Here is a 144179-nt window from a genome sequence, read left to right on the forward strand (position 1 = left end):
GATGTGCCGTTTTATCTTTGCTGCTAGAGAAATACAGTAAAGAAGGCAAATCATAATCTTTGAACCACTGTCTGCCTTAGCTACCAAACCTCTTGTTACCTTAGTAGGGGAGATTTCACATTACTGGTATTAGTCTACACTGAAAGCATAGGTTAGTTACAGTTCCTGTGTTTGTGAATTATTAGCTTCTTAAACTTATATATAAATATATATATATATGTGTGTGTGTGTATTCGAAGATGCTAGCGCAGTGCTATCTCAAAGTTGTTACAGTGCACATCCAAATTGTTTAGAAGCACTTTAATACTTTTATTAGCAATTATTTTTCAATACTTTATTAAGCTATTCTTTTATCAGTAAACGTTCATATTTGTGTACATGTGAAAAAGATATATACAGTTAACTTTCACATTCGTGTCCAGTGCATTTAATAAGTTTTTGGGCGATATCAGAAAATTCATAAACAGCAAATGAACAAGTAAATCAGAATCTGCCTGGCTAAGACAGTTCTGTGGAGAAGATGAGTTTATTTTGAACTAATAACGGTTAGGTTTAAAAGAACTGAGACACTGTTGTTACCAAACCTTTATAGCATATACATATTACACAGCAGATTGTGCCAGGGCCTGTGGGAGGGGTTACTGCACTGTAGGAAAAGCCCAGCTGTGTTTCCAGACTGTGGGCCACCCAGAGGAGTGGACTCATTAACAACAGTGTACCTGGTGCTTAAATGACCTACAAGAGGTCTCCCACCTTCAATTAATAATGTATGTGACAAATGACGTGAGACATCATCAACCCCAAGTTAGGAATTACCATGACGTGACCTCAGGGACATCTCCTTCCGCTGCTCTTGACGTGCGTAGAGTCCTGAGAGGCTCAACAACACCACCATGGAGAAGAATACCGCTATTGGATTGGAGGCCACAAGTGTCAAAGATGAGTGACCACTGTATAGGCCTGCCATTCTGTACTATGTCCAGCGTCACGACCAGAGAGGCGGGACCACTGCCAGCTATCACATGCCCACTGGCTAAGGTTCTGACTGTGCAAGCACCAAGGGACTGTGCTACACCGCATGCATGTAAATTGGTAGCATGAGGGAAGAATCTAGAAACTGAGAGATTGTGTCTTGGACTCAGAAAGATCATTCTACGCATTAGAGACATTACCGATTACCATCAATAACTTGTTCTGATTAAGTTCTGATACAAAAAGACCTTGGGGTTACTGAACAGAACTGTTGCTTGCACAGTCAACAACAAGATCGCACCTGTAAGTGATTTTTTAGTGGTGATGTCACTCAAAATTATATCACAGTCCCTCTGGGCTGACAAGTGTCTGGTATTTCTATTCCTTAAAGGTCAGGAAACATTATTTCCAATCAAAAACAAGTTTACATATTTATTTCGACCACCAGACAAATAGGCCCAACCTTTTGGCTGCCAGTTCACATTACCACAATACAGATCTTTAAAAGAGGACTGGCATCCACTAAGTCAAGATTTGATTCCATTTGTTTAAGTCGGTCATCCCTGCATCATTGATTGTTTAATGCAACTCTTTACTAGTAGGGTTTGCGCTGTAAGGAAATGCAGTGATCCATGAGCTCAGCCTGCATTATTGGCTGTTGTTCCAGAAAATAATGTGTACATGTTTGCAAAATTTAACAATTTGAGACTATTTATAATACACTCTAAATGATCCTCGATTTTATGTAAATATATGCAGAAGCGCGAAAGCAAGATTGGTGGTGGTTTGCTTTTGTAATAAAATGTGCACAAAAAAAACAATGTGAAAAGAATGGTTTGCTAAACTATTACTCTGAGGAAACATTTAATAAAAATGTGTTTTGCATATGCCAATACTAAAAAGGATTAACACAACATGGATTACATATATCTTTTTGGCAGTTCTATCCTTGCCTCTCAAAAGTTGAAGCCGAAACTTTTCCAAGAGCAGTTTGTATTTCTCAAGAATCCTGTCCCAAGGACAAGTAGTTATTTTATAAGATTCCACACCCCTCACAGATAATCACTAGACCTCACATTTCAGAACACAACACAGATTATTCAGAATAATTGGCAATTGTCTTCTTGCCTCTTAACAGGTTCCATCCACTTTTCTCAACAGCAGACAGGACTGCCATAATTATCAAAAGCAAATATCTGGCTATTTGTTTATGATTTGAAATTCTGAAACGGCCGGGAGCTGCAAGTTAAACGCATGTGTGCACAGTCTGTCGTCATATTGCAAATCTATTTGACTTTAATATTTAGAAAGTATTTAACTTGTACTAAAATACTTTTAAACGGATTTATTTTAAAATTTTCATTTTTTAATTCTACCTTTAACAGGGAAAAGCGTTTCTCCCACTGGTATCAAAAATACTGGACGTGTGGGTAAAATACCGGTGGAACCCGCCCTAAAGCAGTGCGAGAATTCTGAAAAATCTGCCGGTTCCAGTTTTACAGAAATAGCTGCTTCCTCCATTCCAGCGCTTAAAATGGAAATTCGAACTCTTTACCTGCGAGGACAGGTTGGGTACTGGGGCGTGCCAGTGCTCGCCCATTCAAGGTACGGAGAAGTGCGGATACTGTGCCTTTCAAATAAAAAATATAAGTAGTCGGTACTCGTGGGTACCTGAAAGCACTATTGTTTTTTTTTGTTTTATTTTTTTATTGACAGTATTGGCAAGTAAGGGGTGCAGGGAGTGACTGTGCCTCAGTTTGGACCGCGTGTGCTCGGGTAGCCCGGAGCAATTTTCCGCCGGGGAGCCGCGTATATTAGTTTGGGAGAAAGGCTGCCGGGGAGCGGCAGCGGTGATGGGTCCTTTGAGGCGGAGCCGGGCTAGGTTTGTCTCGGCCTCTGAGAGCTGCGGCCGGGCTGTGGGTGGGTCGGAGGCAGAGTTTCGGCCGCGCTGGGGGTGGGTCGGAGGCCGGGCTTCGGCTCTGGGGGCGAGTCTGGCTCTGCCCCGCTCTCCCTCTGATGTAACTTCCTGGAGCTGTCTGGGAACTTTCGAAAGCGGCAAGAAACGAAACTGCTCCAGGGATGAGGTGTTGTGAGCCGCAGGTATAAATGAAGAGTGCGGGGTCCCTGGGCACAGTGGCGGCGAGAGACTGGAGGGCAGAGGTAGCGGTGAACCGGGGAGGAGCGGGAGGACCTGAGCCCGGGAGAGAGGAGCAGGGACAGCCCTCACACGCGGGAGCGGAGGTACAGAGAGCGCGGGTGAGAGACCTGGTACATAGAAAGCCGTGCGGAGGAAGAGACCCATCCTCCGGCGCAGCGCCTTCCTACTGAAAAAAAAGTCCCACCTTTCATTCTTCGCACATGGCGCTGAAGTTGGGATTTTTAACCGGCCACTGGCTCGCATGTTCCCCTCCACCCTTCCTAGAGCAGCCCCTACCTTTTCCTCCTCCTGATCATACACCCTCATTACCCCAGCGACCCCTTTGCCCATCTCACACTCCTAATAATAATTGAAGATTTATTATTTAAGTGATAGAGACCCTCCTCTTGATGGCCACCTTTATCACCAACCCTGCTGCCACACTCTTCTAATAATAACCATTGCTACTCAAGCTTTATTTTAGTGTTATTTTGGCCCTCATAGGGAGCCTCTATTGTTTATTTCAGTTTATCTCCTCACTCTCCGCTATGACTAAGCATCATTGATAAAACTCGTCACCATATATGCCAATAGACCCGATAGAGGCGGGACCCTCCTGATATTTGGAGCCCAAAATGCCTTTATTTTGCCAGTGTTCTGCCTGAACTTTTCTCTGCTACAATAGAGGTTGATGGGGAAAATACTTTCCCCTATTAATTTTCCAAAATCTCCCTCTTAACTGTTCTAAAATGTTGGCACGTATGTGTTACCCACGTTTGTGATGCCATAAAGGCCTTTTGCGCCAGACCAGCATGCCCCCCTAAAACCATGTCCTATATATTTTGATATTGAAGCCAGGAGGAGAGGTCATCTTATGCATGGCTCTCCCGTGCCACTGCATGACAGTTGAAAGCTAGGATAGATGATTTGGGGGCCAAATGTAAAATACAAGTAAGTGATTAAAACTGATTTAATGGGATATTTTTCACCAAGGGGTTGTGAGTGATATGAAATAGACGAGAGCAAAGCTGTTACCTATTGATAATTCTCTGTTATGTATGCCTCCCATAGAGAGCCTCTATCATTTATTTCAGTTTGGCCTCGTTCCTCTATATTATTATAGAACCCTTATAAAACTTGAAATATCCTTATAATGTATAGAGGGGGTTCTTTAATCCTGCTATTATACAGCACCTACATTTTATTGATACCTTACATGTATAGAAATCATTAAAGGTTTATCACTAACCGCGCTGCCACCTCCATATAATATTAATGAAAGCATTATTCTTACACTAGATGCCACTCTCATTGCTGCTGCCACATGCTTTTAATAATAATGCTTTATTAACATTGCTTCCTGAAAATTCTGGTAATCATTCAGGCTTAGTTACTCTGGATCAGTGTTTCCCAAATTGGTTGGTCACAAGCTGATTTTTGGTGTGTCGTGTCACAAGCGGATTTTTGGTGAATCGTGAAAGTCAAAGCAATAAATAAAGATGCATCTAAATTCTGTGTTTAACTTGTCACATTTGCCGGTGAGTCAGAGACAGAGGTAAAATGTCAGGCTGCTTTATTCATTTAAAATGAGGATTGGTGTTTGCAGTTCTTTTCTGACAGTAAAGTGAGACGAGTTTTTAAAGTGAGTTATGTTACAATGTAGGATTTTGTTTCTGCATTACATAACCAAATGTAAATACCTGTAAATGAACGGTATGCATTCAACAGTTAGGGAAGAAAAAATAAACCACTTTGTAGTAATTCAAAGTGTGCTGGAAACAGATTTTAATAGGATCAAAGCAAATTAAGACACTTATTTTGTGATGCACGAATGATGATAAATATTCACAGAAACCTATTATCTACACATTTTCACTTGTATGTATATATAGTTTTATCAGTATAACTGTATGTCTGTGCAAATTTAGTGACCATTTCAATGGAAAACGCTCTGCCTGCAAATGACAATACACTACAACACAATGGTGTTAGTTACATTCAAAAATCTCCTTCCTCATGTCCATTAAAGGTAGGTGGGTTGCAAAAGTTGTTCTAAAAAGTGAGTCGTGGTTCCATAACGTTTGGGAGCCACTGCTCTAGATGGTTATCTGTTTGCCCCTGTGACACACTTCTAAAGATGATGGTAATGAAAGTTACTTATTGACTACACTGCCGCACTCATCTGATGATTCAGGCATTATTATTAAGAACTCCCACTTTCCCAATGCCACACAGTCCTATCTTTGGCTCATTGCCTGTTCACACTCACACCTTTAGCTGACTGCTTTCCTGTTTGATTTTGTTGTGGTGTCACTCTTGGGGTTTTAAGGTTCTCCACAGGCCTCTGTCTAGTTCTCCAGTGTTTTTTTTGTTTTTTTTATATATATAAAATATAACATTGTCTGCCCTGTTCCCTGTATTATTATATTAAAGGGATGGGCCCTACAAATTGTAAGGGATTACTTGTTTGTTTGTAGTAAGCTTTCCATTTTATCCGCTTTCTAAACCACAGAACTCTCCCAAATGTTTCTCTGCGCTGCTGTGAATGTCACTACATCCCTAAGGCACAGGGAAGTCAAGACCCATGTGTGGGCATAAATTTCCTTTTAGAGTAACTCATTTAGCGCTACACGTGACAGGCAGTTAGTACTGCACCTAGCAAAAGGCTCCAACCATATGGATGTGTGATTGTGACGAGTGCATTGCATGTCTTTAAATTGTTTTCCCACAGGGCAAGAAAGTCTGACTTCTTGCCCCTGGAAAAAGAAGCTTGCATTCATCTTAACACTTTTTGTCCACTATGCCACACCAGATGTAAACCCACCATCCGTAAATCAAGCTTGGTTCTGCTCCAATAGGAACAGTCAAGCCTGAACTGGCGTTAAGGTCCCCTTTAGACAGCAACACAAACAACCCTGAAATAATTTCAGCTTATTTAGGTGTCATCGGGTAGGACTAGCATGAGTTCTGGGACAGTTCAGAATGTGAGGAGCAGGGTCACTACCTTTTTGCATAAGGCAGGCCTCTGTCTACTGTGGCATGGTGGTTAGAAAAACGAAGGACTGAAATGCGGCCAAAGCAATCGCCAGTGGCTGAGATGCATTCAAGCTTTTAATCCGTTGTCTTGTTTGTTGCACTCGTGGTCAGCAGGCACCACCCTTCCTCACACTAACTTGTAAACCGTTTTTGGACAGTAAATAGTTTTGTATGGCTACTCTCTGTTAAAACCAAAAACTGACTCATCCTTGCAGATATGACGCATGGTGACCTTTACCACACGCATGCAACTCACCTCTGATTACCCCATAGTCGGCTTTTATCATCTGTTCACCTGTGCTTTGTACATGACACAAACGCCACACCTTTGTGCCAATGCAATCTGCAAGTGGTCATTGTGGGAACTGGTTTGTGGGCTATCCGCCCCACAGATGTTACTGGCCTCCAACTGTCATTTACAACCCAAGAACCACTGGTGGCCTGAGGCTATCCCTACTAACAGACCGAAAACTGGAATGAAATGAACTGACAACTGAGCACCAGGTAAACCCCGAAGGTGCTTGATTCTGAGGTAGTGAAGCAGAAGGATGCAAGGCTAACTCGGGGAGGTGGAGTAGGGTTAGGGACCGAGAACTCATTAGAGCATACAATAACAAATGTCAGGGTCCCAATGGTGTGTTGTACTAAGATAAGAAAAGCGCTTTATTCTTGTACACACTACTGCACACTTAATAACTCAGATAATGGTGTCCAACGTTTAAGTGGGGTAACTAGAAGAAGTCTGTGGTTATTAGTGGACTATTCAGGGTCTTCTACCACGGCCTCTTCCTGGTTGATATCTTGAGCTACCCTGAAGCATCCTGGCTGTCACGGTGTAAATGTTCTCTCATTGTGGGAGGCCTGTTCACACTCCTAACCTTTTATAGTTTTCACCTGCACAGCGCTTGCACTGTGCTTGCGAAGTCTTATGTTACAAAAAAAAAAAAATTCTATTCAGGGACTTAGAACCCACCTCTACTAAGCCCCTTACTTACCTGAACTTCCCATTTGTTCATTCAAACGTTGCTCTAGCGACGCTTGAATTAGCTTGCTTTTTATTGGCTTGCAGGTCACTTCCTGCTCTTCTGCTTTCTATTCTGCTTTTGCCCTCGCATGGAGCGTGGCCGAAGTACACCTTCCGGTTTTTGGTGATTGCTTTCTCGTTAGTGTTTGTACGTGAAAAGATGAACTGAACGCAAGTCAGTTCATGATGAAATGTGTGTAAACCTGTCGGACATCTTACAATGGAGTATCGAGTGCAGCTGTAAAGCAAGAGGCGAGTGGGGTCATTATGTTGTGTTTTTCATTATTTAATAATTACATTTCTGATGAATAACAGTTGTACATATTACATTTATTTGTGTTTTTTTCTTAAATTCCCACTCGCTCATTTTTAAAGAAAAGTCACTTGTATAATTGGGTGATGTTTTATTTAGAATTGTTATTCTCTCAGTGACTTAACAGGCTGTCACAAGTGCAGTTATCTTGCAGGCACTAGGGTCATGATTTGAATGGTGCACCGGTACCAGGGCCAAAAGTTGTCAGAACTTCTCTAAACACTAGAAATTGCTATATTTTACAACTAAACAGGCAGTCACAAGTGGTTACTTTACAGGATTAGGGTCATGATTTGAATGGTGCAGTGGTAGGGTGTCAGAACCCCTCTAAACGGAGATTATCTTGCTATATTTTACAACTAAACCGGCAGTCACAAGTGCAGTTATCTTGCAGGCAGTAGGGTCATGATTTACATAGTGCAGCAGGTTCAGTGGCACCAGGCACAAAAGTTTTTAGAATGCCTCTATACACCAAATATTGCTATATTTTACTACTAAACGTGCTCACTAGTGCAGTTACCTTGCAGAGACTAGGGTCATGATTTTAGTGGTGCAGTGTCACTGGGATCAAAAGCTCTAAGAACCTCTGTAAATACCAAATATTGATATATTTTACTACCAAACTGGCAGTCATGCGTGCAGTTACCTTGCAGGCATTAGGGACATGATTAGAATGGTGCAGCAGGTGCAGTGGCACAGTGCCCAAAAGCTCCAGGAACCCCACTAAACACAAATTACAAAATTGGACCTATAAGCAGGCAGTCACAAGTGCAGATATCTTGCAGACACTAGGGTCATGGTTTTAATAGTGCAGCAGGTGCAGTGGCACCAGGGCCAAAAGTTGCCCTAGCTCCTCTAAACCGCAAATATTGCTAGATTTTACTACTAAACCGGCAGTCACAATTGTGGTTACCTTGCAATTAAAAGGAGCATGATTTGAATGGTGGAACAGGTGCGGAAGCACTTTACTAACTACACATCACTATAATATAATGCCATATTAAATAAGGTACACATTACGAGTTTGTAACTCGGGGATATTAATTCAATACATCACAACATAAACAACTATTAACAGTTTATGAAATTTAAAACAAACATTATTTTATCCTTTTTTTCCCAATATTTAGAATCCAGTTAGCAAGATTGAATGCAAATGAAAAGTTAAGGTGAAACCTATTGGCTTTGCCAATGCTTGTTTATATTTGTTACTTCTCCCTTCTGGGTAGTGTACATCGAACCGACCCTGTGCCTCAGTTATAAATGGTCTCAATAATTAACTGTATTTGATTTCTGACACTTCAGGATGCATTTGGAGTTTTGCTGTGCTCTTGACACAAGCATGCTGGCCGTCCCGCTCGTGAGCTTATGTGAACACACTACATGAACATGGATGAACCAAGGAAATGGCCCTCAGGCCTGCTCTTCGTTTGCTTCATTTCAATTTTAGGTATTTTTATTTACTTAAGGGTCTGAAAGTTTCAGCACTGTTTATATTTTACAAACTCCAACTCCATTCTCAACTACAACAAGAGCTCAGTTTAACAAAATAGTGAACACGTGAGCTCGAAGGGTATATCTGATTCACACACAAATCCATTTAATGTCGGTCCTGGCAATGTTTGCTGCGTCACTCGCAGCCGGAATACATCTTTTTTGGTCCCTGGTACGCTTGTGCATTCTAACTCCTTCTTACTTGACCTTAATGTGCGTTTTTAAGTAGTCGTAATGAAAATGAAAAGGAGTTTTAAAGAGAAAAGTAGTCTCCCTCAGAATGGAATGGCTCGTATGGTGATGTTCTCTTACAAACTGGAGCAGCACACGTGATTCTCTTGTACACAGAAGTACAAAACAAGACTCACAGAAACTTGTTACATTTGTTTCATTGAAACATGCAGGGCTGGATGCTTCATTGAAACATTCAGGAGTCCAAAAGTTCATATCACAAGTCGTCCTGAACAAACTTCTGTCATGTGACTGCAAGGCACCAAAGCCTTATACTTCTAACAACCTACGAGTGCACTCTTGAAACGCTGTTGTAAAATGTGCAATCAAGATGGTAAAATGATTTTTGACATAACTTCTAATTAGGTCTTTAAAACAATCCTTTAGTAGAAAGTGGAATTACTTTGCCGTATTGAATTCGGGCAAACGCAGGGAGGTCTCAATTTTTGGAGCGGTTACTCCCTTGATTGCAACCACGAGCCAGGGCAGTAAAGACATCCCGCACAAGCGTTGACGCCTTAGCCAAGGTTCATGTTATTGATGGGACAACCCGCACAAGCGTTGACATCTTAGCCAAGGTTCATGTTGTTGATGGGACATCCCGCACAAGCGTTGACGCCTTAGCCAACGTTCATGTTATTGATGGGACATCCCGCACAAGCGTTGACGCCTTAGCCAACGTTCATGTTATTGATGGGACATCCCGCATAAGCGTGGACGCCTTAGCCAAGGTTCATGTTATTGATGGGACATCCCGCACAAGTGTTGACGCCATAGCCAAGGTTCATGTTGCTGATGGGTAAGAAGGGAAGAACAGGCGTCCCCACCCACTAGGGCTGACTGACCCAATGAGTAAGGGGTGACTTGAGTTGTGGGAGGTGGCATAGGAGGGATTTGAGAAGTTTCTTGTTTTTTTTGGGGGGAGAGTCCAAGTGCTGATGTCCTCGCATAGATTATCAGTGAGTGAGATGAGCGTGCCTCATTTGGGTGGTTCTGCCTGTCTGTGGGACAAGAGTGTGGTGTGGTTGGGGTGGGGCACTAGCAATGGGATGGGTGGAGCGAATCTTGGACGCAATGCCATATGCTGCTGCCTTATGGCAAGTAAATGGGGGTGAGCACGAAATAAAACAAAAATACTCGTCTATTTATTAACCTAAGCTGCAAAGCAGTGGTTAGCACAAATAACAGCTATATGTGCTCACTGCACTCTTTCCCATCCCACGGAGCACCCCCAAACCAACAATATATTTATATACAGGTAGGCTTTTTTAGGTGAAAACCAGCTAAAAACGTGTCATTCAGACTCCCTTACAAAGATGGAAAAAGACAATTCTGGGATGATAAACGGTAGCATTTGGAGTAGAAAACCTCAGTAGCCGCAGGATATATTTTCTATTTAAAAACTGAAGTATGTGAGCATCGTAGGTAAAATTAAGAAGTCCGGTTTGACGGAAGCAAAAAAATGAATGACAAACGGCAGATGGCATCAGCATCCATTATGCCACAAGACGTGCATGCACCAGCAGAACAGTTTTTTTAGGCACGGCCAAAGTGGACCCTGGCTCAGGGCCCCAACCTTTCAGGGGGGGCCCTGGTAGAGCCAGCTCTGTGTCTGTTCTGCAGAGAGCCTTGCCCTGATAACCTTCAATAATTCTTAAATAGATTGTTCTAAATACCATTTTCCTTTAACTTATTGTTAATGTGGGTGATGTGTGAGAGTCTATTACAGACATTTTGTAGAGAAGAGTTGTTTGTTTCATGCACCTTCCATTACAACGTTTTAATAGATCAAACCAGGACCTCGGGTATGAGAAATGGGAGGGTGTCTCAGAAATTCGCAGTAATGTTAGTGTGCGGCTCCTGTGTTACAGTATTGAAAGCACACATCACTAGCCCTAAATGTTAGCTGTAAACACACTTAGATTTTGGGCCAGTCTGACTGTTCATTGCCAGTGACCTGGCCGAAGAGGGAATAAAAGATTTGAAATTGGATCACGAATTCAAAGTTGTTCTGAACAGAGACCCCCAAAATAGTTTAGTCCAGGGACCCTAAAATCATTAAGATCTGCCTTTGGGTTGGCGTTCATTTTAGGAAGGGTTTACTTGGAGGAAATAGTATTTCAATATTTGAATAGCGTTTTCCCAAGAAAACGCATTCCAAGAATTCTCTTGGTGTGCCGAAATTCTCAAAGCACTGGTTGCAATTTTGCTATGAATTGTACATTTAATCTGCTATTGTTAGATGGCTGCAAACTTCTCTGTAACTGTATGCAGCTGCTAGGCCTTCAGCAAAAAGGTGTATTTAAAATAAATAATTTTTAAAAAAATGGTCTGTGAGGTGCAATGGCTGGGGAGTAACGAGGAATGCAGAAAGGAAAGACAGACATTTCCCCTAGTCTGCTAAAAGTCAAAAGAGAAACATAGTTCCATATTGTTGCCAGTTGAAGGATACACGCCATTCAGTTCTGAATATTGTAAAGAAAAAATGCTTCAGGGGCTGGAACAAAGAGAAAAGGCCGTCAAAGAAGAAGCAGTGAAATGAGCTAGACAAGAAACGCCCCCAACCAACATCCAGGAGCTTACCAAAGCACACCATACATACAATGCTTAATTTGAGCCGGTGGTTTCCGGTGCTCAGCACTGGCACTTAATCATCAGCACCGGGTCTTAAGACAGCCAGCTTGTCTAATTTTGTAATAAATACAATAACAGTTGTTTAATAATGCCACATACGTTGAAAATGACTAATACTAGCCTCCCAAAACCATAAGAATTGCTTGGTAGGCTGGTATGTCATTTTTAATGTATACAAGTTCTGACTTGTCATCAGTAGCTCTGACCGAGGCAATGGGTGGTGCCAGCTCTCCTGACGAGGGGCCGTTGTTTTTTTTTTTTTGTTACAAATTAAGTACTGCATACTTTTATTTATATTTTCATAAATTGGCGACTAAAGGTCTTTATCAACAGCCTGTCAGAATGTGAGACCAAAAAAATAAGCGTTGGCAGGTTCAAGAAAGGCAAAATTAGCATTCAAACAATGGAGAGGGGGCGGATCGTGAGAAATGAATATGGGTAGTTTAGGAACGAGTAGTTTTACACAAACCCAACACCACTAGTAGGATAAACTGGTTTAAAAACTGAAGAGTGTCAGTCTGGGCACCATATGTAATGCCCATGTTGGGCATGATTTCTGCTATTTTGTCCACAGCATTCAAACATTAATAGCAAACTGGCCTACAGGAAAGTTGTGGAGATTTAACAAATCTGTACCTCTTCGTGTCCAACCTACTGACTCAATTGTAGTCTTGCAAACATTCTGGCGACTTCCATCTGGTGATTCATTGTATATTATTCCTTCAGGGCAGTTCATCAGCCATGCTTTTCTAATCAACCTTTAGCCATGGACCGGATCTTGTCACTGGAGGGCATGTGTAATCTGCAATTTCAGTATATTACGCATAACTATTATTTTTTGTGTTCCAGGTTCCCAGGCTGGATTTTATTCGTCAACTCTGAGACGGCAGATTTCAAACTTGTATGAGTCTTTGCTGATGTGGCTTCTCCGTTTGTTCACTTTCTTCAAGACTAGTCTAAAAGTCTGTGCTACTGGATCAGTCTGACTGTTGTCTTCAGAATTACACTGCTGTAGATTTTTAGCAAGGTTTTTATCAACGCTATATATTTTATTAGGTGTGCCATGGCCCGGAGCAATGGCCTGGGCTCGTTGGAAACACTTCAGAGTCAGCTGGAGCTGCGACTTGCCTGCTCCATGTGCAGTGTGAGACAGGATGAGAGCACCTTTGTCCTGCGGCCCTGGAAACACAACTGCGCTGCTCTGACCCTCCTAGGCCAGAAGAAGGGCTCAAGAACTGCCCAATGGCGGGAGATCCGCCGGAGGCCGGATTACCCCATCCCAGCCAAGTATATAATTTGCTGGTACTACCGGGCTGGATCAGGCTGCAAAAAACACAGAAACAGATGTACATTTGCCTGGAGCCAAGAGGAGGTTTTGGTGTGGACCATCGAGAAAGACCTAAACCTGCGCCGTAACGACCTGCGTTCAAGACTTCTGCAGCCGCAACAAAAGACTGTGCAAGCATCTTTACCCGCAAAGAGTATCCTTACAACCGGTTTGGACATCCTACAGGAGTATGGAGGCCAATTTCAGGAGATTTGTGGAACTTGCTTTAACTGCAAGCCCCCCAAAATCTCTCCCTGGCCACTTGTTTTGCTTTGCCAAAGCCACCCTGTTTCTGAGTGTCTGTTGGTACATGTCCTTACTGAGGAGGGTCGAAAGAAACAATACCGTGAGATTCGCCCCGTGCCTCCCCTACGGCACCTGCAGCCCTGTCAGTTCATCCTGCGTGGACTGCCCTGCAGGCATGGTGGCAAGCGTTGCAACTATGCGCACAGCGAGGTGGAAATGATGGTCTGGGAGGCAGAGCGGCGCGGGCAGCTGGCACGTTCGGACCTGCTGGCGCCTCCTTTGAGAAACCCACTGACTGGTGAGTTGGAAGGACAGGAGGAGTCTGTGTTCTACTGTCGCGTGTGTTTGGTGACTGCTGACTCCCAGGAGAATTTCGAGCGCCACTGTGCATCGCTGGAGCACACACAGATGATGTCCGATGACACACTGACTGTGTGGGAGTACCGCAGTCCCCCATGTGGGAAGATCAGCTTTGCACTCTGTGAAAGGTGAGGGAGTATAGATTAAAACTTCCATACTAATGTATGTTAATAACTTGTAATGGCTAATTGAAATTTTGTTGCACACTAACAGATTTTCCTAGAAGTATACTGAATACTTTGAAAATGGGTTTTCAGATGTTTCTATATTTTACAGAAATGGTGACAACCTAATGGCTCATTCGGCACTTTGTGCATGCCCCCAGAAGTGCATCTAATGTTACCATTGCTTGCTTTATACTGTGTTCTCGTCATTGGTCATGAAGAACTTGGAACTGGAAAAAGTATGATGATTTGGATCTCACTTTTATACACATCTTCCAGACAGGGTTTGTGAATCCACTGTATAAAGTCCCAAAACTAGTTTGGATTGGATCTCTTTCAAAGGCAATTGCAGCCTGCTGTCGACGTGCAGAATTTGTCCTGAGTAAAGTAGGTAGCAATGGAGCTGACTCCAAACAGAGTTGTCCCAAAATGGGAGCAAAATGAAATGTGGTATCTGCTCATGGCTGTTATCAGTCTTCTTGAAGCAGCACTGGGACATGGAAAAAAGGACAGGCCCTGCCTAGAAACGTCCTCACCTTGAGCATCAAACTGCAGTGCCATGCTAGTGCCATGCCTCACCCATACCATCTAACATATGGCAGTGTTCAGAACGAATGAATTGGCAGGAATTCCTAAAGGGAGCCGTGCCTTCATGTTCTTCACTGTTGGATTCTCCACCCCTCAACCACAGCAATGCAGGCAATGCACTTCCACTCCCTGAGGGGAAAATGACCTCATTCTCCACCTTGTGCCATGCTAAAGCAAGGGTATCCAAAATAGATGTCATTGGCCCCAGTATCAAACTCACAGTACAGAGACCTACTGCCAGAAACGTGCTGCACATGCAGTGTGCACACTCATTTGACATGTTTATGGGATGCCAGATTCTCTGTGGAACCTTACATAGATGTGTCTGTAGAGATTGGAGGGGAGTGCTCAATAAAGCCACATGATCTAACATCTGTGATGAGTAAACAGGAACGAGAAAGATGGATAGTCAAGCCATTCTTTATCCTGGGAATGCTTGGGCTTAGAAGTGATAAGAAACAGCTCAGTTTTTACTGCCGCTGAGTTGAAGTTAATGAGTAGTCATCCAGGTTTGAAAGTTGTGTTGATGCGGCAAAGGTGATGTCATCAGGACTCATGACCTTTAAGAAGAGCTGAGGTCACCCATGTATTGATGGTATGAGATTCTATACTGTCTTGAATTCCCCAGGGAGTTCCGCCTAGAGATTCAGGAGTGCGGGATCTAACACAGACTCTTGTGGGACACTTTAGCAACTCTTTCTAGTCCCTTGCCTCTATCAATCTGGTCACTTGGCAGGAATGATTAAATACGACTTAAACCAGTAGAGAATTTTTTTATTAAATACCTTTTTATTTATTCCTTTAGTGAGGCGGTTTTGATTGACTATGTCAGATGCCACAGAGAGGTCCCGTAAGAAGGAGCAGGATTCCCCTTTGTCGTGAATGTGCAGTGCGTCTTTAGTAATTTGGAAGAGGGTTGGTTTAGTACTACATCGAGCCCTCTAACCAGATTGGAAATCCTTGTGGAACTTAGTCTTTTGAATAAGCTGATTAATTTGATTATTCAGGCAACTTTCCAGGATTTCAGCAAAAAATAGTAGGCTGGAAACAGAGTGCAAGGTATAGAGTTCCCCTTCTGCCCCCATCCACCCCTACGTTTAGCTTGTGGAATTGTGTGTGGGTGTTATTTTTATTTTTATTTTTTCCCAGAGGAGTGATTTAGCCCAGCTTTAACCAGTTGAGCAGCAAGCTATAGGACAGATTGATCTGTTTCACTCAGTATGGTTTCAGTCCACAAGGAATGTCCTTAATGAAGTGGGCTGGTATTAAAGCAATCACACAATTAAAGGATTTTGGATACACAAAGATTCATAAGCTGCGTTCAGTGCGTATCTTTAAGTTTAAACTAGTGGTTTAGAGATTCTCTGTAAATTACCTGAATGGTGGATTCAGAGAGATTGGGTGAGAGAGACTTCTAAAGCTTTTAAAATGGTGTGAAATAATTGATTGACTGATATGTTAACACTTTATTTCCGGTTCTAAAATGGCAAGAGGGGCAAAAGATGAATGAATGAACAATCTCTAATATCCTTTTGAGTGTATTTTTAATGTCGTTCTAGCAGCATGTAGGGGTCCCAGGTTAACGTTTGATGGATTATGACGCCAGGATTGTTCAGTTAGAATAGGTTTTTCTCATCATTCATATTGTTGGTGTACCAAGAGGCAGACCTCTTGAATTAGATTTTTTTTTTTTTTTTTCCCTCATCTTTCAAAATCTCGTCGAGAACGACTTTGAAGGTGTGTGGTCTCATCCACATCATACTCCCGCTGTAACAAAGGGAGATACCTAAAAAATGTAGAGGCTAGGTCACGTGACAATGTCTTACATTTCTGAGCAGTTTTCTGGCACTTCGATTGCCCCACAATAGTAGACGTGGAAAAGAGAGATCTTAACCAAGTATAAAAGATTTCTTAAAAGTGTCTTTCGCAACAATTCAGTCCAGGGAGGCACCTTTCCAGAGATGCACTGGTGCAGATCCCAAAGTGCTGAGTAAGAACATTTCTCGAGGAAAAAGATAAAGTAAGCACTGTCATTAGGCCTCGCCCATTGGAGATTGAACTCACCAACGTAAAGTCAATCATTCTTGGAACGCGGGAGCTAGGAGGTCATGTGTTCCAGGAAGTGTTCTATGAATGTGGCAGGTACTATTTTCAGAACCCACAATACAGTCCTCCTAGTATTTAATTTGTAAGGTAAGAAAAACACTTTGATGCTTTGCACTGCAAAGCTGCCCTATTGAAACTTTCCTCCTTGTGTAATCTTGCTTTGCAGCCCTGAGACCTGCGTGTATGGGAAAGCGTGCACCAGTGCCCATTCCCCTGAAGAACTACAGGAGTGGATACAGAGGGCCAAGTTGACCAGAATGAACAAGAGGTTTGCCGAGAAGGATGGGCTTCTCTCATACCCAGATCGATTGATTCAAGAATACCGGGCATGCAGCAATGAGCTCCTTATTGTGAGTTCAATCTCGAGCCTGCAGTTGTAGGAACTGACATGGAGTGTCCTCTGGAGTATTTGAATTAGTTGCATAGGTTGTAAGAAGGTGGCTGTGTGACTTTGTGGTGTGCTTAGCTTAGAGGAGGATTGAGAAAACATGTTTGACTTGTTTAATGTGTGGGATAATTCTACCTAGTTTATCATACTTAAGACCAGAGCTTACAAAATGCTTTCCATTTGATTCAAAACAGAAAGGGCATTGATGTCCCATCACATCACCAGATAGTTTAGCTTGTTTGTTTTGTTGAGCCGGGTGCAATGACAAGACATGGAAACAAGAATTTGTTTTCATTCTACATGGGCTCACAAATGGCTATTTTCCGGTCATAGCCAGTCCACTTCTCTGACATTGAACAGGTTTCATGCCACAACAGCCAAAGATCATTACTCCATCCAACATGAATCTGTCTGTAGTCTTTTCAAACAACACTTCCACGAAAGCTTTAGAAAACCTAGGCCCACAGAATCCCAAGTCCCTAACCAAGCCCTACAGTAAATTGTCACTTGCGTGCCTTCTTTTGAAAGAAAAACAAAATGTCAGTCACCTGCTATAACAAGACGTTAAACTCTCAAAAATGGCTGCTGTACAAACTGAATGAGACTTGTGTACATTAGTGAGGCTACTCCAATGCACACGCACTCATCCCCAAACCACGGATAGTCAGCATCAATGCGGCCTAAAAAAAAAAGTGCCTCAAATTGACCAGAGTAACAAAATTGCAAGGAAATTGTTCAATATCGTCCACCAAACCGACTCTTATTTCATATAAAGTGTGCCTGAAGATTAAGAATTGCACACCCCCCTCAATATCTCTAACTTTGAGACCAGTGTTCCCAGCCCAAACTCTGGTATTTATCGCGTACCTCCTTCTCTCCCCTCTGTTTCCCTAATAATTGTCTACTCCAAAAACCCAAGTATTTTAACAACTTGCTAAGATAGAATCAGTCAAGGACAAGCTCAACACCAGCACCTTCCACGAAGCAAATGCTTTTCAAGTACCTGATAATCCTGTTGTATTTCTCCTGTGTTCTCACTCTTGAGATGCTCCTGTCTACTTGAGTCTTTGGTAGGCAGGATTGTTCATTGAAATAGATCCTCAGGTGCCCTATCGATCTTTTGTATTTCCCCACGATTCAGTTGTTTTAAAGAACTCCTCATCGCTACTTTGAGATAGACTGATAAAATAGGATCAGAATATCTGTACAGTCCTGTTTGTTTGCAAGCTGCCATCTGAATTTCTTAATCAAGTTGAAAGTGGTTTGTTGGTAGTATACAATTTGCCCTTAGCCGCAAGTTTTACATTGGCCTGCTGACATCTGGCTTTGGTATATGTATTTAAGATGTCAAAGTATTATTTAGTAACCGCTGAAAGCCTTTAACTAAGAGATAGGATTGGGGTGCAGCAAAGTGTGATAGGAACCCTTCGATTGGGGCTCAGTTTCAACCTGTCAATAATAATAATTATTATTATTATTAATATTATTATTTTTTATCCTCAGATGATAGAGAAGCTGGATTATGCCAAGGTCACGTGCAACCAACCACTGACCATCACCTCCAGGGAGAAGAAACTGAAGCATAGTTGGACCTTCAAAGTTCGTTCCTCAGTAGGTGCTGATCTACTCCTGTAGGCCTTGCTTTCTTGGGCTCCAAATTCATTATGTAGAAGCAAAGATTCAGTACATATGGCCTTACCTGAAGTCTTGTGCATGTTTCAGATAGATGTGATTGCATTGGTTTGAATTGGTTAGTACAAGCTTCAGTGGATTCAGTGAAGAAGAGGTGCACTTTATGATTAGCTGCTGCTGTGATGAACACAGTTACAATGTGCATTCTGTAGCAAATTCTATGGTAATAATAGTATCATTACAACTTCCTCTTATTTGCTGCTGAGACAGTGTTTTGTCTCATGCAAAAGGGTTGCATGTTGCCTTACTCTACAGTGGCTCAGGCTTGCATGTTCTGATTTTGTTTTTGTTTGCCTTATCAGATCTCATTTCATCAAGCCCGCCTCACCATGTTCTGTTGGTTTTTACTTCTGATTATAGATCAGTCTGGGAGAGTACTATGCTCACCATTGCTACACCCGAGGCTCCATCACCCATATGGTTCATGTCTCTCTGGGTGCAGTTTTGCTTGTGATCTCAGTATGGCATTCTTGGCCCAATTTGTTATTTCATGAATTAGGGCTAAATTATTATTTGATTGGCAGTGCGGTACAGGTAGTCCAAAAAGTAATAATTTTCTTTGTCAACACTGTTATATCTTCTTTATTATACTCTGTCCTTTCTCCCTTGTATTTACAGCAACGGTTGAAGCATGTGGCCTTGTTGAAAAGAGACCCTGGGGTTGTCTTCACACTGGCAGGCAGAAAGCTCAGCCAGCGCTGTACCTACGCTAGCGGTGACTGCTTCTATGATTCTGCATCTTTTGAAAGTTGCTGCGTGACTGTGCAAGTGGAATGTTCCCTGTTTGGCACCCATGAACAATGGTTAGCACTGGACTTTGGCACTCGTCCTGTCTTACTTCAGAAGATTTTCTTGAAGGTTGGGATTCAAGACTTGGGCGCCAGCGAATGCACCCCCATAGCAAAAACTCCCACTGGGACTGGAGAGAGGTGGCATAGTGGCAACCGCATAATAATTCCGTGTGTTGATAGGACATTGGATGAAGTTGATCTTCTTGCCAGGTACAAGCCACCGGTGCTGTCCCTGGATTATCATCGTGGTGTCAGAGTAACTGAGGTGCCAGTCACCCTGAAGAACTACCGAAAGAGGATGCATGAGCTGCTCTTTGCTGAAGAGGTTTCAGAAGAAGGTCTGGTCTCCAGGTAAATGGAATAGACTATCCATCCGCCTAGGTTCATATGACATTTTAGAGCCTCTCAATTTTAGTAAAATATTTGTTGGTGTGTTCCCTCTAAGGAGTAGATGTCTGTTAATCTTAGACCTGAGTACCCTATTTGTCTGTGTTCCCTGGCATTGTGCATAACTCTGCTATTCTCCACAGTTACAGACCTGTTCCCGCTCGGTCGTAGTCCTACTTCACTATACTGTTGCATACATTCATACCAGTGCACCTAACTCTTGACCTGTATCACTCCCTGCGACTCTCCTTCACGCAAACCTCACATTCAGTTACATCTGTGTACCTCCTGGACCCCATTAACAGCATCAAGCCTCTTTGCTCTTTGAAATCTAGCACTGCTTACCTGCTGAAGTCCAATAACCTAGTTGCAGACAAAGTGCTGGAGTGCTTCCTAGTTTTGTGCTCCTCAGTCAGTGTACCCTTGTCTTGACCTGCAGAACTATGGCACTTCTAGTATTCTAGTTTTGTTTAGTACTGGTCTCTAACCCTCCTGTTGCTGTAGTATTGTGGCTAGATTTCAGCACTTGTAGTGCATCGAAGGAGCACGGAGATCTATGGTAAGTTTTAAGCATTGTTGTTTACTGATCTGTCTGAACCCTGTGACCCATGTTCTGCATTGTTCACTCGTGCGCCGCGATCTCCTTGCCTGCGTTTTAGGCTGAGTCTGGTGTCCTGCTTGAATAACATGTGCGGTCTCCCTTGGGTTGATTCATTATCCTGAATCGTTGACCTAAGTGTTATAATCCTCTCTCCTTTTAGCCTGAGCCTGGTGACCTGCATCATTCCAACCAAGATGATGGCAACCCAATTTGAAACCAAGTACTCTGCTAATGAGGAGCGCTTTGCTGAAGTGCCGGTACCGTACAGCCTGATGCCTGACACTGCTGAGGGATACCTGCTGAAGAGGTCTGTGCACACAGCTCTGTTGGCCCTATCCCCATCCATGAACCAGCGGGTCTATGAAGTCCTTTTGCGACATGAAGCCACCGCCGATCGCAGCCTGTGGTTGCAGATACCACCACGGTGCTGCCAGGAGCTGGGGCTGAAGGACAGCACGCCTTGCACTGTGGAGCTGCAGTTCCAGATAGACCGGCAGCAGTTCTGCTCATGGCATCAGGCTGTGGATCTTTTGCTGGATGAGAAGTTAATCCTTCCTGATGTGGTTTCCTGCTCTCTACCTGTCTGCATGGAGACCTCAAGGTCTGGGAACATGAAGCAGAAGCATGCCATCGCCTTGATAGCTGGAGATGCTGCAGGGACACGACCTGTACCCCCACTCGTCATTTACGGGCCCTTTGGTACTGGAAAAACGTTCACGCTGGCTAATGCAGCCATGGAGGTCCTAAGAGAACGTGGAAAACGAGTGCTGATCTGTACCCACACAAATAGGTAACCTGCCGGTTAATTTGCATGAAGTTTTTGTTTGCATAGCTCAGCATGGACACTCGCATTGGTTGAAACTACACATTCACATTGTCAGCGATCTGCATGAATGCTGCAGGGTCAGAACAACGCAGCCCTTTTATGTCGATGCATGGTTAGTGAACGGTCAGTTATTACTCTTCTAAAGAGATTTTGACACCTAAACCAACCATATGCTGAAAACGCTCCAGCATACTTCAATTTGGCAGATGTGTAGTGCGATAACTGGTATACGGCTCACGGTTGTATGCTGGTAATGTGACGTGTGTGAGATGATAATGAGATAGTTTCAAAGAGAAACCACCTAGCCTATCACTGCGTTCAAGGCAGGATAACAAAGTACATGTTCACAAGAGAAGAATGTGGGTCAGTAATGAGCTACAACAAACCGATGTAATACTCTGTCCGAGTGAACGTGGACAGCATCTTCCATGCCTAGATACCAGCTGAGCTAAACCAATCTGTGCGTGCTGTGCACAGAATGAAAGGGAGACGAATTCCTTGATTTGCTTCCTGAAAGAGAGTGGAATTGATTGTGGTTTGTAGAGGGGCAGAGCAGAGTGCTTGCTGTCAATGCTCATCTATAAACGACCTCTACCAACCCAAATTGCTCCATTCTGTAGAAATTAAAGCTGCAAGTGTGTTGATTAGATAGTCTAGAGGTAATGTTTGCCCAAAAACGAATGAATTTCCTTCTCTTGGAATTAAAGGGACTAGCTGTTGCAAAATGCCAGATGGTGGGGTACAGAGAGGAGGAACAGAATCCGTGTGATGTCAAGAGAATGTAATTTCTTTAAAGCTTTTAGCTAGCTATGCTTTGAAGGAAAGTCAGTTTTTAATTCATAGGAACAAGGTTTCTAGTGAGCTAATGAGAGACTTTGAGTAGTATAGAGGTCAGGGGATAGTTTAAAAAGCAAGTGACCTGCTGGGGCTGACTCAAACATTAAAACAGTTCATGAGAATTGCTTACACAGAGGGTTGGTGGCATGAAAGAATTCTTCAACACTAGATACTTCTGTGTTGTGCAAACTGGCAGCACAAGGAGGCATTTATCTCCCTACATTGTTATGGGGGGCGCTGCACAATTTATTTAGAGAGGGCATAACTTTTCTGGGACTGAAGCCGGATTTTAGTAGACTGGAGAGAAAGTTGGCCTTAAAAGGACTGTATAGTGATCTGTCTATAGTTGGTAATGTGTTAGTTTTGTTTTACTACTGGACCAATGGTTGGCGAGTAAAGATCCATAGTGTGTAGGTACTATTTCGGGGGCATCACAGCTGCCTTCATCGAGGAGTTTGCCTGGGTGCTGTGTCCGGTTTGAGGTAATGTCCTGCAAACATTTAGGGCTTGTTTTGATGGTCATGATGACACTTGTCCAAGAAAGAATAGTGGAGGGGGTTGAGGGATGGAGTTCATATTTTGGCCTCGTGTTCAAGGTCAAAGGTGCTGTAGTTTTATGGAATCCTATAAAACGCTATTGTCTTGTTTAAATTACACAGCGTTGTTTGCAGAGGGCTTGTGATTGGGGTGAGCTGGAAGCCATTAAGGTGTTACGTCTTGGAAAACTGATTTATTTCCTTTTTTACTGCATGATCGTTCTGTGAGTGTATTTGAGTTTTTCCTTTCTTTAATGATGTTTCTGCTTTTTTTGTCTGATTACACTAGAGAAATGCTGTTTTTTCAAGTCTGTGTATGCTTTACAGAGCTGGCTGTTCATGTCTTTCAGTTGTAGGATGGTGCTGTGTCATGAATGAAAAGAAACACTCTGGTATCCTGTACTGCATGTCTTGGTACTGAATTGTATCAGCCAGAGCTAAGGATGCTAAAGCAGGATGGGGGAAGTAACTAGGCCTTCTTTACAACAGACAGCATGTTTTGTGAGTGACCTAAGGATTGCTGGAAGAAAGTTTGGTGTTTAGCAGCTATTTTCACCACAGACCTTCTCTTTATTTATTTATTTATTTTTCTTGATCATGCAAAAAATTGCAAGATAGTTGCAGAGCCCTTGTCTAATAACAACAGTAGGTGCACAGTTGAAGATAAAAAGGGACATTGCTATGATGGGTGTGGTGGCCAATTCGTAGGGCCTTAACTATGGATTGTTTAGCCACTGGAAGCTATTGAACACCAAAAAGATTAGGCCAAGAATTTGACATGCTTCTGCTTTTTGAATAGTTTGAAGACTAGAAAGTCGAAGATGACAAGTAAAGACTGCTATAAACGCAGGTTTATGACACCCAGGAGGAGTGAAGACATTTGTTTGCAGTATATTTTAAGAAAAAAGAAACTAAAGTGGATACCTCATTGATTTGATCTGAGAAAGACTGAATGATCCAATATGAGCATAGTCCTTATTTCGAAAGCCATCTTTTTGGAGGACTACAAGGAGGAAAGGCCCCCAAAAATTATAACCTGTTTATTCACTGACTTTGAGTGAGTTGGAATTCATTCAAAGGGTGACTGTATAGAACTGAGCTGGAGTCCCCTATCTTTAAAGGACATAATGACTTTGATGTCATTAGCATAAAGCATTGGCAAGAAACTAGGAGTACTGAAGCTACTGAAATTATACAAAGGCTTAAGATGGTGGGACTGTGTAAGATGTTTGCGAAGAGAATGAAAAGGTTGTAGGTGGACTACTTTGGTCTTTCAGTAAAAGCAAAGAGACTGTGTTGAAAGGTGGACTTGGACGGAAGAGGAACAGTATGACTCTTCTCCCTTGGACCATGATCTAAGACTCTCCGCAACTGCTAATAGAACAGTTTCTACCACATGTAGTGGGTGAAAGCCAGATGGTGCGTGGTCAAGTAGATTATTTAAAAAAATCAATGGTGATCTTTGGATATTGATTTCTTTCGCTAGAATTTTAGAAAGGATTGGTAGTAAGGATTAGGAGATGGTAGTTGCTAAGTGTCGTTGGGTCAACAGTCTGCATTCCATTCTAGAGAAACTAGTAATAAAGAGTGGTTACAGTGATGTAAAAGGCAACTTTTAATGTCTACCACCATGCAGACTGGAGAAGGATCCAGTTGTGAGCATGAGTTGGTGGAGAGAGCCAGGGAAGTGACAGTTACATGAGGCAGGTGTGAAATTTGAGAGAAAAGGCATAGGAGAGGGGAGGAAAAGAAGCAGTTGATGTATCCTCCGATAAAGGTATAAAATATAGAGATGTGACATTGGAGAGCTAAGTGGGATAACCTGGCAAGAGGCAGTACAGCTGATGTTTGGAATTCTTGACTTAGAACAAGGTAGCAAGAATTAGGGTTGAATCGCCCAAGCACTAGAGAGCAATCAGCCAGTTCTTTAACATCTTTTAGAATTCTTCGAAGAGGAGTTAACTAATTTAAGCTGTACAATTTTCCTCAGTAATAATTTTGTCATATTTTGCTGCGTCTGTGTAGGAGACTGTAGGACTAGAGCTGTGATCCAATCACTGTGCCATTTCAAACCTTTTGCAGTGACATTTAGCTGTAGATAAATTCTCTGTATTACAAGGAGAGGACAGAATGGCACATGTGGGAGCTATTGAGTCAAGCAAAGAGTGATTAAGCCTGGAACGATTTGTAAGTAGGCTTGTTATTCATGTCCTGGTAGAAGATCCATGCATTCAGGATAGCACTGAGTGACATTCTTCCAAGCTCTAGTGAGAGCAGGAGTTAAAAGTGAAGAGCAGAACCCTTCTGAGTAGGTCAGTAAAATGTCAGTCTGTGTGTGTGTGTGTGTATGTATATGTGTATATATATATATATATATCTATATCTCAAAAACGAAGTTGTCCTCATGTGAAAGCGCACTCCCAACGGTAATATGAAACGGGAAGAAAAAGCAAAGCCAGCAACTCACAGTGAATTCTTTAAGCAGTTTCATTATTCCAGGCCTTAAGTTATAAAATCATCTCTGGACACGTGTTTCAAGGTCAATCCTTTCTTCAGCAGAGAAAAATATAAAAGTGTTTCACCCTCGTAGGTGCAGCCAGTGCTGGAAGTGTTCTAGGCATTTCTTTCTTACTGAAAAGACCGGCATGGCTTCAGCTTGTCTAATTACAGGCACCTGATTAGTCTCTTTGAATACCAGTCCGCCCCAGTGGGCCTCTCAAGTGAGTAACAGTGCATGCTGGGTGTGGTGGTCCTGCAATTTTTTCATTTTGCCCCAAGTGGGTTGCTGGAGCCAGACGAAATAATGAACCAAAGTGCAAAACCTTTGTAGGCGAATCCAAAGTAAAATTGTCAGATTTGCTGTGAATATCCCAACCTGACTGCTCTTATGTGACAATCCATTTTTAGTCACACAGACCTGAGAGGTGGCCATGAAGACTTGTTGGTGGTGGGCTTTTGACAAACAACTGGGTGGAGGTAGCTGCTCATAGACTACATAGATTAAAACAAAAGAAAGAATGTTGGGGCCAATTAGAGACAAGCTGTCATTCCACTCCTCTGAGCGATATCAGCTTGGGACGATGAGGGTGAGTACTGGAAAAGTAAAATTATTTGAATTCTAAATATTCCAATAAGTAAAAAGAAACTACAATAACAAAGCACCAGAAGCAATATCCTAGGTTGAAGCAAAAACTAAAATAGTAAAAGGTGGCTTTGGCCCCATGTTTCCAAATTATAAGGAAAGGGAAATAATGGGAGTGGGCAAACCAAAATGTCAAAACTTTAAAGGTGGAAGGTAAATGACTGAATTCAGTGAAGGCTCATACCTCAATTATTCATGTTGGAAGTAGCTGTTCATTCATGAGGCAACAGATTTTTCATTGGAGTGGAAGAGTGGCAAGATCCTCATAGTTCTTACCTCATTGTTTTTAGCTTGTGACCATATGATGTTGGTTTCTTCTGATTTGTTGGTTGCTTTGTTGGTTGCTTTTGATTGTTGAGTATTTCTTTACTACCTAATGGAATGGATTATGTTGTTAGATGGTGCAGTCGTAGAGATTGTAGTTTCTTGAAGCAGGTTGATGTTATGAGTCACGGGTCTGATTAAGCAATTAGCTGAAATTCTAAAGTCTGTTTTAAAAAAAAATATATTTATATGGGCTAAATCAATACATGGAGTAACTGGGATATGTAGTATGTAAAGGAGCTCAGCTGGAGCAGGAAGTAAAGAATCTTATCCTCTGTTCCTCTTTCTGTGCCCACCTCACCTCTCTTCCTTTCACCTTGCTGTTTTTCTCCTTCTGGCACTCCTCTGTCACCAACCTCTGCTGTATTACTGTGATGGTCCCGCCACTGTCTTGTCTTCTATTGCACACCTTTTCCAAACAAGACCTGGTTTCTAACAATAATCTCTTCTGGACCTTGCAATTCTAGTGTTCATTCTTAACCTGCTGTCTTGCCTTGTCCAGTGCTGCAGATCTCTATGTTCGGGAGCACTTCCATCCCTACGTAATGGATGGACACCCCGAAGCGGTGCCTCTGAGGGTGAAATACAGCAAACGTTCGATCAGCTCGACTGATGAGGTCACCCTGATGTACTGCTGCCTAACAGAAGATCAGAAAAGCTTTATGAACCCACCAATGAGTTTGCTGAACCGGTACCGCGTTGTTATCACCACAACAGCCACATCACGAAACCTGAAGGTACCACAGGGCTACTTCACTCACATCCTGATTGATGAGGCAGCACAGATGCTGGAGTGCGAAGCCCTCATCCCACTGGCGCATGCCGACCGCCAGACCCGAATTGTTTTGGCTGGAGATCACATGCAGGTGACTCCCAAGCTCTTCTGCTTGGGTGATGGACAGCTGGTGGAGTACACCTTACTGAACCGACTCTTCCACTACTACCAGCAGGAGCGCCATGAGGTGGCTCGCAAGAGCCGTATCATCTTCAATCAGAACTACCGCTGCACGGAGGCCATTATTCAGTTTGTATCCAAACACTTCTATGTTGGCACCGGCAATGCAATCGAGGCTTGTGGGGCAATTCCACCTCACCCTGCCGGTTACCCGCTTATGTTTTGTCACACGCATGGCACATGTGAGCGGGACAGCAGCTGCACATCCTGGATGAATCCTGCAGAGGTACTGCAAGTGCGGGAGAAGGTGCTGGAGGTGGTACAGACCTGGCCAGTTGAATGGGGTCCAATAAGCCGCACCAGGATTTGTGTTCTGTCTCATGGACTGCAGGTAAGGGAAAGGGCAGCCTTGTGGTGTGGAGGTGGGGAATGCTATGCCTTAGGTTGCCAGAATATGGGATACCGTCTGGTGCCATCTATTATTTGAGAACATACATGTTTTTACTGTCGCCTTTAAGTATCCACTTGATACCTTTGCTCTGCTTCTCTAACATCATTAATCAGTAGCCTTGTTTGAATTCAAAGTGCTTTCTTTTCTCTGACCATTTATTTGTCTAATTTCTCTCAGGTCAAAGCCATTCGGCAGGAGCTGCGGAAAGTGCGCTTAGGGGAAGTGACTGTAGAAAGCTATGAAAACATACAAGGTCAGCGTTGAACAATCTGCTGTCTCCAAATCTGTTAGCTTTCTCTTCATAAATCACTCCGTTTTCTTGCCTGTCGTTTCTTCTGCCTTGTTCATCTCTATTTGGACTGTCTTACATTCTCTTTTATGCTTGCCATTCGTCCATATGCAACAAGTGCATGTCCCTAGCAGTGAACCCAGGCCTCTAGAAATCAACTCGACCACTTGCTGTGGTGAGTCACATTTTATCAGGGCAAACTGTTTTTTTTTAGCCTACTGGCCTGGTCTGGAGAGAGCCCGAGCTGGCAAAGAACAGGTGTTCTGCTCATTCAGAAAGTGAATGAGAAAGTGAATAAACATGAATGTATATCTCTATATATGCCTTTTAATCTTGTCGCATTTGCAATGAGTTCAGTGACGGAGGTCAGATTATGTCTTCTTACAGATTGCTGCTTATTTTAACCTCGCAGTCGTGCTGGGCACACACAAATAGACTATAAGTAAATTGTACAAACATTTCAAAAATATATTTCGGTAGCTAGGAAAGGGTGTGTGTTTTTTTTTTTTTTTTTTTCTATATTCTGAAAAGAGATGGAAACAAAGATTTAATAGGATCAAAACAAATCGGAATGTTAAACTTTGTGATGTACAAATGTTAAGTATTTGCAGAAACCCGATTTCCACACATTATCTTTTGTTCTCTATATAGTTTCATCAGTAAAACTGCATGTCAGAGGGAAAGTTTGTTGCCATTTCAATGGAAGTCTGCTGTCTGTAAATGACGGTGTGCTCCCACATCATGCTTCAATAATATATTTATTAAAAGTGGAAGTTCTTAAATATGAACTGAAACATTTCTGCCCTGCCCTGAAGACGATGGTATTGTTGAACGAAAAGGCAAGCAAGCCAGAGGCTTTTCTCCAATCGTCTCTCTTCAGCTGCAAGCTGTCTCTTGTTGTTCTGTTGCTCAAGGCTCCTTGTCTCTTCAGTTTGGTGTTCAGGGTACTGGATATGGTGACTAATTCTTTAAATGGCTCTTTTTGATTACTGCCTCGTTGATATCGACCTCCTTGCAGGTAGGCCATTCTGATCTGCACTCCATCCTCCAGAGGTATGCCCAGTCTAAATCTCTTCATTTGAAGCAATGTAATGTCCTCGCACAGCCTAACCTGAGCATTGGACCCAACTTTACTGTATGTGGATAGCCATAGGGAGTAAATAAAGTAGAGAAGCCTAGGACAAAAAGATTATGAAGATTATCCCTGAATATTTGTCATGTTCTGGAGGCCATTTGCAGAGGAGTGTCTCGTGGCCCCAGAACCATGTATCTCCCCTGTGTTCTCCAGTGTTAGGCGCTTCTTTCAATCCCTAAACAAGACACAATCTGACCTCTTTTCAGGAAACTATGAAAATACATTTATTTTGATTTCATTTGATTATTTTATTTTTTCCCTCTGTTTTACCGTTTGCCCATGTTTAATAATCATGCCTGTTTTGACCTTGCCCAATAAATATCTCCACATATTGAATTGCATGTATGTAAGGTGCACTAACCACTTATAGTCACAGCAGCGCTATAAAAAAACAAAATACATGAATAAAACTGACAACATAGAAATCAGAGCGCAATAACTAAATATTGATTGAGCCATGTAGAGCAAATCTGAATGCACAGTTTCAAAATGCTGGGGAAAATGGGTGCTCTAGAAGATATGTGGATTGTTTTATGTGTAACACCGAAGTCATTGATTTCGATCAGGGGACGAGCAAGTATTGCTCTGTGCAGTGGAAGAATGGTAGTTGTATTGCTGATTGTTTAATGCAACAAATGTTTCTACTTAGGCTAATAAATTGACTGTCCGGAGCAAGTGGCCGAGTAGGGTTTGAGTTCTTTGTGTGTTATGAAGGGGATTATGCTCGGGTGGATCCTTCTTTACAGTGCTTCGTTACTGATTCCCATAGTATCGGCTACAGGTGAAGGTTTGTGCACTAAGCTTCGTTTTCAAAGTGTCTGAAGAGCAGTAGGTTTAGCAAGCCATTGCGGATAGCTTGTGGTTCTTCCTGACCCCTTCCTGATGTGTTTCTTTAAAAAAAACGATGACCAATTGGGAACCACCTCCCAAGGCGAGCCTGGAAAAAAAATCTTGCAACTCTACAAAGAGGGTCAAAAAGCTGAGAAAGCTATTGAAGCCCCTGATACATATTTACAATATACAGAAGGCAATTAAAGATGAAAATGCCCTAGATAGGCCTTGTAGATCTAAGGTTTTTTTTCTTTACAATTGTGTATACCTCCTACACACTTCAGGGTAATTTATGTGTTGTTTTTTTTGTTTTTGTTTTTGTTTTTTTTCCCCCAGGAAGGGAGTTCAGAGTCATCCTCATAAGCACTGTTCACACAAGGGACAGCATCATAAACTTCACTTCATCATCCCCCAGTCTTGACTTCTTCAATGAAGCCAGGGTCCTGAACACAGCTATGACCAGAGCTCAGTCCCAAGTTATTGTTGTTGGAGATGCTGTGGCCCTGTGCTCGTTTGGCAAGTGCAGCAAGATCTGGAAGCACTACATTCAAGAGTGCGTAGATAAGAACAGTGCATACCCTGAGAACTTCACTGTTGAGCAGATCAAGCAGGCTATTGCAGATCTAGAGTTATGGAGGAAAAGGCCCGAGGAAGTGGAGGATGAAGACTGGAGCAGCGACACAGATTCCTGGTCTTCTGACTTTGATGTCAATTCTGATGACCCTATCTTGCAGGAACTTCTGGACAGCAGCAAGGATGCTCTGGTAACTGTGACCCAGGAAGGCTTTCTCAATGTGGAGTCTGGTAAACAGCAGTCCAAGGCTGGTAACGCACATTACACAAATTTCCCATCTTCTACTTTAAGTAACTATTTGACAATGCAGCCCAAATTATATAAAAGGTGTGAGCTTGTCAAGGAAGGATTTGAAAAAGCCTATGCACTCAGCTTGGATGACTCTCCTCCTCTGCATATTGTGATCCAAGGACGGGTAAATTGTGGTATGGCCTTCAGTGGGGATGAGGTTGTGGTGCAGATCCTGTCTTCCCGCTGTGCAGAGAACACCTCCCATGGCCTCCGTGGGAAAGTAATTGGTGTGCTCAAGAAAGGAGAGAGTCAGCAGACCTATGTGTGTACCATGGATCCACATGACACTCGTGTGATGGTTCCCATAAACCAATCTGTAACTAAAATCTTTGCCCCAGGATTTAAGGAAAACCCAAATGCCATCCCTATCCGCTCCTTCAAAAACCAGCAGATCAAGACCCTGCGTTCAGAGAAGCTCACGGAGGAGATCAAAAGGACCAGACTGTTTGTTGTCCAGGTTATCTGCTGGCGAGAAGGCTTTTACTATCCATTGGGAATTATAACAAATATTTTACCTTTGGCGGTAACCACAGAGCAGGGTTTGAAAATACTTGCTGTAGAATATGAACTGGATAGAAGCTCCAAATATCCAGTGGATATAAAGAAGGAAGTTGCCCATATTAAATCTGGGCGGTCTAGCCCTTCATTGGGAGTTCTGAAGGACTGCCGCAACTATATGACTTTCACCATAGACCCAGAGGGTGCCAAAGACTTGGATGACGCAATCACTGTACGAGACCTTGATAGCCATTATGAGATTGGTGTACACATTGCAGACGTAGCTGCTGTTGTCCTGAAGGATAGTGCATTGGATAAAGAGGCCAAGCGACGTGGGGCAACCTATTATGCCCCAGGCAGGGACCCGCTACATATGTTTCCTCCTGAGCTGAGCCAGGACTTGTTCAGCCTTCTGCCTGACCATGATCGCAGAGTTATCTCCTTGTTTGTTGTGATGGAGAAGGACACTGACATAGTAGTAAAGGGAACTTTCTCCTTATCTGTGATCAATTCTGATCGGCAGATGTCCTACGACGAGGCGGAATATATCCTAAAAGGTCATCCTTCAGGGCGACTCTGGTTCAACACAGTTGAAGACAGTCTTCATGTTCTGTATCGCTTTACTACAGTGCATCGAAAATGCCGTCTACAGGATGACTGTTACTATGATCAGTTGGATGAAGACTGTTCTCCTGGGAACAGAAGGGCACATCAAATGATTGCAGAGCTGATGATCATGTTCAACAACTTTGTGGCAGAGTTCCTAAGCAGCAAGAATCAGACACAAAATATAATGCCCCTGCGATGTCAAAGTGCCCCAGAACTGCAGCGTGCACTACAATTAAAGAATAAACACAGTCATCTGATACCACTGTCAATCCACCTGTCGCACCATCTGAATGGTCACCCCACTGAACAACTTTCAGCTGCTAGTAGTGACTTTGTTATGCTTACTCCTTTGTGGGAGCTCCTCCAGGATGCTGCCAGAAGACAGGATTTCTACCAAATAATTGACCTCCTGGCGACTGATGACCTGCATCCCAGATTGGCTCATGTTTGCCTTGAGTTCAGGAAGCTCATGGGTAGGTCATACTTTAGCCGCTCCAACTCTACAAAGCAGTCCAAAGCAGGCCACTATTCACTGCAGATTGATAGCTACACTTGGGCCTCGTCTCCTATCAGACGATACATCGATATTGTTGTGCAGAGGCACCTTCATAGTGCTCTCTACAAGACGAAACCTGAGTATTTGCCAGGGGAAATAGAGTTTTTATGCCACGACTTTAGCAGAAAGAATGGCAAGGCGCAAGCCTACGAGAAGCGGGCATACTCGTTGCAATTTGCCACACATCTTCAGGTTCAAGTTCAACAAAAGCTGGCCTTTGTGATGACTGTTGAGTCAAAATGTTTTGGAATTTTGTTTCCCCTGAACAGTGACACCTTGCCAGACTGTATCAAGTTGAACTACAGCTGCCTCCAACTCACAGAACAACCGGTGTTTGTTCCAACGGAGGGCTACACCAGGCTGTCATGGAAAAGAAGGGTCTATTCTGTGTATTCTGAGAAAAAAAATGTGCGTTCAAATTTGGTTCACAATAACAACCTCATATCCTTCAGTGCACCTATTTGGGGCGAAATATTGAAAGCAGTCCGAAATGAGCAGTTTGAGGAGATTATCCCTCTCCTCAACCATGGGCGCCTGAAGTCAACCTCAGTAGGAAAAGTAGAAAGGAGTCGTTGCTCGCACTATTTGGAGGTGTCTCTGGAGCTGCGTGCTGGGAGCACAGCAACTGTGCAACTGACCTCCGGCATCTTCCGGGGCTTCTTGTCTCCCTCTGTTCAGCTGTGGAATGTAGCACCTGGTTATGATGTCTGCGTAGAACACTCTGAAAAAACAATTGAGTGCTTTACGGAATATGCCACACTTGCACCAAAATCTGAATATAGAGATCCTTTGGAGTACCAGAAAGTTTGGCAGCCTCTGTGCTCTATGGAGTCTGCAACCAGTGCAGTGGAGGAGAATTGCAGTATTGTCCTACATGACCTCCCATTGAAATGGACTCAGAAATGCCAGCCCCTGCTTGGGTCCTTCCGTCTGTCCAGAGACTTCTTGCGAGAACGTTGCATCAAGATGGACTTTGCGCACTGCTACCTCTGCATTCGACTTGAAAACTTGGAGAGGATCTCTCCTCCTGATGTTGCCAACGAGGAAAACCTTTGCCACAAGCTCCAAATGCTCAGTGTGTCTGGAAAGGATGGGAAGCTGGAGTTGGACCCAACCACCTATACATGGGTAGCTCACGGCTTCACTGTTTTCATGGATGACGAACCAGAGTTTGATCGGAAGATGTTCGAAAAGGTGGATTTTCAGCTCCACCAAGTCTCTATGACTACTATTCCTGTGCAGGTGTTCCAAGACTCCGCCAGATTCACAGTGGAGCTCATCCCATGCCTGTTGCCTGACGTGTAAGTTGCTTTGTCCTGATTTTAATTTTTTGTGTGTGCCTTGTGCTCATATTCTGATGAGTGGGTAATATGTTTTTTTTTTTTTTTTTTATGCTGTTGGTACATTGTTACTTGAAATTAAGTGGTGTGGCTAATAACTGATGAATACTATCAATGTATTTGAATAATGGTTTGATTGATAAATAATTCATTTGAGGTTCTTCCCTTTGGTTCATTGCTGTCGATCTGCATGAGGTTGCTGTACTGTGGTTGGTATAGGCTTCATCAAAGCTAGCTCTACCAATTTAACTTTCTCAGTAGCCTCATTCTAGTGTAGGATCATGGTGGAAACTATTTAAGGGTTGAACTCACTTTAGTCCAAACAAGCAAGCTTGAGTTACTTACTAAGCTGATCATTATTTTTTGTTTCTTTTATTGAAGATGAAAGGTTTTCTTCCCATCTTGGAAATGTTCTCTCTGAACCTAATCAGTTGTTGACATTCTGGACTCTGCAGAATAAAGATGGACTTGCTGGGTTTAGGAGACACATTGGCAGAGTTCAGGCCCAAGGCTTGCTTCAATATTGTTTTTGTCCCGACCACCTTCAAACCTAATGATGATGCTTGAACTCCTCACTTTCTCGCTCCTTCTGTTGAATGGTGGGAAAGGGGTCAATTGAGACAACACATGTGTTGGTTTGTTTTTTCTAAATCTGCAGTTTAAAATAATCTTAATAAACCTGGTAGGTGTTTCACTTGGGGATGTCGTTGTATCATTGATACATGAACAATGCTGCATCTAAAGGTATGAATGGAACTGTGTAAAAGGAAGTCCCTTCTTTTCCAAGTGACAGACGTGCATGCTGGATTAGTCTCCGCATGCTTACTATGGAGCCTTTCAAATATTGGGAACTTCAGGGGTGGAGTGCAAATTGTGTGTCGGGGTGTGATTGAAGGTGTGATGAGCTGATTTCCAAGCAAAGAAAAATAATTACGATTTAGTGCACCTGAGCTGAATAAGCTTAGGTGCACAGTGCGTGTGCTCCTAAATGCCTGTTTTCTTCCATGCAGCCGCAAAGAGCTCGCAGTGGAACGCCTGAGGTGGGCCTCAGACCTCGCCAAGTGTATAGCTGTGGGCAAAAAGCTTCCGGTAACAGGTAAGGTAAAGTTTGTAATTGAGGGTGGTTGTGCTTACTTTTCTTTTTTTTCAGAAATAAAACTTTTTGAAAAATTGATAAATCTGAAGCCAGAGGGGCAGGCACAAAGGCTGCCAGTGCAGGTTGTATGACAGAATCAGGCATGCCGGAACAACGCAAGCCTTAACGCTGTTGGAAGCCCTGACTGCGCCTTCCACGCATGGCTTTACCACACATGCCTTTAAAACAAATTTTGTTGTGAAAGCATGCCTAGTAAAGGCATATGTGGAAACAGCATGCGTGGTTCTGTCAAACAACCCCCCCTCGCCTGCCCTGAGGCCCGAAACTACCCCAATCCCTAAAAACTAAGCTACCCTGAGCCCTAAAACCTTCCCCAACCCTGATAACTAAATTACCCCGCCCCCCTCACCCACTCTAAGCCCTAAAAAAAAAAAAGCCCAGCACCCCCCACCCAGAACCCTCAAACCTCCCCTCACCCATAATAAATAAACTATCCCTACTCTCCCACACACTCTAAGCCCTAAATAAATAAAATTCCCCTGACCACACCACTCCTAAAAAAAATAAACTACCCCAACCCACCCTAAGCACTAAATCTAACCCCACTTACCTCACTGAGTCCTCTCCCGATCATTCCTCCTCTCCTCCTGCCCTTTCTTAAACCTTCCCCCACCCCCAAAAAAGTACCCGGCCTCCACCCTAAGCCCTAAAAAAAGAAAACTAAACTTCCCCAAACCTCCGCACCCCCTAAAAAAAAAAAAAAAATAGCCTGCCCCCACACCCACCCCAAGCCCTTAATTCACCTCACCCCTAAAAACTGCCCCCAACCCTGCCTCAGCCCCATTGAACTCACTGCGTCATCTCCCGATCCGCTGTGCCTTTTTCGGGTCCTTAACCACGCATATGCATGGTTTGGCACGTGTGGTTAAGGCACCAAAAAACGCATTTGTCGTTCCAGGAAGCGTGGTTACGCTTGCGTGGTAAAAGTCTGCGTTGTCTACAACGCGTGGTAAAGAATGTTTCCCACAAGGCATACTAGATATGCTAGATGCAATGTCCAGTGAATACTTACTTTGACTACTGTGTACGTGACGGATAACTTTTAGGACAGAAAGTTCTCCATGTTTTAAATGCTTGGTAATGTTCAGATCAAACATAGTTTGGAAGTGTGAGCAATGGAAAATGAGATCCCAGAAGAGCTCATCATAGATGTATTCGTGTATTTCTAGGGCTGTAGTCCGCAATGAAGAAGGCTATATTTTTATTTTATTTTTTTAAATTGAAGTCAGTCACCGTAGGAATAGACTAGGGTGGGCTAGGCCACATGGTAGAGGATGTTTGCTTACCTTGACCCTCGACTCTTTGCTACCTCTAAGGTACCTGCATTAGGGTCTGCCACGTTTTAAAATGTTCTTAAGTTAGTAAGGTACACAGGTAACATGAGTCCCAAAAGTACTGCAGACTAACAGTTACTCTGCATTGTGTATATGGCAATTCCCAAAGCAGATGAGGTGATCTTCTGGAAGGCAGGGGCTGCTACTAACAAAACACTTACCCTTGTTCTATTAAGTTATTTACTACCATCATTGGTTCTCTGCGTTAGAACGCAATTTAGCCTCTGAATTCTAAAGCCAGATGAAATTTTCTAATTGATACTCAAACTTCAAACACATACACCCATCGACTGAAGACCCATTTTTAATGTTTGGTTGGCCCCTGAGTAGTGGATGTCTATGATTTTGCTACTCTTTTTCTCCTTCCTCACACACTTCCACATCCACCCCATAAAAAGATAATCATCCCATCTCCTCCCTTTCAAGTTCCTGACTGCACATCATTCAAGGATGCCTGCACCCAAAGTGCTTCCAGTATGCTGGGGTATAATAAACAATGGCCCTCATTTCAACCTTGGTGGGCGACAACCACCGCCCGGCAAGTTGAAACCGCCTGGCGGCCGCCAAACCGGCCACACTCCCGCGGGGTCTATTTTGAGATCCCAGCGGGGATCTCTGCCGCAACACGGGAGCTGGCTCCAAATGGAGCTGGCGGTGTTGCGGCTGTGTGACGGGTGCTCTGCTATGCAGACAGTGAAAAGCCCCATGGGGCCAGTGGCATGGGCAGTGCACGGGCCCCCAGGTGCCCCGCGACTCCCCTTCCCCGGGGGATTACAACCGTCTGGACAAAAGTGGCAGGAAACCGCCGGTGCTACCGCGGTGCTTCCGCTGCGGTCGTAATGCCCAAGTTTGTACCGCCAGACTGTTGGCAGTACAAACTCCAAAACAGCCCTGGCGATCTTTGACCACCAGGGTTGTAATGAGGGCCCATGTCTGTTGACAATCGATCCTGGCTCATAAGTGCTAAATTTGCAGTGTGTGTGCATCAGAGAGCTCAAGGCATGAAGCGCTTTACAGAACAAAGAGCCCCTAATAGCTCTAAACGTACACTCTAATAATCCTTTTGGCTATGTTCTTATTAAACAAATACTACATCCATACAAGTAGGAAAGAGCTGAAAACCACTATTTAAAAACACGAGGAAATATAAAGATGATGGGCGATTGTTTGAATTAATCTCAGGCACCGGTAATAATTTGGGCGCGTTTCACTGAATCCTTTTCTGCTCACAATGCCACTCTAGACTGAGGGACCAGCCATAGTCACATCAGCAACGGTCATGCTTGGATAGGAAGAGTCCAGCCCGAACTGTCAGGCTAAGCCCACTCCGGATGGCAATAAGACAACCCAAGTCTGGTTTTGGCCTATTTAGGTCTCATTAATGAGGTATAGATTGATTCCGGTAGCACAGTGAGCACGGGACCCACTTCTGGACATACTTGTAGCACTTGATGCTTCACACTGAGAAAACAAAAAGGTTCTGGGTGTAAAGCTTGAATTAATCTCTGCCTCTGGTAATGACTTTAAACCTCATCCGTGATGTGTAGCCTGGTTCCTGTGGAAGAGTTAGCACAGGAATCGCATCTGGGCATGTCATTCTCTTTTGGGTCTAGGTAGGTCTATTAAAATCCTACATGCATACATACCTACATACCTACATACATACATGCATACTTATCAAGTCGGAGGCTGTCACTAAGTTATCTTGGTTTTTATGACTCACTGACAAACATACAACTTTGTCCAAATAACCGGTTTTGTTCATGATCTGTTTAACCTAGAATCACTGAGCTGCTCTTGGAAAAACATGGGTCGAAGTGTAATAATCTTGCAGTCTTGGTGATTATGGGTTTCTGTGGGTGTGCTTTTATATGGTTTTCACGCAAAACTCTTGGACATGGATCTTGAGGGTCCAGTCCTTTCGATTTGATGCAGGAATTCCTTTTTGGCATGAGTTTGAGTTTGAAAGGAGATGAGGAAATTAATGAAAACCTAATTTAGAAGCTTCCACATCAAAGGCTACCCTGCATTGAGTTGCCTGTTGGCAGTGTGTTATGCACGAGATCTAATGCTCACATTTTGTTAATGTTATTGCCCAGCTTTGGCTACCTCTAACAATTTAGTATTAACGGAAACTATCCCTTAATGTGTAATGCTGGTACCATAAATACATATTTACCAACTTTGTATAGTGTTCAACAAATTTCTGGTTTTATTTTGATTGCACTGTGTTCTGATAAATGTGATACACAAAGTTTGGTGCATCTTTACAGACATTACATGAAATACAAACATATAATTTATCTGGCTGCTACAGACTTCTGAGTTGATTTGATGCCTTTGCGTGTCAATTTATTAACATTTGGCCCTACAGAACCAATATTGGCCATTGCTTGTGTTTTCTGAAGTACCAGCTTTCTTAATAAATAAAAAATACCCATGGTGAAAAACAAGGTTTCCTTCACCAAAAGGTTGGGTTTTACTTGAGAACATGTTCTTTTACTTTTATTTTCTCTGAGTATGGGTTGAGACTCAAGGTTATGTACTGCTCATCACTATTTTGTCGACGATGTGTACCCTCCTAATGTTTCAAATGTTGATTTGTGATGTGGATGATTTTTAGCTACACAACTAGACGTGTTCCTTGGCAGCGGAGTTTTAACAAAATGTAATCTGTTGCCAATTTAACACTTGTTTGACTATTCACAGGCATAATACGCAACTCCAACATCCTGCAGAGGGAGACCTTTAATGCATTTGGTAACTGTCAGCATCTTAATGCGAGTCAGAACATGGCAATTGCAAGAGCTCTGAGAAATCCTTTCACACTAATTCAGGGGCCTCCAGGTAAGGATGATATAAAGGTACATTAAAATAATGCGAAAAGGGTATGGGAAGTACACCTGATTTGTATTTTGTACATATTGCATTCTTCAGCATTTTTGTCAGGAATGCTTTACATGGAGAACGTATTTAAGAAAAAAGTTATTTACCATTAAATTAGTTTTTTCAGCGTTGGATTCTTTCATAGTAGATTAGATGAAATCAAAACTTGGAATGCTTGATTCATTCCCTGTTATGGAGGTTGGGGGTCCCATGATAAGTTTAAAAACTCAGTATGAGAATATAAAATGCCTAATATGCCTTAAACCTGTGTCGCTTTAGTAGAACAATCATCCCACTGATGAAGATCCCTTCTCCAGCCACAGAGGTGAGAGTTCCCTGAACTGCACCTTTCTCAGAAGTCATATCACTTCAGATTTCACTGGTGTGGAAAGAGTATACAACCTGAAGTGAGACTCTGTTAGGGGAGTTAGCGAGGTGCTTTCTTCAACTTTGTCGTTTTCACAGATTCATACTTGAATCAGACTAACAAGCAGTACCAAACTGTTAGCCTTCCACACCAATAACCTAAGAAGAATCTTGTGCACTTTCTGGTTACAAACCATCTCCAGGAACTGCTCTCCAAATGCAGTCAGGACTGCATCCTTATGAGAAAGGAGCTGGATAGGACACACCATCAAATAAGGACAAGACTCCATCACATGAAGCAATCTACTGTACCTCAGAAGGCAAACTGAAGAGAGGCCTGTCAAAGAACACCTGGAGGTTATGTATGGAAATAGAAATGACATCCTTGAGCCACAGCCAGGGAGCACATGCAGAAGCTTGATAATGACCGAGAGAAGTGGAGGTACTTTGTTGCTGCCATACATGTCAGTCGGCATGACGGGCAGTAAGTAAGTAACCATTCACAAACCACATCAACATTGAGATTGGCGTGCAATAGTAGAAGCATACCTTATGGGAAAGGTAGTCCGAGAACTGTTGTCGGACCACTGTGCCTCCAGTTGCTACTGCTTCCAAGTGGTGAAATTTGCTAACCAGCCTCGATGTCTGTGCAAAAAGTAACACTGTTTTCCAGCGTTACTTTTTGCACAGACATAGAGACTGGTTAGCAAAATTCAGTCAGTTAAGGTGAAAAGGCTGTTTTCCAGGTCACCAAAGACAAAGTGACATTACACAGGAAGCCACATTTCATCCCAAAGGTGGCAACTAGCCTCCTGAGGTGTCCAGAAGCATGACATTCTATTCAGCCAGAAAAGACAGAAAAAAATGTCAGGCAGCCCGATAGCTATTTGTGGCATCAGTCACTCAAAAGAGGTTCAATTTAGCCAAATAAAGAATCTCCAGGTGGGTTGCAAACCCCATTGCATTCTGCCATAAGAAAGCATGGCGTATGCTTAGGAGAACAGCTACAGAGCATTCCAAAAGGAGCATGGCAGGTTCAGCAGCCCTCTAAGCGGGGATACCCTTGTCAAACATTTGTTGGGCGGTAACATGCAAGAACCACCATTCATTTAGAACACACCGCTTGGAAGCAGTAGCAGCTGGAGGCACAGTGGTCCGACAACAGTTCTCAGTGTGTTCAAAATGAACGTATTCTATTTTATTAGATCGGGCACTATTGAGTTACCCTTGCAGACCCAATTGCCTCTGATTGCGTTTTCTTGTGTTCTTTGTTAGCCTTTTCTAGTTCTGCTTAAAATTGTTCCTTGACTGATTCCCTAATTTTCTTTGTCCCCACCCCTTCATCGCTGCTTTCCCTGCATCCCAGGTTATTCCGAAATAGGTTTCTTCAGTGTTGCTAAAATGGTCATCAACTGTTGCATTTGCTACAGGTGCATCTGAATGGTGTTATTCTCTCGCCGTTATTGCCCCCATGTTTTTGTTTGTTTGACACAGTTTCAAACTGCATAACTCAGGGCATGTCTGATGGAAATAATCCCACATTCCAAATCAATTATGATATGTGTGAGCTTGTGGTCCATGAAGATCCTATCTAGCTTATCCAATCCAGTGCAGGTCAGTCCTACTACTCATTCTTTTAGAAATCATAAGCTGTGCTAATTATTGTGCCTCCACTGGAGACTGAACCCTCTGACCCTGTTTGGTCCTTAAGTCCATCCTTCACCTATCTCCAGTCACCACCTACAACCAGTGACCCTGTTTCTAGGAAGAGTTGTCTCTATAGGTTGGAGCTGAAAAACTCTTCTTGGCCAATGTTCGGTGCATACGCCAATACAGTAGATGTCGCTTTCCCCTAGTTGCCATTCGATAAGGAGCCATCTTTTTCTTTATAGGCCATTGACTCTCGTAGGAGAATTCTATTGTAGTCCCATTAGTATGCCCTCCCCAGCAGTTTTCAAATTTACTGAAGCAAAGCACTGTGAGGGATAGGACTTGGTGAATCAAGTGGCATAGTGAGCCCGGGACCCACGTCTGGGCATACCTGGCACACTTAGGGCTACAAAAGCAAGCAAACAAACACAAGATGGACGGAATGCGGAACCAATCAAACATGCACCCCCAGTCACAGATCTGGGTTTTAATCCATCAATTCTTTTGCTCACCATGCCACCCCAGTTTTGGACCATGCCATATGCATCATACCCAGCAGGTGCTTCTTGTGGAATAGGCAATTGTCAATTCTAAACCTCTTGAACACCTGCAAAACCATTGCACACTTTGCCAGGAAGGTAAACTGCCCCCAGTATATAAGAAGAGTCCAACCTCCCTACGTTTTGCGTGTGCTGCATGGAATCTGTGAAAACCTGTCTGTGGTCAAGATACTCTATCCCAACCTGGCCCAACAATAGATATGAACTGCCCCCCCACCCTCCATCCACAGTGTCCCACCTCCAAGGTCCAAGATTTATAAACTGCCTGTCGGACACATACCTGACAATTTAAGTCCAAGCTGCCTGTCTTTCTCCAATCTTACCTACCGTAAGCTGCAGGTTTTGCTCATTCGTTGTTTGAGTCCGTGTGTTGTGGCTTCCTTCTGATGTCTCTGGGACTTCGGCTCCCCCGGGAACCTAGATCAATATTTCTTCCTTTTCCCTGTTTGTCATCTGTAGACTGCTTCGTGCTGCATTCGATCTGGAAGGGATGAATCCGCCCAAAATATCTGGTGGGAAATTATTAATTTCTGAGAAGTTCGAAGTTCTGTGTGTTCTGTGCAAATCAGTGGGTTGGGGGTCCTTGGATTCTTGTATTGCTTTGAACAGTTTTTAACATAGTTCAAATAACAAAGATGTAGAGGTCTATGGCGGACTTCCTGATCCCTTATTTCACCTAGAGCATTTCTCAAGGTCCTAAAATGTCTGTTAGGGGAACCTATTTGGCTCAAGTATAGCAATAATTTTCCGTGGTAGGATCTTCAGCTGTGTTGTCACTGGCTCTTCCCGAGAGAATACACTCTCCTCTAATGACCTGATCTTTCTTTTGACTTGCTGAGTTCTTGTCTCCGTTCAGATTTTAGGGCGTATGAGTTTTCTCTTAAGACTTTGAATATCTACTGCGTAACAAGTTTTGTTATAGGTGAGTCCACCTCTTTCCTACCAAGGGTGCGCAAGGTCTCTGGTGGTAAGTTGGTGTACACACCTTTCTGATTTGCTGTTTGTTTCTCTGGGGGTGACTTCACCAACATATCTTGATTGCGTGGTCTCTTTTCCCATTTGCCGCTGCCATGTTTCCCCTCAGACAGGGGCTCCCTTCCCTCACAAAGGTCAGGAAGGTCTGTGGGTGTAGACTTAACTCTGCTTGTTTGCCCTCTAGATCTGCTCCCTCCTCAGCTACATATGTTCCTTGTCACCACTGGGGCCCTCATGGTCCCTTCCTGCGGCCTCTTCTCTGTGCACCCACACTGATTTCTTGTTGCACGCCTCCTCCGGTGTAAGGTGCATATTATTTTGGGCAGAGGCCCCTGTCTGGTACTCCTGAGGTCAGTGAACTTGCTTTCAGTTGCTGTATTCAAGGAGTTTCTCCTTGGTAATCTGTTCCCTATTAGCATTTGTGTAGTCACACATGTTCACCTTATATCTACGACCCACAATCTGGCTTCCTGTTGGCCGGTGTTGGGCTCTTAGGTCTTCCCACAAATCATGTGACTAAGATTGATTTCTCATTGTTATGCAGCCCTTCTTTAGAGATAGTGCCTTAGGACAATGCCATCTAAGCCCCTTGAGGTGGGCATATTTTGTAGATGTGATCCAACAAAAGCAGTTCTCTTCCTAAACTTGGGAGCTGCCAAAAGTTTTTAGCCTTTTTTGCATAACTTATGTGGCCTCTAAGCTTGTGAGTGTTTGGTTTTGACCTACACTGGGTGACTTTGTCTGTTGAGACAAGGCTATACTTCTGATGAGCTCTAATGAGAGCGAAACGTCTGTCAGGAGTTGCTTTTATTCATTCCTGGCTGGCTTGGATAGCATTCGATCAATTCAAAGCTGTACTACTGTTCCTGCAATCGTAAAAGACACTAATAATTTTGTAGCTCGCGCATGTATAGTGCTGGCTGATCCTATGCTTAAAGACTTTGCTGCAAAAATGGCCAAAGGTTGTTTGGCATTTGTAGCGGGCGTGGATAGCACTGCTCGAATTATGTGCTTAAACTTTGCTAGAAATTCAGACATTTGAGGTGAGCATATGTAACATATGCTTTGTAGATGTGCGTGGTCTTCAGCTTGGTAGAGTGCTATTTGTACAGAGTGGTATATGTGGGAAGTATTTTGTTGTTGTACATGAGGTGTACCACTACAGGTTGCAGCAATTTTCGGCTACAATTAAGCATGGAGTAAATTTTTTGTTTGTTTGAATATACTTAACATAAAAAAACACGCTGGTGAGTATGGCAAGTTGTCTGTAAAACTATCCCTCACAGTACTAATTAGTCCGATGTTAGTGACTATATCACTGAAAGGAGTTGCTTAGATTGTTAGTGGAGAGATGGTGGTTAAGCCAATTAAAATTTAATCTTAAGGACTTTGAGGAAATGGAAGAGTTTGAGGTTTTTGAGGGTGGGATGATGGTTCCATTGAAGCATGGATCACATGTGTGCCACGGAGCAGCAAGTGTTGAAGAGCTGAGGTATGAATTGTGAGTGTGACGAGGTCTATTTACAGTAGAAGGTCTTAGGACTACGAGTGGGTGCTATAGGGGTTTGCTGAATGGAGGATTGTATGAGGTTGCTGGGATAAGTGTGAAGGTGTTGCCTCTACATCAATCAACCCTTGCTGAGGCAAAAGGCAGTGGTGTTTAATGAGTTTGGGATTTTGAAGAGCAGAAAGAGAGTTTGGGCGGGGAGGAAAGAATTGAATGAAAGGTCCTGTGTATTTGATGGTTCCGAGGGCAGGAGGCACATACTGGTGTGCATGTGTGTTAACTTCTGTCTGCCTGAGGTACTGGCATGTATACCAGAAGGACCAGGACTTTTTAATACTTTACCGGTAGAGTTGTTCATATGTGGACTGCTATGCAGCTCAGCCAGTATTGGACAAGTATCCACTTAGTTGACTTAAAACAAACCTTCTGCAGCTCATGCTTAGCCTCTTCTTCTAGGAACAGGGAAGACATTTGTCGGTGTGCACATTGTGTACTGGTTTCATCAACTAAACCAGGAGAGGGAACAGCAGCAAGTACCAGTTCCTCTGGCTAATGGAGATGGCCGTGTGAACAGAAGCATCCTGTACTGTGGCCCATCCAATAAATCGGTGGACGTTGTTGCTGGTAATTGTTTCTTTCCTATATTGGACTAACGCTGACTCGGATGAATGCCTGGAGTAATGGAGTTGCTGTGTAGAGTAGTAGCTTGGCTGGGAGGGATTACTTTTATTTTTGGGGATGGAGATAGACTTGTTTCATTACATTAAGACTATGGTTGCTAACGCCCTCTAATGTTGAAAGTGTAGGCTAATATATTTTGGGAAACAAGAGCAAAGTAGTTTGCTTTTGCACTGGTTTTCAAAGCAAAGTAGTGTACAGTTGCATTGATTTTTCTAATATCTGTCCTCTCTTGTCAGAAATGCTATTGCACAGGAAAGGTGTGCTGCGCCCTCTGCGTGTTTATAGTGAACAGATGGAAGTGGTTGACTACCCCTACCCTGGGAGCAGTATGCACTTGACATCCAAGTCCCAGCATGATGGAAAGCCCCGGCAAGAGCTCAGGTAGGAGTGATGTACAGACAGCCACACCCAGCAGGTTTCTGCCACTAGCATAAGGAGTGAAAGGTACAGGTTACCATGCTTGGTGTAGTATCCCCCAATTAGCTCCAAGAATGCCTTTAGATTCTCGTGATGCGTATTGTCCCTGTTGGGCATCAAAATACTAACTTTTTTATTTATTCCTGGTGAAGGTCCATCACATTGCATCATCGAATCAGGATGCCAACCAATGAGTACCATAGTGCCATTCTGGAGTTTGATGCCAGGATTCGAGCTCAAGAGGAGATGTCAGAATATGATATTGAAGAGTAAGTCTTGATAACTGATTGTGAGATGGCACAAGCATTCATGATGCCTTCCATGTGTTGGCTCTTAGCAATAATGCAAGTGATTTGGGGGGGGCATTGAGATGGAGATACGAACCACAGTGTGGGTGTGTTTTTCATTAAAATGTGTTGTTGCAATCTGTCCCTTTTAATCTATAGCTACAAATCACTACTACGCAAAGCACGTGAACTGGAGCTGCAGCGCCATGATGTCATCCTATGCACATGCTGCACCGCTTCCAACAATTCCCTTTCCAGACTCAGCATCAAACAGATCCTGATTGACGAGTGTGGGATGTGCACAGAACCAGAGACCTTGATTCCACTGGTCAGCCACAAGAATGCTGAGCAGGTCTGTGAGGATCTTTTCCCTTACCAAGCCTAAAGCTAGGTTTCAGTTGTTTGGAAGATTAACATTCTGTTTTAGTTTACAGTTTCTGATGCTGGGTAGAGGCTTAGTGATTGTCTTTCATCCCTGGTTTCAAGTACTTGCAATCGTGAGGTCTGGTAGAGGTTTATTACTTGCCCTCCAATTGCAGTTTATGTAAGTCGTGAATTTGTTGGTGTCCGTGTTGTTTGAAATCTGTGGAGGAATGGCAAAAAATCTGTTAACTATGTTCCAGGTGTATATTTTGAGGTGTGGGAGCAGAGCTTGTGGTCAAGTGGGAGGACATGACTTGATTTGCTGTGTTAGCAGTCGTAGATTGGAGGAAGATTGGGTGCAACTGTCAGCGTTTGAAGAGGTGTCTCTTGTGGGTGGTTGGAGTCTCTGTGGGTGGCTGTGTGAACTCCCCCCCAACCCCTTTTGCTCTCCCTTCCACCAGCACTTATATAACCTTAATATATGTGCATCCCCAAAACACGCTTCCTGAGTCCGTTTTGCCACACATTTATCCATAGGATAAGAATAGCAAGCAAAAACGTCATTATCATCATCACAAAAAAAAACAGTATGCAGTTTGTCTTGCTTCTCCAACCTTAATCATGCCATGTTTCTTTTAATATATGCTGGTGACCCGCAACCCTATTTAATGTAATCTTCCACTGCTCACTGTAATCATAAAAAATGACTGTGTATTAACCTTTAAAAATTAGAGCCACGTATAACGTAACATATGTCGTAGGTGATAGGCCCAGCCACACATGGTGGAACATTGGGTGCCAGGAACTTTGTGGTACCTGAAGGCTATGGAACATTCCCTTAGAAATGTGGGGAAAATGTGTGATTTTTAGCCAAAGTTTAAGGTTTGCAGGGTATCCTGGGTAAGAAAACATAGTGGGATCCAAGAAAATATACCACTCTGGTTTGCCTGGGTCTTAAGTTTTCAGAAATGCCCAGGCTTCGTAGGGTTCCTTGGTTGTTGTCTGACCAAGTTTAAATTATACAGCTATTCAACATTGCAATTGAGTGGAAATTGGGATTACAGGCCATCTCCCACCAGATTATTGGTATATGCCAACTGCAAAAGAGCAAAAGCCCAGGGCTCTGGGGATGACTAAACTGGTTGTGGCAGGGAAAAGGGTTGCGGCACACACAGCAACCCATTGGCACATTGCCAATTCTGTGGGACTATTGGCAAGATATTATTGTGCCCAGCAGAATGGGGGAGCTTACACAACCCCTATCAGATCAGGACAAGCAAGCGGGCACAGGAGATTGTGTCGGAAGGGCAGCGCATCTCCAATACTTCTGTTAGATGTGCCCTTGACGTAGCAGACACTGCCTCCTGGGGAGTAAACTCCAGTATCCTCCTTTGTTGATAAGCTTGAGTTTGAATCTCTCATTTTAAACCAGAAGTTCAGCAGCGTTTGATCAAGATATTGTGTGATGGAGAAACACCTATACGGCCCACGAGTTGATCAGATGCTGGAGAGTATATAAAAAAGGATACAGATCCCGGGGAGGAGAGCTGCTTCGCAATTGTGAAGGTGCGTCGCTCCCCAGGCTAAGAGCCAGGAGCTGTAAAATAAAATAATATTTTATTATTGTTTTATTTTACAGCTGCTGGCTCAGCCAGCAGCATGTGCAGGGAGGGGTGGTGGTGGGCTATGGGAAGGGGGAGAGTGCACCTAAGTGCGCATGTGTGTTTGGCCGGCTGTCTTAGGCTGGCCATACACACATGTGCACTCAGGTTTTTTCAACCCGGCTGTGTTGAACAGCTGGGTTGGAGAAACTGCACAGACCCCAGGGTTGTGTCTGAGTGTCCGTCCAAGCCACTCAGACCAATCCTGATGCTGCTTTCATGCTAGGCTTAGCATGAAAGCAGCACCAGGATTGCTGGGGAGCCTGTACTGGTGTCCCAGTGAATTCTGGGGCACCAGAAGAGCAGATGAGCACAAGGGGCCGGCGGCATCTGTGGAGGTAAAATTATTATTATTATTATTATTATTATTATTATTATTATTATTATTATTATTTTTTAAATATTTTTATTTTTATTTCCCCCCTGTCCCTCCCCTTGAGATTTGCGGCGGCTGCCACTGATACAGATACAGCCGAAGCAATGGGAGCCCAACAGACACCATCCCCTTGCTCTGCTGTTTGCCGCACACAGTTTTGTGGCGGTACAAAACCACCTGCCAGCAGGTTTCCTCCTCCTATCAGAGAATGAAACAGCAACCCCAAACTGCCCGGTGATACTCCAGGGGTTCTTTCAGGAGAAACCACTGTAAAGGCAGGGGTAGAGACGGAGCCATGGAGCCAATGCCGACTCACCAACACGGCACAGGAGTGCACTCCCTGTATTTTCTAATTCCTGTAAAAGACGGGTCTCTCAGGCCCTTTCCAGACCCTCTGCCCCTCAACAGGTACATCTTGTTGAAGCATTTCCACATCATCACGCTACAGGATGTCATATCACTTATGTGACAAGGCAACTTCATGACTGCCCTTGACTTTAATGGTGCTTATTTTCACATCTCAATCCACCCAGCGCATCAGTGCTACCTCAGATTAGTGGTAAGCGGCCAACACTACCAATTTGAGGTTTTACCCTTTGGGGTTAACTCTACTCCCAGGGTTTCTACCAAATGTCTGGCTGTTGTTGCGGCTCATCTCTGGAGGCGTCGTATCCATGCCCTCCCTTACCTCTGACTGGCTGATAAAGAGCTCAACCAAACATCACTGCCTCACCAATATGCAGATCACGTTAGATTTACTTTACTATCTGGGCTTCACCATCTATGTGGGAAAATCCCATATACAGCCACTACGAAGCCAACTCTTCCTAGGGGCAGTCTTAAACTCTGTTGCCGGAAAGCCTTAACCTAGTCTTGCCGATTTCAAGCTTTTCAGTCCCTGCTGCCTCTTTTGCATCCAAACCATCAGGTATTGGTACGTACATTCATGTGCCTCCTTGGTATGATAGCTTCCTGCATCGTCATAGTTCCACATGCCCGGCTACACATGCGTTCAATCAGGAATGCCTAGCATCACGGTGGTCACAAGTGGAGGGTCAATGGGAAGATTTAGTGTTGATAAATGCCAGCACTCATTGCGCTCTGCAGTGGTGGAACACCAGCAATTTGTTGCGGGCAGTCCTTTCCTGGACAACATTCCACAAGTGACTATTACCACGGACACCTCTTTCAAGGCTTGGCGGTCCCATCTACAGGACATCACTGTTCAAAGCTTGTGGACTCTCCTCCAGCAGACATGTCACATAAGCTATCTGGAGTTGAAAGCATTCTTCTGCCACATTCACCACAAAACAGTAGTGATAGTGCCTCCAAAAGCCTTGCCGCTGAAAGTAAAGGGCATCAAGTAAACTAAGATGGTAATAAAACAGATTTATTACCATTTTTATTTTTAATTCTGGCAAGCAGCCGCATTTGAGAGGGGGCCAGCAGCAGGGAAGAACAGTGGGCTCAGCGCACTTTTAACATACGCATATCACTTTGGTTGGCTGTTTTAGACCGCTGAGTGGAGAGAATGCACAGGCCTCCAGGCCCTGAAGGAGCACTGGTTCAGGGCACTCCAGCTAATTCTGGCACTGCTCTAATACTACCCGAGCAGCGTGAGAGTAGCACCAGGATTGGTAGAGGGGACTTGGACGAGGCTTTTGTAGCTTGCTACCGTGGCTGAAGGAGCCACTGAATGTCTAGACGGGAAAGTAAATCTTTATTTCAGTTTTTTTTATTTAAATTAACTCATTGACAGGAACTGTGAGAACTTGCAGTGCCTTCAGTTTCAACTCCAGAGCTCTCGATCGTGGCCCATTATAAACACTGTTTAAAACGGATCGCGACTGAGAGCTTTGGTGCTGTGCTGAGTCTAAGGGCACTGCTGTGCTTGCGTTTTTTTTTTTTCCTTTTCTTTTTTTCTTCCCTCATGCCGCTGGCCGCCACTGTAAATCAGTCCTGAAAAATAGAGCACGTGACTGCCACGTACTATGTTTAGAAACAGGGGGGCACTCACTCCTCCCACCTGTCGAGGTTAGCTCAGGGCATTTAGTGATGGGCAATTCACCCCCTAGGTCCACCTCCTAGCAGCGGATTATCTGCCGGGCGTGGACAATGACTTTGCAGAACTGCGCAGCAGGAACTTTTCCCTGAATTCTGCTCTACTGAGGAATTCCCAACATAGATTGGTTTGTTGCCGCTGAAAATGCTAAATGCCCAAGCTTCGCCTCCAGGTTTTCACACCCACAGTCCATGGGAAATGCACTATGGATGAATTGGGCAGGGTTATTTGCCTACACGTTTCTGCTTCTCCCACTCTTTTCAAATAAGAATTTACCTTTCTAAAATAATTTTTTAAAAACAGAAGGAAAGAGGCATTTGGCAAAACAGAAACGGTTCATTTAATTAAACATTGTGGCAGAGAGAGTAGTTACAGGAACTGGGTCTGAGGACTGTCTCTCTATGTGCAATCAATGTGAGTGGCGTTTTATACATTTCTTTGGGTAAAATAAAGCAATTACAACATTCCTTTCTGAACAAAAAAATTTGACCAGTTGTCATGGAGTCATAAATAAGATCCTGATAGCATAAGCAGGTGGTTCTCAACCTTGCGTGGGAACAATGTGGGCCAGCCAGTAATGTGTTCAGATGTCTGGCCTGGCCAGATGTCTGGCCTGAGGGATGTGTGGTCACTGCGTGTTGCTGTGTTCTGATTGGGTAAGTGTTCCTAACTACATGTGACATCTAAGTTTCTGCTGTTTTGGGAAATGCACGCACACCTCTGGCTGTGTGTGATTTATTGGGGCCAATCTCCTGGGACCATTGTGGTGTCGCTGCACCTATCTGTGGTATTTGATCTAAGTTTTGTCTGCTGGCTACAAGCCACCTCACCTGCGACCTGTCAGTAACCTCAGGCGTAGGTCTTAAAACCTGCCTGACCGCGTACCTTGGTTCCAGGGTCAATGGAGAGTTCACGACAGGGGAAATCTAATCATGGTGATGCAATTTTGTTCTTGTATGTGAATGTTTCTTTGTATGCATCGACATTGACTATTCCCGTATTAACATATACACGGTTTGGAAGCTCTGACAGACCTCGCTATCCTTAATTGTGGTGGCTCACACGTGTGCCAAACAACCTTGGTTCACAACACTACTGGAACTCTGTAGTTCCTCACAACAAGCTCCTCTGCTGGCTGGACCTTCTAAGGCAACACGAGGGGACCTTGCAACATTCTAAACTCGAATAACTCAACCTACCAATCTGGCTCCTGAGGTCCTAGAGTGTGATAACCTACATTTCCCCCCTGAGAGTGATTATCCTCAGGAAAGTTTGTCATCCCCCTACTAGGGCCTGCTATGCCGCAGAGCAGAAGAACTTTGTCCTCACGGTCTACCCAAACACACTGATCCTCTGAAACGTAAAGTACAAGTCATTGTCTGCTACCTGTTGCACCTGCAATATTCAGGTCTGGCTTACACATCTATTTGCCTACATTCACCTGCAGTGGCAGCATGCTTACAGAACTGGGAACACTCCTCTTTTTTCAGAGCCCCGTCATTAAAGCCTTCATGGAAGGATTCAAAAGGGTTATTCCTCCTAGGATACCCCCAGTCCCACGCTGTAATTTTAATATAGTCTTACAGGAGTTATGGGCTTCCCGTTTGAGCCCCTTCATTCTTGCCCTCCACAGTTTCTTTCCTGGAAGGTGGTCTTCTTGGTCGCCATTACTTCCCTTAGACCTGTGGATTCCAACCTTTTCACTTCTGTGGACCCTTACTTTATCATTAGTGGAACCTGGGGACCCCCCGAAACATTGGAATCTGGGGACCCCCCACTGAGTCTTTACTGGAAGCCGGGGACCCAGGCCCATACATTGTAAATGATTTGAACCGCAAAACAATACACACAAAAAACAGAAACAAGCATTCCATCAAACACATACACAAATAATAGCACATTTTATTTAATTTGCAAACAAAATAAAAATTAAAACATTACATTTGATAGGAAGGTTGGATCTTTTCTAAATTCAGTTGAAGCCACATATCGTCCACACTATATTCTGTTTGATGCACCTGCACTGCTCCTACAAATCAATTTGAGTATATTAATTACATTTTTATCCTCTAATTTCAAATTTACAATCATGTTTAAAATTTTCAGTTGTACGTTTAGCCACTTTATTTAAAACACTTTGTTAATCTGTTACTATTAGTTAATTTTCTGAGCTATCCTGGACCCTCTGGAGGCTTTGCGGACCTTCGGTCTCCGGACCACAGGTTGGGCACCACTGCCTTAGACAGGTAAGCAAGAGTCCAAGGATCACATTAGTAGATTTAAGATTTACCCTGACAAGATGGACTTTGGGACTAATCCAACATTCCTGCCCAGGTTTACTTCTTTCCATCTTAACCAGTCCATAGAACTGCCAATGTTCTTTCCACATCCAAACTCAGTAGCAGAGCAGCAGGCATATTGCACACTAGATGTAAAAAGAGCCCTAATGTACTATATTGATAGGACAAAAATATTTTGCAAAACACAGCAGCTATGTGTGTCCTTCACAAAACCACACAAAGGGACTGCCTTTTTGAGAGCAGGAATTGCTTGGTGCTAGTCAAGTGTATTCAAACCTTCTATGCCAAAGCCACAAGATAGCTGTCTCCTCCTCCAAGGCCCCACTCTACACATGAAAGGACAGCCTCAATGGCATTTTTTTAGGCAACATTCCAGTAGCGAACCTCTGTAAAGCAGCTACCTGGTCCACACCACACATGTTGACCAAACACTGTTGTGTGGATGTCCTAGCGAGACAGCAGGCTCAAGTGGGCCAAACTGTCCTGAGTACAGTTTTCCAGTGCTCTGCAACATCCTCCATCTAGCCACTGCCTTAGAGAGGAAACTGCTTTACAGTCTATGCACAGCATGTATATCTACAGCTGCACATGCCATGAGCTGAAAATGTTGCTTACCCTGTAAGTATCTGTTCATGGCATGTAGTAATGTAAATTCACATGTGCCACCCTCCACCCCGGAAGCTGTTGGCTGTTGTAGATCGCTTTCCTCTTTGTCTACTGTTCCTTTTTGTTATATGAACATCTTTATGCTTTCTTATGCTCTAGCTCCATCCTCACCCCGTGCAGGAAACAGTGTAACTGTGCAGTTGATGCCCATGTGCAATGCCAACTAAGGAGCAAGTCACTATATGTTGTGACGCAAAAGACTTCTTTGAATAAAAGCAAGTTGTACACGTCCGAGGTTCAACACTAGGTGGGAGGAGTATTCACAGCATGTAAATCTACATCACTGTATGCCATGAATAGATGTTTACCAAGAAACATTCTTGAAGCACGTGTGGCTGTAGATACACTTGTTTAGTATAATCCTGATATCTAGTGTTGGGCACGGATGTGTGCAAGTTGTTTATCTTTCAAGAAAGACGTCTGACTAATGAGGTAGACTGACTCTTCCTCTTGCTGGCAATGCACCTTGTCATCCATTCCATTGTTAGGTTGTTTTTTTCTGCCGTCTGGTTCGCACATGTGCTCCTCTGCTCCAGATCAACACCGTTGTCGCTTATTCTTTTCCAAAATCTACTGTCGGCATTGTTTTGGATTACGGCATTTCTTAGTCTCCCTCTTCCGTTCATCAATGTCGACTTCATCGGAGTGACTCTGGTTGGCTGTGGCCCTCATGGGCTTTGGCTTTTTGGGGCAGACTTCATATCTTTGATGTTCCCTCCACTCATTGTCCACCAGGTGATGGAATGGATACCTTTCCGCTTCTGTCCTCACTGCCACGCCCCCTTTGCACCAATCACCACCAGCTGTGTAACTTGTGACTCTCCCCTGAACACAAGGAGGCTACCTGTGAGGCCTGCAAGTCCTTTAAGTCGAAGAAGACCCTGCATGAGCTCAATGCCTCAAGATGTTCTGCTGCAGTGTTGAAGAGGCACCACAGCATTTTGGACCTGCAGAACCTCAAGAGGAGGCAGAGGCCCAGGTGTTCAGTCAATCAAGGATTTATAGAGCGCACTAATCACCCATTAGGGTCTCAAGGCGTTGTGGGGGGTGGGGGGGGGGGGGGGAGCTACTGGTCGTAGAGCCATGTCTTGAGGCGTTTCCTGAATGTCAAGAGGTCTTGGGTCTGGCGAAGATGGAGCGGTAGGGAGTTCCAGGCGGCTAGGTGAGAGAAGGATCTTCCTCCGGCGGTGGTGCGGCGGATGCGGGGATGGAGGTGAGAACAAGGTTGGCGGAGCGAAGGGTGGGGGTGTGGAAGGTGAGTCTTTTGTTGAGGTAGGCTGGGCCTGTGTCGTGGAGGGCCTTGTGTGCGTGGATGAGGAGTTTGAAGGTGATCCTCTTTGATACTGGTAGCCAGTGAAGGCCTCTGAGGTGGGGGGGAAATGTGGTCGTGGCGTGGGATGTCCAGAATGAGGCGGGCGGATGCGTTCTGGATTCTTTTCAGCTTTGTTAGGAGTTTGGTTGTTGTTCCTGCATATAGGGCGTTTCCGTAGTCCAATCAGCTGCTGACCAGGGCGTGGGTGACAGTTTTCCTGGTTTCGACGGGAATCCACTTGAAGATTTTGCAGAGCATGCGGAGAGTGTTGTAGCATGAAGAGGAGATGGCATTGACCTGCTGAGTGTGGAGTCCAAGATGAAGCCTAGGTTGTGTGCGTGGGTGGTGGGTGAGGGTGCGGTTCCTATGGAGGTGGGCCACCAGGAGTCATTCCAAGTTGAGGGGTTGGTGCCGAAGAGGAGGATTTTTGTCTTGTCTGTGTTTAACTTGAGGTGGCTTGATTCCATCCAGCTGGCGATGGCGTGAAGTCAGTTGTGGAGGTTGTTCTTTGCAGTTGTAGGGTCTTTCATGAGGGAGAGGATGCGCTGAGTGTCGTCTGCGTAGGAAACTATGTTGATGTGGTGGGTTCGTGCGATGTTGGCGAGGGGGGGGCCATGTAAACGTTGAAGAGCGTGGGGCTGAGCGAAGATCCTGTGGGGAACGCCACAGATGATTCTGGAGGCTTCTGACCGGAACGGTGGGAGGCAGACTCTCTGGGTTCTGCCTGAGAGAAATGACAAGATCCAGTCGAGTGCCTTGTCGCGGATTCCAGCACGGAGGCGTGTGCGGAGAGTGTGATGACTTACCGTGTCGAAAGCTGCGGAGAGGTCCAGGAGGATGAGTGCTGCTGTTTCTCCTTCGTCGAGCATGGTCCTAATGTCATCTGTGGCAGCAATGAGTGCAGTCTCGGTACTGTGGTTTCTGCGGAATCCGAATTGGGAGGTGTCGAGTACCTTGCTGTCTTTCAGGAACCGGGATAGTTGCCTGTTTATGATTTTTTTCGATGACCTTGGCTAGGAAGGGGATGAGGGAGATCGGCCGGTAGTTCTTGGGGTCGTCTGGGTCTGCCTTTGGTTTCTTCAGCAGGACGTTGATTTCTGCGTGCTTCCATCTTTCTGGGAAGGTGGCTGACTCAAAGGAGCTGTTGATGGTTTTGCAGAGGTGGGGGGCGATGATGATGTTTGCCTTATTGAAGGTATGGTGAGGGCAGGGGTCTAATGGTGATCCGGAGTGGATGGAGGCCATGGTGGTGGCAGTGTCCTCTGTTGACGAGGGGCCAGGTGTGGAGGAGGTGGGTGTTGCTTGGTGTGATGGCTTCTTGGGTGTTTGTAGTCAGCTGGTGGGTCTGGGGTTTGAAGCTATTGTGGATTTCTTCTATCTTTCGACAGAAGTTGGTTGCCAGTGAGTTGCAGAACTCCTGTGATGGCGGGGGTTCGTTGGAGCAGGTCCTGGGGGTGGAGAGCTCATTGATGATGCTGAAGAGCTCTTTACTGTTGTGAGCATTGGCATCGATGCGTTTTTTGAAGTGGGTCCTTTTGGTGGTGCGGATCAGTTGGTGATGTTTGCGTAGGGCATCCTTGAAAGCGATGTGGTTGGAGTTGGTAGGGTCAAGGTGCCAGGTTTTTTCCATTCTGCGACATAGCCGTTTGGATTCCTGTAGTTCTGGGGTGAACCAGCTGGCCTTGATTCTGTGGGAGGTGTTTTTTTTTTTTTTGAGCGGTACGAGGGTGTTGGCGCAATCTTCTATCCAGCGATGCAGGTTGGTGGTGGCTGTGTTGGGGTCTGGGTCCCAGGGGGTGGGGGCCGGGCGAGGGTGGAGATCAGTTGATCCGTTGATATTTTGCTCCAGTTGCGTCGGGGGGGTTGTGTGCGGGGTGGTGAGTGACTGACTGGTTTCTGGTAGAAGTGGATGCAGCAGTGGTCTGTCCAGCTGAGTTTGGTGGTGTGGCTGAAAGAGACGTGGTTACTGGCTGAGAAGATGAGGTCGAGTGTGTGGCCTGCGGAGTGGGTGGGTGAAGTGACGAGTTGCTTGAGGCTGAAGGTGGTGAGGTTGTCGATTAGGTTGGTGGTGCTGATGTTGTTTTCTAGGTGGAAGTTTAGGTCACGAGGAGGATGTAGTCTGTTGAGGCGAGGGCTTGGGAGCTGATGGCATCGGCGATGTCGTCGCAGAACTGCGGTCTGGGTCCAAGGGGGTCTGTAGACCAGTGTTCCTCTGAGTGTGTTGTTGCAGTTGATGTGGATTTTGAAGTGGAGGTGCTCGGTGGAGTTGATGGTGTTGTGGGGGTTAGTGGAGACTCTTATGATGTTTTTGTGGACTATGGCGATTCCTCCTCCTGCTCTGTTGATTCGGTCTCTTCTGGTGATCTTGTAGTTTTCTGGTATGGCTATGGCTACGTCTGGTTCCGAGGCCAAATTCATCCAGGTTTCGGTGAGGAATGCAACGTCGAGCGAGTATGTGGTCAGGAGGTCCCAGAGTTCAATTGCAAGTTTGTGGACAGAGCAGGTGTTAAGTAGGATGCATCTTAGGCTGTTGTCCTTTTTGAATTGTAGTTTGATTTGGAGGTGTTGGCTTCCCCAAAGACAGCTCTGGCTTGAAACTGGATATGCAGGGTCTCACACCACATCAAGCCATGAGTACTGTGCCTCCTCCACCTCCACCTGACCCCTGCTGACCAGCACAAAGGGTTGTTTACCCCAGACTGACTAATGACTATCATTGAGCCACCACAATCTTTGAGCTATGGTTGGCACTGACTGGCTGCATCGGACAAGCCCAGCCTCAGCTTGGCGCAGAAAAAACAGCACAGACCGCACACTCCAGAACTGACTCCTTCATCGGAGTCGAGCCGACTTTCGGGGTCAAGAACCTCGGTGTTAAAACAGCTCTCCACCTCACTGCCAAAAATTCCAGCTTTGAATCCGAAACCCTCTGCAATAAAAATACCAGCAGCAAAAACTTCGACGTCTGAGCCGAAATCCTACACCTTCGGCAAACATGCACATGGTTTTGAGTCTGGAACAACCGGTGCTTCAGCGGCTGTGTTAGACTTTTCATCCTTGGCGTGGTCTCCCTTAACTTTTTGCCTCTGTTCCCCAGGTTGTTGATGGGTGCTGGACTCTGATTTTATTGTTTTTGTTACTCTGGGCACTTTACCAGTGCTAAAGTGCAAGTGCTCCTGTTTAAAATGTGTACGTAATTGGTTCTCCATGATTGGCATATTTGTTTTACTGTTAAGTCCCTAGTAAAGTGCACTAGAGGTGCCCAGGGCCTGTAAATCAAATGTTACTAGTGGGCCTGCAGCACTGTTTGTGCCACCCACACAAGTAACCCTGTAATCATGTCTCACACCTGCCACTGCAGTGTCTGTGTGTGTGTATTTTTACTCTGTAAATTCGACTTGGCAAGTGTACCCACTTGCCAGGCCTAAACCTTCCCTTTTCTTACATGTAAGGCACCCCTAAGGTAGGCCGAGGTAGCCCCAAGGGCAGGGAGCAGTGTATGGTTAAGGTAGGACATATAGTAATGTGGTTTCTATGTCCTGACAGTGAAATATTGTTAAATTCGTTTTTCACTGTTGCAAGGACTGTCTCTCTCATAAGATAATATGGGGGCTACCTTTAAATATGATTAAAGCGTAGATTCCCCTAGAGAGTAGATGGACATGTGGAGTTTGGGGTCCCTGAACTCACAATTTAAAAATACATCTTTTAGTAAAGTTGATTTTGAGATTGTGCGTTTGAAAATGCCACTTTTAGAAATTGAGCATTTTCTTGCTTAAACCATTTTGTGACTCTGCCTTGTTTGTGGATTCCCTGTCTGGGTCAGTTTGACAGTTGGGTTGTTTTTCACCTCGCACTAGACAGTGACACAAAGGGGGCTGGGGTGTAACCTGCATTTCCTGATTAGCCATCTCTGCTAGGAGGGAGGGGTGGAGTGGTCACTCTCATCTGAAAGGACTGTGCCTGCCTCTGACAATGCCGGCTCCAACCCCCTGCTGTGTGTCTGATGCCTTGCCTGGGCAAGGCAGGATTTCACAAGTAGGTGTGAGTCCCCTTTGAAGAAAGGTGACTTCAAAGACTAAAATGGGTATAAGAAGGGCACCCAAATCTACAGACTTTAGAAACAGTTCTGGAACCAAGAGGAACCTCTGCCTGGAGAAGAGCTGATAGCTGAGGAAGAAGTGCTGCCCTGCCCTGCCCTGCCTGTGACTGTGCTTTGTGGAGCTTTCCTGCAGTGCTGCTTCTGCCAGAGTAAGAGGGCAAAGACTGGACTTTGTGTGCCTTCCATCTTGTGAAGAAATCTCCAAGGGCTTGAGTTAGAGCTTGCCTCCTGTTGTTTGAAGTCTCAGGGACAGCAAAGACTTCTCTCTGCCAGCACCTGGAGTCTCTGGAGAGACTCCTGCCCCGACAAGTGGTGCCTCATCCAGTCCCTGGGCCCTTGAAAGGAAAGCTGGTGGAATCCAAGGAAAACGACTTCGGACGACTTCGGACCAACGCCGCTGCTGAATCCGGTAACGCTGCCTGCACCTGACGCCGTGACCTTCGCTGGAACGCGACGCTCTTCGCAGGCCCGACACAGCAGTAGCCCCGCTGAAGTCCGCGACTCCGTGGAAGTCGCCGCACCACATCGTGACCGACGCCGCTCGAAGTGCGTGGATTCAACGTTTCGCACAGACACCGCGATCCCCGACTTCACGCATCGGCTTGTTTTCACTCTTCACCAAAGGTACTGTACTTGGGGGTCTACACGACTCCATGTCCGGCGCCGCTGGTGTCGGCTTGTTGGGAACAACTCCGTCACGACGCCGCGTTAACATCTCATCGAAGCATTTTTGTTTCTAAGCGCTATTTTTGAGTTTAATCTTAAAAAATTCATAACTTGACTTGTGTATGTCGGATTTTTGTAGTTCTGGTCTTGTTTTGTTTAGATAAATATTTCCTATTGTTCTAAACCGTGTTGTGTCATTTTTTAGTGTTTTCATGAAGTTACTGTGTGTGTTGCTACAAATACTTTACACCTAGCGCTCTGAAATTAAGCCTACTGCTCTGCCAAGCTACCAAGGGGGTAAGCAGGGGTTAGCTGAGGGTGATTCTCTTTTACCCTGACTAGAGTGAGGGTCCTTGCTTGAACAGGGGGTAACCTGACTGTCAACCAAAGACCGCATTTCTAACATTGGTGATCAGCGGTTGGGATTTGGACTTGTATTTGTGCTTGACATACAGTAATTAAGTGTACACTACTGTTTGAGTTCAGACCACTACGTGACCACATACTACTAGTCTTGTGATTTTTGTTTTTTTCTATTTGGACTGTTTTTGCTCTGCATTCATTTTCTTTTTTCGCTGATCCGGTGATTGACTTTTCTGGAACTTAATTTGAGAACTTGCTTTTCTGCATTTGGAACTTTGCACTCTTTTAACCTTTTTATCATGTCTCTACTTGGAGATGCATCAGTTGAAGCTGTTTTTGACCTGAAGCAATTGGATAGTTATAACAAGGCTCAGCTAAAGCAGTTTTGTAAAAATTTTGGTTGTCCCTTTAAGAGCTCTTCCAAGAAGGATGAGCTGAAAAAGGCGCTGAGGGCCTGGGTGACAACCAGAAGCACTGGAGGGCACACTGAGGAGGATGAGGAGGAGGAGGGAGAGCAATCAGTACATAATGGTATAGTGGGGGGGACCTGTTATTCCCAGGGAAAGAGTCTCTAGGGCAAGTAGCAGTGTATCCTCCAAAGGTCTGACACCTGGAGAGTTACAGGACAGACAGGCAGAGAGGGAGTACCAATTGGAGCTGAAAAAGCTCAGTCTAGAGATGGAACAGAGAAGGCTGGCCATTGAGGAAAGGAAGTTAACAATGGCTCATGAGCTCAGTTTAAAAGAGATAGATCAGAGGAGTCAGCCCAGTAGGGATGGTGGCAGCAATCCTACAGTGCAGCCCGAGAGAAGGGTACACATCCCAAAAGACCTTGTGAGGGATTATAAGAGGGAGGATGATATCTACTTGTGGTTCAAGGGTTATGAGTCAGCTCTCCACATGAACCTGGTCCCTGAAGCTCATTGGGGGGCAGCCCTGTGGAAGCATTTTGAGGCAGAGGGAAGGGACACACTGACAGCCTTAGGGGATGCTCAGGATCTCACCTACCCTGTCATGAAGGAGGCCTTACTCACAGGTATGGTCTCACCCCTGAGCAGTACAAGGAGAAGTTTAGATCCTACAAGAGAAAGGAATCCCAAACATGGTTGGAATGTGTTGATTCTTTTTGCAGGTCACTGGATGGTTGGGTGAAGGGCAGTAAGGTAAACACGTATGAGGGGCTTTACAATTTAATTGCTTGGGAGCAGTTGTACAGTTTATGTTTTCCAGAGCTGCGCCAGCACCTCATTGACCGCAAGCTGACTGACCCCAGGAAGCTTGCACAGGAAGCGGACCGCTGGGAGAGCACTAGGGTCCAAAAGAGGTATGGGGGAGACCACGCCAAGGGTGGGCAGGGTCCCTCTCAGAAGAAAGGGGGGGGTAAGGGCAAACAGGGGGAGTTCTTAAAGGGCCCCAAACTGATTCCCAGGGTAAGGATTCCCAACCCCCCAGTGAAAAGAAGCCATGGTTGTCCAAAGGGAAGCCAGTGGCAGGTGGTCCCCCACGTAAGTGCTATGCATGTGACCAGGTGGGTCATGTGAGGGGAGACCCCAAATGCCCCAAAAGTACACCGGCACCCACTGGTGCACCGTCTCAGGGTTTGGCCAGTGTAGCGCTTGGGGAGGAGTTGGTTTCAGGTGGGTGGGAACCAGCAGAAATGACCCTTGTCTCACTAGGGGACAGTGAGATGGTCCAGAAAAACCTAGTGCCTGATAACACTAAGAAGTACAGGCAATGGGTGACCATCAATGGACAGAGAGTGGAGGCTCTGAGAGACACAGGAGCCAGTGTGACTACAGTGAGGAGTCACCTGGTGTCTGAAGAGCAGATTGATCCCCGGGTACTTCACCAAGTAGTTGCGGTAGACAACTCTGAGCGCCTCTGCAGAGTGGCACAGGTTCCCTTTGAATGGGGGGGGGGGGTCTCAGGTTCCTGGAAAGTAGCTGTGAGTCCAACCATGCCTGTTGATTGTTTGCTAGGTAACGACCTGGAGGATTCCCCTTGGAAGGAGGTGGAACACAGGTCTCACTTGGAGATGTTGGGTCTGCCTGGGTGGGTATGCGTATCCACCCGGTCTATGGCAGCCAATCAGGGTAGTCAAGAGCCCCTGAAGCCTGAAACAGTGGCCCAGGGGACCGCCAAGAAGAGGAAGGGCAGGGGGCACGGGAAACCAGCCCCAGAAGTTCCCACGGTCCGGGAGGAGGCAGAGCCTGAGGATGATGCCCCGGAGCCTACAGGGGAACAGGTGGCTGAACTGGGGGAGATCCCTGAGCTGTCGCAGTGGCAGCAGGAAGGGGGACCCACCAGGGAAGCATTCTGCACAGCGCAGAAGGAGTGCCCTACTCTTGAGGGGCTGCGGCAGCAGGCTGCAGCCCAGGCGGCTGGCGAGGCGCCAGGTACTCACCTGATTTATTGGGAGGATGGCCTCCTGTACAGTGAGCCTAAGGTTCCTGAGCCTGGGTCAGCTCGTATGCTGGTGGTACCCCAGTGCTTCAGGGCCTTCCTACTGGGTTTGGCTCATGATGTGCCTTTGGCAGGACATCTAGGGCAGGACAAGACCTATAAGAGGCTTGTTTCCCACTTTTACTGGCCCTTGATGCACAAGCAGTCAGCTGCTTATTGTAGGTCTTGTCAGACTTGTCAGGCAAGTGGCAAGAGTGGGGGGAAATGCAAAGCTCCCCTCCAACCTTTACCTGTAGTCAGCACTCCCTTTGAAAGGGTAGGAATTGACATTGTGGGGCCTCTGGATCCCAAGACAGCCATGGGCAACAGGTTCATCCTGGTCTTGGTGGACCATGCCACACGGTACCCAGAAGCCATTCCTCTAAGGACGGTCACTGCCCCTGTGGTGGGACGTGCCTTGATGGGGGTTTTTACCCGCATGGGGTTCCCCAAGGAGGTGGTATCTGATAGAGGTACAAACTTCATATCCACTTATATGAAGTCTCTGTGGAAGGTGTGTGGGGTAACCTACAAGTTCACCACCCCCTTACCACCCCCAAAGTAATGGTCTGGTTGAGAGATTCAACCGCACCTTGAAAGGCATGATTCAGGGCCTGTCAGAGCCCTTGAGGCGTAAGTGGGACGTTCTCTTGCCATGCCTTCTGTTCGCTTACAGGGAGGTGCCTCAAAAGGGACTTGGCTTTAGCCCCTTTGAGCTCATCTATGGCCACCCTGTGAGGGGACCGCTCAGTCTGGTGAAGGAGGCTTTGGAGAAAGCTCCTAGTAAACCACCCCAGGATGTATTTAGCTACATGCTGGCACTAAGAAACCAGACTGCCCGCTTCAGGAGTCTCGCTCAGGAGAACCTGGAAGCAAGCCAGGAGGATATGAAACGGTGGTACGACCAGAATGCCACTCTGGTTGAGTTTCAGCCTGGACAAAAAGTGTGGGTCATGGCACCAGTGGAGCCTAGTGCTCTCCAAGATAAGTGTACTGGGCCTTTTGAGGTGGTGGAAAGAAAGAGCGAGGTCACCTATCTGGTAGACTTGCAATCCCCCAGAAACCCTTTGAGGGTCCTACATGTCAACCGCCTCAAACCACACTTTGAGCGAACTGAACTATCCATGCTCCTAGCGACAGATGACGGGGTGGAGGAAGAGAGTGAGCCTCTTCCTGACCTCCTGTCTGCAGGAGAGAAAGATGGGTCTGTGGAGGGAGTGATCCTCTCCCCCTCCCTGACTGAGGAACAGCAGAGGGACTGTCGCCACGTACTGGGACAGTTCGCCTCGCTGTTTTCCCTGATCCCAGGAGTCACACACCTGTGCACACATGATGTGGACACTGGGGACAGTACACCTGTTAAACATAAGGTTTACAGGGTGACTGACAGGGTCAGGGCTTGCAGTTAGGAGGAAGTCTCCAAAATGTTAACCCTAGGGGTTATTGAGCACTCCAGCAGTCCTTGGGCCAGCCCAGTGGTCTTGGTCCCAAAGGCTGCTGCTCCTGGTGCCACTCCAGAACTTAGGTTCTTTGTGGACTACCGGGGTCTCAATGCGGTCAGCAAGACTGACGCACACCCCATCCCCCGAGCTGATGAGCTCATTGATCGGTTAGGAGCTGCCAAGTACCTCAGTACGTTTGATTTAACATCTGGGTACTGGCAGATTGCCTTAACTGAGGGGGCAAAGGAGAGGTCAGCATTCTCTACCCCAGATGGGCACTTCCACTTCAATGTGATGCCCTTTGGGATGAAGAATGCCCCTGCCACCTTTCAGAGGTTGATCAACCAGGTGTTGGCAGGACTGGATGAGTTCAGTGCCGCCTACCTGGATGACATTGCTGTGTTTAGTTCCACATGGGAGGAACACCTGCAACACCTCTGGAGAGTGTTAGAGGCCCTGCAGAAGGCAGGCCTCACTATTAAGGCGAGCAAGTGCCAAATAGGGCAGGGTTCTGTGGTGTACTTAGGACACCAGGTGGGGAGTGGCCAGGTGGCACCCCTACAGCCTAAGATTGACACGATTCTGGCTTGGGAGCCTCCCAAGACCCAGACTGAAGTGAGAGCCTTTTTAGGTCTCACAGGATATTTCAGGAGGTTTGTTAAGGGATATGGTACCATTGTTACCCCCTTAACGGAGTTGACTTCTAAGAAGCAACCCAAGAAAGTGATCTGGACAGAGGCTTGCCAGAACGCTTTTGATGCCCTGAAGGCTGCCATGGGCACAGCACCTGTGCTGCAGGCACCTGACTACTCCAAGGAGTTTGTTGTGCAAACAGACGCCTCAGAGCATGGTCTTGGAGCAGTACTCTCACAGCTTAATGAAGAGGGCCTAGATCAACCCGTAGCCTTCATTAGCAGGAGGTTACTACCCAGGGAACGTAGGTGGAGTGCCATAGAACGCGAAGCGTTTGCTGTGGTCTGGGCACTGAAGAAGCTAAGACCCTACTTGTTTGGGGCTCACTTCCGAGTTCAGACCGACCACAGGCCCCTCAGATGGTTAATGCAGATGAGGGGTGAGAATCCAAAACTGTTGAGGTGGTCCATTTCCCTACAGGGGATGGACTTTACGGTGGAACATCGTCCTGGTACAGAGCACGCCAATGCTGATGGTCTCTCCAGGTTCTTCCGCCTTAGTGATGAGAACTCCCATGAGGTTGGGTAGTTGCTCCCCACTTTTAGCTGGGGGGGACACGTGTTAGACTTTTCATCCTTGGCGTGGTCTCCCTTAACTTTTTGCCTCTGTTCCCCAGGTTGTTGATGGGTGCTGGACTCTGATTTTATTGTTTTTGTTACTCTGGGCACTTTACCAGTGCTAAAGTGCAAGTGCTCCTGTTTAAAATGTGTACGTAATTGGTTCTCCATGATTGGCATATTTGTTTTACTGTTAAGTCCCTAGTAAAGTGCACTAGAGGTGCCCAGGGCCTGTAAATCAAATGTTACTAGTGGGCCTGCAGCACTGGTTGTGCCACCCACACAAGCAACCCTGTAATCATGTCTCACACCTGCCACTGCAGTGTCTGTGTATTTTTACTCTGTAAATTCGACTTGGCAAGTGTACCCATTTGCCAGGCCTAAACCTTCCCTTTTCTTACATGTAAGGCACCCCTCAGGTAGGCCCTAGGTAGCCCCAAGGGCAGGGTGCAGTGTATGGTTAAGGTAGGACATATAGTAATGTGGTGTTCGATGGCATCTGTCGCTGTAGATACGCATGTTCTGCAATAGCTCGCCATCTGGTGTTGGGCCGGAGTGTTACAAGTTGTTTTTCTTCGAAGAAGTCTTTCGAGTCACGGGACCGAGTGACTCCTCCTTTTGTCTCCATTGCGCATGGGCGTCGACTCCATCCTCGATTGTTTTTTTTCCGCCATCGGGTTCGGACGTGTTCCTGTCGCTCCGAGTTTCGGAACGGAAAAAATAGTTAATTTCGGAAGATTTTCGTCGGTATTGTTGCGTTCGGGATCGGCGTACTTAGATTCAACACCGCATCGAAGATCGAAGAGCTCCGGTGCCCTTCGGGGTAGTTTTTCGATCCTCCGTCGGGGCCTGGTCGGCCCGACCGCGTGCTGAGGAACGCCGATGGAACGGACCCCGTTCCGTTTCTGCCCCAAATGCCACAATAAATACCCCTACACAGACCAACACTTGGTCTGCAACCTGTGCCTGTCACCTGAGCACAGCGAAGACACCTGCGAGGCCTGTCGTGCGTTCCGGTCCCGAAAAACACTCCGAGACCGTCGAGCCAGAAGACTTCAAATGGCGTCCGCACCGACAGCCCAACGGGAGTTCGAGGAACAGGAAGAGGAAGGTACCTTCTCGATCCAAGACTCAGACTCCGAAGGATTCGACGATACACAAACCGTGAGTAAGACGTCGAAAACCACACAAAGAAACATTTACAAGGCCCAGGGGACGCCACTGCCACCAGGCCATGGCTCAACCCATAAAATCGGTGACCGACCGTCGGCACCGAAAAAGGCCCAAACAGTGCCGAGATCGTCCGACTCCGGTCGAGACACCGGCACGCAGCCTTCTCGGGACCGAGAAAGTGCTGGAGACAAGCCTCGACACCGAGATGCCGGTGTGGACACGGCTCGACGCCGAGACAGCGGCACCGAAACAGATCGACGCCGAGAGGTTTCGGCACCGAAAAGGAAAAAAGTCACCTCGGAGCCGAAAAAACACGCAGACACAGTTTCGACGCCGAAACAAACTGCAAGCGACCCAGCTTCAGGCTCTTATACAGAAGAGCACTCGCTAACCTCCCAAATGCAGAAGCATAGGTTTGAGGAAGAGCTACAAGCAACTGATGCGGACCATACGCAAAAGCGTATCTTCATTCAGCAGGGGACAGGAAAAATAAGCACCCTTCCCCCCATTAGGAGAAAGAGAAGGTTGGAGTTCCAGGCGGAACAAGTACCACAACCAAAAGTGGTGAAAAGAGTTACACCACCACCCTCTCCTCCGCCCGTGATTAACGTTTCACCAGCACAAACGCCATCACACTCCCCAGCTCACACCACCATGAGCCAGGGTGACCAAGACCAGGACGCATGGGACCTATACGACGCCCCAGTGTCAGATAACAGCCCAGAGGCATACCCTACAAAACCATCTCCACCAGAAGACAGCACCGCGTACTCTCAGGTGGTGGCTAGAGCAGCACAATTTCACAACGTAAGCCTCCACTCAGAACAGGTCGAGGATGATTTCCTGTTCAACACACTCTCCTCCACCCACAGCTCCTACCAAAGCCTGCCTATGCTCCCTGGTATGCTCCGGCACGCAAAAGACATATTTAAGGACCCGGTCAAAAGTAGGGCAATCACACCAAGGGTGGAAAAAAAGTATAAGCCGCCTCCTACAGACCCGGCTTTCATCACAACACAGCTGCCACCAGACTCTGTTGTTGTAGGAGCAGCTAGGAAAAGGGCCAACTCTCACACATCTGGAGATGCACCACCCCCAGATAAAGAAAGCCGCAAGTTTGATGCAGCTGGTAAAAGAGTCGCAGCACAAGCTGCAAACCAGTGGCGCATCGCGAACTCCCAGGCACTACTTGCGCGCTATGACAGAGCCCACTGGGACGAGATGCAACATCTCATTGAACATCTGCCCAAAGACTTCCAAAATAGGGCAAAACAAGTGGTTGAGGAGGGACAGGCCATCTCCAACAACCAGATCCGCTCCTCCATGGACGCTGCAGATACAGCTGCACGGACAATTAATACATCTGTAACTATCAGAAGGCATGCATGGCTCCGAACGTCTGGATTTAAACCAGAGATTCAACAAGCAGTTCTCAATATGCCTTTTAATGAAAAAGAACTGTTCGGTCCAGAAGTGGACACAGCGATTGAGAAACTCAAAAAAGATACGGACACTGCCAAAGCCATGGGCGCACTCTACTCCCCGCAGAGCAGAGGGAATTACAGCTCATTCCGTAAAACGCCCTTTCGAGGGGGGTTTCGGGGTCAAAGCACACAAGCCAGCACCTCACAAGCCACACCGTCCAGTTACCAAGGACAGTATAGAGGAGGTTTTCGGGGACAATATAGAGGAGGGCAATTCCCTAGAAATAGAGGAAGATTCCAAAGCCCCAAAACCCCTACTACTAAACAGTGACTCACATGTCACTCACCCCCTCCACACAACACCAGTGGGGGGACGAATAGGTCATTATTACAGAGCATGGGAGAAAATCACTACAGACACTTGGGTTCTAGCAATTATCCAACATGGTTACTGCATAGAATTTCTACAGTTCCCTCCAAACATACCACCAAAAGCACAAAATTTAACAACACACCATTCCAATCTCCTAGAGATAGAAGTGCAGGCACTATTGCAAAAGAATGCAATCGAATTAGTGCCAAACACACAAATAAACACAGGAGTTTACTCACTGTACTTTCTGATACCAAAGAAGGACAAAACACTGAGACCAATCCTAGACCTCAGAGTAGTCAACACTTTCATCAAATCAGACCACTTCCACATGGTCACACTACAAGAAGTATTGCCATTGCTAAAGCTGCACGACTACATGGCAACTTTAGACCTCAAGGATGCTTATTTCCATATACCAATTCACCCATCGCACAGGAAATACCTAAGGTTTGTATTCAAAGGAATACATTACCAATTCAAGGTACTGCCTTTCGGATTAACAACCGCACCAAGAGTCTTTACCAAATGTCTAGCGGTAGTCGCTGCACACATCAGAAGGCAGCAAATACATGTGTTCCCATATCTAGACGACTGGCTAATCAAGGCCCATTCGTTAATAGAGTGCTCAAATCACACAAATCATATCATACAAACCCTCTTCAAACTAGGGTTCACCGTCAATTTCACAAAATCCAAGATTCGGCCACGCAAGGTACAACAATACCTGGGAGCCATAATAGACACATCAAAAGGAGTAGCCACTCCAAGTCCACAAAGAATTCAAAATTTCAACACCATCATACAACGCATGTATCCAACACAAAAGATACAAGCAAGGATGGTATTACAACTCCTAGGCATGATGTCATCATGCATAGCCATTGTCCCAAACGCAAGACTGCACATGAGGCCCTTACAACAATGCCTAGCATCACAGTGGTCTCAAGCACAGGGTCACCTTCTAGATCTGGTGTTAATAGACCGCCAAACTTACCTCTCGCTTCTGTGGTGGAACAACATAAATTTAAACAAGGGGCGGCCTTTCCAAGACCCAGTGCCACAATACGTAATAACAACAAATGCTTCCATGACAGAGTGGGGAGCACACCTCGATCAACACAGCATACAAGGACAATGGAACGTACATCAAACAAAACTGCATATCAATCACCTAGAACTTCTTGCAGTTTTTCAAGCACTAAAAGCTTTCCAACCAATAATAGTTCACAAATACATTCTCGTCAAAACAGACAACATGACAACAATGTATTATCTAAACAAGCAGGGAGGGACGCACTCCACGCAGTTAAGCATGTTAGCACAAAAAATTTGGCATTGGGCAATTCACAACCAAATTCGCCTAATTGCACAGTTTATACCAGGGATACAAAATCAACTCGCAGACAATCTCTCTCGAGATCACCAACAGGTCCACGAATGGGAAATTCACCCCCAAATACTGAACACTTATTTCAAACTCTGGGGAACACCTCAGATAGACTTGTTTGCGACAAGGGAGAACGCAAAATGCCAAAACTTCGCATCCAGATACCCACACAAACAATCCCAAGGCAATGCCCTATGGATGAACTGGTCAGGGATATTTGCTTACGCTTTTCCTCCTCTCCCTCTCCTTCCTTACCTGGTAAACAAACTCAGTCAAAGCAAACTCAAACTCATATTGATAGCACCAACTTGGGCAAGGCAACCCTGGTACACAACGCTGCTAGACCTATCAGTGGTACCCTGCATCAAATTGCCCAACAGGCCAGATCTGTTGACACAGCACAACCAAAAGATCAGACACCCAGATCCAGCATCGCTGAATCTAGCAATCTGGCTCCTGAAATCCTAGAATTCGGGCACTTACAACTTACCCAAGAATGTATGGAAGTCATAAAACAAGCAAGAAGGCCATCCACCAGGCACTGCTATGCAAGTAAATGGAAGAGGTTTGTTTGCTACTGCCATATTAATCAAATACAACCATTACACACAACTCCAGAACATGTAGTGGGTTACTTGCTTCACTTACAAAAATCTAACCTAGCTTTCTCTTCCATTAAGATTCACCTTGCAGCAATATCTGCATACCTGCAGACTACCTATTCAACTTCCCTATATAAAATACCAGTCATTAAAGCATTCATGGAGGGCCTTAGGAGAATTATACCACCAAGAACACTACCTGTTCCTTCATGGAACCTAAATGTTGTCCTAACTAGACTTATGGGTCCACCTTTTGAACCCATGCACTCCTGCGACATACAGTTCCTAACCTGGAAGGTGGCATTTCTCATCGCCATTACTTCCCTGAGAAGAGTAAGCGAGATTCAGGCGTTTACTATACAGGAACCTTTTATACAACTACACAAAAATAAAGTCGTCCTAAGGACCAATCCTAAATTTTTGCCAAAGGTTATTTCACCGTTCCATCTAAATCAAACAGTGGAACTTCCGGTGTTCTTTCCACAGCCAGATACCGTAGCTGAAAGGGCACTACATACATTAGATGTCAAAAGAGCATTAATGTATTACATTGACAGAACAAAGAACATCAGAAAGACTAAACAACTCTTTATTGCATTTCAAAAACCTCATGCAGGAAACCCAATTTCAAAACAAGGTATAGCCAGATGGATAGTTAAATGCATCCAAATCTGCTACCTTAAAGCTAAACGACAGCTGCCCATTACACCAAGGGCACACTCAACCAGAAAGAAAGGTGCTACCATGGCCTTTCTAGGAAACATCCCAATGCAAGAAATATGTAAGGCAGCCACATGGTCTACGCCTCACACATTCACCAAGCACTACTGTGTAGACGTGTTATCCGCACAACAAGCCACAGTAGGTCAAGCTGTATTAAGGACATTATTTCAGACTACTTCCACTCCTACAGGCTGATCCACCGCTTTTGGGGAAATAACTGCTTACTAGTCTATTGCAGAACATGCGTATCTACAGCGACAGATGCCATCGAACTGAAAATGTCACTTACCCAGTGTACATCTGTTCGTGGCATCAGTCGCAGTAGATTCGCATGTGCCCACCCGCCTCCCCGGGAGCCTGTAGCAGTTTGGAAGTTACCTTCAATTATTTATATATGTATCATCTCAACCTTAAATAAGTGCATACTTAGTCACTCCATTGCATGGGCACTATTACTACAATTCAACTCCTACCTCACCCTCTGCGGGGAAAAACAATCGAGGATGGAGTCGACGCCCATGCGCAATGGAGACAAAAGGAGGAGTCACTCGGTCCCGTGACTCGAAAGACTTCTTCGAAGAAAAACAACTTGTAACACTCCGGCCCAACACCAGATGGCGAGCTATTGCAGAACATGCGAATCTACTGCGACTGATGCCACGAACAGATGTACACTGGGTAAGTGACATTTTCATTCTATGTCCTGACAGTGAAATATTGTTAAATTCGTTTTTCACTGTTGCAAGGACTGTCTCTCTCATAGGATAATATGGGGGCTACCTTTAAATATGATTAAAGCGTAGATTCCCCTAGAGAGTAGATGGACATGTGGAGTTTGGGGTCCCTGAACTCACAATTTAAAAATACATCTTTTAGTAAAGTTGATTTTGAGATTGTGCGTTTGAAAATGCCACTTTTAGAAATTGAGCATTTTCTTGCTTAAACCATTTTGTGACTCTGCCTTGTTTGTGGATTCCCTGTCTGGGTCAATTTGACAGTTGGGTTGTTTTTCACCTCGCACTAGACAGTGACACAAAGGGGGCTGGGGTGTAACCTGCATTTCCTGATTAGCCATCTCTGCTAGGAGGGAGGGGTGGAGTGGTCACTCTCATCTGAAAGGACTGTGCCTGCCTCTGACAATGCCGGCTCCAACCCGCTGCTGTGTGTCTGATGCCTTGCCTGGGCAAGGCAGGATTTCACAAGTAGGTGTGAGTCCCCTTTGAAGAAAGGTGACTTCAAAGACTAAAATGGGTATAAGAAGGGCACCCAAATCAACAGACTTTAGAAACACTTCTGGAACCAAGAGGGACCTCTGCCTGGAGAAGAGCTGATAGCTGAGGAAGAAGTGCTGCCCTGCCTGTGACTGTGCTTTGTGGAGCTTTCCTGCAGTGCTGCTTCTGCCAGAGTAAGAGGGCAAAGACTGGACTTTGTGTGCCTTCCATCTTGTGAAGAAATCTCCAAGGGCTTTAGTTAGAGCTTGCTTCCTGTTGTTTGAAGTCTCAGGGACAGCAAAGACTTCTCTCTGCCAGCACCTGGATTCTCTGGAGAGACTCCTGCCCCGATAAGTGGTGCCTCATCCAGTCCCTGGGCCCTTGAAAGGAAAGCTGGTGGAATCCAAGGAAATCGACTTCGGACCGCCCCGCTGCTGAATCCGGTAACGCCGCCTGCACCTGACGCCGTGATCTTCACTGGAACGCGACGCTCTTCGCAGGCCCAAGGGGGTAAGCAGGGGTTAGCTGAGGGTGATTCTCTTTTACCCTGACTAGAGTGAGGGTCCTTGCTTGAACAGGGGGTAACCTGACTGTCAACCAAAGACCGCATTTCTAACAGGCTGCAAGAGGAGATAGACTCCAGAAAAAACACATTATGATACACCCAGACACTGTTAATATCACTGAGTCCTACCCATTTCAGTGCACAGCCAGCCAGGAAAGAATTATAATTTGAAGAAGATTTGGAAGGCCCAACACCACAAAAGCAGAGAAAGAAGGCGGACAAGGCCACAAGCCCAGTGCACATCAGCCCACCACCAACGCCAGCTGTGCACCACATGCAGTTACCACCTTCTTCACCCATAGAACACACACCATACTTGGGGGGGAGGGGGGGAGCTGAGAAGAGAGGGGGACTAGTTTTTCATCTTACCACACGATGACCCGTGGGACACCTATGACACAGAACCACCTACAGATACAAACCCCAAACTATTTCCTGCTAAATCCCCCCTCCAAAATGGCCTAATCGGCAACTGTCGCCTTCTACAAAGTCTAGCCACACGATGAGCCTTTAGAGGACAATTTCTTAATTGAGACTCCCTCCTCTAACCACCGCTCTGCACAATACCTGCCTTTGCTCATAGGGATGCTGCACCACATTCCAGACATATTCAGCGTCCCTGTTAGGTCGCGGGTTATCACACCCAGGGTCGACAAACAATACAATGCGCAACCCAGCGACCCCACGTACATAAAAGGGCAACTCCCACCGACTCATTGGTAGTTGATACGGCACGCAAGAGGGGTAACTCTCAAACATCTGTTGAGGCACCCCTTTCAGATAAAGAGAGCAAAATGATTGATGCCACGTGTAAGAGAGTGGTTGCTCAGTCCACCAACCCCTGGAGGATTGTTAACTCAATTGGCCTATCCCACTACGACAGGGCCCACTTGGATCAGGTGGAGGAGATCCTACAATATCTCCCAGAGGTGCACATGACGAGGGCGATCGCCTCAGATAGTAAATTAGTTTCAAACACCACAGTTTGTTGCACCCTCAATGTTGCTGTCAGTGCATCTAGAGGCATAAATTATAGTGTCCTTCTTTGGAGACATGCTTGGCTTCGAGTATCGGGTTTTAAACTTGAGGTCCAGCAAAATCTATTGGCTCTTCGTTTCGACGGGGAACACTTTTTTTGGTCCCCGAGTTCGACACACTCCTGGAAAACATAGAAATATAGATGGCCAAGGCCATGGGGCAATGCAGACACCATCTCAACACAGCTCCCTTTGCCGCTCCTCTAATTGTGGACGATTTAAGACCACCTCCCCTGAGACCTCCACCTCCTACCAGCATCCCCAGGCACAGACCACCCCACTCCGGGGATTGTACAGAGGCTCCTATATGGGCAATAATTCAAAGGGTAGAGGCAAGGGCGGTTTCACCAAACCTTCCACCACCACCAAACCCTGACTTGTCAACCACTCGCAACCACAAAACACCTATTGGGGGTTGAATACAAGGGTTCTTTCCCACCTGGCGGAATTTATCTGTTTGTGGCATGTAGTGCTGTAGATTCACGTGCACCCACCTCCTCCCAGGGCACCTGTGTTTGTTACAATTACTTTTATGCGCTATCACAAATTCCTTTAGCCTGGCCATCTCACTATGCTACGATATGCTTCACATTCCATCCCCCCGTTTGTTGGAAGCAATCTAACAATGGAGTCAATAACCATGCGCATTTCCAGCAAGAAGAGTCGCCCCTCTACCTCGTGATTCAAAAGACTTTCTTCAAAGAAAAACAATTTGCCCACATCCAAGCCCAGCGGTAGTTGACAAGATTATGCTAAGCATGTGAATCTGCAGCACTACACACTACAAACAGATACTTACTGGGTAAGTATATAATTTCAAAATCTTTAAATAACTGTTGTGTTTCTTTTATGCGCTTTTAGCTGGTGCTCAAAAGCTCTTCATATTGCAGATCAAATGTATGCCACCCTATTTATATTGATGGGTTTGGTATTTGTTGAAACTTTAATATTTGCTAAGAGTTTCTGGAGTTCAATCTTGGGCTAAGATTGAACTTTCTCCCTTAGGATTGCCTAGTTGGTGGGATGTAGTATTAGCTGTACGATTGTACCCATAAGTTGTCCCACTTTCTGGCTGGAAGCTATACCAAAGGATTCTCTGTTCAAGATTCATTAGATTGCATGTGGGTGTCTTTCTTTGATGGGAGGGGGGGGCTAAGTGCTCTGATGGCTTTTGAAGGTTTTCCTGGATGAAATCTTAATTTGTAATGTGGATGACTTATGTTGTGGTGGTCTGTCTTTTCATTTTAGGTAGTTTTACTGGGAGACCACAAGCAGCTGCGCCCGGTTGTGCAGAATGACTTGTGTTGTAAGTTGGGGATGGAAAGGTCACTCTTTGAACGCTATGGTAACCAGGCTGTGATGCTTGACATTCAGTATCGCATGGTAAGGAAGATCTTCTTTCCAATGCTTTTTATTGCAATGCATGAAACATAAGTTTCAATATGCCTCTTGGGCAAAAACAAATTGTGCTTGTTTGCAGTGCTGTTGGTCATCTATACCTGTTCTCTCTTCTACAGCATCAGGACATTTGCACCTTCCCTTCAAGGGAGTTTTATAAAGGCAGGTTGAAAACATGGGCTCAGCTGATCCGACGCCCTAGTGTCTTTTACCATTCCAAGAAGGCATGCTGCCCCATTATCTTTGGCCACGTGGAAGGGAAAGAGCAGAGCCTTGTTGTGTCCACTAATGAAGGCAACGAAAACTCTAAGGCAAACCCAGAAGAAGCTGCACATACGGTGGGTGTCTCTCAGAGTACAAGGAAAATAGATCAGTGTCGGAGCTGTCATATACTGTAATGTACTCCGCCTGCTACAACTCTATGGTACCTTGACCAATATCAGCAATGAATATTGCGGGTGGCTTTCGGGGGGAAATTTTGGGGGTCGGAGATTTTGTTGGTGGAGTGATTTAATCATGTTTGATGATGAGCCAAAGCTCCTTCTGCGGGGAGGAATGGTGAGAAAGCTTATTTCTGTGCAATCCATCGGTTATTTGTCACCAGAGTCACTTGCATTTTGTAGGACATCTGAAAACGAGCTACCTTAATTAAATAAATAAAAGTGTACCTAGACTCTTGAGACCCACCTGCCTAGGTCTCTAACCTGTACCAGTGTAGCCTCAGAGGATGGCAGACGTTTGTCATAGAACCTCCCTCTCTTGGTGAGATGGTAATCGCTTTCTCACTCCTGGTGCTACCTATTAACGAGGTGGAATGCACCTATCTTGATTCTCAATAATTGGAACCAATTTCTTCGACTGAATAGCCCTACTTTCTGTCCACACTACTGCTTTTTGGGGTGCCTGTAATTCTCTAGGTAAAGGAACATCCACATCCGATTCTCCTGACTTGTGAATGTTAAACAGTAACAACACTTTTTTTAAAGCCAGTTTCTAAATTCAAGTGTCAATCAATGAATTCCTTTTAGTTGCAGGATCAAAGTATGCATAAAAGCAATAGATAATGCTGCACATGTACAATAACACTTCAATTCAAGTAAATTATATAAAACAAGTAGAAACCATTTTATATAATTACAAGTTAAAAAATGACAAGCTCATAATTTTCCTCCCGCGGATGGCTAGCTTAAAAAAAGAACCAACTCTAAAGCAGACATCCTCATAATCAAGCAGCTGTAGATACTGAAGAGCCACCCTACACGGAACCATGTGACATTTCTTTAATAAAGGTATTACAAATTATTTTATTAAAATTACATGAAATTTACCAAAGAAGTGTAGCAGTGATTGTTCAGAGGCACTAAAGGCAGGATTAAAGCTCAGAGGGAAACATAGCAAATGATGAGCTGTCCCTGCTCTGAAACAAAATAAAAGGTATCTTTCCCATCTCCCTATCACCCAAGATAGAGATAAATAGGTCTCTGTACCATCTGCTTCTTTTAACCTAAGATAACCTAAGATATGACTGCAGAGTAATTTTGCAGCATTCATTGGTCTCACTTTTGTACCACATACTCACAATAAAATGTTTTTACCATTTTTTTTTTATTTTACCTGTTTACTAATAGTTTAGGGCAAATGGAACTGCTCCGAGCACCTAAGGTCTTAACAAAAGTAATCAATGGGATGGTAAGACCCTTATCTAACAATAAGCTATCCTCCATGATGGCCCTATTTAAGATTGTTTCGGGGTTAGTCCAAATCGAGATCCATAAAGCAACAGGGGCCAATTTAATCAAATCTTCCAAATAGTGTAGGTCTTGCTCTCCAGGACAGTATAATATGAGCAGGTAAGCCATAGTAACAACAGTCGCCTATAGAGATGATGTTCCTCCACCTGCAGAGAATGGCTATTTGAATAGCCCAGCACTTCTGCACTGTAGCTGAATAGAGGGGCGCTCTGTGACTTACGCACAGTTAGAAGGGGAGTCCAGTCCTTACGACCAGTGGGTCTGTGCAGATTCAAAAGTGTACTTATCACTCTGCTGAATTTTAAGGAGCTAACGGAAATATGGAAATCCCATATTTCATAGGAGTCGAACATGACACTTAAATAAGAAAACTGTTCCACCCTGGTTAATCAATTTCTCTCAGTCTAAATGGATTCCACTAAATCTTTTAGGGCCACAGTCCATAATCTGAGATTTATTAAAATTGGTGTTAAATCCAGATTGGCCGCATACTCTGCAAAGGAATGGACTAGCTAACATAACGCTTTAAGTGTCCATACCATTGAAACAGTATTGTCCACATAAAGCAGCACACGGATAGCCACATTTTGTGTCTAAGGGACATTCTTACAGGCTCTAGTTAAAAACGGGCTCAAATTCTTGATGTAAAGAATGAAAAGCAGTGTAGCTACAGCGCAGCCATTCTGTACCCCACGGGCAAGAGCAAGAGCAAATGGCTCGGTAAGTTCTCCATTTGGGCCAGACAGTACCCTAGCCACCAGATTTTCATAAAGGCTATGCAAAATATGAACCAATGCAACATCCAATCCCAGATCCAGTAACAGCCTCCACAGCTTCTGCTGGTTAACATAGTCAAAAGCAGAGTAGCGGTCCATGAAAGCAAGGTACAGTGGGCTGAGCCTGATGATGGTATATTTACCCACAATAAGATGCAAATCCAGTCATTGCTCTACCCTGCCCAGCCACACCCTGAACCCATACTGACTAGGATGGAGTATACGACGCTCATGGTCCAATCATGCACCCTGTTAAAAAAAAAAAAAAACATCTTCCCTGATCTTTATCGACACATCAATTAGGGAGATAGGGGAGGTAGTATTTAAGCTCCGATCTATTGCCCTTCTTGAAAATCGGCACAGTCATGGGCTGTGTGTGTGTGTGCCCACGTATGTGTGTGTGTGTGCGTTTATTTTCTTCGAAGAAGTCTTTAAGGAGTAACGGGATCGAGTGACTCCTCCTCTCGGTTATACTGCGCATGGGCATCGACTCCATTGTTAGATTGTTTTCTTTCCGCTGTCGGGTTCGGACGTGTTTCCTCTTGCTCCGAGACTTCGAATCAGAAGCTTCCGAAAACTCACTCATACGTCGGTATTGTTTCGATTGCGTTTCCACCTAGCCTCAAACAGATAGTACCGTCGGAATCTAGATTTTCGGGCCTACCGCGTGGAAGCCTGATGGATCGTACTCCGTTTCGATTTTGTCCTTGGTGCCACGCAAAATTTCCCTACGCAGGCCAACACCTTGTTTGTAATCTGTGTCTTTCTCCCAATCACAAAGAAGAAGATTGTGAGGCTTGTCGATCGTTTCGATCCAAGAAGATCCTGCGTGATCGGAGAGCCAGAAGATTACAAATGGCATCAAAGAGTACAGAACATCTTGACATCATGGAGGAAGAACAGGCGCACACAGCGGTCTCCATCCGAGACACCGACTCCGAACAAGAATTGGAAGATGATGGGCCTATCACTGCTGGACAGCACGTGAGTACGTCTGCCCCTATGCCCACATATAAAAAACATCGAAGGCCCTGGGTACACCACTGCCAGAGTGCCTTGGTTTGACCAGAAAAAAGACTCTTTTCGACAGACCATCGAGTTCGGTGCCAAAAAAAGGCCACTCCTCCGCCGACATCGGAGTCAAGTAAATCTGTAAAGAGTTCTGCCTCGGACTCGAGTAAGTGTCCTCACTCCACAGAGTCAAAGCCTTGATGCCCTGCTTCAGAGCCGAAACAACCGACTTCCATCTTCGGACCTGAAAAAATCTTCTTATTCAGAAGAGCAAGGACTTTCGAGCCATCTCAAACGGAGTTAGAAATCACTGCATGAACAATCTTATAGACCTTCTGATGAGGACACTGAGATTCAGCCTATCCTTGAGGTTATAGATGAGAGACAATCAAGGGTTCACATCCACAAAGAGACTGACAGAATAGTTAGTGCACCTCCTCTGCAAACCAAAAGGAAGCTGGCTTTTCAGGAACAATTAGACACTGCTCAACCACCAGCAAAAATGTATAAACAGAAGGAGAAGCCAGCACCTGCTCCTACTTCTCCCCATCATTGACCACAGCTTTCTTTTTCACCTCCACCCATTAGCTCACCACCTTTACTTTCCCCAACGCATTCACAGTATTCACATGGTGATACAGTGGATCCATGGGATCTATATGACCCAGATACTATTCCTGGCAATGACCCTGATTTATACCCCTCCAAGCCTTCTCCACCAGAGGACACTACTGCATACACGCAGGTTGTTTCTAGGGCAGCTGCTTACCATGGGGTGCTTATGCACACTGAACCCCCTAGAGGAGGATTTCCTGTTTAACACTCTATCCTCCACCCACTCTAGATATCCGTGTCTTCCTATGTTACCTGGTATGGTTAAACATGCAGATCAAATTTTTAGTGAGCCAGTCAAAGCTAGAGTAATTACTACACGTATTGACAAAAAATACAAACCTGCTCCTACAGACCCTGATTATATCACACACCAAGTTCCTCCAGACTCAGTGGTAGTGAGTGGGGCTAGAAAGAGGGCTAAAGGCCAATCATCAGGGGATGCTCCTCCCCCTGATAAGGAGAGTAGAAAATTTGATGCTGCTGGCAAGAGTGGCCACACAGGCTGCCAACCAATGGAGAATTGCAAACTCGCAAACCCTACTAGCGAGATACAATAGAGCCCACTGGGACGAGATGCAAGAACTCCTGAAGCACCTCCCAAAGGAACATCAGAAAAGGGCACAGGAGATTGTAGAGGAGGGTCAGGCTCTAAGCAATAATCAGATACGGTCTGCCCTTGATGCTGCAGATACAGCAGCCGGAAGTGTCAATACTGCCATTACTATAAGAAGACATGCATGGCTACCTTCTTCTGGTTTTAAACCAGAAATCCAGCAGGCAGTATTCAACATGCCTTTTGATAAAAAGCTTTTGTTCGGCCCTGAAGTCGATACGGCTATAGAAAAAATGAGGAAAGACTCAGACACTGCCAAAGCAATGGGAGCATTATACACATCACGGTATAGGGGCTCCTTTCGCAGGCAACAGTTTAGAGGAGGATTCAAGCCACAGTCCACTGAGGCTTCTACCTCCCTGGCAAAGCAAGGACAACAACAGCAGCAACTCCAGAGAGGGGGATTTAGAGGGTCTTATAGAGGCCAATACTTTAGAAACTGAAGCAAGTTCCAAACCTCAAAACAAGCCACTACACCATCTAAACAGTGACTTATTTACCATCCGTCAACCTCGCACCTCTCCTGTGGGGGGAAGACTGCAGCAATTCCACTCCCATTGGCAAAACATCACCACAGACCATTGGGTGTTGTTAATTATCCACAATGGCTATTGCCTAGAATTGATTTCTACCCCTCCAAACATTCTTCCACGTTACCACAGATTGTCCCCAGAACACAATGTTCTATTACAACAAAAAGTGCAATCGCTACTGCTAAAACAAGCAGTAGAATTGGTCCCACATTCTCAACAAGGAACAGGAGTATACTCACTATACTTCCTTATTCCCAAAAAGGATGGCACTCTCAGGCCCATCCTAGACCTCAGATCTCTAAATTTATATATCCTGTCGGAACACTTTCACATGGTAACTCTGCAGGACGTCATTCCACTACTACAAAAACAAGATTATATGACTGCACTGGACCTCAAAGATGCGTATTTCCATATTCCCATCCATCCAGCTCACAGAAAATACCTCAGGTTTGTCATATCAGGAAAACATTATCAGTTCAAAGTTCTACCATTCGGCATAACAGCTCCAAGGGTTTTCACAAAATGTCTAGCGGTATTAGCAGCCTACCTAAGAAGGCAACACATACATGTCTTTCCATATTTAGAAGATTGGCTAATAAAATCAAGCAGTTTTATATAATGCCAACAACACACTCAGTACGTAATAGAAACCCTACATACACTGGGGTTCACTCTCAACTACCAGAAATCTCATCTTCAGCCAGCACAGGTACAACCTTACCTAGGTGCTATTTTAAATACGCAAAGAGCCCTAGCATATCCAAATACACAAAGAATACGAGCTTTCACAAATACAGCCAAATTAAAACTACACTGTAAGAGTTATCATGAGAATCCTAGGAATGATGGCATCCTGCATAGCAATAGTACCACATGCAAGACTCAACATGAGGACACTACAACAGTGCCTCTCACAACAATGGTCTCAAGCACAGGGTCAATTGCAAGATCTAGTGTTGTTGGACTGCCAAACACAAGTCCCTTCAGTGGTGGAATCTCAGCTATTTAATGAAATGGTGGTCATTCCAAGACCCTGTGCCTCAGACCACAATAACAGATGCATCAATAATAGGTTGGGGAGCTCATCTCAAAAACCTTACCATTCAGGGAGAATGGGATTCAAAACAGAAATTTTCACATAAACCATTTAGAATTATTAGCTGTGTTCCTTGCCCTAAAAGCGTTTCAACCCCTTCTCAAACACAAGATTGTTCTGATAAAGCCAGACAATATGACGACCATGTATTACCTGAAAAAAGAAGGCGGGACACATTCGTCTCAACTGTCCCTTTAAACCCAGACAATATGGAAATGGGCAATTCACAATCACATTCATCTATTAGCAGAATACATTCCAGCAATACACAATCAGCTGGCGGATCTCCTAAGCAGGACCCACCAACAGACACACGAATGGGAGATTCACTTTCATGCCCTTCAAAAGTGGGGAACACCAGAAATAGACTTATTTGCAACAAGTGAAAACGCAAAATGCCAAAACTTCGCATCCAGACAACCACATTCTCTATCCAAGGGCACTGCTCTATGGATCAACTGGCCAGGGATATTTGCTTACGCTTTTCCCCCCTCTCCCACTACTTCCCTTCCTGGTCAACAAACTACATCCGACATCTCACCTTGAAACTCATAGCCCCAACATGTGAGCGACAACATTGGTACACCACACTTCTAGACCTGTCAGTAGTACCTCACTCCAAACTTCTAAACAGACCGGATTTGTTAACACAAAACAAAGGCCAAATCAGGCATCCAAACCCCAGTGCTCTCAACTTAGCGATTTGGCTCCTGAAGTCATAGAATTTCGATACCTAAAACTTCCATTAGAATGCATGGAAGTGCTCAAGCAGGCACGTAAACCTTCCACTAGACCATGTTATGCTAACAAATGGAAAATATTAGTTTACTACTGTCAATCTAAAAAAACTGATCCACTTACAGCATCAATACAAGATATTGTATGCTATCTACTTCATTTGCAGAAATCAAATCTAGCTTTCTCATCCATTAAAATCCATCTTACTGCAATATCTGCATACTTGCAGACTAGTCAACACACCTCTCTATTTAGAGTTCCAGTTATAAAAGCCTTCATGGAAGGATTAAAACGTATTATTCCACCTAGAACGCCACCTCTTCCTACTTGGAATCTAAATATCGTTCTCACCAGACTCATGGGCCCACCTTTTGAACCCATGCATTCTTGTGAGATTCAATTTTTAATATGAAAGGTCGCCTTCCTAGTAGCTATTACTTCATTGCGAAGTTAGTGAAGTACAAGCATTCACTCTTGAGGAACCTTTTTTCCAAGTGCACAAACATAAAGTAGTATCTGCAGCTACACATCCCCCACAGCTTACAGCTCCCACCAAGCAAAAGCAAACATAACTCCGCTTTTTGACAGCGGGATCTGTCAAACAGGTCCCACTGTCAGAAAGCAGAGTTTTCATCTATCTTCCCTTCACCCAGATATACGTAGAGGAGATACAGATATAAACATTGCTCCAGCAAGCAGGGAGCTGCTATTAAAAGCTATAGCAACACCGGCTCACACTGGAGGCGGGGAGCCGGCTGGTACTGCAGAGGTGGCCTTGAGGCTCCCCCCGTGGTTCCAGATATCCCCCGTAAAGGGCAAAAAATGAAGAAGAGAAATTTGGGTGGGACCGCGGGGGAGGCTTTGAGGTTCCCCCGCTGTCTCAGATAGTCCATAAAGGACCAAAAAAGGGGGAAAAAAATAAGTGAATGACCTAATGGTGAAGGTCACAGACCTTCACACTGAGAGTTGAGGGTTCGACTCCAGGTGAATCTGTGATAATTTCTTGTATTTAATTTATTTTCAAATACAAATGTTTAAGGCTCATGCTGAAAGGTGATCTCACTCTTTTTAATTGAAAAATAGATTTTTTTGTGTCAATTTGTCCAGAAATAAGTAGATCATCCATCAAAGCCCAAAAAACTCTCTCTTTCACTCTTTTTCTCTCTTAATCTTTTTCCCACTCACAGCCCCATTCAGACCCTCACGCATCCACTCACTCACTCATTCAGACACTCCTGCACCCACTCACACGCCCTCTCACAGATCCACTGACACCTTCATGCACCCACTCGCAGACCCAGACTTACCCACTAAGACACAGATGCACATACTCTCACACCCAGACAGAGACTCTCACAAGCACTCTCACCCCTAGGTACACCCTCTTACACCTATTCTCACACCTAGAGAGTGATGCTGCAGCCAACTCCCACCAGCGCACGGCCAATGGGCCATGTGCAAAGTAGGGTTGGGTGGTTAGGCGGGTTGGCCGCAGGGACTGGCTGCAGGCCAGGCCTTGCGGGCAACCCCTGCTGCGTACGTTCGAAGGCCGTGCACAGTGCAAGGTTGGGTGCTTGTAGAGGGTTGGCCTCAGGCCAAGCGCGGCGGTGGTTGGATTAACTTGTAGAAATTAAAATTACTACACGTTGGCAAAAAACATAGAAATTCACTGAAAAAACAAAGGTTACAGGGACGTTCTAGTTAGGAAATAGAATAAAAAAAAAAAAAAAAACATAAATTCCCTGAAAAAAAACAAAGGTTACAGGGACCTTATAGTTGGCTCACATTTTAAACGTACAAAACCATAAAAAATCACTTGTTTATAGTTAGTTATCTCAAGTAACTATAACTTGTGCCCTAAGGCAACTATAACTTGCGTCCTCGCCATGCACTGCTAATTACCCCACAAATTACGGCACTCATGACATCTTTGATAACATCATTGATAATATCAATGTAATATTGGCAGTACTTGTTTTACGGAAAACGTCCCTGTAACTTCCTTCTTCCTTTTTTTTTTTTTTTTTTTTTTTTTTTACTGAATATATACTTATATATTTGGGGATAATGAAAACCCTGCTGTACATTAAAAGGGTATTGCAAGTCACCGACGGATTCCAGGGCCACATAGCGGAATAAGGCTGAATTTCTTTATACAGTACTGGAATTCAGAGGTGATTTGCAAGATTCTTATAATGTACAGAAATGCGTGCGAGAGGGAATACTTGCATGTGGAGCAAGGCCGAAAGAGAGCGAAGGAATAATTTGGAAGATTGCATAGAGCACATGGACTGGGATTGTTTCTTTGTTATGGACTATCAATTTCAAAAACATTTATGGTAAATGTAGTATTGTTTATTGACTTGTTTCTGTTAGTAGCTTTTGGAAATAAAGTGAAGAGAGTAGGTATAGTCTTTTCCTCCAGTCCTGATATAGAATCAGGAACTCAGAAAACAGAGTGTCCGCCAAACAGGAGCACTGCTACAATGACCAATGCTAGGCTGAAGGAAATGGGCTTAAAAGAGCTCCTGAATGATCACATGCCTGCTAGTCCCAGATGTGTTGATTCCTCCACTCATCCATAGCCTGTAGAAGTGTGACGACGAAGCAGTGAGCAGGGAATTCAAGGATCGGAGGGGTTTGACAGTAACAGTATACAGGTTGCTACCAAAACCAGGCATGTATCTGGTATAGGAGTTAAAAAAAAAATAATGTTTCCCAAGTAGTACCAGCTTAATGAAATTTGGGGCCTCCTGGCAAAACTTGGAATTTATTTCCAATTGTCAGCCAGTTCAAGACTCTGTGGGGCCAAATAAAATTAAATTTTACACTAAACTTTCAGAACTTAGGCTAGGCAAAAACAGCTGAAATTTCAAGTTCAATGGTGTTTTCCACCAGATAGTACCAAAATAATGTTTTCACAAACCTTGATAAAGCTATTTCTTTTAGTGTTTCTAGATTATTTTTTTTTTTTTTTGTCTTGCTGTCAATATTTTACATAGAATTTAGTGCCTAATGTAGACAAGACACAGTAAGGGTGATTTAGTTCCAGTTTAATGTACTGGTCAGCCTAATATGAAAATTAAAGCTATGCACATAGCCCTTGAAATTGTAGTTTCAATTAGTAGATATTCGCACTCACAAATAAATCCCCCTTCGCAATTGACATTCTCACTGTAACAGTGAAAATCTAACCTCTGCTTCTAGGATTTTCACCATTTCATCAACTGAAATCTGATAGTAATGTCCTTGATTGTCTTCCCCTTGCCTTGTCTCTCCTTTCCTCTTCTATGGCTAGACTGTGAACTCCTGACTGTTTTGAGTAAGAGAAATGGGAGGGATGGAAGGCAAGAGACAGAGCTGGAAAGTGTGGTGTGAGAGGTAGAATAGCAGGAGAAGGGAGATGGAAATGAGGTAGGGAGTGATGTATGGCAGTTGTTCCCAAACATTTGACTTCTGTGGACCCCACTTTATCCTTATTGGAACATGGGGGCCACCACTGAATCATTACTGGAAGCCGGATACTTAGGCCTAAACGTTGATGATTTGAACCGCAAAACAATACACAAAAATACAGAAACAAGCATTCCAACAAACCCCAACGATAACACATTTTATTTGATATGCAAACAAATAAAATTAAAAACTGTTAAAATAAAAAATATATTAGGAAGGTTGGAGCTTTTCTAAATTCAATTGAAGCCACACATTGTTCATACTATATTTGTTTGATGCACAATCACTGTTTCCATCTGAGGATACTACTTTAATGTTTAGCCTCCAATTTAAATTCCTTGACATTTACAGCACGTTCTAAAATGTTCACTTTTACATTTATCCACTTTATTTATGTACACTTTTTTGATCTGATAATTTTCTAAGCAGTCACGGATCCCTTGAGGAGTCTTCACGGCCCCCTATCACCCCCAAGGGCCCCCGGACCATAGGGTGGGAACCACTGATGTATGGTAAAGAATGAAACTTTAGATAGACACAAAGAAAGTTGCTAAAAAGATACAGAAATTGAGGAGGAGGGACAAAGCTGATAGAAAATAAAGGTAGCCGTATAGTGGAAGGAGTAAGATCATGAGAGAGTTAAGGTACAGGGCACAGAGATAGAAAGGGAGAGTAGGAAGTAAAGAGGTGAGATAACCAACGAACTGAGTACACAGAGGTTTGGGAGAGGAGTATGGTAGAGGGATGAGGTAATGAGTGAGCGAGGATGTGAGTTAGAGGGAGAACAGCAAGAGCTGAGGTAAAGAGTGGGGTTAGAGAGAGAAGACTGAGAGAGGGGAGTTTGATAGAAAAATGAAGTAGATGGAGGAAAGATGCCTAGAAGTAAAGTGGAAACTGAAAGGAGATACGCGTGAGGTAGGGAGAGGGAGTTGAGATAGAGCTGTAGACATAGGCTCAGAGTTGTAAAGAGGTGGCATATAGAGTTGTATTGAAGGGTAAGCTAGACAAGGGTGGACACAAAGTTTTACAGGAACATAGAAAAAAAGGGATGAGGTAGAGTGAGGTGAATGGGAAAGAGACCGAAATATCATTATATAATGCCAATGCCACTAACTGCTTTAGAGTAAGGATTAAGGATGGACAGTCCGAGGCATGCCCAGCTGGCAAATGAAAAAAGAATCTGATTTTTTTTTTTTAACTCCTGGTTTTCGCGTTACCAGGGTGCCCCCCACACTTTGCCCTTTCTTTAAACTGCTCTGTTCGCAGGAAGGTGTAAGTCAGTATTAGTATATTCTACAAGGAGGAGTTCTGAAACATGCCTTTGTAAGGAATAGAATGCTGGTTATCACAAAACCCAACGTAGATCTGAAATAAGTGGTAATTTCAGAATGTTATGCTAGAGGCTGCAGGTTAGTATATGTATATAGCAGAAGACAGGAAGCCTTTTGCAAATTGGAAAATCCCACATGTAGGGCCTCGAGGGCTGGGCATGAACGTCCAGGAAGCTAGTCGTGACACTGTCACTAGGTCCCGTTCATCCTACCTTGGTGAATTGTACATGTCACCTTTAACGTACTCCGCACATTAACATTATGATGCAGTTTTGCCTGACGGTCCTTCTCGTCAAATTTACCACCACTGTCATCAACCATAGTCTGTGTCCACCCGGAATGGCACGTAGACTGTTGTTCCATTCTTAGGATCTTGTGAGGCCATTTCTTTTGGTAAAGCATGTGCTCCAAGTATATGCCAAATAAAAACAACTAAAGTCTAGTTGGTTCTCTTGTTGCCCACGTGCGGCAAGTGTTGCAAGTTATGTTACATTTCAGATATGGTTTCTTTTGCAGCCTTCCAGCACATGGCTCTCCAGTAGCAATGTCATAGTTGAGGCGTAGTCTGGGAAGTGTTCGTAAATTAGAAACTCAGACAATGGCATGATAAACAGACAACGTAAACACAGTATCCAAGCTGAGCAATCACTTTATTTAAAGGTGTTTAAAATAAGGCAGTTCAAATTAAAACGTAGACTGAAAATCAGACGATCCAAACACCTTTTTGGACAAACAATTTACACCAAATACGCTGAAGACATTTTCCCAATTGGCTTTAGATTTTTAGAACATGAAGCCCAGTGGGCACTGTTAACTTGAAAGGTTGGTGTTCTTAGCAGCCATAGGAGGTCCGTGAGGGTTCGTATGCCATGTGAAAGAAGTGCAAAACATTAAAAACAATGAGCCAAATTGGCCACACTGTTTCTTGTTACCCTGGTTGCAGCTTTAGACAACTTAGTGTGTTGGAACCATTTGGACAGTTTCACAGAAAACAGATCAAAGCCAAGGAGTAAGCATCCTAACTGGATCACAAATTCAATTCAAGGTAAATCGGAAAACATTATTCTGTAATTAAAATGAACTACAGCTAGTTTGGCATTTGGTGGCATTATCTCACCGAGAACAATTAATGCAAGGGGAGATCGTTTAGGGTCACGACTTGTCAAATGATATTGCAGGGAGACTGCGTGCTCGTTTGTGCAGAAGGGAGCCACTCCCTTAAGGCCTACCAGATTATTTAAACTGGCAAGTACAAGCCTTGGTCAAGATTTTAAGTTGGCAGTGGTACTCACAAGGGCAGCAGGTTTGACCAATAGCCCGTAGTAGCTATAATTTGCTATCTGTGGTCAATCTTGAATTCAAGCACAGATGTTACTAAAATGGTTAGGATCAGTAATGTAATGTAAGATGTTCTAGAAAAAGAGTGACCAACGACTATGTGAGAGAAAAACCTGTGAATCCATCTGGGCTTAATTTGCTTAGATACACGCCCCCTGAGATAATGGTCTCATCAGGGATGGTGCAAGCTAACAATATTCACAGTGCTAGAATGCATCTCTGCCGCTTCTCTACCTACCATCATGAATTACTTCTTGAGGTGACTCTAACAAGCTTGTTTGGAAGGTCCATCTCTTGTACTTTGCTGTTAACCTGCAAGCTCACTAGAGATACTCTATGATGTGGACTGTTATTTTGAGTACTGTAGTGCAACATAGAAGACTGGTGACTAGAGAGTGGCATTGCTTACCTAGGTCATGCATCCTCTGTTAGTTACAAACTTAGCTAGATTCCACTTCCATTTCCACTTGGGACACAACCAGGCCTTTTCATCCAGTGTATGATTTCAGACGGTGGTGGCCACTTCTATGGTTCGGCATCATTTTACAAATATAGAAATAAAGTTATTGGTTTAGTTGCTTGTAGTTCTCAAGGTAGGTTTTTGGCTTGTGGCCACTATGATCAACTATTAGGAGTCCTACTACCATAAACCCCCCTGTAGCACCACACTATGAAACACAGCATTTGATGGTGCCCATGACCATTGTTGACTGATGGATTTACACTACTTTATTCCTTAAGCTGTCTGTGGGGTCTGAGACTGTTGAATTCTCCACAAAGTGGCATATTTAAATCCACTTGAAGTAGTCCAGATGCTTAATCAGGTAGCAGTGAGGCTTGTTTCCCTCACTTCATAAGCAAAATTACATATTTAATAGGTGTGGGTATTCGTATCCTAGGTGATTTGAAGAATTGAAATAGAGAGGTATCTGTGTACCGTGTTAACCGAAGAAAAGGTTTAAATTAAGTTTTAAAAAATTCACTTATTGCCAAGCTTGAAATTAAAGTAGCCTAATTATCAATTCTGTGTTTTCTTTGGATGAACGATATACACCGATTTACTATTCAGTGCGTTGTTCATCAAGTACCCCAGTGCTTGCACTCGTGTGGTTGTGCTACAGTATGAAAATGTTGGAGATTGACTTAAACTGATTTTACTGCTATAAGTAAGTTTTTAAATGCAAGTCACAGCTGAAGTTTAAGCGCTGAAAATTGTCAACTGTCAGTGTCTTAAGTGTTGCAAGCCCTTGGCGATGGCTGCAGTGCCTTGAATCCGTTTGGAAGTGTTATACATATATCCCTTCACTGACATAGGTGCGGATAGCAAAGCAGCTGAGCCTGGACCGCAGCATCCTTGCCAGCGATATCGCCATCCTTACTCCTTACAATGCCCAGGTGGGTGAAATCAACAAGCTCCTGAAGAAGGAAGGCATCCGGGGCATCAGCGTCAGCACCATCGTGAAAAGCCAAGGTGATGTCTGCTGGGCAGTGGTATGGTTACAATTTCTAGTGGTTGGGAGAATCACAAGTAGTTTGGGTGAGATGGATGGAGAGGGCAGGGAAAGCATCCGGGGTTCAGTGTAGTGTAAGATGGTACCCATGGGTAGTCTGGAGTTGGTCTTATGAACGACTGACACGTGGGCATCCAGAGTTCTCAACATCAATCAGATTGTGGATGTTGGGCTGCAGGATGAAGTTAAGACATGACTTATCAGCTTGCTACAGTTTGTTTGCATGACTTGGTACCGTGGTAGTTGGTTCCTTTGATTATTTGTTGAAGGCAGCAGTGTGAGTGCAGCGCTGTGCGTGTGTTGCATGCTAAATCTATAGAACTTGACTTGTGTTGCGTGCAATATTGAGCAGCAATTGTGCTTGTGGATTACAGGCATTGATGATACTCTGGTTATTCTCTTACAGGCAGCGAGTGGCGGTATGTCATTGTGTCCACTGTGCGGTCTTGCTCAGAGCATGAAACAGATATCAAGCCCACCAAAAGCTGGCTGAAGAAAAACCTCGGCTTTGTCACGGACCCGAACCAGATCAATGTCGCTCTTACCCGAGCCCAGGAGGGCCTGTGCATCATTGGTAAGCGCACTGTTGTGGCACTCGTGTGCCAGAGAGTGTGTAGGAAGTGCTAATAGTGCAGTTTTGCCTGATAAACATGCATGACGGTGCCATCTAGTGGTAGGGCACAGAAGAGCATCTAATTGTTACTGGCCTTTGACCTCAGGTACAGTCACTATAACTAATTATTAGAATGATCAGATCCCCACAATTTAGGCAATATCATCATGTTGGTTTTGGATTGGAAAGGCACATACTGTAGGGACAAATGTAATTATCAGTGACTGAAGCATCTTCTTTGGTGGCTGATTTTTGACATCCAAACTCTGCACTTAAGAGCGACAAACATTGACTCTCAAGCCTGGCCACTTTGCAGCTTTCTTCATTTTTTTCCAAGGTTGAGAGTGTAAAAGTGCCATTAAAGTTTTGAAAAAGGAATTGTCGTCAGTGCCCATGGACAGATTGACAACAGGTGTGCAAGTTATGGTTTCACCTGTATAACGAAGATTGTGTCATATTTGAGTGCAGCTCCTTGCAAATCCTTAAATGCAGAGAGCAAAAGGCTGATCATTTACATCTTAATACACTGAGACCCCTTTCTGAAGGTGTGGTGTAGGATTTCACCCTGAACTCCAACGCAGACGCCTCAGATGTCAAAAATTGATTCAGGAGCAAGATCAGCTTTAGGACCTAGCCCAAGATTGCCCTGAAGATTATTTTAGCCTTAACTAGGGCTATGAAACCAGCAACCCATTGACGCTGATTGAACACTGGAACATATATATTTTTTAAAAGCTCACACAAGCACACTTGCATTTTATGAAGTCTCCCTAAAACAGAGTTGGTAGTACCAACCTCCTTTCCCTCCTTGCTGTGCAGAAAACTGCTCCTCAATCTCCTATTGAAAAGCCAAGGCAGCTTCCAGCAGATCAGGTTGCTCGACCTTGAGCCAAAATGAAGTGCAGTTGAAGCCAAATATTACTCTGCAACTACAGCTTTTACATATGAGGAAATGTAAACGTCTTTTGAAGCTGGAAAAACCATCACACACAAAAACATTAAAAAAGCTGTTCTTAAACTCAAGGTGTGCCTAATCTTGGAAATTTAACCAGAAATCATCTCTTGAGGAGTCTACCTCCATATACTAACAGCATCATACTCTTTAAAAGAAAAACGAGGCATTGTATGATGATACTAGGTAGATCTTGTGGCACCTTACAGGACCACCCAGATTATTTGAATGGACCTCCCTATACTCCCAGGGAAGAAAAATGGATGTGGGAGCATTTTCCTATGGATTTCTTCCTCAAAGGATTACAACTTCTTTGTCTAGCCATAAAGAGTGAGCTAGAGTTTGACCAGGGCTATGATCTCATCTACATGGGGTACATATGAAAGACTGAGGAATCGTGTTTCCTAGTGAGCCGGAAGAGCCGGCTTCTACCATTGCTTCCAGGAGGGGCATATACTTTAGAGTGTCCGATAATATCTTTGAGTCGTAGTGCCCGGTTTCTCCACACACCACATTTATTACATGCCATGAGACACAACTGGTCTGTCTTAAGATGGAGAAAGCCATAACATGCAGGTAGGGGGTACAAGTCAATAATGCAGCAGCCAAGCGTACATGGTTTATTAACTCCTCTGCACCTTACACTGCTATTCACACCAGCATTGGCAGTACTACAGCTCCCGGCCTTCTCACCCACTTCATAGTGCTTCTCTGATGACCAGACACCAAGGTGACTCGCTCACCCGTGGAAGTACGATGACAAGAACCTGGAGTTGAACCTGTGCATGGTTGTCATTCCTCCAGATTGGACCTGACACTCGCGAAGAGTCGTGCAGAGGTGTTTCCGTGCCGAAAGACCGCCAACAAGCCTTGCTAGCTGCAAGGGTCGCGGTTAGGGTTTTTGGATGCTGCTGTGGCCCAGGAGGGACCAGGATGTCGCCAATTGCGTGAGGAGACAGAGGGGGCGCCCAGCAAGACAAGGAGCCCACTCAGAAGCAGGCAGCACCCGCAGAAGTGCCGGAACAGGCACTACGAAGTGGAGTGAACCGACGCTCACCCGAAGTCACAAAGGAGGGTCCCACGACGCCGGAGGACAACTCAGGAGGTCGTGCACTGCAGGTTAGAGTGCCGGGGACCCAGGCTTGGCTGTGCACAAAGGAAATCCTGGAAGAGTGCACAGGAGCCGGAGTAGCTGCAAAACACGTGGTTCCCAGCAATGCAGTCTAGCGTGGGGAGGTAAGGACTTACCTCCACCAAACTTGGACTGAAGAGTCACTGGACTGTGGGAGTCACTTGGACAGAGTTGCTGAGTTCAAGGGACCTCGCTCGTTGTGCTGAGGAGACCCAGAGGTCCAGTGATGCAGTTCTTTGGTGCCTGCGGTTGCAGGGGGAAGATTCCGTCGACCCAGGGGAGATTTCTTCGGAGCTTCTAGTGCAGAGAGGAGGCAGACTACCCCCACAGCATGCACCACCAGGAAAACAGTCGAGAAGGCGGCAGGATCAGCGTTACAAGGTTGCAGTATTCGTCTTTGCTACTTTGTTGCAGTTTTGCAGGCTTCCAGTGCGGTCAGCAGTCGATTCCTTGGCAGAAGGTGAAGAGAGAGATGCAGAGGAACTCTGATGAGCTCTTGCATTCGTTATCTGAAGAATTCTCCAAAGCAGAGACCCTAAATAGCCAGAAAAGGAGGTTTGGCTACTTAGGAGAGAGGATAGGCTAGCAGCACCTGGAGGAGCCTATCAGAAGGAGTCTCTGACGTCACCTGCTGGCCCTGGCCACTCAGAGCAGTCCAGTGTGCCAGCAGCGCCTCGGTTTCCAAGATGGCAGAGGTCTGGAGCACACTGGAGGAGCTCTGGGCACCTCCCAGGGGAGGTGCAGGTCAGGGGAGTGGTCACTCCCCTTTCCTTTGTCCAGTTTCGCGCCAGAGCAGGGCTGGGGGATCCCTGAACCGGTTTAGACTGGCTTATGCAGAAATGGGCACCATCTGTGCCCATGAAAGCATTTCCAGAGGCTGGGGGAGGCTACTCCTCCCCAGCCCTGACACCTTTTTCCAAAGGGAGAGGGTGTAACACCCTCTCTCTGAAGAAGTCCTTTGTTCTGCCTTCCTGGGCCAAGCCTGGCTGGACCCCAGGAGGGCAGAAACCTGTCTGAGGGGTTGGCAGAAGCTGCAGTGAAACCCCAAGAAAGGCAGTTTTGCCAGTACCCGGGTCTGTGCTAGAGACCCGGGGGATCATGGGATTGTCTCCCCAATACCAGGATGGCATTGGGGGGGCAATTCCATGATCTTAGACATGTTACATGGCCATGTTCGGAGTTACCATTGTGAAGCTATACATAGGTAGTGACCTATGTATAGTGCACGCGTGTAATGGTGTCCCGCACTCACAAAGTCTGGGAAATATGTCCTGAACAATGTGGGGGCACCTTGGCTAGTGCCAGGGTGCCCACACACTAAGTAACTTAGCACCCAACCTTTACCAGGTAAAGGTTAGACATATAGGTGACTTATAAGTTACTTAAGTGCAGTGGTAAATGGCTGTGAAATAACGTGGACGTTATTTCACTCAGGCTGCAGTGGCAGGCCTGTGTAAGAATTGTCAGAGCTCCCTATGGGTGGCAAAAGAAATGCTGCAGCCCATAGGGATCTCCTGGAACCCCAATACCCTGGGTACCTCAGTACCATATACTAGGGAATTATAAGGGTGTTCCAGTATGCCAATGTAAATTGGTGAAATTGGTCACTAGCCTGTTAGTGACAATTTGTACAGAGAGAGCATAACCACTGAGGTTCTGGTTAGCAGAGCCTCAGTGAGACAGTTAGGCATCACACAGGGAACACATACCTATAGGTCACAAACTTATGAGCACTGGGGTCCTGACTTGCAGGGTCCCAGTGAGACAGTGAAAACACCCTGACATACACTCACAAACAGGCCAAAAGTGGGGGTAACAAGGCTAGAAAGAGGCTACTTTCTCACAGCTGGCCCTGAAAGAAAGTGTACCCTAAGATGCCTAACTACTCAAGTCGAAGGAAGAGTGCTACCTAAGAGGCCCCCCAAGTAAACAAAAGGCGGCGATGGAACCTAGAATCAGTTTTCTTTGGAGACTGTTGGAGATTCACAGACCTAGATCTGGCCGAGTTAAAGTTCTCCAGTGGATTGACATGACATCCTCACTAAAATCCAAATGTGATGCTGCCCTGGGAAGCGTGTTGGTACTGGAGGTTAGAATATGCATCTTGGTTAAATCAGCCCAGTCTGTCCCAGCCACTGGGCATTCAAAAAGGAACTGCAACCAAGTGATGTCTGAGGGTTGACTCCGAAATGCCAAGGAACCATGGATCGAAGGCTAGAGATGCTGGAAAATACTATTGGTGTAAAGAACTGGCAAGTCCTGGGAGTTTGTGGAAATGAAGGACTGCCATTGGCCCAGTTTACTTCAACTCCTACATCTCTTTCCACAAAACCCATGGACTTCTCCATTCATCTAGGTCTGCCTCGCACATATATTCATTGCATCCAGAGTACCAGAGTCGTGGCAAAGCTTTCTCCTAAATTGCACCCAAAGCATGGAATGGCCTTCGCCTTCACATCGGAGTCTCCTTTTCGCTTCTGGACTTCCATAGGAAGCTGGAGACGTGACACTTTGACTAACTCCCCTCCAAGAGCAAGCCGTCTGGGTAGCTCTACTCACCTGGTTAGTGCCTGGATACCCCCACAAGTGATTTGTGCACTTTACAAATACCTATAGCATTAAGGAGGACTGGGCCTTGGTTCACGAGCACTAGATTCTGGTCACTGCTGATTAACATGTTGAATGATCCAATCTTCATATTCCACCAAACATGTCTCAATTTGCGTTACACTGTTCATAGATTATGTATTATGCCTATATTCGCTTGATCTTGCCTATGGAGGAGCATAGATGCTTTTAATGCCAATAAGGCTGGTTTGATGTTTCCAGCTACCTTGAGACTCAAACCCGTACTACTGCTTGTGGTGGCTCATATATAGTAGGTGCACTTAGCTGTACTGTTCCAGTTTCATATTCGGGCACCTTGGATATGGGTGCATATATAAAGTTCAGTGGTGGCTGCCGCAAATCTCAAGGAGAGGGCCGAGCCGGGGGGTGAGCGGAGCGGGAAATAAAAAATTAACTTACCTGTTCCCGCCGCCTCGCTCCTCCGCTCTTCTGATGGTGTCCCAGCACTCCAGGGACACCAGCACAGGCTCCCCATGCATTCTTGGTGCTGCTCTCATGCTAAACCTAGCATGAAAGCAGTGCTAGGATTGGTCAGAGCGGCTTGGTCTGCCGCTCAGACACTGCATGGGAGTCTGTGCAGTTTCTCCAACCCGTCTAAGACGGCCGGCCAAAGACACATGCGCACCTAAGTGCACTCTACTCCCCCTCCCTGCCCATGTTTCTGGCTGGGCCAGTAGCGGAAAAATAAAACGATAGTAAAATGTTGTTTACATTTTCAGCTGCTGGCTTAGCTTGGAGGGGGTCTCGGGGGTGGCGCCTCCTTCACCATTGCGAAGGAGCTGCCCCTGGAAAAGTTCTCTCTCCTCCACGTGTACCCCTGTATTTTATCATTTCACTGGACACTAGTCTCCTCTGCCTTGTCAAATGTCTCACCAGAACCTCTTTATAGAGAGCAGGGACCCAGGAATGAAGGTAGGAGCTTTTTGGGTGTAGTGTTTTGCCTATCAGTCTCTAGTCTCACTCTCTCTTACTCTCACAGCCCCTACAAAAAAATAACGATAACTCCTGGTCCATCACTCATTTGCCTTCCGCTAGCTTAGGAGACCTGCACTGAGCTGGGGCTTCATTTGTGGGTGTGGGTTGAGCTTGTGTTACCTGCCATCACATCAGTCTCTTCTTGTTACTAGGCAACCGTCACCTGCTGCTCTGCTGCTTCATGTGGAAGAGGCTCCTGGACCACTACAGAGAGAGTAATGCCAGTGTGATGGCCACGGACATCCAAGTGAAGAGAAGCGCTGGCTAGTACGGAGGATCCCTCGCCAGTGTGAACAATTCATGCACCCCATGGGTGACCTCAGCCAGGCACACCCGTCCAGTTCTTGGCACGGATTGGCGTGCACCCCGTGGGTTACCTAAGCCACCATGGCGCACTCTTTTTATAAATATATTTTTTTTAATTGGTCCTACTGTGACAGTCAGCCTGGATTTGCACTATCATCCGTGTTGCACACAATGAGCTTTTATGACAATTCTGCAGTCTTAACTTATTTTATACTGTTTTTACTCTGTTTTTGTGTACATGAAGTTGTGTGTCGGACTATTTTTTTATAAGAAAGTTTTAATGAAATTAATTCTTTATGGTGCTTGAACCTTAGCTGGAAGCTTTTTAAAAATGTGAAGATAATATCAAATAAATTATTTGTAATGCACACTTTTAAAGCTGTTATGGGTCCTTTGAGGCAGATGGGGTGAATAATGGGTGGCAGTCATCAGCACTAAGAGCCCATTGTAAGTGACCCAGTAATTATTTCAGCAGAACTATTGTAGGCTTTGATACATGGAAGTGGGCGGGTGGAATTTCCATTACCACAAGATTTCGTGGAGTCACATACTGGATTTGGTGTTTTTAACATAAAATTCTGCCTGTTTCTCTCTTTTCGGTCAGTAGTTCAACCAGACGTCTCTTAGTTTTGTGTTTTTGTTTTTTTATACAAAGTGGCTGGGTAAGAAATTCCATAGCTCTGTGGGCTACTGAAAGTAAAGTTACCAGATGACTTTTTTGGCTAAACTGACTGCCATTTAGCAGTCAAAAGCATTATGCATCTGTACTATTTTTGGTTTGAGTGTATTCGACTTGCCTAATTATGATTATGAAACCAAAGTTCAGAAACGTAAACATGATGTCCTGGTGATGGGGCGTCTTTTGGAGGGGGCAGGCAGAGAGAATATCCTGTCCAGGTGAGGAATGTCACTAGGGCTCCCTCTGTAGGGTTGTGGAAATCTTTCGAGGAGCTGACCAGTCAAAGGGATATGTTTTAAGGGATTGTTTTAACTTTTAAAGCTCTAAGGCCACCTCTCTTTGATGGCATAGTTTGACATTTGAGGCTTGACATGAAGACTACCTAATTGTATTCTTTTGATGGGGTTTTAGGGTGGAGGCATGCCAAAGAACTGGTTTTCTGGTACAGTTGGGATAAGAAATTAAAATGAAGTGGCAAGATGGGACTAATATTCAGCCTGACAGGAGTGGTTTTTTAATACAGATTCTTACTGTCTAGTGTTGCTGTGCTGCACTGCTAGAGCTTGCATTTCAGATTTTAGTAAGAGAGTCAGGCATTTGTACCTCACATGCTGTACATAGTAATAATTTGGTACACTATGTTGAGTGGTGACATCAGTGGCGTCGTCAGCCCACCGCTATCACGGCTTAAACGGGGGTGATGGTGAGACCTAATTATTAATGAGCCTGTTCTCTCTGCAGCTCGGCAGGCACATGATTTTTTTAAAAACATAAAGAAAAGTGAAAATCACAACACATGTGAAGCCAGTCACAGTAAAGAATGCCCAAAAGGTGAAAGAAAGAGTGTGCAATTGGTGCAGTGGCACCGGGGCCAAGAGGCCTGAGGGGGCCACTCAACCCTGTTTATTGCTGTATTTTATTAATCAAATAGCCGGGCGGCCTCTTTCTACATTCATCTAGGGCTCTCAATATACTGGCTACTGAGAGTGTGAGAGGGCTGGGAGAAAGAGTGGAACGAAGAACATGAAAAGAAGCGCATTATAGGATGAATGCAAGGGTGAAAGGACTGGTTGGTGAAATGTAAAACAAAATTTAATGGGCGAGTGGAAGAAAGAGTGGCTGGAATGACGGAAGGCTTGATTAATGTGTGGATGGATGGAAGTTGCATGAATGGGTGAATTGATGAAAGGAGAGTGAAATGGTGTATGGATGAAAAAGCTGGGATGTATGAATGGAATTGTGAGTGGAAGGATAGAAGAATGGATGAAAGAGTAAAGATGAAAGGGTGGATAGACAGAATGGTTACAGGATGGATGGAAGCATGAAGAATGGATAGATGGGTGGATGCATGAAAGGCTTAAAGGATGAAGAGATGGATGAATGACTTCATTTGCAGTAGGTAGGGCTTTCTCATTTCTCTCTCTCAATGTCATTAGAGGTATTTTCACTTCCTGGCTGCTCCATTGGGTGACTTCATAGTTACATTGATTAATACCTCCACATTACTCCCCCTTGATTATTTTTGTTACAGAATTACCTTGATGTAGACTTGAAAGGAAGTTATGGTTACACAACAAAACAAAAAAAACAAATGCATCCTTCCACTACTGTGCCGCTTCCAGCAGGCTCAAGGTAAAGCACATGGTCTTCCTAGTGCCTTGCGCTCCCTTCCCCTGCCTCAGCCTGGTGTGGTCTGCCAGCTGACCAGACTTTGACTTATTTCTTTGGTGGTCTGTAGCCATGCCCTTTGCCCACTCCGTCCACCCGGGAAGTGCTAGACTCTAGCCAGCTGGGCAGCCTTTGGCCATTCGCAGCAGGGTGTAGGTTATAGCTTCATCCTTGCCATTCACCTGGTCCTCATGCCTCCAGGGGGTGTGGGTCCTGGCCTTATAGAATGCCCAGTGGAATGTGGGTGCATGGTGCACCTTTTGGCTACTCCGTGCTCCTATTCCACTTCTCCCCAGCCTGCTTTGCGTGGCTACTGCTCAGCTGTGGCCAGTGACTTCTGGGTGCTCCCAGACAGCGGTCGAAGTGCATTTAAAAAAAAAAAAAATTGGGAACTGTGATGCTGCTTGCACTGGGGGCGGGGTCAATTAGTGTGTAGGCGGGGTCAAAGGTGTGCCTAAAAAAAAATCTAAATATTTTCCTACAGGTAGCTACATATATAATAACTCACGGAATAAATGAAAAAAAATTAAAAAGTTAAGTTAATCAGTGGTATGTGCACTATTGTGTATTTTGAAACCTCTATTAGTTAATGCACTGAGAGGTCTGTTTGTAACCAGTAGGCCGAAGAATGAAATCTTGGTTGGTGCAATGGAGAGTTGTGGTTTGTGTGTTAGTGATACGAGGGCCCAGCCTGTGACAAAAAGCACTGAGAAAATGTAAGTCATTTATGATAAACTTGCATTACACGTAGTAGAAGACAGCTACCAATGTGCAAAAAGGATTCAGATAAAACGGTGCTTCCAAAATATAGGTTTTAGTAATACCCAAACTGTAGGTAATGATTTATTTTTATTTAACTACCCTGAAAAGCACACACTGCACAGCTCAGCTGGTAACTCCTTGGTACCACCAGTCGAAAAGAAAGTAATTCAATCAATTAAACCAGTACCTGTTCCCAAGCCCCCTTTACATTTGTGTATTAACCAGTTGTGAGTGTTGGCATTTCTTTGGGCGAGAAGGCACCCTGGCAAGAAGGCCTGTTTATTGTTAAGCTGCCTGCCCCCTCGTCATAAACGTAAATTCACCAAAATGTTTGGGGCAGCACATTGTTTGATCTAAATTTTGCCCTCCCACACATTCTTACGCATACATTTACACTTACATGCATACTCTCGCATAAACACGCCCTCACCTGTAAGTACGCACACAACTTACACCTTAACACACTTTTTTCACTTACCTCACCTGGCAGGGAAGACTATATTTCATCTAATCATACTCCTTTTTTAATTTGACTAAGTGAATAATGAACCATTATTGACTATTAGTGTAATAAAAACGTTGAGAGAAAACAGAGTGGAGCCCCAGCCCACCAACATAAGGATGAGCTGCCATTGTGTTCCAGGCACTGATTTTTGCCACCTGAGGCAGGGTCGCAAAGATAGAGCAAGGGGGTCGCACCTGCGACCCCTAAATTATGTCCATGCTGCTCGGTCTCACAGCACAGGAGACTCCCTGAATGAAACTTAAGCTGAAGCATTTGCACAATCGGAGTTTTCCGTCCCGGGACGGTTCTCTGTTAATAAGACGGAGGGGAACGTTTGACCACTGCTTCCAGGTCAGTCTGAATGTAGGGCGTAAAACCAAGGCTGTGTAGCCAATGTCTGCATATTAATATAAACAAGCATTTGCAATGCAATAGGTCGCACATTTCTTGAATTAGAATTCTTTTTACCAAGGTGCAGGAAACCCCTGCAACTGGTAGCCACCCTGATTCCTCCTCCCACAGTTGTTGTTTTGAACATGTGGAGGGGACCTGATGGCATTTTTAAATGATTTTATTAGTGTTATCGAGGTGTTTACCATCCCTATTCTATCTGCATGCACCTAATACAAGAGGATTAGGGCTACTGAAATGTCTCCAGTTTCCAAGCTGGGGAGGGTACTGGGTTAGGTGGGGCAGAGGAAACTTGTTCCCTGGGCATAGGTCAAAGTCTCAAAGCTGCAAGGGGCAGGGGGCAGGGTCTTCAACCTCAAGTGTTTGGAAGAGCAGTGAGTGGCTGCCTTGCACACCCCTGGTCAACATTTCATGACCATTGATTAGCTGGAAAGAGGGCAGTCTGGCACAGATGTTGGTGACTGCCAACCTCTTGGTTGTGCTGGGAAGCTGCGGGTATTTGCACCCAGTGGGTTCTCTTTCTAAATTTTATGAGTCGCAATCTAATTTCGAGAGTCCTACAACAAAATATATATATATATATTTTTTTTTGGCCAGACCTTTTGTGATATTGCCCAACGAAGTATTGCACAGTAGGACAAAGGATTTCACCTTTTTAATTAAATTTTCTATTCAGAATTTAATTTCATGAACTCCGTTCTTCACACAGAAATGTTATTTACCTGTAACTACATCTCGCCAACATTTTTTTTTTTTTCCTTTCATGTAATAGTGTTTGAATTTTCCCTCTCTTCATTATTTTTTTCCCTTGTCTTCATTTGCATCCTGACGACCAAGAAAATAATTCTGTGCAAGGTCCAGAGCCAGAGAACCCAAATTTGGGTATTTTTCTTTCTTTTAATTTTTTCGAATTATCACTCAACAAAAGCAAGGAGCCTGACATTGGACCAAGTAATATCTTCATGCTAGGTTAGGTTTAATTCTGATTAGCCGCAAAGATCTGTCTGTTACATAAAGAGGGTGGCCAAAAGTTGTATTTCCTATTCAAACTTACTTTTCACATATTTGAGCAATGTGCACACAATTGAACATTATTGGTTTTACATGCATATGTAAAGTTTCTTTGTTGCAGATTCCTTGAACGAGGCCACATTTATTGGTGGTTAAATACTTTTCCTAAGGTGTAGCCAGTAGTACAGAATCCCTATTGCCAACTTCAATGAGTTGACAGCAGCAACTGTGTGGTGATGGTGGATTTGCCGTTTCATTGAAAAGGTTGATGACTGTATGTATTTTTGGAGAAAAAAAAACATGTTTATCCCCTTCATGATTTTTTTGTCTTGCTCCATGCTGATTGTTTAAAGGGAGCAAAGTTTTAAATAAGTGGGAGCTTCCAAAACATCTTGTCTTCATCTTGGAATCAAAGCATAGTTTTCTTTTCTCCAACTTGCAATCAAGTTGTGACTTGGTGAACACCTAGAACGGTGGTTCCCGATCTGGGAGCCGCGGCTCCCTTGTGCGCCATCAAAATTAGCCAGAGGCATCGCACACAGTTTGGGAACCACTGACCTAGAATATAGTTTTGAGATGGTAATAGAAACAAGTAATAGCCCCATGTTAAGTTTGGTTTGCAAATCGGTTGAAGTGTCACACCTTGGGGGCGTGGCCAGAAGCCGCCGTGAACAGACATGGCCTATTGAACTCCTGCCTGCCGATTCCTCCATCTACAATCATCCTGCACTTTGGGGGCCACAATCAAGCCCAAAAGCGGCCCTCTAACTTTTGAGCGCTCGACTCGAGGTGGATCGAGCGGAGTCGAGCGCTTCAGCCATCAGCTGCACTGAGGTAAGAGACTAAGCGTCTCATCCCCAAGCTTTGCACAAAATTGCGCCCCCGGCTAGCTGAGCCCCCGGGCCCTCGCTGTTGGAGGGGACGTGCCTGGGGGAGCCATGGCCGAGGCGAACCTGGACTGAGCCAGCAGTGCTGGTGACCGGGAAACAGGGACAATGCAGAGCAGCACCTCCAGTGGGCTTCCCTGCGGTGGACTTCTGAGCGCAGCTGGAAGAGAAGCTTTGCTGCGGCCCAAGGGACAGGACAGCGGCCACACGCGCTGGCCCCGAAGTCTCAGGAGGGCAGTAGAGCCCCTGCAGTACGAGAGAACAGCGGTGGGGACAGCTTGGGGCAACAATCCCCTTGAGCCTCCTGAGAAGCCCGGAGGAATCACTGTGGCGACTTGCCCTTGAGTGTGGGCCTCAGTAGGTCGGCGGGGGCCTCGGAGCGACCCTCCTGGAGGTCAGGACCGATGCAGGCTGGGCCCCAAGAGCCCTGCCGGCTGAGGAAGGCACCTAGCTGGTGAAGGGCGGCCCCTACAAAGAGCAGCTCCAGACCAGGCAACCCAGCTCGGAGAACTGCACTGAAGTAAGTGGTGCTATCTGCCTGCGGGTGTGTGGCGAAGGGCACTGAGCGGCAACGGGGGGAGTACCACAGACCTGTTATCTCCTTGAAGCGGATACCTCCTCCCCTGGGGCAGTTGATCCTGATTCTGGTCCTGCCTGCTTTCCTGTAGGAAAAGGAGGCCTGGTAGACCCCAGAGGGCTGAGTGGACAAAGAGGAAGACTAGCACACCTTGCCTGGGGCTTGTGATGGACGCGCCTGCAGACCGCCATTAAATTGAGCTGGGAAGAAGGGCTTCCTCTACATGTCTGATCGCAATAAACAACTGATCCAGGGACTGGAGAGAGATGAGCGGAATTGCAGGTCAGCCCAAGTTAGCGCTTAACTGAAGGCTTCGGGAGAAGGCGAATGGAGGCGACCCATGCAGGTAGGACCAGCGTGCAGGTAGGACCAGCGGGGAGATAGCACCTACCTCCACGCATTGACACCCCGTAGATCCCACGCTTGGTGACGGTTTGAAGGTTCCAGAGGACCCCTGTCTCACCCCAGGCATTGTACCTGCGTGTCTTGGGGGTGCAGAGCCACAGCGAGACTCCCTAGCTGTGCCCCTCTCCTGTAGCATTGGGCTTAACTGGCGCAACTGGTGGCGCTGCCAATGGGAAAGGTGGCCTGAAAAAGCAACCCAGTTGCCAAACTCCAAAGTGACGCCTCAAGGTATATGGAAGGGGACAGAAGAGCTGGGGGAGATAGATCATCTCCCTCGCGGGAGGCAGGACGCGCACTCTAAGATATTATGCAGGCCGTCACGGCCACACGAGAGGCCCTTGAAACTAAAATAGACCATACACTGGAATCTAGGGCGGTAGACAGTGAAAGCCGATCTCGAAGAAACAATATCAGAATTATTGGACTCCTCGTCGAGGGCCAGCACATGGTGTTTTTTCTGGAGAACTGGTTAAAAGAAATCGTGGCTCCTACTGGACTTTCCTCATTCTATGCCCTTGCGCGGGCTTACTGAGTGCCAGCCAGACTGCCGCCACTGGGAGTGCCTCTACGCCCAGTGGTAGCTAGTCTTCTATACTATGGAGACCGAGACCACATTTTGGCACAACCTAGGCAAAGGGGTGACATTCAAGTAAACAATAATAAAGTCATGATATTTCCAGACTACACCAAAGAGGTCCAAAAACTCTGTGCTTCATTCCTTGAGGCCAAGAAACCATTACAACCCGAGGCCTGCAATATGCGATGCTGTTTCCAGAAAAACTACGAGTGGAACATTGGGGACCTCCAGTGGGAATCAAACCACCTTCCCAACCTAGGAGAACATGTCTACTACGACCCGTGTGACTTCCTGGGGGCAGTGTGACGCGAGGGATTTGTGATCTCCGTAGAAACATGTCATTCTGGAGTTCCCTACCTCTCCCAGTAGCGGGAAGGGGGGGCTCTAATGAAAATTACAGTTCTGCCCGCTTGCTCTGTTTCTTCGTCACCCTTCCCATATGGATACTTGGAAAGACTTTCCGGGAATTGAACTCCTTACTAATTAGATTTCTCTGGGGCCATGCCTCAGGAAAGTGGCTTTGGCTACCCTCCAGCGACCCATATCAGATGGAGGACTGGCCATCCCGGATTTTGAGTCTTATTTTTTGGCAGGCAAATTACCATGGCTGGCGCAATGGATAGTGAACCGAATGATGCCTAGGCGCGAGGTGTGCCTTTTCACCCCGGACAACTCCTCATTGAGCAGAGTGCTGCTTCGACTCCCCCGTCCTTCAATTCCTTGCGGTGCTGAGGAAATGTTGGGTGAGGCATCTACGTCGCTCTAAGTGCTCCATGCCATATGTCCCAGAAATTCTACTACCTGATGGAATTGCCCCATGGTGGAGGCTGGAGGGGACTCTCAACTTTGGTAGCAGCGGCGGCCGATACAATGGGAACCCTCTATGAAGCTGATGCACTATTGCCCTTTGAGGACTTTCCGATCCGGTCACACCTTACCACAGGGCCATTTCCTCCTTCATAGAGCCCTCAACGGAGCGGTGAAGAGGCATTGGAAGCAGGGACAGGCTGAGCCAAGTATATTGGCAACATGTCAATATTTGGTAACTGCAACAGGCACCCATAAAATGGTGACATGTCTATATTGCAGGATTAAATCGGACTTTGTCTTGCCTGAATTGGGAAGAGGACCTTGGGCAGCCTATCACAGATGAGACATGGAAGGCTATCCTTTTGCGCACTCTTAAAGCGTCATGAAACACTATGTTTAAACTCGTTGATTTTTACATCCTCCATAGGGTGTACTTTAAAAAAAATGTTTTTTATAGATTTATCAAACAACAAACATTAACAATCGCAGACTTAGACGCAATATCATGGAGGAGGAATTAGATGTGTCCTGTGGAGGGCCCGACGGATGTAACTCTAAGTGTGTGAGTATTTTACAGTTCACGCCACAGTTTCACTGGGTAAGTCCCCCCCAACCAGCCCCCACCACACAGGATCCCAGCGATTCTTATCAGGTAGACTATTGCCTGTATGATGTGTGTCGTTGTGAAGAACCATAGTTACTGTTAATTCTTCATGCAGCATTCAGTGTAGTTTTTAATGTAGTGGAGTTCACCCTTGTAGTATATGACATTATAATATTGATATGTGAGAGCATGCAGGTAAAAAGATCTCAGTATAAAGTAACCCCTATCATGGTGGGTAGGTGTTGTCCTTAGCTTCCCATTTTGTCACAAGCATGTCCCAGTTTCCACCTTCCGTTCGCAGCTGGCCTTTATCCCGCATCCCGCGTAGCACTCTCGCCTCAGTTTTCACCCATTCCATTACCATGTGAGACCATTTAGTAATGTCCGGCAATGTATGTGCTTTCCACTGCATGGCAATTTGTCTTTTGAATAAAACAAGCGCCAGATCAATAAATCTGTGGAGATATTTCTCTTTTTTGCCTCTGGGTCGTACTCCCAATAGACATGATTCAGGAGTAGGGTTTAGTGGATACTCCATGATCCCTACAATCTGGGCGGTAATAAGGTGCCATTCACTTAGCAGTGGGGGAAACTCCCACACCATATGATAAAATCCCACCTTTGCCAACCCGCATCTTGGGCATTGGGGTGTGGAGTTCAGATATATGCGGTTGATACGGTGAGGGGATAAGTAGGCTTGATGAAAGTAATTAAACTATGTGAATCTAAATCAGGGGTTGCGGGATACCTTTCTTATGTGTCGCAAAGCTCCTGTCCATAAGGTCAGTGGGTGTGGAAGAACAGCATTCCACTTAGCGAGTGCTCCCTCCATGGGCACCTCTGTGTTAGTATTCAGTGCCATGTACAGTAGTGATATGATTCTTTTCTGGCCTATATCCGAGAGCAATATGTGCAGGACAGGCGATTGTGGTAGTTCCAAGTCTCCGTCACCACATGTGTTCTGTAAGCATTAACGGATAGCATAGTAAGTCAGGAAGTGGCCTGGTCCCATGGAGGCAAGATCCATGATGTCCTCTTTAGACATAATAGTTCCGTCATTAAAGAGATCCGCTACCATTGTTATTCTCCCCCCCCCCCCCCCCCCCCCAACAATCTGTCCAGGGGACCAAGTCATGTTGTGTAATTAGGTTGGGTCCACCTGGCATCTGTGATATGGGAATCAGCGGTGAATATGGAGGATAGCAAGATGTGCCTTGCACGAACCAGACCTAGCACTTTAGGGTGAGCCACTTCAAGCTAGTCTCATCCTGGAACTGGCATGCGCAGTCAGTTAGCCATACATACGTGGGAGTACCACTCAATCTTTCTTGCGCCAACTTTTGTTCCACAATAAACCATCGCAGGGGCCACACAACTGCGCTGCTGCATAGTAGAGCTCAAAATTTAGGGCCCCAGCCCCCCTTCCGCAAGTGGACGTTGAATAGTAGTTAATGCTCCTCGGTGTCTGCCCTGTCCCCATATTAATCTTAGTAATAATCCATTCAATTCTTGAAAGTAGTTCTTAGGGAGCAAAATGGGGAGGGTTGCAAAATAATAAAGCAATCTTGGCAGTATTAACATTTTAGCTATTGCAACCCTTTTTAGTGATGAAAGGGGTAAGGAGGTCCAGAAAGGAAGTGATTCACGAATCTAGCTGAGCAAACGGCCCAAACTACCGTCTTTAAGAGCCTCTGTCGTCTGGTATATTTGTATGCCCAAGTATTTAATGTATTCATGACACCAGCGCGAGCAATGCTCCAGATATGTGTCCCTCATATGTGAAGGAATTGGAGTCAAGGGGAATAAATAGGACTTTGACTAATGCACACTAAGGCCTGAGAGCCCTCAGAAGGTACCTAATAGAGATGTACACGCCTCCTTACCGAGTGTAATGAATCAAACATATATCAAAGCGTCGTCCGCATAGAGGGAGATAACGTGCTAAATATCTCTGTTCACAATCCCCCAGTCCTCCGCTTGTATGCACAGGTGACAGGCCAGGGGTTCCACGGCCAGGGCGAATATCAGTGGTAAGAGTGGGCAACCCTGCCTAGTGCCCCTGGAAATCGGGAAGCTGGCACATATGAGTTGACCTGTCTTCACCCTGGCGATCAGTCTAGTGTATAGTGTGCGGACCCACCTCTGGAAACTGCAGCCAAGGCCCATATGTTTCAGGACCGTGAATAATAATTCCCAACTAAAGGTGTTGAACGCCGTCTCAATGCCTAATGTCACCGCCACTCGATCATACTCTTCAGGAGGAGTTTCATGTATTATAAGCAGAAAACACCTAATGTTAAGAAAAGTGCTGCGTCCAGGTATGAACCCAGCTTGGTCTTCATGGACAACCGTCTAGAGAAAGGGAAGGAGTCTATTTGCTAGTATTTTACCCAATATTTCATAAACAAGGTTCAGTAGGGATAAAGGTCGATATGACCTTACATCTGTGGGGGTCTCGTCCCTGTTTGGGTAAAACTACAATCAGCACTTCATGTTGTGAGGCCGGTAGTTCTCCCTTTGTCCATGCCTCTTGAAAAACATATAATAGTGGTTGGGCAGGATGTGTGGAGTATGCCGCATAGTATTCAATCGGCAGGCCGCCTGTACTGGGCGTTTTATTTCAGGCTGTTTGGGCTATAGCTGTGTGTAATTCCTCGATCGGAATAGGTTCCTCTAGGGCAGCTGTCTGCAGGGGAAAGTCGGACACTAGGGCTTCAGTCATAAACGTCTCTAGTTGCATGTGGGTAGGTGCTGGTAGTGCCCTATATAAAGTATGATAATAGTCCCTGAAGGCATTGTTAATGGTAGATTGTGTGACGCCCAGTGTGCCATCATATAGTTTGATGGCTCCTATGGTGGGTTTTGATGTTCATCGCGCACAAGCCATGCTAATAATCTCCCTGCACGATCACCCTCTGTGTGCAGTTTCGCCAGGTGGATTTTATAGTCGTTTTTGGAGGCATGCTTCGGCCTCACTGTGTAGGATGCAGAGTTTACAAAGGCGAGCTGGATCGGCTAGCTGGTTTGCAATCACTGTCTCCAGCTGGTGCATCTATTACTCCAGAGTCTCTACCTCTCTATGTAGTGTGCGTCAGACACCCCAGCTTGTAGAGAGGCCCCCTCACCACTACCTTATGAGCATCCCCTCGCCACTACCTTATGAGCATCCCATTCGGTAGCACGGAGAGTAGTTGAGTGACTATTGTGTTCTAGGTAGTGTGCAATGAAGGTAGATAGTTCCACCCTAAATGGGGGGTCTGATAGGGCATCTGTCTGTAGGCATCATGTGGGTATTCTGGGGTATGGTGTTCCCCAACACAGTGCTAGTAGTAGCGGACAGTGGTCAGATAGGGTACGGGCAAGATATTCTATTTGCATTACCTTTAGTCCCACGATGGTCGCACCCAGCAAGAAGTCTATCCTGGTGTGTATATCATGTACTGGGGAGTAAAAGGTGTATTCTTTCACTAATGGGTGCTTAAGGTGCCACAAATCGTGGAGCCCTCTGTTCTTAAGCCAGGCTTCCAGTTGTTTGGATACCCCCCATGCTCGCAGCTCCTCGCAACAGCGGAAAAGAACGATCGAGATTTACGACAGGCACACAATTAAAGTCACCCCTCACACACACACAAGTATGGGGTCATAGGGTCACAGAAAAGCGCAGGTGAAAGTGTGTTAAAGTCTCCCTGTGCGTAATTTGGGGGCATAGATGCAAACGTTAGTCAGCAGTGACCCATCCAGCAACCCTTCTACCATAACATAGCGACTTCCTGTATCTGCTGTATGTGTGTGGATTATGTAAGGCACACACAGTGCCATCCATATCAACATGCCTCTGGCAAATGCCGAGGAAGACATACCATAGATTTGCCCAAACCATTTAGATTTAAGTATGCAGAGTTCTTTATCAAGGAGATGAGTTTCCTGTAGTATGGCAATTTGTACCCGGTGTCGTCTGAGATAAGTGTATATTCAATATATCTTAGCTGGTGCAGCCATACTTCTGACATTCCATGTGATCATGGTATAACATGACTTGTCAGCAATGGTGTTGCTCCCATGGTGATGCCTTTCATGTTGAGATGTGAAACATAGACCATCCCCCCTTGTTAGGCAGCCCTCTGCACTGTGTTTATCTTGTTTGGAGGTAAAGTAGAACGTGCCCATATACACGGCTACCACCCCTGTCTGCATCCCTCCCTCCATCTTCTGCGAAAGTAAAACAGTTGGAATTAACCAGTAAACAATAACTACTCAGGTGGTTGGTCAAAGCCTGTGCCACCAGAATGCCCCTATTGCTGCACATACTTATCAAAATATGTTTAGAGGCAAAACCTGTCCATGTGGATAACAGTTTGGAGTATGGAGTTCCAGCAAAGCCATGTCCTCCGGCCATGGTCCTACTGAGTAATTTCCCATCCAGCATCACATTAATAAGGAAAAAGTAATAGGTCCTGCATGAAAGCCAGGGTAGGTCCCCGTGCAGTCCACAAATGTGTATCTTCCAGTACACCAACTCCGCTTCCCTTGTGCTGCAAGGATGCACCCTCCTGTGTGGCTCGATGTCACAAGCATGTAACTTTCACAACTCATCCGCAGTGTAGGGTGTGATGATCGCGCCTTTAATCATGCTCAATAAAGTGGAGTGGGAGCTTCCCATGTCCGAGTTAGAATGGAGGCTTTCCCTGAGCACTGCAAAGGCATTTGCAGCGTATTGTGTAGTCTCCTCTAAAGCTTTGGTCCTTTCCTTCGCTGCCTGAGTCTTAGTGGGCTTGAGTCGCACTCCCTTCCGGCGATGTGCAGCAGACAATATCTACTCGCCTGTCCCGTCATCCCCTAACGGCTGCGGAGCAAGACCCCTAGTATGCATCTAGGTTTAAGCGTTATCAGGGGTGGAGAAGATGATGGCCTTCTCTCCATCCAACACCCTGAGCAATGCGTATTTAATGTTCAGTTCTCTGAGACGTTGTTTGATTTTTATGTAGGAGCCCCGCTGCCGTTGCACCTCTGCCGTGAAGTCTGGATAGGCTGTTATAACGGAGTTCTAGAAATGCCATGGGCCTCGTGCTCTGAAGCATTGTAGGATCAACTCCCGGTCACGGTATTTTAGGAAGTGGGCAATTAGTGGACAGGAGGGGGCACCAGGCAGAGGTGCCACACCCAGTATCCTGTACGCACACTTGATTGAAAATAATTTCGGGTCTTTCCGGTCAGTACATTGTCCAGTACCCAGTTCTCTATGAAAACTTTTGCTTATTGGCCATTTGCCTTTTGAGGGAAGCCCAGGAAGTGAACATTATTCCTGCAGGATCGTCCTTCCGCATCCTCCACTCTACGGTGTTGAGTTGCCACTTCCATGTTAAGCTGTTTCATCATTGGGTGTGTTAGTGGGTATAACGCCTTCAGTGAGGATGTCTCACAGTCTTATTCAGGCAGCAAGCTTTAAAGCCTACGGTACAATTCAAGGTGCGCAGTCAGCGTCCCCTCCAGGCCTACCAAGATCTCCTCTGGCTGTGCAAGTTCACATCGCTGTTAAAGTGCCCTAGTAGTTGTTAACGCGCTGGTGTCCCAACCTTGCGCTCTAAGGAGTTTGGTGCTCACTGTGCCCCAACAGGCGCTCAGATCGCAGCCATTACATGTAGTTAATTATCAGACAAGGTGAACATATTGAACCATATAATTCACGTTGCACACCCAGCATCAGGGTCTTTAGGTGTAAGTTCTTGCTTGTGGTAGTAAGTTATTTTGTTGGCCCGCTTGTAAAATGGGACCAGGTGGTACTCAAGCAGTCCAGGTCAGAACTCCCCAGTGCCCACTGGATGCAGCAGTGCCTCCTCACCGTCTATCCAGTGTACGGTGGTAGCAGCACCCAGGCAGTAGCCGCCGCAACCTCTACTCTGCAACACCGGGCTTCTACGCCACCTCTGTGATCCACAAATGTCTCCTCCCTCAGGCTCTCCGACTCCGCAGCTCCCTTGATGCGCTGCCCCTTTGGACCTCTAGCGGGCAGCCTACGCCTCCCCTCGTCACTGCATGGTGAAGGCCTCCGGGAGTCAGACCAGCCCCGCAGCGGATCTTGTCCCCGCTGCATGGCCTCCCAGTGCAGCCTCCAGTCCTCTTCCCAGTCATGTTGTGGCGGCTCCCCAGGTCCGTGACAGATGCCACAGCAGGCAAACGTTTAATCCTCATGTCTGGACAGGCCACCCGCACTGCCAAAGCAGGAAGCAATGCATTCAAGGCCCACCCTGCAGGGCAATGTCTGGTGCAGTCTTCCTTTGCACGGGGATCTGCAGCAACGGTCAGTGCAGTCCTCATGCCAAATTTTTGTATTTAGTTGGGCGCTCCACTCGGGGCAGTTCCCCAGCCTGGCGTACCCACGCGGGGATCAGCCTGGCCTCCCAAGCCGCGCCGCAGGCCCGCCTCACCGGCTCTCTTTTCAGACCTGTCTTTTCCACAATGCAGCAGTGAGTCAGTTTCGTCGCGCAGTGGAGGGTTGGCTTGATATAGGGGGGGACGTCAGGCAGCAATTTGAAGTAGATGAGGGTGTAGGGTATGTTTAACCAGGATATTTGTAGGGCAGGCAGGGAGCTTCTCACGAAGCGCCCGTTGCGACCACCATCTTGGCTCACCCTCCATAGGGCGCTCTTAACTCAAGGGAAACTTTCCAGACACTTTGGGCTGGGGGAGGCTAAATGTCCGAGGTGCAACGCAGAAGCGGTGGAATTTTTCCACATGGTTTGGGCCTGCCCATCCCTAGCAGCATATTGGACAACTGTAACTAACACTTTAACAGATGTGCTCGACCAGGAAGTACCCCATGATCCTAGACATTGTTTATTGAGCGGGTACCCCGACATGCCCAATTTGAAAATATCTAACCAATTCCAGGTCCTGGCACTTTTAATAGCCACCGGAACTGGAACGCAGTGAAAGGCCCTGCTTTCCAGACACAGAAAAGAGAAACATTAAAATGGGTTAAATTAGGAGAGACGGTAAAATTACGCGAAGCCAGATGTGGGCAACATTATCGATAGCACTAGAAAACACTGACTACTAACCACCATACACAGGCCAACAACACTTAAGTACTAATGCCCATATTTATACTTTTACACGCAAAACTGCGTTAGCGCAGTTTTGCGTGTAAAAGTATCTTGCCGGCTAGCGCCATTCCTGGACACCGGCCAGGCACCATATTTATGGAATGGCGCTAGCCGGCACTAATGCCCTGTTAATGTCCTTGTAAAGGACGCTAACCGGGTGGGGGAGGCTTAAGGGAAACCGGAGCTTGTGTTTACAATAATGGCGCTACATTCTTTAAAGGCAAACAAATGCCTCTAAGCAGTGTAACACCATTTCCTGGCACACAGCCCCCATGGACATGGCTCTTGTCTTAGTAAAGACAGAAGCCATGGCCACCACCCCAATGGCCATGCCCAGGGGACGAAAAAATAATAATTTATACTTACCGGGACTTACCTGGGATGGGTCCCCCATCCTGTGGTGTCCCTCTGGTGTAGGTAGGTCCCTGGGGCTGGGAATGGCACCTGTGGGCTCTTGACCGTGGAAAAAGGCCCACAGGTCCCCTAATTCCTGCCCTGACCCAGGTGTTAAATAATGGCGCTAAGCATGCTTAGTGCCATTATTTAAGGCCCCCATCCCACGTTCTAGATTTTAGCACGGGGATAAATATGGCACTAAGGCCATATCGTCATTTCTGGACGGGAACGCCTACCTTGCATCTCATTGACGCAAGGTAGGTTTTCACATCCAGAAAATGACGTAAACTCCATAACTGTGGGCGCTAGACGTGTCTAGCCCCAAAGTATAAATATGGAGTTAGGTTTGCGCTGAATTAGCAGTAAAAAAAAATTATGCTAATTTGGCGCAAACAGAGTATAAATATGGGCCTAAGTATCACTAGCTAGAGTGAGCACGATATTTCTACAGAGGTCCTGCAGGCAGCAACAGGACGATACACGCACTATTAGATGCTTCCTACGAGCGAGGCCTTTTACTATCATACAACGGACTGACACAATACTAGCTGGAAACACGATGCGAGGCACAGAGCAGGGGGAGGGGTCACGGGAAGGAGAGCTACGTCAGTATCATATTATGCACCTTGCTTGAGACAACCGGCAAGAACGGTTTAGCAACAAACTGAACCAAATAGGCACACAATACCACTTAATACGCATTGTCATTGATGTAAAAACTAGTAGGTGCCAAGATGCTTATCTGCAAACTGGCTGGTCTACTTGTTAACTGGCATAGACGAGCCTCCTGTTATGGGGTTGTAGATGTTTGTTGAAAACGAATTACATTTGTTTTAAAAAAAAATAAAAAAGTGTCACATCTTCCCAAAAATTAAAAAAATGTATTGATTGGCAAGACAGACACAATCCTGTCTGCCTTTGGGTAGTTCAAGAATTGCTCAACATTTTTGGCGCCATTGACATCCTTTTGAGGAGAGCTGATGGTTTTCACTCTGGTGGCTATTACGAGATCAGACAACAGAAAGAGTCGGTTTCATCCACGCTGTGGAAAATGTTTTATAAGGCTGAAAATCCGGTCTTATACCTCTGAGTCAATCGGTGTAGAGCCCAGTGATGAAAAATATTGCTTAAACTTTCATTTTGGGGTGAATAAAGGCATGATGTAGGTTCAGAAATTGAGCCTGGTCTGTTAACAAACTTGCTCTGGAGAAGAATAAAATGCATGGACGAATGTGAGGGTCAGGCGTCCGCTAACTCGAGAGAAGCCACACATGGCACACACTGGTTAAAAAAAGTCTGATTAAAAACATTGCTTTTCCTAAAGAAAGAGTTTAAAACGACATTGCTTTGACAATTGATTACAGCTGTTTCTTGGACCAGTTTTGAAAAAAAGAACAAGTTATGGCCATGCAAATTCCGGGTGAATTACAAATTAATCTGCGGTGAGAGGAAGGTGTGCTGTTGAGGGATGGGACAAGGGCTTCTTTCAAAATTAAACAGACCTTAATAAGTGGTTCGATAGCTTATTTGCTTCATTCCTTTTTTTGCTCATGAAACCATGCCAAAGACAAAGTAGAAGTAGCAAGGGCCAGACAAAGGGTGGGGGACAGGCGTGGGGACGGGAATGGCGAAGCCCCGTACCCAGAGTGTGTTAGGGGTGTGCCTGCAGTCTCTTTGGCAAGAGAGATTGTGAAGGTCCCCATTTTGGGAGCCAGGTGACCAGTGCTAATGATGGACATGTTCATCTGTAGGGAATGGGTGGTGAATGGTCTTCTAAGGCCTGGTGGGCCTCACTTGAGGCCTTAGACAGTAGTCAGAAAAATGAAGGTGTTCAAGAGCTAGTCCAAGAACAGACCCTGTGCTCAGAACTCGTGGGCAAATGCTTTTGGCTGTGCAATGACCTTGGGTAGGATGAATGAGTGGAAGCTGTGGTCTGTGGACACGTCCTATGCTCCGAATACTAGAGGGAAGCAGATGACCAAAGGCAATGACCATGCACTAGCTGGAATTAAAGGTGATATGATGGGCCAGGAAGTGACCAAATTCTGCCGCGTACACTGCAGTTGAGCAGGTGGGCTGTCGTGAGATAACGAGCGCTGCATTAGGAGAGTTATAGTAGCGTAGCTTGCCACAACTGATAAATCTCAGTTTCCGCAGGCTTTGGATTGCATCGTTATAGTGCCGGGGGCGATCACTCCCGTCACCCTGACCTGCCACAATTATGCTGACAATGAACAGATCAACCAAAGTTTTAAAACATGGTGGAATTAGAATCAGGAATACTGTACTGAGTCTCTGCCGTTGGTGGCTGGATCTTGCTAAACTCAACTAATTCAAGACCGAGATAATGTCCTGTAGATGACTGAGAACCTGCAATCTTACCTAGCTTGCTGGATGGAGTCTCTAGTTCTAGATGGCTGTAAGATACCTTGTAGCAGTTGTGGACTCCAGTCTACCTTGATCATTCAAATGGTTCAAGTTACAAAAAATGTGTTCTACACAATGCAAACATTCAGATGCATCTTCCAACACCTAAGATATGCCCAGAAACGACCGCTTCATGTCAAGTACAGGCTGTCCAAAAATCTGTACCCAGGGGAACCACTTTTTATTCTTCGTAAACTGCAACTGGTCCAAACATTACTGTAGCAAGACAGCTACTATTTTGCCAACATGAATCTAGCTCACCAGTGCTATAGACACTTCACTGGCTACATTTACCTAGGTGCTCTGCCTTTAGGAACTCTGCATCTCAGATGAGGAAACACGTGGGATAATAGAGGAAAATAGGAAAAAATTGAACCAACACTATATACAAGGCTCTGTCATACACAATGCTTGAGTATCAAAGGCATTTTTATCCTTCCCATCAACTTAATAAATAAGACAAGCAAATCAGCAGAGAGAACCTGCAGAGCTGCACCTTTATTCACAACACCATCTACTCTGCAGTCACCCCCCCTGTGCTCCGTACTTGCCGCTCCAGTATTCTGTGTTATTTGCAGTCCCTCTCCAATTCTAACCATAAATTAATCAGAGGACCCTTAATCATCTGTCCACACTTCACTAGCCATGTGGCATTTCATACCCGTTTATTCTAGGTCACAAGGTGGTAAGTATCACAATTTTGATGCTAAGGGAGTTGTAAGTGTGGGAAGCCTGTCAATGCCTGTTTGAGACTCCTGACCCATTCTGTAGCCCCCAAATCGGGGACCCAATCATTTCTTTTGCAATATTGTCTAGCCTTTGTAACTTGTTGTTTCTTGGCCTCTATGTGCGACCATTCTCTTCTCTACATGCACACTTTTTCCTGTTCTCCTCTGGATCCACCAGAAGCAGAGCTTAGAAAAGGCTTTAGCAGTTTGAAGGTCTCACCTCCCATGTAATTGAACCACCATTTTCTCCGAATTCGCTCCATTTCAACTGATTGGCCCAGGCCCAAACAATACTGCCTTTAAAGACCACCTAGCCATTGGATCAGGCATCATACTAGACTGTGGTAACGTATATCCAATCCAACTGGACACTGGGGTCTGTGACCAAAGTCTGAGGATGCTCCCTCCTAGGTTAAAACTTCCTTCAAAAATTGAGTGACCTCACCATAAGTAGCTTGACTTATCTTAACTACTGGCCGCATATTGACCAGGGACTGTTGGAATAATATTAGTGGATGGGATCTATAATATTAACAACAACGTACTTGCAAAGATATGTGTGTGAGAGGGGTTATTGTGTGCACTGAAAGTTATACTGCGAAAAAGCTTATTAAAATAATTTTTAAATAAAAAAACAACTGGGCGTTTAGAGTGTTAGTCCACCCAAGGCGTAACACCAGTCACACAGTAACTGGTGAAAATGTCTAGAATTTTGTAGAGCCATATTCTCCCTGAGCTGCTCTGACCAACACAATCAAGTGAGGGTGCAGCCCTAGACTTTAGCATTCTTTCACTGCTACCAAATTATAAATGCTTCCTCACCCGGCTAGCCACTATCTTATCTAGGCCTGGCCACCAAAAATGCCTCCTAAGCAACCTTTTCATTAAGACATGCCAGGATTTCCCTTCTGGGCACTACTCAAGATCTTGTCATATACGTGACCTAGTGGTGCACACTCCCCTATGTTGAACAAAGATCTTCTTCCAACTCCTGAGAAGTGTGCCAAAAAGAAAGTAAAACATAACAAACTTTAGATTTTCGTCCATCCTTCCAAAATCATCCTTCCTATCAGCCTCTTTCCACTCATATTCGCCAGTATCACTTAATTTCTCAAAACACTTCTCCTAAGGTGCCCATCACATCCAAATCACTCCTCACCAATAATATGCAGTTACATATATTTTGCCTAGAGCATATTCGATGTAGAAAGAATCTTCTTCTATGATATTTTTTTGGACAACCACTCTGGACAGTTTCCAGACATATCGAGTCCCAGATAAATTACCAAGTTACAGAAGAACTTGCTCTTTTCATCGCTCAGTACAAGCCACTTCTCACTCAACCTCTTATAGACTTTTTGGATATGACCACTATGATATTTTTAGAATATCAAAATGACATCTTGAAATCGTAGGCATAGGCTTCAGCATCCATAACTATCTGATACATGGCCCTTTGGAAAAGTGTAACCGCTTAGGCCAGTCGAAAAGGAATTCTCCTGAATTGGTATTACCGTAGTGGGCTGGTAAACCCAGTACTGGAGTCTGCAGGCAAGATGATTTGTTGATACTTGGCCACAGATCTAGTGCAGGGAATACCTTACTACTACCCATCGTGGCCCCAGTTTATTTTATGTTGGCAAAGAGTGGTTATCAATCCTAATATTGGCATTGAGTGCCCTCAAATCAATGCAGTCTTAACTTTCTGTATGTTTTCCTGTGAAATACAATAGGCCACATCCATTCTGATGACTTCACCTTCTCTAGGATTCCTTTGGAGAGCTCACTCCCTGTAGACACCCAAGGCCCTTTAATGGTGAAGGCCCTACTACGCACAGCCTGCACCCTTTACTGAACACTTTGCAGATAGCCAACCGTTTGTGGCAATTAAGGAGACATGGGTGGGCACATACCTGGTGCATACAGTCTTCACTCCTATGCAAAATGTTTGATGCAGAGCTCCCTCCCTACTGACACTCGTGACCCACTAGGAGAGTGAGCACCTTGTAGGTACAACCTTTGCACCATAGCAAAGCTTTTTCAGACAGTGACCTCTTCTGGGCAATCAACAAAACTCACAAAGTCTCTGATACACATGGTGTTCGCCTTGTACCTAACCATTCATGGAGAACTCCTCACTTCCTTCACATACCAAGACCCATTAGGAAGTCCAGAATGTTATGAAAGCTCACAGCCATTAGTAGTAAAGAGGATATAGAAAATTAGGTATAGATAAACTTGATGAGCACCATCCTAATATTCCAGCTGCTGATTCCTCACCTTTTTAGTATTCTCCAGGTGGCAGGCTTGATCTGGAAACTTTTCAGCAGTATACATCTGAGCGCATGTAGGTGGTGCAGTGCGGATCTGCACTGATGCAATTCCACTCTGGAAATGATGTACAGAGCCTTTAAAGGCACCACTCCCACGCGCTGCTATTAGTTTCTTTCTTTATGTACCACCGGATGTGGATCCAGAGCTACCTCTTGTCTCTTTGACACCCTTACCTTGATCACAAATTCTTTTACAATGTGCAAAGGACGTCACCTCCAAAAACAACGTTTTAAGCCCTCTAAGGATGTTGCAAACAAATGTTGATGACTGATCCTCACCAAAGTTACCTGTGGTGCTTTAGGTTGAACCATGGCCCTATGGCCTGCAGTGACTCCATGTTGATGAAACTGGTGATAAAATATTGCGAGGCGAAATTCTACATTGCCAAGCACTGGCAGATTCTGTGACAAGCCAGTCCAAGTCGGAAGTTCGTTCCTGGTTCAGTTTGAGATCCAGAGGTGGCAGGAGTCAGTCCAGGGGTCGGTCTTCTTATTGATCCTAATCTCTGTGTAATGTGAAGAAATACCACAAGAAATCTAAGTCACACTCTGCCCCTTCCTGTCACTCCCAATCAGCTGAGAAAGCGCAGGGTTGGCACCAAACCTCTTGATCCTGCAACTTGTTCTGGCCCAACCCGAATTTCTGGAGATATCCGCACCGCCGCAGCATATTGAAGCATTCCGTGAGACCATGCTCTGACTCTACAGGTCCTTGCGGGCCCCACATAGGTAAGAGGTTCTCCACCTGGGTTACTGATGGCGGTGTCTCCCTTGGCACCTGTTAGACCCTCTGAGTCCATAACAGGGCCACCTCCGGCTCCACCCTCGACTGCTGAAGGTGCATCAACACTGTGACTGACTCCATTGATAGAGGAGAAGTCTCCGAATGTAGTCTCTGATGTTGAGCCGGCACAGTTCAACCTCTATTAAAGTTGTGCCCAGTCACATCAGAGGCTCCATTTCCTCCACTTGATCTGCCTCTACACTAACAAATGCACACCCTGCATTCCGTGCTCGGCATAACGATAACAGTCTGGATGATGAGATTGGCCAGGCCTATCGCCAGTAGAATTGGTTCAGGAACTGCAGGAGACTAGTGGTCTTGATACCTCCCCTGAATTATCTTCTCTCACCCCCCTGTCCCTGCCACTGAGGAGAGTGCTTCCTTTGCCATTATTGTGATTAGTACAGCCGAAGTCCTTGACCTCCAGCTCCCCACCTTACAGGTCTGGACCAATGTACTTGAGTAGATCCTTCAGTTGGGCCAGACATCTACCAAGACACTTACTATTTAACAAGGCCTTTATGGATCACCATGTTAAGGTTGGGCACCTTCCACTCCTCACCCTTGAGAGCTAGAGCAAGGCCAGACACCATGCTTATGTCACATCTTCACCGTCTAAAACTAATGATCACAATAATTAATTGAAAATCAAGTGTTAAAGAGCAATAGCTTAAGCAGGGGGGCTTAGAAAGGGGTGAGCTACTAAGGATTTAACAGGTCAACTAAACAAAATAAATAATGCAGGTGACATAAACAAAAATACATAAACAAAGACACATCAGAAAATAGTCATAACATACGAATCAATGGTAGAATAAATAAGGACATTTGGGGCATAAACAAGCATAAAGACGAGGCAATTGAAATTTCACCTGACTAAGTGTAAAGAGGCATAAATAAAGGCTAGATAAAGAGTAAATATGGTAGCAAATTAACAACAATCAAAGACTTATCGAACTATTAGAGTGTATTCCATCCACAGTGAAGGAACTAGAGTTTTAGGTCCTGCAACTCCAAAAGGTGCACACAGATCTCAATTACAACAATAGAAGCAATAACATGAGGTTGTCTGCCTCTTAAAGAAGAAAGAGAGTCATGATTGTCTCCCTAATGTTCTTTTTGCCAAAACCAACAAAAAACTGGAAGAGTTATGTTGTATTTTCTCAACTTCACATGCATAAAGCTACAAGGTCACATCCAGTTACGACTGGCTTCGATCACAAGGGACGGGGTGGGGGAGGCACGCAGGGGTGGGTATGGGAGGGGGTAAAATGTAATAAAAATAAATAAATAAATAAAACATAAAAACTTAGGGCTAATCCTGACGCTGTTCAAAGCAGCGTCAGGATTGGCTGGGAGCACCCAGCCAGGCTGGGAGCCTGTGCATGCTCTCTCCAGCCCGGCAACTGTGTGGCTGGGCTGGAGAGAGCCTACTGCGCATGTGTGTTTGGCTGGCCCGAGACGGCCGGCCAAACATACATGCGCAGTGAGGGGAATGCTCTGTGCACTTCCCTCAGTGCTCGTCACCCCCATGGCCCCGTCCCTTTGACAAACAAAACAATAATAAACGTGGTTTATTATTGTTTTGTTTGTTAAAGGTTTTGCAGCTTCTGCTGCTGGCAGGGGGGCGACGCTCCTCTGCCCTAATGGAGGAGCCACCGCTGGTCACATCATTGTCCAACAACTACATCTCACAAGCAGCAGGAAAGACATGATCTTACGACACGCCTCCCCCTCTGAAACATCATAACATATTGTTTGGTCTCATCTACCCAAGTCATGGAAATTAATAGCCAAAGACTAGACTACAGAATGAATTAACCAAAGCACACCAAGAATTCCTAAAATCAGTATCCCTGTATGAAATGAAAACTAATCAAATCGTCTTGAAATAGCAATTCTGAAATCAGTACTATGGCCAAAACCTCATAGCTACCATGCCCCAAGAGATAGAATAAATACATCAATACCCAACATCTATTTAAATGGAAATCAAAGCATGGGTCCAAGAGGAATACGAAAGACTCTTACTCCAATTGGCCAGTTGTAGTGTGGTGCACAGTCATTCCTTTGGGCAGTCCTGCTGACTGTTAATAGTTTTATTCCGACACGAATCAGAAGAGCCTGTAAATCGTGTGTCTTTAACGATAAGCAACTTCCCTTTGTGTTTGAATATAGGCAACCATGAGGACAACTGATCTTAAAGACACCACTTTAGAACTGAAGCAATCAATAATATAATAGGTTGCAAGATAGACAGATGGAGAAGGTTTCAAAACCACACACCGCGATCTCAAGGGTTTCCATCAAAGTTCAGAACATGCAAGGAGTAGAGATAGGAACACTACGTAATGAAAGTCAAATGTTTATTAGGGAATATGAAGGGGAATTAAAAAAAACCTTTTGAAAGACAATCAATCCTTTCTCTTCTATACAAGTGGCGTAACATAAGCCCCGCAGGGCAAGGAGGCCCCTTCAGCAAAAGTGGTAGGTGGTGGGCTGGGGAGTGGGACCCCCTTCATGTACCTTTGGAGGGGGGCACCTTCAAGTTTCATTACTCCACTGTATACCAGCTGAGTGCCAATATAACCTTCCTCCAAGAGACCCATCTAGATGAGGGGATTGGTTGGAAGTGAAAGGCGGGTGGGTGGGTGAGGTAGTATAAAGTGGGTGAGTGGGATGAGGTAGTATTCTCAGACAAAAGAAAAAGAACAGTATAATCATTCGATTTGCTAAGCACCTCAATATCTCCACTGTCTCACCTAAGTAGGACAATAAAGAATGGGGGCCTAAGGGGGTCTATAACTATCCAAAATGTAACACACGCCTTAGTATGCTTCAATGTCAGGTGGCCCATTGTTCTATAGAGAAATTAAATATTCAACACATGAAACTCTGATCAACGAAGGTGGTTTTAATAAATGTTTATATGCAATAACAGATAGGAAATAGAGATCTGATATATCCCAAACGGGTTTCAGAACAATCACTGACGAAGACCTATTGAGGTTTGGGACATTGCAAACATCGAAGAATTCACCTTTTATCCCTCTCGGCTTTCTTAAGCCTTGACATCGATATTACTGAAGAAAAAGTCTAATAGTAGAACAAATCTCCAGGTCATATTGGCCTCACATTGGAGTTCTATAATTGTTTTATTTTCTCTAAACATGCAGTAATCCTTTATGGAAGAACCCACAACCCCAATACAAAAGCAATGCTAGGACCAACAACAAGCCTATAGTGAGCACTGGCAAGGACACTAGGTCTTTCTATTTTTAAAGATGCAATGCCATTTAAACTTGCGTGCGCAAAAGCTGCAATCATTACTTACCCATTATGCAAGATGCTGTATCTTACGCCATTACAAGTGTTCCATGGAGAGGGATAGTCCAGTGCTCCTCTTATTGTGTACCTACAGCTCAGTCATTCAGTGATGCAGAACCAGCTGGCTGGTCTGGCATTGGTATGGCCCAATTTAGAAATAATGAATCAAATAGGAATTCCCAGTTGGCCCAAGGATGTCACTTAACCTAGCTAGTGATTGTTTTTTTTATTATTGGGTCTGGCGTTAGCTAAGATCTTTTGATTTTACTAATATTAAATGGATAACATACTTAAAGTGGTTTTCTACCAATTGTCTTCATCCATTGGTCTTCTGTTGCGTCATTCACTTTTTGCGTCTGCTGCTGCAGGACACAGCATGGGGAAATGAGTTGGCCTACTTCAGCCACTTTCTAACTCTACTTTGAGTGACTGCATTTTGCCCTTTCACGAGGAGCACATACTCACACAAGGTATTTCCTTTCATTGCAAGAGTTTTTTTTAAATGTTATTATTCCATTAGTGCTACCTTTGTGAGTAGAGCTTGATATGAGCATAGGACACCTTCTACAAGATATGAGCAAAGGGCACATGCCATCTTTATCAGATTCGGTCTCCAGCTAACGATGTGCAGTCTTTTTGGAGTGGGCATTGATTATCTTACCCTTGTTATTTCACAGCATACCAGATTGTGTCAACTGTTGTTTATAAAGTTACACTCTTATTTAGTGTGCATGTAACAAAGTGCATGTACAACTGGTCTCCTGTATGTCATACTGATATGTATTTTAATTGGGGACTACAGTTATACTTGTAAACCAATTTAATCTGTATTTCCTGCTTGTCTGGCTTGGTATAGTTTACCTTCAGTGCTCTTGCATGCCATGCTTATAAAGACATTTAGCTATTAAATTAGTAATTTAAGTTGTGCCATTTATTCAATGTCCTTCTCTTCTGCCCTTGCTCCGTGTTGCCTCTTCCTGCACCCCACTCTTCAAACAAATGGGGGAGTTAACTGAGGGGTGAGGAAACACAAAGGGAGGAAGGGCAGTAGACGCTGGGGCAAGCACGCAGACATTAGAAAGTGGGTGAGGGTGCTGAGGTAAGCACACACAACTGAGTGTGGGTGCAAGCATGGACAGCAGAGGATGAGTGATAGGGGCTGAGGCCGCCCAAGGACAACAGGTGTGCTTGGAAGGGTAGTGGGAAAGAAACACTGAGGGTGGATAAGCACAAGAAGGAGCCAGGTGGAAAGCACACACACTCTTGTACAGTGTTGAGATAAAAATCAAAAAAGCACCTGAAAAAACGAGCAGTAGAAGGGTACGGTAATGCCGCCATACTCCAGGGGAGGGACAAACACACGAAGAGGAAGGAAAGCTCACAGAAGCATGCAAATAAGAGTGTCAAGGATGCCAACCAATAGTAAGCAATTGGGGTGAGGGTGGCTCTTAGCCCACTGCAAGGTAAGAAGAGATCTCACTAGAGACAGTGCTTGCCTGAAAAAGACTCTAGAAGGGGAGTTTTGGCACTATGCAGAGACCATGGACCTCCAGGCTATCTTCTTTCTTTTAAAAGGCTCTCACTTCTTTGGAGAGCACTGAAGCATCGGTATGATAGTTGAAATGTGAACAAATTGTTTACTTCTTGAGACAAAAACTAGCTTTGGGGATATTGTTCAGAAGTGAATTACAAGAGTCAGTGCTAAAAAGCCAAGTATTGGACGAAGGTCTTGAGGTCATATTCAGGAATGAACTGACAGATTCCCTCACAGCAGACACAGCTTGAGTTGTTAAATTAATCTGTAATTGGAGATTTAGCCTTTTATCCACAGTAAAACTTCACACTGCAATTATGTAAGGTTTGCAGTTAGGACCATTACAGAGTCAATCCAAGACTAAAATGGTCATTTAAATGTGAAAGCGATATAAGGAGATGCAAAGTATTGTCCTGTGAACAGTTGGCTTGTGCAAGAGTAATGTGCCATTCAGCTGAAAGCATCACTTAGAAGACACATATGCACATTTGGTGATGAAGGATATGTGCTACACTGAGTAATCCTAAGGAAGAGGAAAAGGGATGACTCAGGGTACTCAAGTGTCCCCGTTCCATGCGCGAGTAGCTCATCCAATCCAAGTTTCCTCTTTGGCGTGTCTCTGATCCCATTATAAAATTATGAAAGGTGCCAGATAAACTCTACAAAGAAAACCCAGAAGGGTATAGAAATGGAAGCCCTTTGACAACAACCCAGAATGGGAACCACAAGGCACCGAAACAGTTCTCAGCAAGAGTCGCAAGAGAGACTGGTGTCGGGAAAGGAGATGCAAGAGGGGTTCATTCAAGATAAACAAATGGCTGGAAAAAAGTGTTTTTACACAAAAAGGACAAGAAATATGGTCAAACTCCAACAAAAATCAAAAATGTTAGGAAAAACGGCCCTCACCCACAGATTGTGGCATGCTTCATCATAGGGCCTTGCTAACACACTCCAAATAATAAATCCCCTTTGGAGTGGAGCAGTAAGGGTGGGGGGACATATAAGCACAAAAGACAAGACCAGCAATTATGGTACAGGGATCACAGATGAACAACAGAAAAAATATCTAAAACTGACTCAGGCTAATCACTTCACTAATTTATTCTAGTGTAGTCTGGACAGTATTAAAATATTGTTGGTGGTGTTTTAGGAACTAATCACCTGTATACCCCAATATCTGGAAAGGGTCAACATGTTTCAGCCTATTTTAAATGCCCATAAGGGTCATGCGGCCTTCATCAGGACCTTCGCCCTGTCCCCGTATTCTAAAGAAAACCCTACCTGTCTTTTGATCAGGAGGCTAATTAAATCGTGCTGTTAGTTGCTCATTAATTCGTCAGCACACTCTGTATTCGAGTTTCATAAATACCTCTCTTCATCGGAACCGGGTGGGAGCACCACCCTGTAGTCACACATTCTTCAAGGGTCCAGTGCTGCCGCCAGTCTGCCTCAGCCCGGTTCCGCGATGGGAAAAAGTGTTGCCTGGCGTCAGTGAAGATGCAAATCATCCAATCAAAGTACAGTGAAATTGAAATACTCTTCTGGGCAGGACAAACACAAGACTAGGACGCATGGACGTCAGTTCACCGAAATACCAGGGCTAGCGGAAGTGACATCACATGCCCTTTGACCTCCACTTTCTTTCACACACACCTACTTATACATACATACAAAGTCACACTTACATACACTCTCTCACATATACACAGTATTTTTTACTTACCTAAGCCGCCATGAAAAGGCATATTCCAGCTAATTGCACTTCATTTTTACTACACTAATAGTGAATAGTATATTATTATTCATTATTAGTGTAATATAAAATTGACAGAAAACAAAGAGCGGAGCCCAACTGACGTCCATAAGGAGCTGCCACTGTGTTCCTGGCACTGAATTTGCCACCTCTGAGGCCAAGGGTCGCAAAGGGAGACAAGGCCAAGCCAGGGGTTACAGCTGTGACCCCTGGCAACCCCTAAATGACGTCCATGCTATGAAGAAAAGCCACTGCATCAAGGAGCTGAGATGGACAAGAAAACTTTCACATTAGCAGTGAGGGGCAGACCCAAGGCCCTCTCTAAGTATATGTTAAAGTATTGGTAACCATAGGTATGCCACAAACAGTTACATTTGGCACTAGCGAGATCTAACCGTGGTTTATAACTTGAATAGACATGACTGCAAGATATTTGCAAAAACACAAGCCACTTATCTACAACTATTTCTACCTCATCTGATAAAAACAGAGCAAACCTGGTTCCTGAAAGGCAGATTCATAAAATCCAGTGCAAGACACCGACCCAACACCCTAGCACTTGGGTAAGAGTATATTCACACAATGTGTTGTTGTCTCGCCATAGATGCAGCACAGGACTGCTGTAGGGTTGAATGGAAATACCTGTTTCCGCAAAACTGCTTCCACTACAGCCAGATGATAGGTACACACTTGTATAAAAATTCACATGACCACTCGCATGATTATTTTATGGCAGCATGTTAAATAACTGGGATGACAGATTGCATACCCTCTTCAGGAATTTGGCACAACATATTGCCAGCAGTTTGCAACAGTTTTTTTTTGTTTTTTAACAATAGATTGTATGTCAACTTGCATGGCAAACTGCTTACAAACTATGTAATAACTGAGCTACAAACAGCAGACAAAGTGTATCTCAGAATGCATGATAGATCTGTCTAGTTTTGTTAGTATCCCCCAAGTTGCGGATATTCATCTGCAAAGTGCTTCAGCTCCTCATTTGGGTAGAGGGCACAGGATAAAGTAATCATTCACATAGGCTTTCAGCAGAGGCTGATGAAACATCCTTACCCGTTATCCAACATGTTTTATAAGCAAGCGACCTCCAGGGTGTTTTTGCTGTATACAAGCAATAGGTACATAAAACAAATATAATCTCCTTAATTAACCTACGTAACTTGGAAACACTCTCAGAAGGTCCAGTGATTCCTGCTCCAATCTGAATCCAAAACTAATCTGGGAGGGCATCAGAAAACACAGCAAATCGGTCCCCCTAAATCTTATTGCATGGCAGCTTCAGTGCCATCAAGGTGATGCTCTTGCCTGAAAGACTTTATCCTATATCTGTGCTCTCAGCTCCGTTTGCTCCCTCCATACCCCTAGTTAAAATGTATTTTAAGTACCCTGCAGTGGAAAGGTAAAAGCAAAAAAACACACCTTCCTAAATCTGAAGGGGGTTTCAACATCCCGAATTTGAGTCTATACTATGACCCTTTTAGGCTAGATCAAACATGCCAATGACACAGCCTCCTAAAAATCCCCTGACCGTATCTGGGTACATTCTAACGTATCCCTTAGAGAACCACCACCACTTCTGAAAACTTTTGCTACCGCTCACTGAAGATGTAGCAGTAAACAAAGTACTCCCTCGACTCAACCGCACCCATGTACAGCAAAAATAACTTCAATCACTACAGCAACATTTTGGGAAACTCTCAAGTCCATTTGGCATAACAAATTTCTGAGATGCATGGGGGAAAAAGGTTTAACAACCATCAAACAGTTGTTCATGTGCAAAAACCTCATCTCTTTTCAAGAAGCTGTACACTAGTTTAACTGCAAAGACAAAAGACATCTCAAAATCTGACCAGTAATACACTTTTGGAAATTAATTCAATATCGTCTTACAGAGTTTCACTAGGACAGTTTGCCTCCTCCTGGAAATATCCACAAGTCGTCCTCTTTTTTTAGAAATACATCAGAAACCAAACCCTGAAATTCTGACAGTAGTAACTCCTGGCAAATTTTATTCAATTTACACCTCCTTGAAGGAAGCCAAAAAATAATTTAGAACGGAATTTCATTTTTTTCTGAACGTGTTTCCCTCTCACAGTCAATCTTTTTAATCTTGCACAGAAAACTTGTCTCTTAGAAACTATATAAGCCAGCCGGGTTTTATCAAGTGTGTTGTTAACAACAAATGGCAACTCATTAATTGAGATAAATGCACATTCAAAATAAATATTCAACAAGGAAAATTATGGGTGCTCATACACTGAACCACATCGTTGCCTTGATGTGTAAAGACGGGTTCACAAAAGTGAACCCGTTCTAATAACAATGAAACAAACCAGCGGGGCACACCAACGAATCTAAATCCATACTTTAAAGATAATGTAATATCTAAATAAGGTAAATAGAAGGATCATAATAAGTGTAACGAGACAGTTATTTTAGTCCTCTCCTTTTCTAAAATAATGTGGATAATCAACAAAATTAACCAAAAAAAACGAGACATACACAAGAATGTTCCTATCCAATCCAAGGATATATTCATACAAATAGAAATTATCATACAAAAAAAGTAAATTTTCTTAAACACATAAATATATACATATATACATCAAAGATATAGAGAAAGAATGAAAAGCAATCAGCCGACACGTGTTTCGTCCTGAATGGACTTCTTCAAGGCTGAGAAAATCACAACAAATAACAGTCAATACACAACAAACAAAAATGTACCATTTTACACAAAAATAGAATATATATATCTAACATTCATTTATCCTTTCCTTTCCTAAGATCAATACATGAAAGTTGTTTGGTCAGTTCAATATCCACAATATTACATCGACATCCTATTTGAGATGTGCCTCAATTTGAAATTAGAAAAGAAACTGCCCAAGAAAAGAAGAGAACCATCACCACATCTCCTTTTGTGTCAAAGTGTTATATAATGGCCAAAGATATACCATAAGAAAAAGGCTCCCCATGTCTCCAAAACATAACTAAATGAGAACCACCACAATGATTACAAATTCCACATGCAAAACCCAAGTATGCAGACTTTTCTCTTTTGTGGACAATAGAATGTTTCATGTCCAAAGTGACCTCACCTTAAGCAAAGGTGAGGAGAAAAATTTCCAATAAATATATACCTTTGATCCTTTATATGTCCGTTATGCTCATATCCCATCTGTTATACACTAAGAAGGAGAAAGGTAACGATTTCATTATTCTCCTTTTCGCTCCTCAAATATATAATATAATTAAGTACTAATGCCCATATTTATACTTTTACACGCAAAACTGCGTTAGCGCAGTTTTGCGTGTAAAAGTATCTTGCCGGCTAGCGCCATTCCTGGACACCGGCCAGGCACCATATTTATGGAATGGCGCTAGCCGGCACTAATGCCCTGTTAATGTCCTTGTAAAGGACGCTAACCGGGTGGGGGAGGCTTAAGGGAAACCGGAGCTTGTGTTTACAATAATGGCGCTACATTCTTTAAAGGCAAACAAATGCCTCTAAGCAGTGTAACACCATTTCCTGGCACACAGCCCCCATGGACATGGCTCTTGTCTTAGTAAAGACAGAAGCCATGGCCACCACCCCAATGGCCATGCCCAGGGGACGAAAAAATAATAATTTATACTTACCGGGACTTACCTGGGATGGGTCCCCCATCCTGTGGTGTCCCTCTGGTGTAGGTAGGTCCCTGGGGCTGGGAATGGCACCTGTGGGCTCTTGACCGTGGAAAAAGGCCCACAGGTCCCCTAATTCCTGCCCTGACCCAGGTGTTAAATAATGGCGCTAAGCATGCTTAGTGCCATTATTTAAGGCCCCCATCCCACGTTCTAGATTTTAGCACGGGGATAAATATGGCACTAAGGCCATATCGTCATTTCTGGACGGGAACGCCTACCTTGCATCTCATTGACGCAAGGTAGGTTTTCACATCCAGAAAATGACGTAAACTCCATAACTGTGGGCGCTAGACGTGTCTAGCCCCAAAGTATAAATATGGAGTTAGGTTTGCGCTGAATTAGCAGTAAAAAAAAATTATGCTAATTTGGCGCAAACAGAGTATAAATATGGGCCTAAGTATCACTAGCTAGAGTGAGCACGATATCTCTACAGAGGTCCTGCAGGCAGCAACAGGACGATACACGCACTATTAGATGCTTCCTACGAGCGAGGCCTTTTACTATCATACAACGGACTGACACAATACTAGCTGGAAACACGATGCGAGGCACAGAGCAGGGGGAGGGGTCACGGGAAGGAGAGCTACGTCAGTATCATATTATGCACCTTGCTTGAGACAACCGGCAAGAACGGTTTAGCAACAAACTGAACCAAATAGGCACACAATACCACTTAATACGCATTGTCATTGATGTAAAAACTAGTAGGTGCCAAGATGCTTATCTGCAAACTGGCTGGTCTACTTGTTAACTGGCATAGACGAGCCTCCTGTTATGGGGTTGTAGATGTTTGTTGAAAACGAATTACATTTGTTTTAAAAAAAAATAAAAAAGTGTCACATCTTCCCAAAAATTAAAAAAATGTATTGATTGGCAAGACAGACACAATCCTGTCTGCCTTTGGGTAGTTCAAGAATTGCTCAACATTTTTGGCGCCATTGACATCCTTTTGAGGAGAGCTGATGGTTTTCACTCTGGTGGCTATTACGAGATCAGACAACAGAAAGAGTCGGTTTCATCCACGCTGTGGAAAATGTTTTATAAGGCTGAAAATCCGGTCTTATACCTCTGAGTCAATCGGTGTAGAGCCCAGTGATGAAAAATATTGCTTAAACTTTCATTTTGGGGTGAATAAAGGCATGATGTAGGTTCAGAAATTGAGCCTGGTCTGTTAACAAACTTGCTCTGGAGAAGAATAAAATGCATGGACGAATGTGAGGGTCAGGCGTCCGCTAACTCGAGAGAAGCCACACATGGCACACACTGGTTAAAAAAAGTCTGATTAAAAACATTGCTTTTCCTAAAGAAAGAGTTTAAAACGACATTGCTTTGACAATTGATTACAGCTGTTTCTTGGACCAGTTTTGAAAAAAAGAACAAGTTATGGCCATGCAAATTCCGGGTGAATTACAAATTAATCTGCGGTGAGAGGAAGGTGTGCTGTTGAGGGATGGGACAAGGGCTTCTTTCAAAATTAAACAGACCTTAATAAGTGGTTCGATAGCTTATTTGCTTCATTCCTTTTTTTGCTCATGAAACCATGCCAAAGACAAAGTAGAAGTAGCAAGGGCCAGACAAAGGGTGGGGGACAGGCGTGGGGACGGGAATGGCGAAGCCCCGTACCCAGAGTGTGTTAGGGGTGTGCCTGCAGTCTCTTTGGCAAGAGAGATTGTGAAGGTCCCCATTTTGGGAGCCAGGTGACCAGTGCTAATGATGGACATGTTCATCTGTAGGGAATGGGTGGTGAATGGTCTTCTAAGGCCTGGTGGGCCTCACTTGAGGCCTTAGACAGTAGTCAGAAAAATGAAGGTGTTCAAGAGCTAGTCCAAGAACAGACCCTGTGCTCAGAACTCGTGGGCAAATGCTTTTGGCTGTGCAATGACCTTGGGTAGGATGAATGAGTGGAAGCTGTGGTCTGTGGACACGTCCTATGCTCCGAATACTAGAGGGAAGCAGATGACCAAAGGCAATGACCATGCACTAGCTGGAATTAAAGGTGATATGATGGGCCAGGAAGTGACCAAATTCTGCCGCGTACACTGCAGTTGAGCAGGTGGGCTGTCGTGAGATAACGAGCGCTGCATTAGGAGAGTTATAGTAGCGTAGCTTGCCACAACTGATAAATCTCAGTTTCCGCAGGCTTTGGATTGCATCGTTATAGTGCCGGGGGCGATCACTCCCGTCACCCTGACCTGCCACAATTATGCTGACAATGAACAGATCAACCAAAGTTTTAAAACATGGTGGAATTAGAATCAGGAATACTGTACTGAGTCTCTGCCGTTGGTGGCTGGATCTTGCTAAACTCAACTAATTCAAGACCGAGATAATGTCCTGTAGATGACTGAGAACCTGCAATCTTACCTAGCTTGCTGGATGGAGTCTCTAGTTCTAGATGGCTGTAAGATACCTTGTAGCAGTTGTGGACTCCAGTCTACCTTGATCATTCAAATGGTTCAAGTTACAAAAAATGTGTTCTACACAATGCAAACATTCAGATGCATCTTCCAACACCTAAGATATGCCCAGAAACGACCGCTTCATGTCAAGTACAGGCTGTCCAAAAATCTGTACCCAGGGGAACCACTTTTTATTCTTCGTAAACTGCAACTGGTCCAAACATTACTGTAGCAAGACAGCTACTATTTTGCCAACATGAATCTAGCTCACCAGTGCTATAGACACTTCACTGGCTACATTTACCTAGGTGCTCTGCCTTTAGGAACTCTGCATCTCAGATGAGGAAACACGTGGGATAATAGAGGAAAATAGGAAAAAATTGAACCAACACTATATACAAGGCTCTGTCATACACAATGCTTGAGTATCAAAGGCATTTTTATCCTTCCCATCAACTTAATAAATAAGACAAGCAAATCAGCAGAGAGAACCTGCAGAGCTGCACCTTTATTCACAACACCATCTACTCTGCAGTCACCCCCCCTGTGCTCCGTACTTGCCGCTCCAGTATTCTGTGTTATTTGCAGTCCCTCTCCAATTCTAACCATAAATTAATCAGAGGACCCTTAATCATCTGTCCACACTTCACTAGCCATGTGGCATTTCATACCCGTTTATTCTAGGTCACAAGGTGGTAAGTATCACAATTTTGATGCTAAGGGAGTTGTAAGTGTGGGAAGCCTGTCAATGCCTGTTTGAGACTCCTGACCCATTCTGTAGCCCCCAAATCGGGGACCCAATCATTTCTTTTGCAATATTGTCTAGCCTTTGTAACTTGTTGTTTCTTGGCCTCTATGTGCGACCATTCTCTTCTCTACATGCACACTTTTTCCTGTTCTCCTCTGGATCCACCAGAAGCAGAGCTTAGAAAAGGCTTTAGCAGTTTGAAGGTCTCACCTCCCATGTAATTGAACCACCATTTTCTCCGAATTCGCTCCATTTCAACTGATTGGCCCAGGCCCAAACAATACTGCCTTTAAAGACCACCTAGCCATTGGATCAGGCATCATACTAGACTGTGGTAACGTATATCCAATCCAACTGGACACTGGGGTCTGTGACCAAAGTCTGAGGATGCTCCCTCCTAGGTTAAAACTTCCTTCAAAAATTGAGTGACCTCACCATAAGTAGCTTGACTTATCTTAACTACTGGCCGCATATTGACCAGGGACTGTTGGAATAATATTAGTGGATGGGATCTATAATATTAACAACAACGTACTTGCAAAGATATGTGTGTGAGAGGGGTTATTGTGTGCACTGAAAGTTATACTGCGAAAAAGCTTATTAAAATAATTTTTAAATAAAAAAACAACTGGGCGTTTAGAGTGTTAGTCCACCCAAGGCGTAACACCAGTCACACAGTAACTGGTGAAAATGTCTAGAATTTTGTAGAGCCATATTCTCCCTGAGCTGCTCTGACCAACACAATCAAGTGAGGGTGCAGCCCTAGACTTTAGCATTCTTTCACTGCTACCAAATTATAAATGCTTCCTCACCCGGCTAGCCACTATCTTATCTAGGCCTGGCCACCAAAAATGCCTCCTAAGCAACCTTTTCATTAAGACATGCCAGGATTTCCCTTCTGGGCACTACTCAAGATCTTGTCATATACGTGACCTAGTGGTGCACACTCCCCTATGTTGAACAAAGATCTTCTTCCAACTCCTGAGAAGTGTGCCAAAAAGAAAGTAAAACATAACAAACTTTAGATTTTCGTCCATCCTTCCAAAATCATCCTTCCTATCAGCCTCTTTCCACTCATATTCGCCAGTATCACTTAATTTCTCAAAACACTTCTCCTAAGGTGCCCATCACATCCAAATCACTCCTCACCAATAATATGCAGTTACATATATTTTGCCTAGAGCATATTCGATGTAGAAAGAATCTTCTTCTATGATATTTTTTTGGACAACCACTCTGGACAGTTTCCAGACATATCGAGTCCCAGATAAATTACCAAGTTACAGAAGAACTTGCTCTTTTCATCGCTCAGTACAAGCCACTTCTCACTCAACCTCTTATAGACTTTTTGGATATGACCACTATGATATTTTTAGAATATCAAAATGACATCTTGAAATCGTAGGCATAGGCTTCAGCATCCATAACTATCTGATACATGGCCCTTTGGAAAAGTGTAACCGCTTAGGCCAGTCGAAAAGGAATTCTCCTGAATTGGTATTACCGTAGTGGGCTGGTAAACCCAGTACTGGAGTCTGCAGGCAAGATGATTTGTTGATACTTGGCCACAGATCTAGTGCAGGGAATACCTTACTACTACCCATCGTGGCCCCAGTTTATTTTATGTTGGCAAAGAGTGGTTATCAATCCTAATATTGGCATTGAGTGCCCTCAAATCAATGCAGTCTTAACTTTCTGTATGTTTTCCTGTGAAATACAATAGGCCACATCCATTCTGATGACTTCACCTTCTCTAGGATTCCTTTGGAGAGCTCACTCCCTGTAGACACCCAAGGCCCTTTAATGGTGAAGGCCCTACTACGCACAGCCTGCACCCTTTACTGAACACTTTGCAGATAGCCAACCGTTTGTGGCAATTAAGGAGACATGGGTGGGCACATACCTGGTGCATACAGTCTTCACTCCTATGCAAAATGTTTGATGCAGAGCTCCCTCCCTACTGACACTCGTGACCCACTAGGAGAGTGAGCACCTTGTAGGTACAACCTTTGCACCATAGCAAAGCTTTTTCAGACAGTGACCTCTTCTGGGCAATCAACAAAACTCACAAAGTCTCTGATACACATGGTGTTCGCCTTGTACCTAACCATTCATGGAGAACTCCTCACTTCCTTCACATACCAAGACCCATTAGGAAGTCCAGAATGTTATGAAAGCTCACAGCCATTAGTAGTAAAGAGGATATAGAAAATTAGGTATAGATAAACTTGATGAGCACCATCCTAATATTCCAGCTGCTGATTCCTCACCTTTTTAGTATTCTCCAGGTGGCAGGCTTGATCTGGAAACTTTTCAGCAGTATACATCTGAGCGCATGTAGGTGGTGCAGTGCGGATCTGCACTGATGCAATTCCACTCTGGAAATGATGTACAGAGCCTTTAAAGGCACCACTCCCACGCGCTGCTATTAGTTTCTTTCTTTATGTACCACCGGATGTGGATCCAGAGCTACCTCTTGTCTCTTTGACACCCTTACCTTGATCACAAATTCTTTTACAATGTGCAAAGGACGTCACCTCCAAAAACAACGTTTTAAGCCCTCTAAGGATGTTGCAAACAAATGTTGATGACTGATCCTCACCAAAGTTACCTGTGGTGCTTTAGGTTGAACCATGGCCCTATGGCCTGCAGTGACTCCATGTTGATGAAACTGGTGATAAAATATTGCGAGGCGAAATTCTACATTGCCAAGCACTGGCAGATTCTGTGACAAGCCAGTCCAAGTCGGAAGTTCGTTCCTGGTTCAGTTTGAGATCCAGAGGTGGCAGGAGTCAGTCCAGGGGTCGGTCTTCTTATTGATCCTAATCTCTGTGTAATGTGAAGAAATACCACAAGAAATCTAAGTCACACTCTGCCCCTTCCTGTCACTCCCAATCAGCTGAGAAAGCGCAGGGTTGGCACCAAACCTCTTGATCCTGCAACTTGTTCTGGCCCAACCCGAATTTCTGGAGATATCCGCACCGCCGCAGCATATTGAAGCATTCCGTGAGACCATGCTCTGACTCTACAGGTCCTTGCGGGCCCCACATAGGTAAGAGGTTCTCCACCTGGGTTACTGATGGCGGTGTCTCCCTTGGCACCTGTTAGACCCTCTGAGTCCATAACAGGGCCACCTCCGGCTCCACCCTCGACTGCTGAAGGTGCATCAACACTGTGACTGACTCCATTGATAGAGGAGAAGTCTCCGAATGTAGTCTCTGATGTTGAGCCGGCACAGTTCAACCTCTATTAAAGTTGTGCCCAGTCACATCAGAGGCTCCATTTCCTCCACTTGATCTGCCTCTACACTAACAAATGCACACCCTGCATTCCGTGCTCGGCATAACGATAACAGTCTGGATGATGAGATTGGCCAGGCCTATCGCCAGTAGAATTGGTTCAGGAACTGCAGGAGACTAGTGGTCTTGATACCTCCCCTGAATTATCTTCTCTCACCCCCCTGTCCCTGCCACTGAGGAGAGTGCTTCCTTTGCCATTATTGTGATTAGTACAGCCGAAGTCCTTGACCTCCAGCTCCCCACCTTACAGGTCTGGACCAATGTACTTGAGTAGATCCTTCAGTTGGGCCAGACATCTACCAAGACACTTACTATTTAACAAGGCCTTTATGGATCACCATGTTAAGGTTGGGCACCTTCCACTCCTCACCCTTGAGAGCTAGAGCAAGGCCAGACACCATGCTTATGTCACATCTTCACCGTCTAAAACTAATGATCACAATAATTAATTGAAAATCAAGTGTTAAAGAGCAATAGCTTAAGCAGGGGGGCTTAGAAAGGGGTGAGCTACTAAGGATTTAACAGGTCAACTAAACAAAATAAATAATGCAGGTGACATAAACAAAAATACATAAACAAAGACACATCAGAAAATAGTCATAACATACGAATCAATGGTAGAATAAATAAGGACATTTGGGGCATAAACAAGCATAAAGACGAGGCAATTGAAATTTCACCTGACTAAGTGTAAAGAGGCATAAATAAAGGCTAGATAAAGAGTAAATATGGTAGCAAATTAACAACAATCAAAGACTTATCGAACTATTAGAGTGTATTCCATCCACAGTGAAGGAACTAGAGTTTTAGGTCCTGCAACTCCAAAAGGTGCACACAGATCTCAATTACAACAATAGAAGCAATAACATGAGGTTGTCTGCCTCTTAAAGAAGAAAGAGAGTCATGATTGTCTCCCTAATGTTCTTTTTGCCAAAACCAACAAAAAACTGGAAGAGTTATGTTGTATTTTCTCAACTTCACATGCATAAAGCTACAAGGTCACATCCAGTTACGACTGGCTTCGATCACAAGGGACGGGGTGGGGGAGGCACGCAGGGGTGGGTATGGGAGGGGGTAAAATGTAATAAAAATAAATAAATAAATAAAACATAAAAACTTAGGGCTAATCCTGACGCTGTTCAAAGCAGCGTCAGGATTGGCTGGGAGCACCCAGCCAGGCTGGGAGCCTGTGCATGCTCTCTCCAGCCCGGCAACTGTGTGGCTGGGCTGGAGAGAGCCTACTGCGCATGTGTGTTTGGCTGGCCCGAGACGGCCGGCCAAACATACATGCGCAGTGAGGGGAATGCTCTGTGCACTTCCCTCAGTGCTCGTCACCCCCATGGCCCCGTCCCTTTGACAAACAAAACAATAATAAACGTGGTTTATTATTGTTTTGTTTGTTAAAGGTTTTGCAGCTTCTGCTGCTGGCAGGGGGGCGACGCTCCTCTGCCCTAATGGAGGAGCCACCGCTGGTCACATCATTGTCCAACAACTACATCTCACAAGCAGCAGGAAAGACATGATCTTACGACACGCCTCCCCCTCTGAAACATCATAACATATTGTTTGGTCTCATCTACCCAAGTCATGGAAATTAATAGCCAAAGACTAGACTACAGAATGAATTAACCAAAGCACACCAAGAATTCCTAAAATCAGTATCCCTGTATGAAATGAAAACTAATCAAATCGTCTTGAAATAGCAATTCTGAAATCAGTACTATGGCCAAAACCTCATAGCTACCATGCCCCAAGAGATAGAATAAATACATCAATACCCAACATCTATTTAAATGGAAATCAAAGCATGGGTCCAAGAGGAATACGAAAGACTCTTACTCCAATTGGCCAGTTGTAGTGTGGTGCACAGTCATTCCTTTGGGCAGTCCTGCTGACTGTTAATAGTTTTATTCCGACACGAATCAGAAGAGCCTGTAAATCGTGTGTCTTTAACGATAAGCAACTTCCCTTTGTGTTTGAATATAGGCAACCATGAGGACAACTGATCTTAAAGACACCACTTTAGAACTGAAGCAATCAATAATATAATAGGTTGCAAGATAGACAGATGGAGAAGGTTTCAAAACCACACACCGCGATCTCAAGGGTTTCCATCAAAGTTCAGAACATGCAAGGAGTAGAGATAGGAACACTACGTAATGAAAGTCAAATGTTTATTAGGGAATATGAAGGGGAATTAAAAAAAACCTTTTGAAAGACAATCAATCCTTTCTCTTCTATACAAGTGGCGTAACATAAGCCCCGCAGGGCAAGGAGGCCCCTTCAGCAAAAGTGGTAGGTGGTGGGCTGGGGAGTGGGACCCCCTTCATGTACCTTTGGAGGGGGGCACCTTCAAGTTTCATTACTCCACTGTATACCAGCTGAGTGCCAATATAACCTTCCTCCAAGAGACCCATCTAGATGAGGGGATTGGTTGGAAGTGAAAGGCGGGTGGGTGGGTGAGGTAGTATAAAGTGGGTGAGTGGGATGAGGTAGTATTCTCAGACAAAAGAAAAAGAACAGTATAATCATTCGATTTGCTAAGCACCTCAATATCTCCACTGTCTCACCTAAGTAGGACAATAAAGAATGGGGGCCTAAGGGGGTCTATAACTATCCAAAATGTAACACACGCCTTAGTATGCTTCAATGTCAGGTGGCCCATTGTTCTATAGAGAAATTAAATATTCAACACATGAAACTCTGATCAACGAAGGTGGTTTTAATAAATGTTTATATGCAATAACAGATAGGAAATAGAGATCTGATATATCCCAAACGGGTTTCAGAACAATCACTGACGAAGACCTATTGAGGTTTGGGACATTGCAAACATCGAAGAATTCACCTTTTATCCCTCTCGGCTTTCTTAAGCCTTGACATCGATATTACTGAAGAAAAAGTCTAATAGTAGAACAAATCTCCAGGTCATATTGGCCTCACATTGGAGTTCTATAATTGTTTTATTTTCTCTAAACATGCAGTAATCCTTTATGGAAGAACCCACAACCCCAATACAAAAGCAATGCTAGGACCAACAACAAGCCTATAGTGAGCACTGGCAAGGACACTAGGTCTTTCTATTTTTAAAGATGCAATGCCATTTAAACTTGCGTGCGCAAAAGCTGCAATCATTACTTACCCATTATGCAAGATGCTGTATCTTACGCCATTACAAGTGTTCCATGGAGAGGGATAGTCCAGTGCTCCTCTTATTGTGTACCTACAGCTCAGTCATTCAGTGATGCAGAACCAGCTGGCTGGTCTGGCATTGGTATGGCCCAATTTAGAAATAATGAATCAAATAGGAATTCCCAGTTGGCCCAAGGATGTCACTTAACCTAGCTAGTGATTGTTTTTTTTATTATTGGGTCTGGCGTTAGCTAAGATCTTTTGATTTTACTAATATTAAATGGATAACATACTTAAAGTGGTTTTCTACCAATTGTCTTCATCCATTGGTCTTCTGTTGCGTCATTCACTTTTTGCGTCTGCTGCTGCAGGACACAGCATGGGGAAATGAGTTGGCCTACTTCAGCCACTTTCTAACTCTACTTTGAGTGACTGCATTTTGCCCTTTCACGAGGAGCACATACTCACACAAGGTATTTCCTTTCATTGCAAGAGTTTTTTTTAAATGTTATTATTCCATTAGTGCTACCTTTGTGAGTAGAGCTTGATATGAGCATAGGACACCTTCTACAAGATATGAGCAAAGGGCACATGCCATCTTTATCAGATTCGGTCTCCAGCTAACGATGTGCAGTCTTTTTGGAGTGGGCATTGATTATCTTACCCTTGTTATTTCACAGCATACCAGATTGTGTCAACTGTTGTTTATAAAGTTACACTCTTATTTAGTGTGCATGTAACAAAGTGCATGTACAACTGGTCTCCTGTATGTCATACTGATATGTATTTTAATTGGGGACTACAGTTATACTTGTAAACCAATTTAATCTGTATTTCCTGCTTGTCTGGCTTGGTATAGTTTACCTTCAGTGCTCTTGCATGCCATGCTTATAAAGACATTTAGCTATTAAATTAGTAATTTAAGTTGTGCCATTTATTCAATGTCCTTCTCTTCTGCCCTTGCTCCGTGTTGCCTCTTCCTGCACCCCACTCTTCAAACAAATGGGGGAGTTAACTGAGGGGTGAGGAAACACAAAGGGAGGAAGGGCAGTAGACGCTGGGGCAAGCACGCAGACATTAGAAAGTGGGTGAGGGTGCTGAGGTAAGCACACACAACTGAGTGTGGGTGCAAGCATGGACAGCAGAGGATGAGTGATAGGGGCTGAGGCCGCCCAAGGACAACAGGTGTGCTTGGAAGGGTAGTGGGAAAGAAACACTGAGGGTGGATAAGCACAAGAAGGAGCCAGGTGGAAAGCACACACACTCTTGTACAGTGTTGAGATAAAAATCAAAAAAGCACCTGAAAAAACGAGCAGTAGAAGGGTACGGTAATGCCGCCATACTCCAGGGGAGGGACAAACACACGAAGAGGAAGGAAAGCTCACAGAAGCATGCAAATAAGAGTGTCAAGGATGCCAACCAATAGTAAGCAATTGGGGTGAGGGTGGCTCTTAGCCCACTGCAAGGTAAGAAGAGATCTCACTAGAGACAGTGCTTGCCTGAAAAAGACTCTAGAAGGGGAGTTTTGGCACTATGCAGAGACCATGGACCTCCAGGCTATCTTCTTTCTTTTAAAAGGCTCTCACTTCTTTGGAGAGCACTGAAGCATCGGTATGATAGTTGAAATGTGAACAAATTGTTTACTTCTTGAGACAAAAACTAGCTTTGGGGATATTGTTCAGAAGTGAATTACAAGAGTCAGTGCTAAAAAGCCAAGTATTGGACGAAGGTCTTGAGGTCATATTCAGGAATGAACTGACAGATTCCCTCACAGCAGACACAGCTTGAGTTGTTAAATTAATCTGTAATTGGAGATTTAGCCTTTTATCCACAGTAAAACTTCACACTGCAATTATGTAAGGTTTGCAGTTAGGACCATTACAGAGTCAATCCAAGACTAAAATGGTCATTTAAATGTGAAAGCGATATAAGGAGATGCAAAGTATTGTCCTGTGAACAGTTGGCTTGTGCAAGAGTAATGTGCCATTCAGCTGAAAGCATCACTTAGAAGACACATATGCACATTTGGTGATGAAGGATATGTGCTACACTGAGTAATCCTAAGGAAGAGGAAAAGGGATGACTCAGGGTACTCAAGTGTCCCCGTTCCATGCGCGAGTAGCTCATCCAATCCAAGTTTCCTCTTTGGCGTGTCTCTGATCCCATTATAAAATTATGAAAGGTGCCAGATAAACTCTACAAAGAAAACCCAGAAGGGTATAGAAATGGAAGCCCTTTGACAACAACCCAGAATGGGAACCACAAGGCACCGAAACAGTTCTCAGCAAGAGTCGCAAGAGAGACTGGTGTCGGGAAAGGAGATGCAAGAGGGGTTCATTCAAGATAAACAAATGGCTGGAAAAAAGTGTTTTTACACAAAAAGGACAAGAAATATGGTCAAACTCCAACAAAAATCAAAAATGTTAGGAAAAACGGCCCTCACCCACAGATTGTGGCATGCTTCATCATAGGGCCTTGCTAACACACTCCAAATAATAAATCCCCTTTGGAGTGGAGCAGTAAGGGTGGGGGGACATATAAGCACAAAAGACAAGACCAGCAATTATGGTACAGGGATCACAGATGAACAACAGAAAAAATATCTAAAACTGACTCAGGCTAATCACTTCACTAATTTATTCTAGTGTAGTCTGGACAGTATTAAAATATTGTTGGTGGTGTTTTAGGAACTAATCACCTGTATACCCCAATATCTGGAAAGGGTCAACATGTTTCAGCCTATTTTAAATGCCCATAAGGGTCATGCGGCCTTCATCAGGACCTTCGCCCTGTCCCCGTATTCTAAAGAAAACCCTACCTGTCTTTTGATCAGGAGGCTAATTAAATCGTGCTGTTAGTTGCTCATTAATTCGTCAGCACACTCTGTATTCGAGTTTCATAAATACCTCTCTTCATCGGAACCGGGTGGGAGCACCACCCTGTAGTCACACATTCTTCAAGGGTCCAGTGCTGCCGCCAGTCTGCCTCAGCCCGGTTCCGCGATGGGAAAAAGTGTTGCCTGGCGTCAGTGAAGATGCAAATCATCCAATCAAAGTACAGTGAAATTGAAATACTCTTCTGGGCAGGACAAACACAAGACTAGGACGCATGGACGTCAGTTCACCGAAATACCAGGGCTAGCGGAAGTGACATCACATGCCCTTTGACCTCCACTTTCTTTCACACACACCTACTTATACATACATACAAAGTCACACTTACATACACTCTCTCACATATACACAGTATTTTTTACTTACCTAAGCCGCCATGAAAAGGCATATTCCAGCTAATTGCACTTCATTTTTACTACACTAATAGTGAATAGTATATTATTATTCATTATTAGTGTAATATAAAATTGACAGAAAACAAAGAGCGGAGCCCAACTGACGTCCATAAGGAGCTGCCACTGTGTTCCTGGCACTGAATTTGCCACCTCTGAGGCCAAGGGTCGCAAAGGGAGACAAGGCCAAGCCAGGGGTTACAGCTGTGACCCCTGGCAACCCCTAAATGACGTCCATGCTATGAAGAAAAGCCACTGCATCAAGGAGCTGAGATGGACAAGAAAACTTTCACATTAGCAGTGAGGGGCAGACCCAAGGCCCTCTCTAAGTATATGTTAAAGTATTGGTAACCATAGGTATGCCACAAACAGTTACATTTGGCACTAGCGAGATCTAACCGTGGTTTATAACTTGAATAGACATGACTGCAAGATATTTGCAAAAACACAAGCCACTTATCTACAACTATTTCTACCTCATCTGATAAAAACAGAGCAAACCTGGTTCCTGAAAGGCAGATTCATAAAATCCAGTGCAAGACACCGACCCAACACCCTAGCACTTGGGTAAGAGTATATTCACACAATGTGTTGTTGTCTCGCCATAGATGCAGCACAGGACTGCTGTAGGGTTGAATGGAAATACCTGTTTCCGCAAAACTGCTTCCACTACAGCCAGATGATAGGTACACACTTGTATAAAAATTCACATGACCACTCGCATGATTATTTTATGGCAGCATGTTAAATAACTGGGATGACAGATTGCATACCCTCTTCAGGAATTTGGCACAACATATTGCCAGCAGTTTGCAACAGTTTTTTTTTGTTTTTTAACAATAGATTGTATGTCAACTTGCATGGCAAACTGCTTACAAACTATGTAATAACTGAGCTACAAACAGCAGACAAAGTGTATCTCAGAATGCATGATAGATCTGTCTAGTTTTGTTAGTATCCCCCAAGTTGCGGATATTCATCTGCAAAGTGCTTCAGCTCCTCATTTGGGTAGAGGGCACAGGATAAAGTAATCATTCACATAGGCTTTCAGCAGAGGCTGATGAAACATCCTTACCCGTTATCCAACATGTTTTATAAGCAAGCGACCTCCAGGGTGTTTTTGCTGTATACAAGCAATAGGTACATAAAACAAATATAATCTCCTTAATTAACCTACGTAACTTGGAAACACTCTCAGAAGGTCCAGTGATTCCTGCTCCAATCTGAATCCAAAACTAATCTGGGAGGGCATCAGAAAACACAGCAAATCGGTCCCCCTAAATCTTATTGCATGGCAGCTTCAGTGCCATCAAGGTGATGCTCTTGCCTGAAAGACTTTATCCTATATCTGTGCTCTCAGCTCCGTTTGCTCCCTCCATACCCCTAGTTAAAATGTATTTTAAGTACCCTGCAGTGGAAAGGTAAAAGCAAAAAAACACACCTTCCTAAATCTGAAGGGGGTTTCAACATCCCGAATTTGAGTCTATACTATGACCCTTTTAGGCTAGATCAAACATGCCAATGACACAGCCTCCTAAAAATCCCCTGACCGTATCTGGGTACATTCTAACGTATCCCTTAGAGAACCACCACCACTTCTGAAAACTTTTGCTACCGCTCACTGAAGATGTAGCAGTAAACAAAGTACTCCCTCGACTCAACCGCACCCATGTACAGCAAAAATAACTTCAATCACTACAGCAACATTTTGGGAAACTCTCAAGTCCATTTGGCATAACAAATTTCTGAGATGCATGGGGGAAAAAGGTTTAACAACCATCAAACAGTTGTTCATGTGCAAAAACCTCATCTCTTTTCAAGAAGCTGTACACTAGTTTAACTGCAAAGACAAAAGACATCTCAAAATCTGACCAGTAATACACTTTTGGAAATTAATTCAATATCGTCTTACAGAGTTTCACTAGGACAGTTTGCCTCCTCCTGGAAATATCCACAAGTCGTCCTCTTTTTTTAGAAATACATCAGAAACCAAACCCTGAAATTCTGACAGTAGTAACTCCTGGCAAATTTTATTCAATTTACACCTCCTTGAAGGAAGCCAAAAAATAATTTAGAACGGAATTTCATTTTTTTCTGAACGTGTTTCCCTCTCACAGTCAATCTTTTTAATCTTGCACAGAAAACTTGTCTCTTAGAAACTATATAAGCCAGCCGGGTTTTATCAAGTGTGTTGTTAACAACAAATGGCAACTCATTAATTGAGATAAATGCACATTCAAAATAAATATTCAACAAGGAAAATTATGGGTGCTCATACACTGAACCACATCGTTGCCTTGATGTGTAAAGACGGGTTCACAAAAGTGAACCCGTTCTAATAACAATGAAACAAACCAGCGGGGCACACCAACGAATCTAAATCCATACTTTAAAGATAATGTAATATCTAAATAAGGTAAATAGAAGGATCATAATAAGTGTAACGAGACAGTTATTTTAGTCCTCTCCTTTTCTAAAATAATGTGGATAATCAACAAAATTAACCAAAAAAAACGAGACATACACAAGAATGTTCCTATCCAATCCAAGGATATATTCATACAAATAGAAATTATCATACAAAAAAAGTAAATTTTCTTAAA

The 144179-nt window shown here is 44.8% G+C and overlaps 1 protein-coding gene across 6 annotated transcripts; it reads left to right on the forward strand.

Annotated features, from left to right (window-relative positions):
- Positions 1-2838: 2838 nt before the first annotated feature.
- Positions 2839-96106, forward strand: HELZ2 (helicase with zinc finger 2). 6 transcript variants are annotated; one of them, XM_069243289.1, is made up of 21 exons: positions 2839-3072; positions 8788-8932; positions 12691-13902; positions 16799-16982; positions 18524-18631; positions 19331-19854; positions 20652-21281; positions 26659-27442; positions 27680-27755; positions 30094-33586; positions 34636-34721; positions 38825-38962; positions 44516-44683; positions 44977-45121; positions 45310-45426; positions 45604-45796; positions 74196-74330; positions 74465-74683; positions 88921-89077; positions 89524-89691; positions 95570-96106. In XM_069243289.1, the coding sequence occupies exons 3-21, from the start codon at positions 12905-12907 to the stop codon at positions 95683-95685; spliced, it is 8439 nt and encodes a 2812-aa protein (XP_069099390.1). In that variant the 5' UTR covers positions 2839-3072; positions 8788-8932; positions 12691-12904; the 3' UTR covers positions 95686-96106. The 6 variants fall into 6 exon arrangements, with proteins under 6 accessions (XP_069099390.1, XP_069099388.1, XP_069099393.1 ...); XM_069243288.1 differs by lacking the exon at positions 2839-3072 and adding an exon at positions 3084-3228; XM_069243287.1 differs by lacking the exon at positions 8788-8932.
- Positions 96107-144179: the final 48073 nt, after the last annotated feature.

This window comes from Pleurodeles waltl, chromosome 7 (genome assembly GCF_031143425.1).
Source record: "Pleurodeles waltl isolate 20211129_DDA chromosome 7, aPleWal1.hap1.20221129, whole genome shotgun sequence".
NCBI lineage: Eukaryota > Metazoa > Chordata > Amphibia > Caudata > Salamandridae > Pleurodeles > Pleurodeles waltl.

What these genes read in the sequence shown, in the direction of transcription:
- HELZ2 (XM_069243289.1), top strand. Translation starts at nt 12,905, where the DNA reads ATGGCCCGGAGCAATGGCCTGGGCTCGTTGGAAACACTTCAGAGTCAG. An exon ending in AAGCTATGAAAACATACAAG is followed by an intron (nt 27,756 to 30,093) that starts GTCAGCGTTGAA and finishes TTTTTCCCCCAG; the next exon opens with GAAGGGAGTTCAGAGTCATC. An exon ending in TCAGAATATGATATTGAAGA is followed by an intron (nt 45,427 to 45,603) that starts GTAAGTCTTGAT and finishes TTTAATCTATAG; the next exon opens with CTACAAATCACTACTACGCA.